At 50.3% G+C, this 142127-nt stretch overlaps 3 protein-coding genes and 1 long non-coding RNA gene across 4 annotated transcripts; all 4 read right to left on the reverse strand.

Annotated features, from left to right (window-relative positions):
* Positions 1–22454: 22454 nt before the first annotated feature.
* On the reverse strand, positions 22455–31280 carry ELFN2 (extracellular leucine rich repeat and fibronectin type III domain containing 2). The gene has a single exon (XM_071422801.1). It carries the CDS (start codon positions 30920–30922, stop codon positions 28496–28498), a length of 2427 nt encoding a protein of 808 aa, XP_071278902.1. The 5' UTR covers positions 30923–31280; the 3' UTR covers positions 22455–28495.
* A 38-nt stretch (positions 31281–31318) lies between these two features.
* On the reverse strand, positions 31319–81183 carry LOC139587990 (uncharacterized). The gene is made up of 3 exons (XR_011678546.1): positions 80650–81183; positions 64226–64406; positions 31319–31549 (listed from the first exon to the last, which is right to left on the reverse strand). It is a non-coding gene; the product is annotated as an uncharacterized lncRNA (long non-coding RNA).
* An 18464-nt stretch (positions 81184–99647) lies between these two features.
* Positions 99648–115470, reverse strand: MFNG (MFNG O-fucosylpeptide 3-beta-N-acetylglucosaminyltransferase). Its single transcript, XM_071422812.1, has 8 exons — positions 111948–115470; positions 107289–107337; positions 106780–106882; positions 106539–106692; positions 105403–105488; positions 103965–104130; positions 103370–103455; positions 99648–102543 (listed from the first exon to the last, which is right to left on the reverse strand). The coding sequence occupies exons 1-8, from the start codon at positions 112284–112286 to the stop codon at positions 102477–102479; spliced, it is 1050 nt and encodes a 349-aa protein (XP_071278913.1). The 5' UTR covers positions 112287–115470; the 3' UTR covers positions 99648–102476.
* A 1687-nt stretch (positions 115471–117157) lies between these two features.
* Positions 117158–131127, reverse strand: CARD10 (caspase recruitment domain family member 10). The gene is made up of 20 exons (XM_071422813.1): positions 130845–131127; positions 130395–130532; positions 129748–130073; positions 127745–127927; positions 127238–127393; positions 126993–127118; positions 126655–126849; positions 126418–126555; positions 125606–125721; positions 125322–125362; positions 124518–124638; positions 123880–124060; positions 122950–123073; positions 122357–122597; positions 122008–122077; positions 121570–121669; positions 121093–121251; positions 119006–119127; positions 118250–118365; positions 117158–118036 (listed from the first exon to the last, which is right to left on the reverse strand). The coding sequence occupies exons 1-20, from the start codon at positions 131125–131127 to the stop codon at positions 117829–117831; spliced, it is 3144 nt and encodes a 1047-aa protein (XP_071278914.1). The 3' UTR covers positions 117158–117828.
* Positions 131128–142127: the final 11000 nt, after the last annotated feature.

The raw sequence follows: 142127 nt of genomic DNA on the forward strand, positions 1-142127 counted from the left end.
GGCCTGAGACACTCAGCGGCACTCTGCAGGGAGACCTGCAGGCAGCAACGCTCCGCTTGGGAACTCTTCACTCAGGAGAGGACAAAAGAAGGAAAAGCACAAGGCTCTTCAGAGTGTTCATACAAGAAGGGTTGTGCTTCCTCAGCTGTCAGTAGTGTCAAAAACAGCCCATCAAGTTGTAGGAGAAGCCCAAGGCCAAGCCAGCCTTGGCCAGAATGAGTATAGAGGTTCTCAGAAAAGGCCACCTCTAAAATGAATGAAGAGAATAATGTTCACTCCTTCCAGAGAAAGGAGTGGGCTCCCAGGGCAGCACAGTGGAGATTGTGGGACATTATCCCGAGGCAGGACTCTGACCTCACTGCAGCCAGTGCTGGGATCAGCTTAAGCCTTTCTCAGAGCCTTTCTTTGGCTCCCTGTTTTCATCCCTTCTCAGCCTAATTTACTGAGAAGGGATTTCTATAGATACCTGCCTGATTTGGTGTTATTTCCTATCCTGTGGTGATCTAAGTGCTAAACAATGTCAGAACATCCCACAATCCTGTGAACATCAATTTTTTACTTCCACTCTGGGATCAGATCCTTTGGCATTCAGACTACACTGCTTACCTTTGTCTGCACAGCACCAAACACAAACACTGTGAATTTCCTCACACCCACTGCTGCTTTGAACCTCTGTCTTCCACTCCTCCCACCTGCCCCAGCCACCCAGAACCCTGTTGCCTGCTCTACCACTGCTCCTCAAGGGCTGCCTTCCCCCTCTACCTTGCATCCCCCACCTGCTCAGATTCCCCTCCCAGGCACTGTATTTTTCCAAGTTTGTTCCCACTTCATTTTTTTCCTCTTGATGTTCCCCAGGGAAATCCTCTCCTGTTCTTCACATCATTTTTCCTGCAGGTGCAGGACTCATTAGGTACCAAGTTTACTCTTTAACTGTCAATATCTGTAAATCAGATGCCCCCTTCAGAGGTGCAGAAGTGTTTTGACTGAGGCTTTCAAAAGCAGCCTGCTGTGATTTTGGTATCCAGCTCCCAGCATGGCTGCCAGTCCTCTCTCTTTTCACCTTTGGCACTGACTCAGCATCAGCCTTGTCCTGTGCCACAGGAGCTCTGGACAGCCACTCTCAATCCCTCTTTTGCTCTCTGGGGGAAACACAAAGCCAGAGTTCAGCATCTCTACCATGCAGCTCCCACACTCACTGCCCTCTCCTGTCACTGGGATGCAAACTTGAGGGTGGAAAGGAGCTCCTCAGGTGCCAGGGAAGCACTGGAATACAACCTGCACTTCAGGTGCTTCAAGGGAGGTCAGCTGAAATAAAAAGAACCTGTAAGACTCCTAGAGACCTCACAGAAGGAAGGCTAAAAAGAGCAGTGAGATGTGCTGGATACCAGAAAGCCGAGGTCTGGAGGTGGGAAGGAAGTGGAAGCAGTCCTGGGTAGGGCACGTGTCCTGCTTGGCTGCTGGCAGACACAGTGGCATCAGTCCTCCTATGAAGGGACCTGAACACAAGGTAATTTCAGCTCTGGTACTTTCTAAATGCTGCCTATGTTGAGGAGCAGGGCTGCTCCCATGAGCTTACCCTCTGAACAGACTCTGCATGGGGCTGGAAAGGGGAAAGTGAAGGAGAACCACAGTTTTGGACAGAAGAAGAATTGATTTTAAAACACTGCAGACTTTGATCTCTCTGCTTGGGTGGCTGCTTTGAGAGGTGGGGAACAGGGAGGGACCACACATGGTCCCTGCAGGTAGTGAGATCTGCTGCTCTTTCCAGCCAAATGTCCCGCTCTCAGAGCTGGGACTGCTTCCTGAGGCAAGGGAAGCCTTTCCATCCAAGGCTAAACCATCTGTGTGTGACAAGTGCCTGTCTACAAGAAACAGGGCAGGAGCAGGGGAGAGGGCTGGATGGAGACAGATAGCAAGTGGCTCCTGCTTCCCCCAGCCATCAGAGATGCTGCCATGCTTGCCCCTGCCGTGTGTGGGAACTCCTGATGCCCTTTGGCCACGTGAAATCAGATGGCACAGCCTGCTTCACCCCTCTGCCTCTCAAGGCTCTGCCTGCCTGGACTGTTCTCCACTCTAATCCCAATAAAAAGAGGAGCAGGGCAGAAAGACACCACCCCTTCCCAAAACCAAGATAATTTTTCCTGCTGACAGTGAGAGTATTTGTCTTGCACGTCCCTTCCCCCCTCTCTCCTCCTCTCCTTTTCTATGTGTTACATTTTCTCTTCTAATGAGGGCAACATCTGCTTCTCAGCCTGATTTGAATCCCTGAGCATCCTCCTCCAGGGAGAGCAACAGGAGCTTGGCTAAGAAGGGCAGGTAGCCACCACTGGAAGATGGCTCTTGTGTCAGGATGTTGGGTGCAGGGGAAGAATCACTGCAGTGGCTCTCTTGGTATGGGTGGGAGCAGAGCCGCTTGTGTAGGAGACTCAGAAAACTCTGGGTGTTTGAGGTCTAATGCTCAGGTTGTCACACTAATCCTCCAGAGGTTATTTCAAAGCCTGTACTCTTCAAAAGCCCATGGAAGTATGGACCTGCCCTGCCTATTCAATCTGGGGAACACAGATTTACTACACATACCACATCTACACTGTTGAAGTCTCTTGGGGGAAACCTTTGCCCAGCCAGCCAGCCCAAGCAAGGGACACCAAATGTGTCACCTTGTAGCTGTGTGGGACAGACTTTTTGTGGGGAGCTCTGAACAGGAATGTGGGGGTCAGTCTGCCATCCCCCTCGGAGCCTGGGCTGTGATTTCTTGCCTGCAAGGCAAGGCCCAAGGCTGAATATTCCTAAGAGCAGCCTCAGGTACCGGAGAGCCTGCATGTGGCTTGGCTCTGAAGCAGAAATCCCCATCTTTTCCCCGTGCAGCCCTGGATGCAGCAGCTGCCTGGCTAAGCCTGGTGCCTGTGCTAATTGGGAGCATGGGGAGAGGGGCTGAGCCATGGCAGGGAAAGATGGAACAACTGACAGAGCAGGCACCAGTGGCAGCATCGGGGACGGTCACGGGGAGAGGGGAAGATTGCATGGAGGGATGAGGAATGGGAAAGAGGCTGGGGAGAACGAGCAGCTGAGCCAAGCAGAGCGTTTGGGAGAGCGGGAAATCGTGTGGCAGAGCTGCAGGGACTCGGGGACACTGTCACAGGCAAGGCTGAAATATAAATGGGAATTCTCACTGAGCCGCATCGGAGCCATATTGGTGAATGAGAAGAAGGGAGGCTGAAGGAGTGACGGAAAACCACAGAGCCAGGGCAGCCCAGGCAGCACCTTCCAGCATCCTCAGTGGAACTGCTCCCCCCATCAGTGGAAGCTGCTGAGCAGAGGGCCAAGCAGTCAGTGCGGTGGGAGAGTGGCATTAAGTCATTAGTTTGTCATTATTAAAGCAATAAGGAGAGTGAACAAAGACACACAGCTTTTTTGTTTGTTTCTTTCTTTCTTTCTTTCTTTCTTGCCTTTTTCCCTATCTCACATGTGCACACACACTCTTCCTCCCTGGCCCCTGCCTGGACAGCTCTGGTACCCTCAGCAATCAGCTAGCCCTCCTTTTCCCACCACCAGGACTCCCACCCTCTGTCTCCTACAGGAGGTGTTTTGTGTGCTGGTATTTCTCATTAGAAGCCCAGGAACACATCAAATATGTGACTTTCACTGCCCCAAGTGCTAACACACCTTATAACTTAATAACATAGATGCTCCTTCCCTCAGTCTGGTCCTAGAAGACCCAGAGGGGCTTGGGCTGATGAAATGTGCTGCTCTTGGAAGAGTAGAGCAGCACCTGTCCAACAGCCATAGGCAGGCCAATTAAGGTGAGAGGCAGGTAGGGGAGCAAGGAGAATGATCTCTTAAGTCAGTGAAACTGTGGAGTCCCTTGCAGGAAAGACTGGCCTCTGACTTCAAGAGTTTTCTCCCCTGTGGCTCCCTCAGGGCCACGTTACATTGAATTCTGTCTTCTGCTTGGCCACAGCTCTGCACACGTACCAGCCCAAGTCCCACAGTCACCTCTGGCCCCACTCAGATCTGCCTTCTATTTACCTCCTTTAGTCATGCTGTCCTCTACCCTCAGATTCCTCTTTCTCTTTATCCAACACTTTTGTTCTCCCACATCTGTGTATAGTGAATTTCATGGCACTGGAGAGAAGCATTAGAAAAGTCCAGGTGGGACAGTGCAGGTTAGCCCAAAGGTTTGCCTGTCCCTACCATCTGTCTTTACCCACTATTCATTCCCCTGTGTCCCAGGAAGAAAGCTTCCTCCAGAGCAAAGGGGAGGCATTCTGCCTTCTCAGACAGAAATAGAAGTGCTGAGAGTGTAAGTGCCACCATGCCATTGGGGCCTGCAGGTTGATGACTCCGAGGACTGAGCTGCCAAGAACAAAAAGACAGCTGGGTGGGCCAATGGCATCATTCAGTTTAGATCTACTGTGGTTTCCTAATGCCACAGCAGACCTGACTCTTCTTCACCAACAGCAAGATGGTGAATCTCTGCCTTTGAAAGCACAAAAGCCTAAAAGCAAAAGGGATTTTCTCCTGTGGGAGAAACAAGCACATTTCACTTCAGTGGGTAAGTTCACCTTGAGAACTTGGCAGCTTCCTGGTGACTCCACATGGGCTACATGAACAGAGAAGCAGGCAGAAGCATTTCCATCTGAGGAAACTGAGGCTCTCTGTGCTATACCAGCAAACCCAGATCTTTGGTCTGTGGAGCCCCAGTGTCACGGCCATGGCTGCTGTTGTGAGCACCACTGTGCTGTGAGACACAAACAGTTCCCTCTTGTGTAAACAGCACTGACTCAGCTCCCACAAGGCAGAAGGAAGATTCCACATCCAGCCATTTTCTCAGAGACAGGGATTGTGAACTCAATGGAAGGGCAACCCTGACAAAGCCGGTTCAGTGAACACAAACCACTGCCCACGTCAGAACTACTCATACAAGTGCTAAGAGATTGCTGGTGTTCTGTAGAAGGGATGTCACCCGTGTGGTGACATCTTAGCAGGCCCATGGTCGCACAGTTTGGATGAGCAAGGCCTCTTCAAACACTTGCTTCAGCAGGGTGTACCAGAGACACCAAGGTGGGGCTCTGCCTAAGCACTCCCTGGGCACATTAACTGGAGCTGGAGCCAGCAATATGGACATACACAGTCCACCCCACACCTCTCAATGCAGTCAAACCCCTGCATGCTTCTAACATCTTTTCTCCTCAACTTGAAGGTCAAAACCCAGTTTTCTCTGTTAGGTCAGAGCTTAGGAAATGCATTCCAGTTTTCCTCATTTGGATCAAAATTGCCTGAGGAAGAAATTTCCCATGGGTCATAGACATGTTCAGCAACCATGTCAACCCCCCCCCGGTCCACCCTCCCATGCTGTGAAGGGAAAGAAGAACATCTCCCTGCCCTGCACAGCACCCTCCATCCCTCACCCTGCCTGCCATCAGTCCTCATGAACATCACAGCCAGATCCTGTGCCACTGGAGCAGCTGGCTTCTCTCTTGATTTTTCACAAATGATTATCCAAGTCAGAATTTGTCACCTACAGAATGAAAGGAAAATGAACCTTCAATCACAGATGCAGATCTACCTGCTGAAAAAGAAAGGGGTGGAGGGGCGGGGGGAGAGAGAAATGGGCAAAGGAAGAGAAAAAGGGGAAGAAGGGAATGTGCAACAGAGAGAATAAATTATGAACAGAGTGAGCAAGAATAAATATAGGAAGGAAATACAAAGAAAAGAGGGGAGTGAGGAGCATGAAGAGTCTGAAGAGAGGAGACTGAGGCAGAGCAACTAAAGAGTAGGTTTTCATGATAACATGAAAAATGGACGGGCAGGGCAGGAGACATCACTGTATCTGGAGATGGAGAAACAACAAGATTTCCTTATTTTCCTTCCCATCCCATCTCCCACCTGACTCAAACCCACTACTCTCACCTTTCCTCACTCCCAGCATGACTGCTCCCTCTTTGGTTCCCTGCCCTTGAGCCTGTGTAAGGGCAAGGTGACCACTGGGGTCTGGCTCTTTGAAATCCCTTGTCCCTCTCACCCCCTAGATCATGCCCACACACACACACTTGCACATAGTTATTCATGACTCTCAGATGGCAAGATGGTTATCACACATCCTCTTAGTCATCACTTAGCAAAGATAAACACATTTAGGGCTTAATTTTCCCTCATCAGTCAGGCCTTCCTTGGCCCCTCTATCTGTTGCACTGCCCTGATCCTTCTCCATTTTCTTTCAATTTCAGTTAATAAGCTGCCCAGCCAAGCAGAGCCCTCCAGAGAGGGGCCAGCAGCTCCCTGACTCTATGCTTCTTTAAGGACAACCACTGCCCTCTCTCCACTCCCCCCTGCTCCCTCCATCTCCTCCAAATAGCAGCTCTGGATTTTGTTCTGTAATCTTCTCTACCCTTCCCCTCTCCACCACCCTTGCTAAGCCTAGCAATTTGCCTCCAGGTCTCTCAACCACTATTCCCCTTAAAGAACCACTTACTGGTGTCAGATTAAGAGGGCCCAATTTTGAGGTTTGAGAATTATGTATGAAAGTATATGTGCTTCTGTAAACTAAAAGGAAGGTTCTGGCTGAATTAAGGAGTCTGTATACAAACAAAGCTCAAAGACAAAAACCACCAAGTATTCAAAATATAATTTAAAATTCATTATGCTAACCATATCTCAGTTGTATTAACCCAAGACTTTTCATTACACCACAGTATTTGGGTTGTCACATGCTTCCCAAGAGGTTTATCTATGCCTTCCAGTAGCTTCCAGAAATCTGGAATTTTACAGCAGTGCTACAAAACCCTTCCAGCTATCCAAGTTGGAGCCCTGAAGTACCAAAGCTGAGCAGTGCCTTCCCTATTGATTGACTGGCCACTTGCCCACAACACAGTCAGATTTGATCTTCTTGCAGCCTGAATGTGCCCACAGTGACCTGCAAGATAGGGGCAGAAGGGTGAGGCAGCTCACGGTACCCCTTGCCTCCAAAGCTGTAATGGAACCAGGCTTTGTCAGATATCCCAGAGAAATGATAGGGAGAGCCATGGAAAGAAACTAGTTCTGCACTGTGCTGCATACAGCAATATAATGATCACTTCAAAAGCTCCAGTACACAAGCACAAATAGATGCTGGACTGGGCAGCCACACACACATCCCCACTGGGGAGGCAGGGAGGAATCCAGGACAGGGCTGTGAGTGTCTGACAGCCCTGAATAAAAGAGATGCTGCAGGTGTAATGATTGCTCGGGAGATTGCATTTGCTTGTGGATGAGGATGGACGATCTGACTGGATTTTGAATAAGTTCTGCAACAAACCGATCGAATGCCCTTTAATCAGATGAATTTAGCTTCTGCCTTTCTTTAAGATGGTTCCAGGACACAATCAACCTCCTCTTTGCAGCATTAATGGGCATCATCTAAACATAGGCATGCACCATTTCCCAAAAGTAGGAGGTATGGGATAAAACAGCGGTGTTTGAGAGAGGAAAGAAAGCAGTGTATTCTGAGAAAACAATGAAACTGCAGACAGGAAGTAAGGACCACTAAGAAAAGCCTGAAGAAAGGGGTTTGGGCAGCAAAGAATTGCCTCCTAGTTTTTGACATGCCAGAGCAACGCTTTACAGACATACAGGGTGTCCCCAGAGAACTTCCTAGATCTATTGTTAATATGTCTCCTTAAGGGAAAACAAAATACAGGAGCTTGGACATCAGCCAACCACTTGAATCAAAAAGATGCAACTCATTATCGGTGGAAAAGTCTGGAGCAGGGATCCCGTAATCTATATTTTCTCACTCTAGAGTGCATCTCCCATTAGGTTCACCTCTTCTCAGCACTTAGCTAGCCCCAAGTTGGGGAACTTCAGTCCTTTCTCTCTCACCCAAAGCAGCATGTGTGTGTGCCCTACAGGTCAGTGATAGCCAGGGAGCAGACACAGAGCTGCCTACACACCCATCCCTGTCTTTGGATGAGCAGAGGAAAGAGAGAAAAAGGGATGGCAATAATATTTGAGGAGGATGAGAAGGGACTCACACAGACCCTTGCCATTTCTCTGTGCACCGACTTTCCCATCCCCTATCTCCTGCTCCGCTGCCGCCAGAGGGATGTTCTCCCTGTTGACTTCAGAAGCAGCAGGAGTCAGCCACTAATTAGGATCCAGTATGACAAAGCACAGAGTAGCCTGACACTGCTAGACCACAGTTGCCTAGAGGCAGAGGAGACAGTGCCTGCCGGAGGATCACTTTCATTAAGATGAAGAACATCAAACAGCTTTCCCCAAACTGACATCCGTCTGTCAAAGGAGCCTGCAAAGAAAGGCAGAGCTGACAGGGGCCCGAAGGAGGATCTCATTAGGATGGTTTTAGAGGGGCTTCTTGATGAGAGGGCTGTGGGGACTATCTTCCTCCTTCCATCAGCAGTGGCTTGTGCCTGTCAGTTTGTTGTCTCAGTTCTCGGAGGCTGATGGGGATGGACAGGTAACACCGATGGAGGTCACGGGCATGGGAATGTGACCAAGGAGGAGGCAGGGGACTGAAGGAGAAGTAGAGGAGCAGGACACCACAGAGCAAGTGCCCAGAGGGAATACTGGAAGCACAGTTTGCTTTTTGGTTCCAAGAACAGGAAGCTGCTGTGAAAGGCAGACTACTCCAGCAAGGATCACAGGCAGTGCTAGGCAGTGGGAGTGGGAATAGCATCTCACCTCCCTGTGCACACTAGGCAGGGTTGAATACAGACAGCCTGCTTTTTGTGCATAGGATTTGAGCATGGCTTTCACTCAGACACATCTGCATATCCCTAGAGCCTCTTCAAGTTCTCAATCCAGCTGAATTCACCCACAACCCAGCTTGAGATGTTAAGGATATTTATCCATTCTCATGGAAGCAGTGATGAAGAAACACTCCTTCACTCCACAGACAACAGCAACATGAATGTTTGGATGAAGAGGGATATCCCCAGAGCCATGGTTCTCTGTGGCTGAGCTAGAGCCACATGGTTCTGACATAGACCAGTGATTTCTAGAAGGCTTTAAAAGGCATTTATCTAGGACTGTAACTGCCTCCCGAGGCACTCCTGCTGCTAAGTGTGTTCAGACACTTGCCCTGCAGTACAATGAGAAGGCTGTGCTCAAATTCCCCAGCCAGCTCTGATTCAGTAATCACAACAAGTGTTTATCAGTGCCTGCAGGGACATCCTACTTACTAGGAGTGGTCAGCTGGGCATTACATCGTGCTCAAGTGGTTCAGCAGTCTTTAGAGTCTGGAAGTGACCTTACAATTTGCTGCTCCACAAATAGGTGACATCATTCAGTCTTTTTAAAGGCTCATGTGGGCAATACCATTGCTTTTTGTTAAAAGTTGCTGCTCACAGTCTCTCGATGTAGCAGGAAAGCAGCATGCTTCCATTTCCTTAGAAAGCTGATGGTCTGTCTCCTCAGTCACCCTTAGGGCTGGCACACACAACCTCATTGTTTTGTCTAAGGCAAGGGTGGGAGTCCGAAAGCCCATGGCTGTACATAGCCTGCGGGATTTCATGAGCCTGGGACAGACACTTGGCATTTTCAACAGACCTGTACCTGGGCAGCACAAGAGATGCCTCTGGTGCAGGCCAGTGTCTATGCCTATGTCATCAGTCTCAATCAAAGCTCACAAAACATATTCCCAACTAGCACTGAAAGACACTTTGTGCTATTGCTGTGCAGTGCTAAGGTACGTGGGAATGTGCAGCCAGCTGAAAGGTGCTGGGATAACGTGTAAAGAACCTGCTCAACAGCCCTGCATCAGGACTTTGCAGTGATGACATCACCAGGGCTTTGAAGAGCTCTGCCAGATGATTTCTCATGGTACCTCTGAAAATCTGCAGTGCTGATGCTGTCCTGGCTTTTAAGGGCTAGCACAAATTATATCAGTGACTTGGTTTGAAAAGATAGGTGTCTGCTAAGGAAGGCAGGAGTCTCTCTTGAAATGAAAAATGTAAACCCCCTCCCCACTAATTATCATAATTTTGAAACTAAGGGGGACTCTCAGGTAAACATATGGGAGTAGAAATAACATTTTTTTATTAGGGAAGAAAAAAATTAAATAAAAAAGTGATAACACTGACAGAGTTAGAATACAACCTGACACCCTGTGGGTCAGGGTGTTGGTAGCAGTCCCATTAAATGGTGGCTGCAGTCTTCCTGCAGGGGCAGGTCTGGTTCTGTTGAAGCAGTGATCTTGTAAATGGTGCAGTTTTCTTCTGGAGATCTTGTGGTGGTGTAGATGGGCCTGGTGCTCCTCTAGGAATCCAGTGAGCAAAAGCTGCCTGTGGTGCTCCCAGTCTCAGATTTTATCCCGGTAGGAATGCTTGGCTCCTCCCCCTGGGTGGAGCATCTCACAATGTGATGCTGTAATTTTATCAGCCATGCAGTGAGGCTCAATGGCCCATTAACAGCAGGTATCTCCCTGGAGAGAGGGCTGGTTGTGGAAGAGATAAAGTAAACTGCCCAATTAACAGAAGATAACTGCCCCACCTCCAACAGGTGGGAAATAGAACACACACCCCCAAACCACATCTTACAGCCCAGGACAGTCGGTCAAGGAATGAATCAGAGATCTGAACACTGGTGTGTGGTGCTAGGTCACCCACCTGTATTCAGCTTCTCCTCCAGAATATCTCCCACAGGTCCTGTTTAGTATTGACCAGCATTCAGCAAATGTCTGGGATAATCCAGGTCACTAAAAGTGGCTCTGGAAACCACAATCTCCCCCTCTAGATTCCTGAGGACCTGCAGCAATGGCGTCACTTCCCATCTCCAGGGTTTTGCTGGGATGCCTTTCTTCTAGCTTTTAGTCTCTCTGAAGACAGCCACTCAAGCATTCAGGCTGTTCCCAGCACCTGGCTCACACTGCTGTCTCTCCAGCTGACAGAGCTGAGCTGCATTTCACACTGCATGAGCACTGCAGAAACCCTTGTTTTACCAACACATTTATGTTTCCCTCAGTCTTGTAGGGCTTGAAAAGGCCTGAGCCCTGACCAAAACTAAGGGGTCTTTGAGCACTGGATGGCAAGCAGAAGCAGCAGGAGCAGGACAGCTCATGTGTTCAAGCCAAACAGGTGCTGGGAAGGAGCACTACGTTCCCACCTTTCCAAGACTGGGAGTTTGTGGTGAGACAGGACTGGGTTTGGCCAGCTGCAGGACCTGGCTATGCTGTGCTGGCCATTTGGCTCTGTGGAGGAGCCTCCTGCAAGCAAGGGGAAAGCTGTCTGCCTCCTGCTCTGCTTTCAAATGGCACAAACACAAAGGCAGCAGGACAGGCTGTGGGAGCAGGACAGCAGCTACCATCTGCCAGGGCGTTTTTATTAGTCCTTCTTGGCTTCCCAGTGTACATGGAGGGTCAACCAGTCTCCTTCACTTCCATCCTCAATCCTGCAGAGCAGTCAGGTGGTATTTCAGGTTTGGTGGGGATGGAGGGTAAGCACCAAAACAGGGAAGGCATTGTTCAGACAGGAGGTTGTGGTGGCATCGTTGATTTGAGCCAGAGGGGTCAGTGCACAGCTCTTGCATCTCCTCATCCTTACACAAAATGTGTCACCCCACCACAACTCCAAGCCCCTTAAGTGGCTTCCCAGGCAGGGGGGAGGTTGGAGAGGCTCCATTTTGTTTTCCCCCTCTTTGTGCTGGGCTCTCACGCCCCCACTCACACACACACACATGGGAGCTGTCTGAGGCTCTCTCCCACAGGCTGTCTCACACTCTCACAAGCTCTGACATGAGCACAAAGGCTGCAGGACCCATGTCTCTCAAGTGTTGTTTGGGATCCCTTTCCCCCAGTGTCTGTTTCACACACTCTCCCTCTCTCCCTCACACTTGTGCTTTCAGACAACTTTTTTTCTTCTGTCTGTTTCATTTTGGCCTTGGTGGGAGTTTCAAGGAACAAGGCTCTGTCTTATTCACTCTGTTTGCAGTATCTCACTCCCTGCTAACCTCTATCACTTGGTTTGCTATATTACCATTTGGTTTGCTATATTACCATTTGATTTGCTTTATTACCATTTGGTTTGCTTTATTACTATTTGCTTTGCTCAGGACTCAGTTCCCTTCCCTCAAGGAGGAGCCAAACCCTTATGGCTTATCCGAAACATAAGAACATGCCCCATTTCCTAGGATTCACCAAAACATGCCTTCATTGGCAAATCCATGAGGGTTTTGCTTTAGACCCTGCTCTGTTTGGCTCTATTACCTGTCAGAAAGCGATGCTTCCAGCGTGTGACAGGCTCATGAGTCAACCTGAGCACCATGTGAGCTCAATGTGAGAACAAGCCATACTGTAGCAAAGATCAGCTCTGAAAGATTAACTGTTGAACTGCAGTTCAACTACCTGGAGGAACAGCTGATCCTCTTCTTCCTTACTGCACGTGTGGATTATCACAGTGGGTACTCGTATGCAAGGACATCATCAAACAAATCCTTAATCTTTGGGTTCCTTTTCTCCCCAGGTCACCAATGAGTGTAGGGAATGTTGCTTTTACAGCTTGGCCTTTGTAAAAATAGGAATTTAGGAATTTATATTTTAAGCTCAAGTGTCATGTCTGAAGATGGTAGGAGCAGCAAGGTTTGTGTGAAGGATCAGCTCAGATACAAGCACAAATAAATAGACAGCTTGTCAGGCCCACAGGAGGAGGTAAATGCAGCAAGTCCAAAAAGGAGCTTGTCCATTTTTACATTTAATTTGGCTTGTCTAAAAAAATTAATTTATCTCCCTCTATAAACCTTGCCTCACTAACACTGTTCCAACTTGGCAGGAATCAGAAATGCATGGATTCCTGCATGCAGCATCACCCCTCTGTTCTAACACACCATTAAAACACAGAAGAATTTCAGTTCCATCCTTTCCCATTGGCACAGTACTTTCCATGACTTCCTATAAACTGAGACTTCCATAGTGACATTTACATTTCTCCCATCCTCAGGCACTTCTCCTACTGACCACAAGTATTCAAAGATTATTTGGATTGACCTTGAAATGACACGAGCCAGCTTCCTTAGCACTGCTGGATGCATCCCATGAGGGCCCATGGACTTACACTTGTCCAGTTCGCTCAAGTATTTTCTGATCCTCTTCCACACAGGTGAAGTTGCTCCCTATTTTCCCCCAGTCTCTGGGCTCTGGCATTTCTGAAGGCCAGTATTGTTACTGAAGACTGAGCTGGAGAAACCACTCAATACCTCAGTGTTTTCAATGCCCTGTCTCACCAGGGCACGTGCCCCATTTAGCAGTCGGCCAGCATTTCCCAGGCCTTCCTTTTGCCTCCCATAATTTTGTATTCTTGTGATTTTTAAGGTTCTGGACAGTCATGGGGAACTCACCTGGAGGTTAACTCAGGGACACTCAGCACTGTGTCCCACGGGTGAGAAGTACAGAGCGTGCCTGCCATCTGCTCGAGAGAGGACCTGCAGCCAACTGCAAACAAGGTCATTAGCAGATCCAGTATAGCCTGACACCTCCCAGGATCAATCCCACAGGGACTTCCCTGTCTCAAGATCTACCCTGGTTCAGAAGGGGCTTTAGGTCATGAAGACATGTGTTTCAACTTTTTCCTTGTCTATTTTCACCAATAAAATCTTGGGGTTTTTCTGTCCTACCACTTCCCATACGTACTCCTGTGTCAGCAATCACTGACATCAGCATTCTTGTCATGAGGCAAATTTTGCTGCTTAGAGGATTCCACTGCCCTGGTGCCATGCCTGTCCCTCTCTCATGTCATCTGATGTGCCTGGACTTGGTGACAACACCTGCCTATGTGGACACTCTAGTCCCCAAGGCAAGCATGTCCCCAGAGGTATGCTGCCTTGTATGTTTTTATTCAACAAGAAACCCAAACTAAATGTAGTCCCTTCTCCTGTTCATTTGTCTGATTGCTGCTCTGTACCTTTTAACTTTTTTTCTACCTGTGCATCCCACTTGCCCTTTTGGCCCACATCAAATAGTTTTAAGATCTGAATTTCATGCAGTACTAAACAGTGTGCTGGGAGAACTGGAAAGAGCAGCTGCAGAAACTCTGTTCTGAGTCTCAGTGCTGCAATGCTGGGAAGTTTCAAATGCAGCTCTTTTCCCCTCAGGTCTGTCAGATGATCTTAGTATCAGGCTAACAGTTACCTGGCATGTCAGAGCATTGCAGCAGCCTTGCTGGGCAGACCTTGGCACAAGGCTGACAGAGGTTGGATAAGATGTGCAATAATGCAGAAGAACGGATGTACTGGATTGTCATGAAGGTCCATCTGTCCCAGTGTTCTCCCTCTCCTTAATACTGGCCAACATTTCAAAGACTTTCAGAAATTTGGTTTAAACATTTTGGCGAGGAATTTCATCAGCTATTTCTTTACTATGATACTTTTTCTTGAATTTTCTCTTAAGCTAGATGTTTAATTATTTCAAGGATACTCAATGTTCTCACTTGGGAAGGAATAGCCAGTACATTTGCCTTGTTTGCCTTCTTCAGATCATTTGTAATTTTAGAATCCTCAGTGGAGGAGAAAATGCAGACAGCTTTGATTTATGCTGATATGGCAAATTTTCTGCTGCTTTTCCACAAAATATTTCCTTCATTTGAAGAAAGGTCATGCTCCCTGCAAAGATAAATTTGCTGCTTCTGCCTGGTGGTCACCTGGAGATGATCATACAGACCAGAAAACCTGTGCCTTCCTCCAGTGGGCCTTTTTCCTGCCTGAGATCCCAGAAATGGAGGAGTAAGCAGCGAGGGCTGCCCCATCTGGAGGATGAGATACCCTGATTCCATGGCTGTCTGCAGGGAATGTTTCTGGCAAGAGCCTTCTGGATGTGTGCTGTCCAAGGAACCCTGGTGCAGATCCAAGGAATCTCTTCTGTGCAGATGGTTCCAGGTGGTGACAGTAGAAGGAGCTGCCCCATCAGGGGAATCCTTTCCTGCCCACCAAATCCCCTCATTTATAACAGCAGGTGGGAAGCCCATGCTCCACATCACAGAGCAGAGGAGCCTGGCTGTAGCCCCAGAGCCTGGTCACAGATCCTCACACAGGCAGCACAGCCACAGCCTCTGCAGGGCCTGGAGACTGCCCCACACCAGAACACTCAGCTTGGCCTGGGATCAGCTGGGGAGAGACCTGGTGCCCTGCAGAGAAACACCACACCCTCCCAAGGTCTCTGCTGGAAGGCACATCCCATTGCCACCCCTCTGCCAGCTCCTCTCCCAGTCTCCTGCCTGTATGCAGCCTCAGTGTGCATCAGGATCCAGCTCTGCTCCACCACCCTTGCACCACAGGCTGTCCCAAGCACTGATGAAGCAGATGCCTGTTGTCCCCATCTCCATGGATCCCAACAGGGTTACACAGTGATTAAGCCTAAAATCCAGCTGTAGAACAGCTGGTTCAGCTAGATCCCAAGACATTTTTCTTGTAATCAAACATCTTGTGTCTCTCACTGCAGCACTGGCAGACCTGGGTTTTCACCCGAGATCTACCTATTAACTAGGAATCTTTGGGCTCTGGCTTCAGGGCTCCTGTTAGTGAAGCAAAAAGTCCCATGAGCAAGCTGCTAAAAATATCAGGATCACATGGGATTAAGGCTGTACTTGCTGTACATAGAGGTATGGTTTGTTTAATAGATCACTGAAACAGAAAGGCCTGCGGGATTCATTGAGATTTTCTTTCTCTGCCCACCAAAGCTGCTCTCTGAGTCATTATGTGTGGTGCTGAGTCTGTCCCCTGCCTGCAAGAACAGTATGTTACTTTCTCTCCTTCAGTCATTTCTGAGGTGATGCCTCTGCCCAAATCTGACTTCCTCTGTACTGCAGTCTTTGTTAAGAAATTCCAGCCTGTGGGTGATGCTCAGGCACTGCAGTAGGTCATCTCTGGGGTCAGGGTGTGGAAGAAGCTGGTTACAGCTGAAAACATTCAATAAGAGATCTGCAGATCCAGCAGGGAAATGTGTCTGTAGGGCAAGGTGCTTGATCCCTCCTGGAAGTACTTTCCAGGGAGGCTTTGAGTGTTCACCAGGCTCCTATGTCTGATGGTGTGGCACTGTGTCAGAAGAGGCCCCCTGCCCTTCCAGCACACAACCACAGCCATTTCTGAAAGAGTCACTGCTGGAGTAACTTGGGCAGAGACATCACCTCAGAAATGACTGCAGCAGAGAATATCCAGCTGACTCGCACACTAAGTTTGTTTCATGCACTGATTGTATCTCAGCTTCCCCCCAGATTCCCCCTTCTGTCTGCCCCAGTGCTGTGCAGGTTGGCCCCACTGCAGTGCCTGAGAACCTCAGCAGCATTTTCAGTGCACATCGATGCAGAAATGCTCTAAACCCAGTTGTGAATATTGCTTGTGAAAAAACCCAAGTTTTGGCTTTTTTCATCCCTTTCTGAACAATGAGCTGGCTTTTGCTTTTTTTTTTTTTTTTTTTGCCTTTTTTTTCCTTTTTTTTCCCACCCCATATGGTCAATATTTAATTTTTGGTGAATAAAGATATTTCTCACATTCTGTTTCCCTGTGGGAAACCATTTCCTTGCAGGTCTGGATGACTCAAGATGTGAGGAATTATATTAGACATTATATGAGAGGGGAAAATATGTGGATATGGGAGGAGACAGAGGAGGTTGAATGGAAGGAAAGAAATTGAGAAATGGGAAAAGGATAACAGATAGAAGATGGTGAGAGAAAATATTAAGAAAGTGGAGGGGAGAAGGGATAGAATAAATCATTATTCCCCAGTGAACAGAGAGGTGAGGGTCGGTGAAGGAAGGTGGAGAACAGAGAAAACAGGAAAAAAGGAGACTGTGAAGGGAGTGGTTAAAAATTGTGAGGAAAGCACAGTCTGCAGGAAAGGAGGAGGGAGTTAATGGCCTAGAAGGTAAAGCAGAGGTGAGAGGTGAGAGGAGACCCTGTGTCCTGTTCTGACAGTGTTTTGGGTGACTGGCTGGTTCTCACAGGCAGCCAGGCAGAAGAAGCCCAGAGGTTTGGCTGCCATCATGTGCTGCTTCCCTCCATCCACCACATTGACCAGACTTGGGACTTAGTGGTGTGAAGAGAAACCAAGGGAGACAAATCTCTTCCATTTCCCAAAGGTGCTTCATGAACTCTATCTGGGGAACAAGGGATGTCACTTACCAAGAGATCCAGGCAAGTCCGTTCCTCCCTCAGAGCCAGAGGGGAGTTCTTCAGTTTCCTCAGCCCCAGGATGGTGTGTTATGCTGTAACTGTGAACTCACAGATGTAGTGACCTTGCAGATTACAATTTTCAGTGGAAAGACTCCATAATATGCCAAAGTGGTGGCTCCAAGGCCTTCAAGCAACGAGTTTCTTATTCCTCTGAGAAGGCATGGGGGTGTAGAGAGGCTGTGCTGGCAAATCCAACCACTTCAAAGCATCCCTGCATAGCAACAATTGAAAGCAGGAAGGAGATCTGTCATCTAAATCTTCTTTCTGGGCTGGCTGAGGTGCCTCAGGCAGTTTCACCTTCAGGCATACACACTGCACAACAGGGCTGGGGAAATCAGTGCCCCCTTCTCTGTACAGCATCTGGGAGGGTGTGAGGGAGCAGGGTCTCCTTATCAACCCCAAGGTCACACCACCCAGCACACGCAGAGTGAAGGCAGATGTAGACAGAGGAGCACTGAGACAGGAGGAACAGCAAAACCTGGAGCATCCCCTCTCTCTGTCTCACACTCCACCACTGGGCTGGTGCTCTCCCCCTGCTGCACACTCAGCCACAGGCAGGACAACCTTCTTAGAGAGGCAGGACTGGGCCCATGGTGCCTTCTTAGAGAAGCAGACTACTCATCCAGGAGCAGAGCTGTCATCTGGCAGTCTTAGGTGCTGAGGGGTTTCAGAGGTCACTCAAGCCTTGCTCTCTCTGGACATTGCCCTGGCAGTTCTACCTTCTAGCTCAGCTCCCTGCAGCAGTGGAGGGAGGAAGAAGGAGCAGTGAGGGATCTGGCACCCAGCTACCCCTCCAACATCAGACCACAGTTCTACATGAATTTAAAAACCCCTCACCTCCACCCCACCAGTCTGTGTCCAGCCTTGCTTCTCTCTCTCCTGAGTTGTGTGCTCCACGCCACCTCTAGTGCCACTAAGGAGCCAGAATATCCTTTTCCTGGCCACCAAAACCACCATCAATGCCACTGACACCTCCTTGCTCCTCTTCCCCATAAGCACTCTTTCCTACAATGGCCCAAAAAGGAGGGCACCACTCTCATGGGGTATGATAATATGGCCCTGAAAAGCCTCTAATTAACCCTTATTATATAATTCACAGCTTCATCTGGCAGCTCCTGGCACAAAGGGCTCAACAGACAGAGTCAAAAATACCAATTATCTCCTTGGCTGCCACTAGAGAAGCAGAGAGAAAGAGAAACAGGTGTCACAGGTAGGAAATATTGTGGCTGACAGTGACACAAGACAGAAAATGTACGGCAGAGAAACAGAGGCAACAGCTCTTTCCCCACTTATCATAAAGGGATGAGAAGCTGGAATCTCATGTGTCTTCTGGCCCTATGCCCAATTTGAGCAAAGCCCAAAATGAAGCCCCTTTTCCTCCAGACAAGCAGGTATCATGACATTAAGCAGCCATTTTCTTTATCTGAAGGCACTCACATACAACAGGCACAGACTTTATAGATTTAACCTGCACCTCCTTGTCCTGCTGAATCCACCCCATGACACAGCTTGGCTTGGCTTGGCGTGGCTTGGCTTGGCTTGGCTTGGCTTGGCTTGGCTTGGCCACCTTTGTCAGCTGCATCATTGTCTTGCAGCTCAGGACCTCGGTCCAATGATGCCATTTCTGGATGTTAGGAATCCCCAGTCATCAACTCCAGATGTTCAGGAAGGGAAAGAACAGAGAAGAAAGAAATCCCCAGGCGTGTGTTGTGTTCTGGCAACAGCAGGCAGCTGAGGCAGGTTTGTGCCTATTTGCTCCCAAGTCTGTGGGCAAGTCTGACTCTTCCTCATGCTCCACACCTGGCTATGCTTTTCCCTCCTTCAGCCACTTCTCCCCAGAGGTCCCCAGATCCGCCCAGACATTCTTCAGGTTTCATCTTATTATTCAGGTTCCATTTGTGCCTCGATACTCATGGCAGAGCCTCCACTGTCTTTGGAGCTGGAGCAAGACAAGTGGGACAAGGCACCGGGCCGGAAAATTGGGTGCAGAAGTTGCAATGAATTCTTAATTATGCCCTTTCTGGCAACAGAAGGATGGAGCAGAATACTTTTCTTTTTTGAAGTGTTTCTTATTTAAAAAGTGATGAGGCCTTTGATTCATTTTCCACTGTAGCATTGGCTGGGCACCTGCTTACTTCTGCCTTGCTTAGCAGAAGTCACCAGTACAGCTCCTCGGACTCATTTTAGATCCCATTCCTTTCTCCTTTGGGAATGCATGTTAACTGCCAGTCTCTGAGGAGCCTGGCAATCCTACTGTAAGAGGTATCACATAACCATGTTGTGATAGACAGACCCTGTTCCAAGGAGCCTGACAAGGGAAGGGAAGACACAGATCCCTGTTGAATATTTGGAAAGCCAAGGAATGGAGCAGTTCTGCACACTGCCATAGTCCCACCAAATCTATAGCAGAATCTCAGGTTTGTCCCTGTAGGGGACCAGCAGTGATAGTGACCTAGCCATCATCTTAACAGTGCAAGGGAACCTTCATATAGGTATTCAAGTCTACATTTCATCTCTCTTATCCTTTCACTCCTAAATATTTCACTTTCAGGCTGGTTGGGTTTTCTTTCTCTAAGTTTGTGTTTCCTTCAAGGGTCAGAAGGAAAGTGTAGAGTCTGTTCAGTGACATTCCTCTGCTCCCCTGCTACAGGTGAGCATGGCCTGTGCACTTAAAATCCCAAATTCCCTTGGGCTCTGCGTAGTTCTCAGTCTGTCCTCCAGCTCTGCACAATACACACATTTGTGTTTTAATTGAAAAGGCATCCAAGATGTGGGGAAAGATGTTAGCCTGACCATTCCCTAGCACTGCTCTCATCCCCTTGAGAGACAGCCCTCAGAACAAAGGTCAGCAGCATGACCCTCACACCTTCAACCACATGTTCACTGCCCTTCAGAGCTGTTGGTTACTGGTTCCATTGGAGTCAACATTATCTGGAGACGAGATATTCCTCACTCTGCTCTCTTAGGAGTCATGATGGCTCAGGATGCCCAGGCACTTAGTGCTGCAGAAAAGTATCTTCTAATCCAAGCTGGCTATTGTAAAAGTCACCAAGATTTGGATGGGAAATCAAGACCCAGAAATGTTGTTAGCTCTGCAGTGGAAAGATGATTGTTCTGCCATTCCATGAGGGATGCTCTTCCAGTGCCTACAGTAAGTCCAGAAGAGGGCAATGTTGCTACTTGCCTGTTGGTACCACAAGACAGAGGCACATGCACATGTCCACATGGGCAAGGAGATGACAGCTGTCCCATATGACTTCCAGCAAAAGGCTCTGGGGCTAGGTCAGGCCTATCTGTGCTGCAGCAAATTATGGCTTGGATAAGTCACTGAACTTCATAAGGGTGGAAAAGAACCACGTCAGCACAAACCAACCACAAGAAAACACAAAACAGTCTTCCTGAGTCTGCAGCCAACCAAATAATGAGGCTGTGCAAAGAACCCCTGTTCTTCCCCAAGTCACTCTGGCCACCCTCATACTGCACACTGCAGCCACTTCCCTGTTCACAGCCCTGGGCCCTTCTCTCACTCCATGATGCAGACATCATGGTCCACAAAGCAGGTTCTGGAGGCAAAGGTCAGAGTGGTTTGCTGCAGTAACTGCAGTCTGTTGGACACAGTTACATCCAGAGGCACTTGAGAGAATTATGCAGACACACAGACACAGCTTACACCTCATGGCGTCTCTGGACACACACCATCTCACACAACAGTGTGCAGAGCAGAGGACTCCTAAGCTCTCTGACTGGAATCAACCAAAGGCTGTTTAAATACAAGCACTGCTTAACTCTTTCACCACAAATCATTTTGGCCCAGAGGGCTGGCTACAGTTCCTCCATGTCCCCTCAGCCCAACAGCTCTCACCTGGCTTCAGGACATTGATGATGTCTTCAGCCCTGACAATCTTCCCTTCCCAAAGCTTCCTGCTCCCCCTACACAGCATTTGCAAATACATCTTGTCCTTTCTCATCCCTGTGGCAGAGCAACCAAATGAAATGCAAGGACTGTGGAGACAAAATCGAATTTAGCAACAAAATAAACAGCATGGGGGCTCTCTACTGATTAGATTATGCCTCTTTATAATTTATGCATTAATTCCTCCCAAGGTCTGAGATTCCCTGTCTCAGAAGGTCTGAATCCCTGCACTGCAGAGATGCAGATGCCAGGAGCATCACTTTGACTGAAACATCCACCTTTCCACCAAGCAGATGAAGCTCTGATTAACCCCAGAAGAGCTCCTCTTTGTTATACACCATTGTCCACCCTTCAGAGATACACAGCCCAGCACCATTCCTTCCCAAACTCATTCTTTTCCCAAGTCTAGTAGAGACCATGTCAGACTGTGAAGCATGTGCCTGTAGTAGCATCTGCTCCTAGGTTTGCTCTCAAATCAATTCAAGCATTAATAAGAGTCATCAGCTACTGCAGCACATGTATCCAGGAGCTGTTGTGTCCATAGTCACAACTCCCTAGAACCATTAATTCCTGTCCTTTGCTACACAAGGAGCAGAGACTGTGAGCTAAGCACACTCAATAACGAAGCCTAGAAGCCATGGCTAGATTTATCTAATCAGAGCTGGATGGGCAAGAGCAAAAAAAAGAAACCCTCTGAGCCAAGGAGCCATACCACTCTCAGGAGAAACTAGAAACATTAAGAAACAGGAGGCAGAGAAGAGACAAGACATGCAAGGGAATGGCTGCTATGTCACCATACACAAATTGGCCTAATTATGTGTATAAATGCACCAATAGGCATGGGTTTGCTGGCTGTATTCTTGACTTTAAATATTGATGCTTAGGAAGAGCTGAGATCAGGATATCTGCTGGTGGATTAGGCTACAGATTGCTCAGTCATTACCCACAGCTGGATTGCCTGCCTTGGATTGCCTTCTTCCAGAGAGCTCTGGATCTTAGACAGAGGATTTCTTGTGTAGGTCATGGGCAAGGAAGCTCTGCCTTACACCCAGGCAGAGCTGAGTGCCTGCCCTGGGTGGGGCAGAACCTGGGTGCTGATTGGTGCAGGAAAGGACTGGTATCATGACAGAACTGATGACCAAGTGAAAATAATTTGGTGTCCAAAACAGGCAATAGCCAAGGGAAGAGAAACAGTGTGTTTGGGAGAAGCAAGTGACCACTGGGTGCCTGGGACAATCTTCCCATGCCCTGACCCAACTCTCTCAGTTTCACCCATACCCTGTTTCCTCCCATCCCGTCCCATCCCATCCCATCCCATCCCATCCCATCCCATCCCAACCCATCCCACCCCACCTTCTCTACCAGACAAATCTGAAACACAAGGACTCAGAAGCAGATTTTTATAGTTTTTGCTTGTTGATTTTTTTTTTTTTAGGTTTTTTCTTGGTTTTGTTTTTTTTAAATAAGAAATTTATTGCAAATATAGAAATTGATTTTCTCCATACAGGAATCTCCGAGTTGAGGAAAAACGATTTCGTGCCATTCAGTTTTAAAACAGGAAAAGAAGGAAAGAGAGAAAAAAAAAAGAAAGAAAAGAACAAGAAAGAAATACAATTCTAAAAGAAGAAAAGAAAATAAATTCAAAAAATAAGAAGAAAGTAAAGAACGTAACTCCAACTTAAATTTGTCCATACACAACCAGGGGGTCACAGGGTTGTTACGGAAGGAGGAACACCAAAGAGGCCACAAGGAGCCAGTCCCAGCAGCTGCCTCCCAGGCCCTTCCTTACATTCACGGGCTGACACCCCCTTCTCTGTGCCCGGCAGCTGCCCGCCCCTTCCCACCCCCTCACCCCAGACGCTGTGCTTGTGGATGGACCAGCCGTACCAGCCCTGGAGGGTCTGGCCTGACCCGGACAGGCTCTTCCTCTTCCCCCTGGGAAGGTGGAGAGCAGGAAGGTGGGACAGGCCAGCCAGGAGCAAGGCCTCACAGTGGCGGTGGTAGTTACGGGGAGGCAAAGGCCAAGCTGAACGCGCAGGGATGGGGCATCGGAGGGGGCCGTACAGGGGGAGGAGGGAACTCAACCCCTGGTGGGGCAGGGAGGAGAAGGAGCAGGAGAAGGGGGAGAAGGAGATGCCAGGCAGAGGATGCCCTCTCTCCACTCAGGAATGGGGTGGGTTGGGGCAGCCCTGCAGAGAGCTGCCCCAGTAGGATGGCCGGGAAAGGGACAGAGACACGTCCCCAGGGCACGTGGGGGGACAGCCAAGGGCAGGCAGACCGAGAATGCCCCTCACAGTACAAGGCCAAAGCGGCTGAGGGACAGGGCTGGGAATGCGTGCGTGCATAGGGGGGACACAACAGATGCTCCCCTCTGTCCCTTCTCCAGGGAAGGACCCAAGAGCACCTGCTCAGACAGGGTGAGCAGGTCACGGCTGAGGTGGGGCAGGCTCCACCAGCCCTACAAGAAACCCCCATAGCCCGGTGGGGGGTGGCACAAAGTGTCCGTCCCACACCAAGCCACCCTGAGGAGGTTCTCTCCTGCTCAGATGGTGGAACAGCAGCAGGCTGGCTCCAGCAAGAGGACATGACTTCATGAGGCTCTTCTTGACTGCATCTTGTGTGGAAGGAAGTGGTGATGGTGGAAGGGATGTTGTCCAGGCTCCTGGAGGCTGTGTGTCCTTCCTCACGTAGCTGAGCTTTCCAGTCAGCAACAAGCATGGCAAGTGTGCTTTTGGGGCCCTGGGTCCAGCTCCTACCCATATGGCAGCTGCCCACCCTGTAGCACTGAGCTCTGCCCTACAGAGAGGGGTCACAGCTCATCATGAAGTCTGCTCAGATTGTTTTCTCCAGGCACTGCTAACTTATTCCCCACCTCCTCTCAGAGAGCCTTCACCCCTGCACTCAATTCTTTTCCTTGCTGTTCCCTTTGTCCCTTTATCATCCCATTCTTTCCACTGTAGCTATTTCTTCCCCAGGTCCTTTCAGCCTGTCCCTCTTCTACACCTTCTCCATCTCCCTCTACCTGTTACCTCCTTGTCTCACCACTCCTTGGTCCCACCATACCTTATTCACCCCTTCTGCCCCTCGTGTCTTTCTCAGCTCCTTTTCCACCTTCCTCCTGCATCTTCCCCTCCTTCCTTCAAGCCTGCCAGGCAGAGCCTCCTCCAGCCAAGAAGGCTGATTAGCATTGCAAACACACAGAGGCCTCCTCAGCCCGACATAATTCTTCATTTGTCAGTCATGAATATTTCACACCTGCCTCAAGAGGGATTTATTCAGTATGGAAGAGTGGGGAGGGGGAGAAGGGAACATGGTACTGCAGCATAAACTGGGGCAGCACCAGCAGATATGGGAAAGAGCTCTGCCCCACTGTGAGGAACAGAGTCTCACCTTCACTCCCCTGGATGCAGGACCCCAGCCCAGGCTTCTCCCCTAGGCTGTTCTTGGGGCTAGAGGGCAGGTCTGTGCCCAACCTCATTCCTCACCCTCCACAATGTCCAGTGAACTGAGCCAAACCCCTGTTTTCTCTGCCAAGAGTCACCAAACCAGAAATAAAGTATGAAAGGGTTTGGTCTTGGTTTGGCCCCAGAAGTCCACTTTGCCCTGGGAGAAGGCAGCATTGAGGGACTTGCCAAAGCCAAGACTTAGAGGCCTTAGAAACATCAGGCAGTCTCTCCACATTTTCCCAACAAAGAGGTTTTTGAGGCCCCTCCCTCTGTCAGGCCAGCCAGGGTGGAGAATGCATAGGATAGACCTAATCCAGAGGTCTATGCAACCAATAAGAGGAAGGTGATGGGAGATCTTCCAAGTGATTGTAATCAGCTGCACATCAAGTTTTCACTGTATCAGAGGTTTCCCTTCAGCTAAAGCACTCCACGTTCCCTCAAGAATAACCTTGCTTTTTGGGAAAGAGCAACCAGGGCAAAGGGAGGGTGGTGACCGTTTCTCTTACAAGATCTATCTTGACAGGCCTCACTCCTGTTCCTCAATAACAGGGAGAAACGATGGCCATTAGAAAGAGCAGGCCTTTGGTATATAACACCTACCCCTTTACACACATGACTGTGAAAAGCAGCTGAGAGACCACGTTTGGAGCAAGGGAAAGGGTGACACTGGAAAGAAGAAGAAATGAGGTTTATGGGGTGATTGGTTTGGGCTCTCTTTGGGGTACATTCCCTCTCAAACTGGTAGGAGTCTCTCATAAAATCACAGCAGAGATCAATGAAAGGAGCAGAGAAAACAGGGACAAGGACAGGAGAGACTTGGAGGGAGGAGGTTAAATTCCAACAAACTGGCACATACACAACAGGTGTTTGCTCAGAAAAATACAGTAAAATTGTCATGCAAATAGAACGTTAAATCTGCTTTCCTCCAACAGGGCTGGCATCACTTTGTGAGCCCTCATCCTGAGGGAGGGAGCAGGACAAAGAAGAAGGGAGGAGGAAGGAAGGTGAGACACTTTGTTCCCCTTCCTTGCCCTCTTCCTCCCACAGAACAGTCCATCTTGTGCAAACTTCATCCAATGGTTTGAAATGGGGGCTATGGCTGGGAGAGAAATGGCTTTTCCCTCTTATCCAGCCTCACCCCACCAGAGAAAAAAGAAGGGCCTGATGATAGCTGTATCCCTGACCTTTCTTTTCTGCCTCATTGAGGTGCTGAGGGGAAAAAGTAGAAACCTTTATAAGTTAATGCTCCCCCTGAAGTATTGACTGAGCAGAACTGTGTACAAGACCACACAGCAGAGAAGCACAGGGAGGGAAGAGTTGGGGAGAGGAACAAGACTCCATCCCCCCTAGCCTGTCATCCCCCTTTTTCTGATAAGTTCTGTGCCCCAGCCATTAGTCTTTTCTTGGATGGTTGCCATGCTGGAAGACCACTGAGCCTGCCCTGTGTGGTAGCTGGGGATATCTCTGTTGTGCCTAAGCATCTCTCACAGCATTTACCTGTCTTGGTTTGCTGCACGGCCCCAACATGGAGGGACACCTGCCAGCAGTGATGTGACTTCCCTTTGCGGCTTCCCTTCATCCTCCTGCACACAGGTGCACACACACATGTGCACACACATCCCACCTCTGGGTTGGATTGGCTCTTACCATGTGGAGTCAGTCCCACAAACACCTCTGGACTCAAGGCAAAATAATGCTTTGACTGTGGGAAAGCAGGATGGCAGTAAAAAGTCTGAGGCAATGGGGTCAGGACCTGGCTTAGGATTGTTACCATCAGCATCCCTACAAGGAAGAAACTCTACAGATCTTCATAGGTTTACACTTTGGGGATACCTGCTCTGGTTTTCATGCACCAGACTCTGCCTACTGTTCCACCTCACTTACAGACAATGAAATTGTCATGTGTGGCCAAGAAGCCAGCTCTCACAGCTGGCATTGCTACTACCTGGCAGATAACAAGGCAAGTTCTCTGCATGCAGAATGTAAATCCCTCCTAGAGAAGCTCCTACACCCTCATCCTTCTCCCAGGGCCCCCAAAAACCCTGGGTCTTCTGAGGAGTGCCTCAAAGAGGAAATAACTACTCAGGAAGGGCCAACAAAACATAGGCCCTCACCCTCATTCTGATAGAGGTGAACTTTGGTCAAGTGTTGGGCAGATCATGGAGAGGAGGCTCACTGTGCTGCATAAAGACAAGTTCAGCAGGCAGCCCTCCTGCCTGACAGAAAAATACTGGGGGAGATGGTGCCAAGATTGTGCTTTATTGCGTTGCTCAAAAATGGGAATAGGTGGAGAGGGCAATAGGCTCATTGTCAACTCTGTGACAGATCTTCTATGCAAGAGGCAGAGGCTGGGATCTAGCAAGTGCAACTGGAATTTTGTCAAGACATGACAGGATCCCTAAGAAAAGTTTGTCACACCTGTGAGGATTAGGAGATGATGTGTTGTTCTCACTCTCACGAGGGCGTCTAAGTAGTCAAAGGAACACTGCCATCCAGATGCTGGAGTCCTCCTCTATCCTGGCACACACAGTGTGGCTGCACACCTAAGGGAGCTTCTTCCAGGCCATCTTTCTTGGGCTACTCCCAGGCCCCATTCTCACATCCCATTTGTTCCCTGTGCTCCTGTGTTCACCCTAGGCTGTCCCCTGTCCATGCCAGAACGTCCACAGCCTATACAAGAGAAAGACTCTTTGTGAGGCCAACCCAGTAAGGTGAGCAGCTGAAATCCTGTTCTTCACATTCACCTGGAAGTGAGGAGGTTGGATGATACTCTTCTCATGGACACCCACCCCACAGCCCATGGTGTAAATCAGTTGGGAAGAGCTGCAGAGGCTTCAAGGAGAACTTGTTCTGCTGAGGTCCTCTCCAGGTCCCTTCCTCATAGTAAAGGGGACATGAACAGAGAGTTTTAAACTGACTAGACAAGGGCAGATTGAGCATAGGCAAGTGGGGTGAGGAGGACCTCTGACCTGTAGCACTCGTGGAGAAATGGGAACCCCATACATCCCTATAGACCAGACCTTCCCGGCTTTTCCTCCACCACTCCTTGAGGACCTGGCTTGCCATGCCAAAGAGAATATTCACAACCTGTTTCTCCCCACCAACCAGCAGAAAACTGGCTCTGAGAAGGCCTGGAGAATGCCTGTCCCTCCATATTGCTGGTGTTCATCAACAGCAATGTGGCAGGAGAAGGGAAGGAGGAAGAGCAGCAAGGGCACAGAGCCTCTTATACGGCAGGTCCTACCCACCTTGGTCCTTCACATCTCTTCTCCTTCCTCTGAGGAGGACAGAGGTTTGTGAAGTATCTGGACAAGAAGTTCAAGCCCAGGGACTCTTAACAGAGAGGATAGGGAAGGGCAAAGAAAGGAAAAGAAGGGAGAGAACTTCTTCCAGCAATTCCCACCTTTTTTTGGAAGGAGACAGGAGAAAGAGAAAAGCCTCCACTGCTAAAGAAAATGAGGGAAAAAGTTAGTGATGGAAGATTTGGCATAGCAGGTGTACAAGGTGGACAAGGAATCTTTCTAAACCAAAGTCCTTCCCTCCCACCCAAAAGAAAAATCAGCCTTCAACAGGAACAGAAAGATGAATAGTTCACAGCTGAGTTTCATGCCCAGTGAGTGTCCATCTTTGCCCTTCTCCTACCAGCACTGCCACCCACTCCCAGGCCATTCCCACCCACCCACATTCCAACGTTGTTACCACAGTGTCAGTGCAGGGCGCTCCTCCCAACCATCTGTGGGCAGAACAATGGTCCCCGTAACACAGTAGAGACAATTCGGCATGTGTGTGTGTGTGTGTGTGTGTGTGTGTGTCAGTGTGTGTGTCTGTGTGTGTAAGAGTTGTTGTAAACTTTAAGAAAAGGTTTTGTCAGTTTTGTATTTGTCAGGAGTATTTTGTTGTTGGTTTATTTTTCACAGTCAAGTGGCTTTTTTTTCTGGTTGTTGGGGGGGAGGGGTCTTGGTTTGTATTGTTTCCTTGTGAGGAAGAGTCACAGCTTCTGCTGAGCAGAGACTCCTTTCCAGTAATCCAGGATGTCATGCAGATCCTCATCCTTGGCAAATTGAACTTTCTTCCGCAGGGCATGCCCAGCTGCCATGTAAACCTCCTCCCTGTGATGCTTCTTGTAAGGCCGGAATCGCTCCCAGATCTTGTGGGTGCTCTCTGAGGAGTACTCGGGGCTGGAGGAGTAGCCCGAGAAGTAGTGTCTGGGGGAGAGCTGGGAGTACGTGGAGTCTCGCTTGGACCGGGACAGTGGCTTGAGGAATGACACCCGCTGGCTCAAGGTGTCAGCGCTTTCCTCATAGTACAGGGCCGGGAAGGAGTGACGGTGCTCACTGCAATGGTAAGAAGGCTTGACCTCCAAGTGATGGATGGCGCTCGGAGACACCAAGGGAAGACGATCCAAAGGGCTGTTTAGTGGGCTGCCCTTCTCAATGTACTTGGAGTCAGACTTGCTGAGTGGTGGGTGGTCAGGCACATCCAAGCTGAAGACCTTGGCGCTCTTGATGGAGCCACTAGAGGAGACACTACAGGTCTTTCTGGCCACAGCAGCATCAGCACTGAGCTGGCGCTGCAAAGGGTGGTGGGAGCTTTCTTTGTAGGGTGGGGAAAGAAAGCTGGGCCGCTCTAGCCCACTCGAGGAGCCGGCTGGGATGGACTGGCACTCAAAGGCCATATCTGAGTCAACACCAGTCCCACCACCCAGGAAAGATGCTGTGTCCAGCTTGAGGGCATCAATACAGTTGTTGATGATCTGGTTGACCTTGTCTACCTCCTTGGCTATAGTAGAGATCTCAGCAGCTGAGCCTTGCCCATTGTCAAGCTCCCTCAGGTCCTCATCTCGCTGGGTTCTCTCCAGCCCATCCCCACCACCTGTCCGCACCTCAATGTAGTTACCTTTAGTAGTGACTTTGGGAGTCTCCATCCCAGCGTCCATTGACTTTGATGGGGGCAACTTCTCTCCAATCATGGAAGGGATGGAGGACATCCGTGAGACAGGAATGACAGGTGGCTCACCCAGCTTCTGGGAAGGATGGACCATGGTACTGGTATCAATATCTGATCCATAGCGCATTTCTAGAATGGTCTTTTTGACATTGAGTGACTTCTGTTTCTCCTCCTGCATCCTCCGCTTCCGCAGGCAGTAGTACACTACCCCCAGGACAATGACCATCCCAAAGAGGCAACCCAGGGTGGTCATAATATAGTGTGTAGTGGTGGAAGTACTGGAAATAGGATCCTCCCTGCCTTTGCTCCGGGTTGCAAAGGTCAGGCAAGTATGGTTGTAACGCCTGTTGTTGCGTATAGAGGCCACACAGAATGTATAATCAGTGTGGGCCTTCAGCTTGTTGACAGTGACATATTCCTTCTTGCTCTTCAGTGTTGCTATGTCAGAAACGTAGCTGTTGTTGTATTGGACCAGCACATACATCTTACTGTAGGGCATGGGGATGGTGACCATCAGGATGGCTGAAGTGATTGTGACGTCATGTAGTTTGATGCTGGGACTGAAGGAGGAGTCAGTGGTGGAAGAGGCTGGAGGCTTGACTGAGAGGAAATCCCCAGGGCTGATGGCTGACCCCTCATCCAGATCTCGCTGGGAGTCAGGGGTGTAAGGAGTTGGGTTGACCCTGGAGAGGGAGGGTATGGTGCCCCCTCTGCACATGGACTGGAAGATGGTGATGGCATTGCGGTTGTGGTGAGGCCGGGGCACCAGAAGCGGATACCCAGCAAACTCCCGTGGAGTCTCACACTGGAGGCGGTCATAGTTCTTGGTGACGTTATTGAAGAGAGCCAGCCAGTTAAGGAAGCCATAGAGGCTACAGTCACAGTTGAAGGGGTTGCCAGCCAGCTCGCACACCATCAGGTTGCTCAAGCTGGTGAAAGTGTTGCCCTCCAGACGGCTGAGGCGGTTGGATGACAGGTCAATGCTAATCAAGCTGGGGCACTCAGAGAAGGCAGTAGGGGTGACCAGCTCAATTAGGTTATGCTGCACAAAGAGGAACTGGAGGCGGGCCATGCCCCGCAACATGCCCTCTGTCAGGTTGGTGAGTTTGTTGTAGCCCAGCTGTAGGACCTGGAGGTTTGACTGACCCATGAAAGCCCCATCTTCAATGTAGGAGATCTCATTCTTGGTCAGGTTCAAATCAGTCAGGTTGCCAAAGCGGTTGAGGGAGGAGTACAGCACCACCTTGAGCTTGTTCTCATTCAGACGCAAGTCGTGCACCGTGCTGTTGATGTGCTGGGGGATGGTCTCATATGGGGGCTGGTTCTGGCTGCAGATGGCCAGCCACACATACCCTTTGTCCCCCTCAATCAGCCAGCAGTCACCTCGCACGGTGCCAGGGGAAAACAAGCAGAGCAGGGCACCTGCCCACAACCCCAGGCACAGCATGGTCTGCAGTGGTGCCCTCATCAGGGTGGGGGAAAAGAAATCCCCAACAAAAACCAACGCCAAATCTCAGGACAATGGCAAAAAGAAACTAGGGGGCAAGAACGGAGGTTTAACAATGGAAGGGAATGAGCACCCCAGTCCTATGAGATGTCATCACCATTATTTCTTCTTGCCCTCTGGGTCAATCCAGGAGCATAGAGGAAGGGGAACACATGCAATATTCTTCCAGAACACCCAAAAGCTATGACCATGGATGTTTGGTCCGGAAGGGAACTACCTTGTGCTTCTTTTCTAAACAAAAATTCAGGCCAAGGATAATGGATCTTCTTTGATGCTCATGAGCGACTCACACACTTTTTCCCCTTTTCTCCCCTCCCACCCACCCCCCACCCACACCAAACCCACCCCAAAACAAACCCAAGTTCTCCCCCTCCAGTCTTCCCCCGCCCCTCCACAGTGTGATTTGGAAGAACAAGGCAGGGCTGCCTCCTGTGTCGCTCACGCTCCCTTGGTTTCTACTCCTTCTCTTCCTTCTTTCCTGGGTTCCCTCTGAGAAGCTTCAGAGCTTCGGATCAAACATGTCGAAAACAAAAATACAGAGAAGGAAAGAGCAAGTGTGCATGAGAGAGATCCATCTGTCACTGGAATCTGGAAAAGGAAACACAAAAGACAAGAAGAGGCATCATTTGGAAAGGTCTTTGAGATAAGTGTATAGACAGCAATGTTTCATGAGAAGAGGGAGATGGGGAGGAGACACCTTAAGGGGGGTGCAAGCAAGAGAGGTGTGGTACTGCCTGCCGTGCTGATAAGCCTTTGAGGAGGGAACCCTCACAATGTATAATGTCATATCAGGGATATGCAGAAGGGTATCTGGGATCCCTTAAGTAGTGTGATCACAGCCAGGGACCCGGGGGAAGGCAGTGGCGTGGGAGTAGAGGGGAAGGGAAAGGAGAGTGGGAAACATAAAGCTGTTATTGCGGGGGCTCAAAACCCCTAGTGTAAACAAAGGCAAGCCCCAAGCACAGCCAAAGCCATGAAATTTCAGCTGCCTGGAAATGATGTACACAGAATGCATGAAGCAGGGAAAATGCAGACAAGCTTCTCCCCCTACCCCCCTCAAAAAAGCCAAACACTTTTTTCCTTTCCTTCCTTCCTTGATGCAAGAGGGATAAATAATTCAAACCACGTGTAACCACTTCTGCTCTAAAAATTGTTCCTGACTCTTGGTGCATGGACAAGGCTGTTGAGGTGAACCAGTCTGGCTTGAGCACAGTGGGGGGGGTGGGGAGCAGGCAGTGTGTCAAATACCAGCCCCCAGTCTCTCACCCAACAATGCCAGAACTCCTAATCTGAAGCACATCACCCATCTACTCCCCATCAAAGAGTGGTGCACAGTTTACACCTTCATACTTTACTACCTCTACTTTGGGGCTATGAACACTGCCCCTTTGTAAGAAAACACACCTTGCAGACAAAGTGACCTTTGCCTGTTAAACCACAACAAAAGTATTTCTGGGCTCTGGGCAAGCTCCTGGTTCTGACTGCAAAACACAGCCTGGAGCACCTTTCTCTCCAGTTACAGCTTCAACCCTTCTCCACTGTGCTAAGACAGGAGCCTGGCAGGGGTGTCCTCAGGCAGCACAGAGGAAATAATTTCATACAGTAGATAAAACACTGTAGGGCACTCTGCTATCTTTTTTTATTATTATTAATTTTAATTTTGAGGAGAAAGGAAACACTAAAAAAACAGAGAAAAGGATCCTTGGTTAATGAAAACTAAAGATCCCCTCTTGCCCCTTTTATTTTGGGGGGAGGCTGCTCACTAAAGATATCGCTGAAGCTTTTGCTGCAAAAGCTGAACCAATTTCTAGCACAGAGACACAAAGGGCAGAAATAAAATGAAGGAAGATAAATGAAGGAGGAGTGAACCCTTGAGGAACAAGGCTTACGTCTGTGGAGAAATCTGAGCTGATTTGGGTCTGTGGAATTACCAGGCCAGCTGGATTAAGGGATCAGAGATAGTGTCACAGAGAAACACTTAAATATTCAATAATCCAAAAAGTAAAGCCAAGACTGAGAAAGGAAGGGGGAGAAGAGCTGCACCAATGGAAAAGACAGAGAAAAACCCTCAATTCCCCACAGCTCATAGTCTGAGGCCACCAAACTCATGTCACTTATGATTGTCACATGATAGCCTTCAGCTGCTGCCTCAGCTTTGCCTCAGCCAGCAATCAAGCAGAAGGCAGAGGTTTTTACAGTCTGTTGATTTGTTTCTCAGCCTTGTAATCCAATGAGAAATAATTTCCTGATGCTGTTCCCCCAGATGCCAGCTAGGAGGCACATCTGGCTCTCCACAGGCTGGGACCCACAGGCCTCTGATATTCCTCAGCATCAGTCCCTGTCTTGTTCCTCCATTTCCAGAAGTGACTCCATGCAGAGACACAGCCAATTCCCCACACCATCTCTGTCCCTTTACCTTCATCTCTACCGTTCCTTCACTTTGCCTGATTTCTTCCACTGAACAAAGGAGTGGCAGATACTATCATGCTTTTTGCGCTTTGGTGCCCAAAGTATGTCCACCTCAGGCAGAGGCCAGGGGCACCCCCTGAGCAAGCAGTGGAAAGATTTAGGGATTAGAGATTTTAGCCACCATCATTCTCTGAGCATTCTGTTCTGGCCTGCCTGTCTCACCTCACCAATTACTCTGCACAATATCCAGCTCCATACAGTCACATCCCAGCCCACTTGCTTTGATCCCTTCTGCTAGGGCAGACTGCTCCAAAAGGTGTGCTGAAGTCACCATTTCCTGCTGTAGCTTGTTCATGGTGCACATGCACAGAAAGAAACTCATGGCCAGGACCATGTTCCTCTGCAGCAAGCCCAGCAATCCCTGACAGCCACCCCATCCCACTCAAGGAGCTGAACTCAGGCAGGATAGAGAAGGTTTGGAAGGGCAGATGTCCTAGTAGCCTGGAAAGGAAAGAGATGGGTTAGGGATAGATAGGAAAAAAGGTGGTGTTTATCATTGCTGTTTGCCAAAACCAAGGGGACCATGCAGAAATTCCTGCTTCCTGCCTACCTCCCACCTGGGCTGTGTAGCCTTGCCTCAGCCACAGGCCACAGGAAGGATCAAGCCACTCCTCAAGCCAAACTCATTGGTCCCCTTGGGTGCCCAAGGTAACCATGTATGAGAAATACACAGACCTTGACATTCTCCCAATGGTTCCTGTCACCCCACCATCATGCTGGTTTTGAGGGCACTGAATCCAGCCCAATCCATGGCCTACTGCACCCCTGCCCATGGCCCAGCACCCCATTTCAGCTCAGCCCAACAGCATCAGACCCTGCTACAACATTGCTGTAGGAGTTGTGGTCTCCAACTCTACCACAGCCATGTCCTGCCCTCTAGGGAGCAGCTGCTCCCTGACCCTGGCAATCCATAGTCAAAGGGAGGCCAGGAATGATGAGCAGCACTATTGCACTCCTCTAACTGTCTACAGCCAAAAGAACATAAATCACACAGCACTGGAGTCCAGCAGCACAAGGAAGCAACACTCTGTCCTTTTTGCTGGCCTGAAAGGTGCTGACAATGGAGTTGGCTGTTTCCCTCTCTTGCTTCTCAGGCAACAGAGCAAGAAGGCACAAGACAGGGAAAGCAAGAATGAACAAATCCAGCATAGCAGAGAGCCAAGGAAGGGGGATGCAAGAGTTGTGGAGAACTTATGGGCAAGAGAAAGAGTTAGAACATGGGATATGTTTTATAAGGAAGGTACAAGATAACCACCTCCATGTGCTGGGCTTGTTTAGTTGTAGGGTTCTCACACTCTTCAGTGTCACCAAGATTTACAGCAAGCCCTTGGCTCCTGGCCATCCTAATGTATGTGTGAACGTGAAGGAACAGGAGTGACATGGCACCCATGAAAGCTGTGCTGCCCTTGGCTGGCACAAAGCCAGCCTATCAGCTCCCAAGTGATTTCCCTCTGCTTTACTCTCTATTAATGGATGTCCCAATGTTATTGGCATTTATCTATAGCATGTCGAAGAAGAGCAGAAGGCCACAGGGATGGTTCCATTGATCAAAGGAAAGAAAAGAGAAGGGAAAGTGAAACAGAGGGTGGAAAGCCCCAAATCTGAGTCAGGAGGTAGGTGCCAATGGCCACAAACATCCCTTTGACTTGGAGCTCAAGGTAGCACAGGGGATGACAAAGGATTGAGGTCACTAGTGAGATGGCAGCATAAAGTACAGCCAGTGAAAGTATGGACAGGCAGGATAGGAGGCACAGAGGCAAACTGGAGCCTGAGGGAGTGGAAGGACCAAACCTGAGAGAGAATACAAGGCAACCAGAAAAGTCACATACAGCTGCAATTTGGGCCTAAAATTCTGACCTTGTCAACCTTGTCCTCTTGGGGCCCCATGCACTGGAAAAACCAGCACTTAATTCTACCATTGCTTAAACGGTGCTAAGAGCCTCCCATTTGAAATGCATGCATTAAAAACCTGCCAAACACTCTTGACTCCTCTTGGGACACCCCGAAACCAGGCCAAAGCTCCTGCTGCTTTCTTAAGCTTCATGCTGCAGCTGAGCATTATCCCTCTTCCCAGCTCAGTGTGCTGCCTGCTCCTGGCAGGCCTCAGGGCACAAACACCATCTCCAAGGGACTCTGCCTCCTCTTCTTGGCTTTAAGGTCCTTCCAGGATTTCTCTAACTACTTTCTGAAAGAGGAGCCTGTCCTAGGGGTGCTTGGCACTCAAAACTCATGCCTTTCTTGAAGGGACTCTCCCCGTCTGCTGGGTAGTTTCTGTAATTCACAGTGGTCTGAGCATCACTGCAGCCACCCTAAATCACCACCCAAAGATTGTCCTTGCTTTTGCATCTGGCTCTCATGGAAGCATAGTGTCATGGGAGAAGCTTGAAGCACAGCTGTGGCACTCACAGGATAGCAGTCCCTTCCCTCTCAGCCCTGCTTCTAGGGAATTATTGCAGGAGTTACCTTCAAGTCATGCAGCAAAGAACCTGTGACTGTGCCCATAGGTGCTCCAAAAGCTCTGACAAGTCTGGGACCAAGAGAAGAGGGAGCAGGAAGCCTGATGGCCGGTGGTTTTGTGGCATGGAAGACATTTAAGCATGCATGAGAGAAAGAGAGAGAGAGAGAGAATGCCTTCTACTGTAGATTCTCTGATGTTCACCAAGGGTTGAGCTCCACAGCACTCTTTCCTTTAATGGGTCTCAATGAAGGTTTCTATCTCACATTCTCTCTTCTCTAATTTATCCCCTATCTTCATAGAACACCTTGTAGGAATTTTTTAAATTAGAACAATTTAAGAAAGTTATAAAAACTGAGTTATCTCTCAGTTCCATTCCAATGTACCATTTGTTTAAAATCAGCCCTATAGCTTCAAAACTCCAGAGGTCAAAGGAGCTGTACAGCCACTCTAGAAAGTCATGCGACAAAAGGTGTTCCCATGTCACTAACCAGACAAAGCCTTCATCCCTTACAGGAGTTGAACTGAATTCAATGAGTCCTGCTGAAGAGTGTCTACTCAACCTTAGAGGCTCTGTGAATTTGGCAGTGTGCTGTTGCAAGAGAAATCTCATGCTTCAACTCTGGGCAGGTTCATTTCACTCTAAACAAATCCACAGTTCCTGCGGGTACAAAACTCATTCCTCTGAAAGCTGGTCTGGCCCCACTGTAAGTGGGGAGGAAGATTGCAGATCCCAAACTCCAGCTGTCCCTGACATCTGGAAGCCCAAACCACTGGGATCCCAGCAGGACACTGGGAACCTAACAAGATCACAGCTGCTTCTCACAGGACACCACTGCAAGGATACTCACAAAGCTTAAATTCCAGCTAGCAAGGATGGGACCCTGCAGAGAGGCAGGGAAAAGGGATGAAATATGGGCTGCAGAACTGCCCCAAGGACATGATGCTCTGCACTCCTGCCCTTTGGCCAGTTTGGGGCATGGGAAGGAAGAATTCAGAAGGAAAAATTCAGAAGGAAGAATTCACACACCCAGGCTCAAACAAACACACTGCCATTGACTCCAAATCTTTGCTGGGACAAACAGCTTAAAGACTAACCATGAAAAAAAAACCCAACACGTCACTGTAGATAAAACCCCTGCTCTCCCATCGTGCCTTCCCAACAGCGATTAGATGCCTAATTTGTTAGGCAGCAAGAGAGAGAGAATGGGAAGGCTCAAGGGAGAAAAATGAAGCGGCTCAGAAGCATGAAAGAGAGAGCTTTAGAAGCATAAATCTTATTTTAGAGTGATAAATACTGGCAGAAAGGTCTTTCATATGCCTGTGGTTCCCTGGCAGGCCAGAAAGCCACTTTTGTTTTCCAAAGTGAAATGGTTACCTTTTATATTAATATGATTATTGAAGATTAAGGCGGATTTGCATCAAGCCAGCTCCACCCAGACAGCCTGCAGCAGCAATCCACAGAAGCGTGTACATGGGGGTAGGCTTGGGAAATAGCCTGCTCCAGGTAGAAGAGCATGTCAAGAGATTAAAGGTGCCACAAAAAATACTATCACCGATTAGGCTGCCTTCAATTCTCCCCCTCCAGAGCCAGGAGGGAGGCCTGGGAAACATACTTCCCTTTTCATCCCATGAACCCAGACATGGGGCAGTAGAAAGGCTAAGAAGGAATTCTTGCTGGCCATGGGGAGGGAGCATGTGGTCTGTGTGAGGCTCTGTAGGGACATGCCATAGGGAGTGTGACAGCCAGAGTGGCTCTGCCTAGTGCACTGGTGTGGGTGTGAGTCACTGTAGAGAAAGACGCGGCCCTGTCGGCTCCCCCGGGGTGGAGGGGGTGTGTGTGCGGAGGAGTCACTGTAGGTGATGGGGTGGATGTGTGGGCTGGGGCTGGATGTGGTTTAGTCACTCTGTGAAGCAGAGAACCGGTGCTGGCTCCTGGGGAGAGAGGAATTGCCATGGAGAAGCAGGCAAAGGCTGTTTGTGAGTTTATGTGCGTGTGCATGTGTGCTTGCATGAAGCAGGCACCTCGGAGAAAGGGGTGGGAGTGTTTGGCTGTGTGAGAGGCGCTGCAGGGGACGGGGTGGGAGTGCAGGCTGCATGTGGGCGTGCAGGGATCATGGGAGACAACCAGTGTGTGCTTGGGAGAAGGCTCCAGGGAAAGGGGTGGGAACACTCCTGCTGTGTGTGTCCCTGACCTGAATCACTGTAGGGAGCAGGGTGTGAGGGCAGGCTCTGTGCATGTGCATGTGCATGTGCATGTGCATGTGCATGTGCACGTGTGAAGGAGCTGCTCTAGGGGACAGGGAATGACCTCTGCTCTCTGTGAGCTGTTGAGGGGTAAAAGGACAGGAATGGGAGTTCTGTAGGAGTGTGTGTGCACGCTGCTGCAGGTAACAGGCCAGGAGTGGGGGCTCTGGGAGCATGTAGCAAGCAGGGTGGGAGCACTGGTGCTGTTGTGTGCTCCTATGCAGCATGTCCAGCCATGAGACAAAGAGAGATCCTTGGGCTGTATGTGATATCACTGCGAAGATCCCCCACCTCCTCAGGGTCATTGCGATGCCTCTGCTGTCCTGTGCTGGCCTTGGTGCCCTATTTCCTTCAACAAGTCCTGGCTCTCAGCAGTCTGACTATGACCAGCAGGAAGTTATTTGAGGGATGCCCTCACTCAAACCAAGCATACCTCCAGTATTTCTGGATGCTAATAATATCCCCAGCAATCCAGCAGTGCCAGTTTAGAGGGCCCCCAAACATGCTACCCTGCAGGTAGGGTAGGAAAAGGGCATGGTCCTTGAATTACAGCTCACTACAGTCGCTTATGGGGAGGCCTCAGAGCCTAAGGAATCACATATGTCCTGGAGCAGCAATCACTTCCTGCCATTTGCCCTGTGTAGGAAACCTCCAGGCCTGCAAACTCCTGCAGGGCACAGGCATTGGCATTCAAGCATCCTTCAACGTTCTCTCACCTTCCAGCCAACCTTGTCCTGGGTGGCCACCTGAGAGAGATTCCCTCACTGGCAATGAGACTCTCAGCCCCTCAAAGCTCTTCCTCTGGTCAGTGCATGCCTAGATTCAGCAAGAGGAGTAGCCTCACACCGGACAGGGCATTCTGTTTCCACACGGATGCTTCCACCTTCCTTCCATCCTCCACCCTCAGGCAGTGGCACAGCTCAGCCTGCTGGGGAGGGACCCTCCTCCCGGCCGGCTCGCCCACCTAGATTTCAAGCTAGCATCTGACATGCATTTTGACACAGCCGTGCCTCCCCTCTCTTTTCCCCACTACCTTGCCTTGTTTAGAGCCTGGTTTTTTCTTCCATTGCCAAAACACAATGACTGTTATAATTAACAGATTATCTCAGTGCGACAGCTGCAGTCCTTTGAAAATTAGGTTGAATAACAGGATCCTGCCGTATGGTAATTTCTTTTCATCTCTCAAATATTTTCTCTCTCTCACTCTCGTTTCTACCTCATTTCTATTTTTCTTTCTTTCTTTTCTCTCTTCCCCCCTCCTACATTCCACCAGCTCCCTGACTGCATGAGCAGTATCTTTGGGGTGACACAGGCTGAAGGGCTCTCTCTGCCTTCATCAGCTGTTTCCATTCCCCTTCTTTTACTACCACACCTCACAGAGAAGCAGTGCTTGCAAGCAGGTTCATAAACACGTCAGGAAAACACGTGCCCACCAGAGGCAGTGGTCAGGAGTCCTCTCTGAAGCCCCACTGGCTCAGAAAAGCACCCCAGGGAATTTCATGGGGAGGGGAGAGACTGGGATGCAGTAGCCTGAACCTCTGCCTGCAACTTTGGGAGCTGAGAGCAATGTTGCAGCAGAGTGGTTTGCACAGAGTTAGCCAGGGTGCTCTACCCACCCACTACCCCTCCGCCTTCTTGCTGACTCAGTATCTGCCCCTGACTCACCACTTGCTCACTGAATGGGGACTGGCAGTACTTACACGGCATCCTTCTCTCTGCTCAGGCAATAGCTCTGCCACTTACCACCCCCTTTCCCATTATCCACCTACATCTGTCTCTCTACCGACTCAATCAACCCAAGACAGCCAGAAAAGCAGCTTGCTGGGGATTCGGGGTTTCAAAACCAAAATAAGAACTGCTCCCAGCTGGACCCAAATTAGAGGCTCTGGAAATCTCCTCCTCCAGGACTAGAGATCCCCTGGCCCTAGCTGTAAGTGGGACTGATCCATCCACAGAAGTGGCTGGACTCCTCGGTCTCTGCTTGGGCAGATGCACTAGCACACAGCATTTCAGGCTGTGAGGATGACCAGCCAGACATGTGGGATGGGTCTGTTGGAATGGTGTCCGGCATTTGGCAACTGAATGGTTTCAAGTTCATTATGTTCTGGACTCAAGAAGTCTGCAACTTTGTTGTTGACTGCACCGGGAGCATTAGTTAATTATTGTCAATGCCTGGCTTGAACTCATGCAAAATACCTTGGTCCTGCACTGCTTCTTTCAGCCATGTCTGGAATCTATACAATATCATCTGTTACACTTAAACACCACTTTTTCCTTCTGAAAAACAGGGAGGGATTTCTCCATACAACATGCCCATCACAGCCTAACACACCTCTGCAGAAACCAGTTCCAGCTGGGTCCTGGGCCCCCTCCTGCCTCCTCAGCACAGCCATTTCCTCTCCTCCCATGAAGTTCCACTTCATTTATTTCTTTAATCCCAACTCAGTAGAACAGAAACTCTTTGTCACCATTATTCTGCCAAAAGCCAAGTAGTTTTATAACAAACACTCATCCTTTCCATTGTATTTCAGCAGTCTCCAGCAATGCTTCTCCTCATCGTCCATGATCTCTCTCTTTTCATCCTTTGCCATCCTCAACCCCGCATTTTCTCTCTGCTTTCACTCCAGGCCCTGTGATAGCTCATGGCATTTATAGCACATCTCCTCATTCATTCACTGTCACTTACCCAAATGTTACCTTCATTTATTAATTCTTCTTTTTTCTAGTAGCATCCCTCTTCTGAGTGCTTTGTACAGTCCTACTTACGTATCCAATAATAGTATTTTCCCAATGAGTGAGTCATATACCCCTTTGCTGACATTTAGAATTCTCCTTGTTCTTTGAAACACGTTTATTCATTCCCCATCTCTACAATTATATATGTCTACTCATGGTGTTGCATTTCCTACAGCAGCTGTGCAGCGAACAGATCATTTGTGCCAATAGCCCAGCAAAATTCTTTTTCCTCCTGGTACCTTGACATCCTCCATTTTAATTATGTAGGCCAAAGCTAATTCAGGCTATGATGCAATCAAAAATGGGGGACAGCTCAATTTAAAAAACACCCCACCCTTTCCTTTGTTCTTGCTCAGTCCAGTTTTCCATCTTATTTCCCCACCTATTCTCTGCTCTGCCTCTTTCGATGCTGTCAGTAGCACAGTACATGGAGGCTGCAATTGTTATTGGGCCTCTGATTTCATAGGTACTGAAAATATTTTCAGTGAGAAACAAACTTTGCTTCAGACTGTTTCTGGGCTGAAAGGACCAAAAAAACAAAGGAGCATTACTCAGCTAATACAGGCACATAAATGTCTTACCCACTAACCCACCTAATAGGTACTTCATGGCCAGGGAATGATGCTTATTCCCCTAAATCTCTCTCCAGGTAGCCCTAGAAAGCAATTAATCTGGCAGCCCCTCCTTGTTCCTCACTGTGGCCCTATTCCTTCCCCACAGTTCTTTGTTTCTCTTTGAGTCCTTAGTCACCCTTGCATATTCCATATTTTATTTATTCCTTGCTACTCCTCTTAATCTGCATAGTCCAAACCCTAAGCTCCGGAGTCACCCTGACTCATTTCCTCCCCAGGAAAAGCAACATTTTATATCAGTGGGAAAGCCTGTGATGTCAATCTGGACAGAGACTGATTCTGCACAGGGACTCCCTCATGATTATTTCTTGTTCTCACTCATTCAGGTCTCCATTTAGCAACACGCTTAAGCATGCACCCAACCGTAAACCCATGCAAGTCCCATTCAGCTTCTCAATTGCTTTCTTCTGCAACATCTGTGTTGATGGTTCCCACATCTTCCAAACACAACAGATTCTCCCTCTGTGCTTCCTCTTCCTAACCTCTCTGTTACCCACTCACCAACATCCTTCCTCTTGCTTTGAGAAATTCCTTTTATTCCATTTTTTTTCCTTTGCTTGTTTGGATTTTCTTATTTTCATTGCTGCCAGGGGAGTCCAGCTTGTAGTTTCACCTCCCTGTTCCTGAGATTGCTATGTTGAATAAAACACTGACTTCCCCCTCTTCTCTCCAGCATTGTGAAATACTGAATTGGGCCACTAAGGAGAAAAGCTATTAGCCAGGACTGCTGTCTCTGATACTGAAACAGAGCTGGCAGCAATATTTACAGGCGACTTTGAAAGTTCCAAGGATGGCTTGTGGCCAAAGCTGATGATATCCACCCCCTCTCTTTTTTAATGATGTCTTCCTATGACTCAGTCTGGTCCATAAGTCAAAATAAGATTTTTTTTTTTTACCCATCTTCCCTTTAAGCAATGAGAACAAGAGCCTAAGAACAGAACGCTGTAGCATCACGGATAGGACACGTTACGTCACGAGTAATGCAACTTGGGGTGTCCTTGGTAGCTTAAAAAGAAGCAGAACAAAAGGCGTGTGTCCTCTTTCCGGAGAAATGAGTTTTGGCAGAGCTAAACTGGCAATTGCCTGAGTTTTCTAAACTTAGTTTTATCTGTAAGCAAAGCAAGAAACACGCGGGAAGCAGAGACACGGTGACCTCAGGGGCTCATGACTTCCCAGGCTCAGCAAGGAGCTGCCGTGCCCTTTATTATCCCACATTGTGCGGAGGCAGAGCCTGGAATAAAGGGACGGTGTCGGGGGAGCTGTGGCAGCTGTTTCAGAGGGGGCTGTGCTGTACCAAGCCAGCCTGCCCACACAGCCATACCTGTGCCTCCAGCCACGCAGTCTGCAGTGACAAACAGCCACTCAAATGCCTGAGGAGTGAGCAGTTCAGCATGAGACCACTTCATTTGCTCCTTCCCTTCCTTGTCTGCCAGTGGCAGGGAAAAATGCAAGTTTGGAAATTGGCAGTGTTGTGTATAGCATTACCAGGCTGGAGTTATACTGACTACTAGACTGCTACAGGAAAAAACAAAAAAACAAAAAACACCAAACAAACAAACAACAACAAAAAATCCCCACAAAACCCAAAAAAAACACCACCATCACCCAAAAAAACAAGCCCCCCCAAAAAACCCAAACCAAACAAATTTAAAAAACCCAACAAACAAAAAACCAAACAAACCCAACAAAAAAAACAGGAAAAAATGGGAAAACAATCCAGAAGAGGGTAGCAGGCTGAGAGCTGCAAAGAAGGGTGGGGTGTGAGCGGGGGAGAGCCAGGCAAGGAAATAGGGAGAAAAATGAGACAGTACTGTATCCAAGAGTAGATACTATGATGATGGGGACATTGGGAATATGATAGATAGGCAGGGAAGGAAGGCAAGCAGACAGAGGAAGATACAGAGAAAGAGACAGAGACGAGGGAGGGAGAAGGGAGAGAGAGAGGCAGAATTAATTTAGGAGGAATATACTGAAAACATAATCTTCTCAACAGAGTTAAAAAAGAGAGCGAGAGAATTAAACAAACAGCGACAGGAAACTGAGAAAGAATAACTTTTTTTTTTATGAGCTTGTTAACATTTGTGAAGTTAAGTAACCCTAAATTTATGCCATTAATTTGCATGTATTACATTTTTTTTTCTGTGCTGCCAGTTTATAGTCTCTGTGAAACCTTTAAAAAGTGGCTTTTTTTCTCCTTTTCCCTTTGCCTGTGTTAATTAAGGCTTGTGATATATGTATATTTTTACACTGCTGCTGTGCTCTAGCATTTAATCATGAAATGGCCCTTTTTGCCTTTTATTTGGGCTGCTCCTGCCTCATCCTTTCACCTGCACAGAAACCTGAGGAGGCCTGCAATGGTCCACCCACCTGCACCGATCTGCAAGCATGCCTAGAGCCAGACTGAGATCCCATGATCCCAGGCTGGGATTCTCCCTGTCAAGCAAGGCAGCTTTCACAACAGGGAGAGGATCTTCAGCTGCTGAAGGGTTAACAGTTCCAATGCACTAGGGCATTCACATTGCCATACTGAAGCACACAGTATTTACACATCAGCAATCACTGGGGAGCCATAAATCGGATTCTCAGGGGAAATCCAGCCAAAGAACAGTGAGATTCCTAATGAAGGAAGTCACAGCCAAAGCTGGGGGAGGCACAAGTGACAGATACTCTCTAATCAGCTGCTGGAATAAAAGGGGATGCAGATCATCCTCCAGGGCTAGAATTATCCAACCTAGGATGCACATAGAAAGAGCTACTGTAGAAAATGCAAGTCCAGTTTCTCCCCTGCTTCCAGGGGACTGCACCACACCAGTTCTCAGGGGCAGTGTCCCTCCTCTCCTCCCAAGGACTCTTCTTTCTGGGCAGACAGATCTCTCTCCTAAGCACATTGCTGACTTTGGAAGTGCCCAAGGCCAACACAAAGCATAGCTGGTGGAGCCCTTTTGGCTGCTGTCCCAGCGAGCATATTTCTGAGCTCAGCTGGACAGGAGTCCTGGTCCTAAATGTGCTTTGATTGCTCTGCTCCTCTCCAAAGGCTCTGTTTCTCCCAGCTGTAAGCAGAGTTTGCTGAAGCAAGAAGCAGGTTGCTAAGCCTGGTTTGGATGCTGTTTGGTCCTTAGTGGAGCTGATGGGACTCATCTTGTTAAAAGCCAGCTGAGCTGAACCCATGAACATTGAACATTGATTCCGACCTAATCACCCTCCACGGGAGACACAGCAGCTGGAGGAGGGAATAAGGGGGATTGCTGGTCACAGCAGAGGTGGTGTTCCCTCATCCCCTGCAGAGGAAGCTTGTGATCTCCTTGGGGTCTGACTGGCATATGAGAGGTCTCTGGAGGGTCTCTGCTGAACTGGAGTTGGGAAGCAGAGGTAGGGGAGACAGACCAGGCTTTCCACACTGCCATTTATTTTGCCATATGGGGGTGTTGAGCACCAGAGAGGATATTCTGATTTACTCCCTGGCTTACTGTTGCTGTGGCAACAGGAGAAATACAGGCCAAACCAGGCTGCATCTGCAATGTGGTGGTAATAGGGAGTTTGGATTCCCATGTGTGTGTGTTTGTTTGTTTGTTTGTTTGGCTGTTACAGGAGCCACATGGTAAAAAAACACCGTTGCAATGAAAAGGGAATGAGGTCTGAATTGTACCCAGACAAATACACCCTCCTGTCATGCCAGATCATGCATGCAGTTCTACCGACAGCACACAGCCCAGGGAGCACCAGCACACATGTGTGGCCTTTCTTCCCACCACAAGTACACCCCTGGAGCTGGGGGTCCTCAGCTGCTCTCCCACCCTTAAAAGAAGCTGGACTTCTTATTTCATAGGTACAAAGCCCCAGTGCACCAGAGACTTTGTAGTTGGGCTCTGAAATGCAGCTAAGAGTCTAGGGCCCCCCTAGTGTCAGCAAGAGAATCTCCTCTGCTGTCAGACCCACACATCCCAGTCAGCTGTGATTCTAAGGGATCACAATCCCCCCACTGGTTACTGAGCAAATACTCCTCCCTGCAAATACTCCTCCAGCACATCGTAGTGACAAGTTCTTACCTCCCCCCACACACACTCCCCAAGCTGATCAACAAAACAAACTCAGCCCTTTCTCAACACTCATATCCCCGATTGGGAGAGATGGCCTTCCTTGCCAACATCAGAGTGAGCCCTCAGGTCACAGAAGTGGCCTGCTGCAGATACCAGACTCCAACTGTGTGAACTTATGAGTCTGCCAGCACAATTCCCACCCCAGAAAGCAAGCTGTAGAGCACAGTTAAGCACAGCCTCTTTCCTTCCCTCTCCTCCAGCCTGCTGGAACCTGAGTATCCTCAACCTAAACATTGGCCTCTGGAGAAAGGCTCCATGTCCACTGCATCCAAAATATTGGCCCCAGAGACCAGCTTTAGGTTAAGTGGAAGGAAGGCAGTTTTTCAACTGCCCCTCATGGCCCCCTTCTCCCTGCAGCGATGGAAGCACAGAACAGCCTTGTGGCAAGACAAAGTTGCTATTCAGCCCTACCATGATCTGTTCTTCCTTATCCCACAGTCCATAACAGGCTGAACATAGCATAGGTGCAGGGAAGAATGGCCACGTAACAGGACAAGGACATGGTTTGCTCAGGCATAGAGACTTTGGAGCTCCTGGAAATCAGACTCCTAATCAGCTTTGGTGGTCCTCTGTTGCAACTTTCGCAAAGGAAGGGCAAAGTCCGTGGCAGAGATAGACTGAATTTCCTCAGTCTGGCAGAGCAGGAGCCTGTGAGGCAGGATTTCTCTATGAGGACAGCACACTTGGGGTTAGACACCAGCAAAGACAAGGGGTGTCACTGAAAGGCTCGTGATGCCAATAACCTGTTGGCTGCTGCTAATAGTGACACTGAGATTAAAAAAGTGTGGGGGAGGGGGGAAACAGAGGCACTAAGGTTGAGCTGGAAAAGATGAGATGATGGAGATGAGAGGCTCTCCAGATATGAAAAGCTTCTCCAGAACATTGTGCAGAGAGGAGATTTCCAGCTCGATCCCAACAAGGAGAGCCACAGGGAATGTGTGGTGGCTGGAATGCTGTGAGTTTGCAGAAGACCTGTCCACCCAGGGTGTGCAGGAGAGGTGAGATGGGATACAGATTCACCCCCCCCTTGACTCCTGGCTGCCTTTACTCTCATTATTCCTGAGACTCCATCTGGCCTCACTATTTTTACACACATACATATTTAAAAAAAAAGAAAAAAAAGAAAAAAAAAAGAAAGATAGAATAAACACTTAATTTCTAACCTAATCAGCCCTTCTCTCACTAATTAGCACCCTCTGAGCACATCCACAGGCTGTGAGAGACACTCTGGGGCTGATAATGACCCCCAACCTGCAGTTGCATATGCTGAAGGGTCAGCAGAGCCAAGAGCAAGCCGTGGGGAGGCAGGGAACAGACCGACCTCTGTCATTGTTTTTTTTCCTCTGAAATGGGGGATGATGGAAAGGGGACGTGTGTTTTTTGGCAGGGTCCCTTGTGCGTGCATGTCTGTGTGTCTGTGTGTGAGAGAGAGTGAATATGTGTGTGCATGCATGTGTGTTGAGGAGGGGGGAAGCTGGAGAGGTTTGGAGGGAGGGGACTGGAACAAAATTCTGGCACTGAGCCCAAACCTGAAACACATGCCAATTTATGCCTCTTGCTGGTGGTAATGAAGGGCTCCGTTCAGGACACACGGGACACTAATTAAGGGGCTTCAAAGGCGGCTTTCTGCAGAGTGCTCTCTAAAGGGGGGGCTGAGGGGAGGAAGGAGCACAAGAGGGGGGTGTTCTCCACTCAATGGAAGACTTCTGGCTCCTAGGGAAGGCACTTTTTCTGGCTGCTGGGGAAGGCACTTTTTCTTTCTCGCTGTCTCCCATAGCAACTCCTACCCGTGAGAGCTGAGAAGGTGCAAGCATCTGGCAGCTCCGGGCCAGCCCTCAGCAGCCAGCAGGCAAGGCAGGCTCCAGTATGCAAAGGTGGAAAAGCAGCATGGCAGAGAGGAAGAAAAGAAGAAAAAGGTGGAACTGGGGAGGCAAATCGGTGTAATTACAAAGGTAGCACCTATATCAACAGGAGTTGCCGTTTGTCTCCAGGGATTTGCAGGGACAAAGCTCTGGATCACTGCAGATCAAAACTCCGTAGCTGAGCTTTGTCAACTTCATCCCATGGGGTTATTTCATAGGAAAGTGTGGGTGAGGCAGATTTTGAGAATAGGAAAGCGGGCAGGGCTGGGAACATGCCTCCATCGTGTCAGTCTGGGCACAAGGGCTTAGCTGGGCACCAGAGACAGAAACTGCACAGGCACCCAAAGTGCTTTAACCCACTTCCAGGAGCTTCATAGACCTTGGCCCTACCACATCTAAGCATTGCAGACTCACCCGTGGCTGTGTTCCCCTGTCACAGGAACGGAGCCAGGCCACAGAATGGGTGACGTGACTCAGCCATGGTCACCAAAGCAGGTCTCAGTTCAACTCTCCTGCTTCCTACCTGTTACCTTTCCCTCACACCTGCCTGCCCTCCCTCCACCAGAGTAAACATGAAACAGCAGCTCTGGTGAGAAACAGGACTGTGCTGAGATTGATGAAACGGGGACAGTGTGGGAGGAAAGAGAAGAATAAATTGGCAGGGAGAGCAACAGAGTGTTAGTGAGAGACACGAAGAAAGGATGAGTGAGAAAGGTGGTGAGGAAGAGAAAAGAGAGAATAGAGAGTTATCATGGATTATAGTCACTGGGCCATGCACCACACAGAGAAAGTGAGGGAAAGAAAAGAGAGGTGATATGAGCACATGAAAAGGAGAAGTGAGAAGTGTCTCACAAAGAGCAAGAGAAGCAGACGGCTTGAGACATGAGCAGTGTTTCACTGATCCTGCATGACAGCATGTTGCCTGCCATCACTCACCACCCCTCAAGCTGCCAGAGTGCCCCACAGCTTCCCTTGGTTTCAGACAGAGCTGTCTTCTCTATGCCAGGCAGTCTCAGCACCACACATGGGTCACCTGGACACAGCACTTTGGGAGTCAGGACCAGTCCAGCCATGGTGAACCACAAGTACACATTATTTAACTAAGGGAAGCAGAAGGCTTTTAGTACCACTCTAATGCTTCTCCACAATTGTTTAGTTTTAGCTAAACTAAAGCTAGTTTTTCTAACCTTTCTGCCCTCTCCTGTTCACTGTCCTCCTATGCACCAGCCCACATTTAACTGCTTATTCCGGATGACCTGCTCCATGTCTCCCATGTTCAGTGTCACCCGGCCACAAGAACAGCCACCTGCAGCCCAGAGCAGTTCAGCAGGGCTGTGCCTGCCACTGGAGACAAGGAGGGAAGAAGCTCACCCTGGAAGAAGCGCCTGGGGTGAAACTGGATGAGGTGTGGCTGAAGCCAGTGACTGCCCAGAGCAAGAAGGATAGTGCAAGGCAGCTCTTAATGGCAGCTCTTGGGCAACAGGCTCCATGCATATCCAGAAATTCCCTGGTTTTTTCTTACTACTGACCAGCAGTAGTAAGAAAATGGTGAATCTTGCTGCCCAGCCTGAGCAGTTTCTGAGAAGAGGTGGTCAGGTTCCTAGGCAGGCAGAACTAAAAGGGGGCTGGATGCAAAAACACATTATGATGCCAGAATCAGCCCTGCAGCAGGTCTTGCAACTGCCTGGACTGGGAACATCTGGGGTCTGCTAGAATCTGCAGAGAAAATAGATCAACCTCAAGGAGGTATAGGCACAGTTTCAGATGCAGTTGCAAGACACAGCCTTGGAAAGGTTTAGCTTCATCACTGACCCTTGCCTCATCCAAGCATAACAACCAGGCCAGACAAGTTCAGGGCACTCACGGGCCTGCCTCCATCCATCTCACAGACCACCAAACACTTCCCCATCAGCTGCTAACAGCTCCTGAACCTTTACAAGGAAACCCACAAAAGATCAAAATCAAATGGGAGAACAGAGCTGATCATCAGCCTCTTCTGACCATAGAGGAAAAAACAGCCAAGACATTCAGGTTCACAGAAAGACACCAGCCTTAGTTTCCATGGAGAGAGGAAACAGGAGCACTCTCCAGCTTCCCCCTTCATCTCCCAGTTTTCCTTCTCCCCCCACACCTCACCTTTCTGCCCTGTGCAATCCAAATTGGACACCATGCCAAAGACGAATAAACAAGCAACTAGTGAATCATTCTTATTAAGTTTGAACTTATTATTAAAAAAAAAAAAAGAATAAAAATAAAAAACATGAAAAGAGGGAGAGAAAATCAAAGCTGGGATTACAGGCTTAGCAAGCATGAGTGCATATTCAGCCTACACTGTTCCCTTTGTGACTCTGTCACACCGGTAGACTGCTAAGAGAGTTATACCATTACTAACATGACAGCATTGTCCTCTACAGCCTGGATTAGAAATCTCAGTGGCTGTGTGGAGGGGAAAAGTCCCTTGGCAGTGGCAGGCACTTGGCCTCATGATGCCTTCCACTCGCAGCATGCTGGCCAGGCAGGGAGAAGTATTCAATTATCAGACAGGCTCTGCCTTTTCCTAGACCAGCTTTCTTTCATTGTCTGACTGCTTTCTCCCTGACCAGTGATGCCTGAGAAGTCCGTCACGCAAGAGAAACTCAAGATGGTCCAGGCAATTACTGAAGCAGGCAAACTTCTCACAGCTCAACCCCTGCTCCTCCTCACAAATACACAGTCTTCTCCAATGATGGATAGGATTCAGTCTTGAAGGTGGTGAATATCTCATTCACCAACAGAGGACCTCCAACAACTGCCTGGAAAACTGTATCTCCTTGTTCTCTGCTGGGCAGGAACATCAGTCAGTTATGATTCCTTCACATTTCTCTGGCCTAAAAATCATCATACTGAGCTGAGACTGATTGCCCTCATTACTTCCACTTCTTAAGCAGGACCACACCAGTTTTTAAACACATCAAAGACATGTATGTTGCTCTGATGCATTTTTCAAAAGCTTTCTCTTCCAAGTAATCCCCATATAAACATCTCCCAGAACAACACAGCAATCAGATAATCACCCATACCGTCATCCACTGTTTGTACTCTTTGTGATGTCCTTGGGGACTTGTCACAGACATGTTTTCTGAAAAATCCTTTCCTTAGGATTTTTTCTCCTGAGAAGCTGAGAGGCCTCAGGAACAAAATGTAAACAATGGTTATCTGCTGCTGTGGAATGCAACAGGTGGATCTGTGATTAGTCTCATAGAGTTGTTTCTAATTAATGGCCAATACAGTCAGCTGTCTCAAACTCTCTGTCTGAGACACAAGCCTTTGTTACTGATTCCTTCTTTTTCTATTCTTAGCTAGCCTTCTGATGAAATCCTTTCTTCTATTCTTTTAGTATAGTTTTAATATAATATATATCGTAAGATAATAAATCAAGCCTTCTGAAACATGGAGTCAGATCCTCATCTCTTCCCTCATCCTCAGACCCCTGTGAACACTGTCACAGGGACTGTGTTTCCTCACTGGGACAGTGGTGTTATAAGGTGTCTGTGAACTGGCACGGATTGACAAGAAAAAGGCAGCTGGCAACAATAAATGCATCACCCCAGCCAGGATGCAGAACAAGGAGAGGTCATTGTGTAAAGTGGTCTCGCATTGCTCTAGGAGCAGCCAGCCTTTCAGCTTATGTGGCCACCAGTGCAGGGACTCAGCTTTGGTACCACTGAAGGAAGATGAGCTGGATGCTGCATGAATTGGCTGTGTCAGTCCCTGGGTCTTCAGAGAGGGAAAGAGGAGCTGGAGTAAGAAAGGCAGCGAACTGAGAGGAGGAAAGAATTGGGTATGCAGTGCCTGGAGGGTGAGGGTCAGGACCAAGAGTAGCAGAAGGAGCTGCCTAGGACAGCTGCTCACCCAGATGGTCCCCAGTCTGTAGCCTTCAGATCTTGCCTTAGCTCCAGCCCCGTGGCTGGTGCTTGTGGCCTCATCTCCCCACATCTCTGTTCTGCAGCCAGTAAAGCCACTGGTGGGGCAGGCTCTGTACCACTGCAGGAATTGGGGCAGGGACCATTCCTCACTCACAGAACCCCAGTGCTATTTTTTCTGTCCCAACCCAAAGAGACAAGGGAAAAAAAACCACAGTTTTTCTTTCCAGAGCTGCCCCGGGGCTAGGATACAATATTTTATGGCCCAGTTCTTAGCCTATTTGCATTTTGTATTTTTACTTCAACTGCTGTTTGTTTCCAGGCATTTGGGATGCCTAATGATTTTCAAAGCACTGTTTATTTTAATCCCTCTAATTTATTAATAAATTAGTTGGCCTCAAAGTGCTTGGGAAAGAAGGGCAAGGAAGTTGTTACCAGTGCTTTGAATAAAGCATCAAACTGTCATATGATCACATCAAAGCAACAGCAAGCAGATCACTTTGTTGGCTATATCATGATACAGCCTCATAGGTCCTCCAGCTTGGTGTCAGTTTCTTCATACATGTCACCCTGCAACACTACCAGGCTCACCAACTCCAAGGATGAAGTAAAAAATAGCAATGCCCAGAGGCAGCTCCCTCTGAAAAGTCTGGCCCTTCTCACCCTCTGCTCGTTGTGAGAATGTAACATGCCACCGTGGTGCAGATAATATAAACCATGCTGACATCCACGTGGCTGTGCAGGCAAGGTTGTAATCTTCCCATAAATCACAGGTGCACTCAGCCTCCACTACACTCTCTTCAGCCCAGTGTTCTGTGGCAAGGCTACAGTTTCACACAGAGGACAGTCCCTGAAAAAACAGCAAGCATAAACCCTGTTAATCATGCGAATTAAGATCTCGGAATCTCTGCTATTCAGTTCCAACAGGAATATGCCAGGTTTTCTCATCACAAGAAAGCAACTGACAGATCCTGAAAATCCTAGGGGCTGCCCTCAAATAGCTTTTCCCATCTCCAGGGAAGCTGTGAGTGTGCCCTATCATGTGTTTACGAGCCTGCCCCCATCTAGGGCCTTAAGACCACATACAGTCTATTGCAGCTGACAACTTCATCACATCCTCACTGCTGCAAAGCCCATTTGCTCTCAGTGATCCCACTGAGATAAAGATCCCCTTCCTCCCTTCTCACGCTGACTTGTCAGCATTGAACGCGTTGGTCACGGGCTAGCATTTGCCAGGGACACGGGACTCGCAGGAAACAGAAGCCTCTCTCCTCTGTAGTGGCAGGGCTTGCTTCAAGTGTACATCTTGTACTAAAGGGTTGAGGTGATCCCACAAACAGCCCTCTGAAAGCAGCCTGAAGTTGCTGCTGGTTGTCATGATGAGTTAGTTGTGCTAGATGTCCTCCAGAAGCACCGTTCTGCCTGGGAATAGACAATGACTACTGTTTAGAGAGGGTGAACACATCCTGCCTGAACGAGCTGATTACAACAGCCAGCACGGCTGTCTGGCACGGTGGGGACCACCTGCACTTCTGTCCTCTCTGTACTTGTGGATAAATTGACAGAAACAGAGATGCCTTAAGAAAGGCAATGGTGGGATAGAAGCTCTTTCACATAGGAGGCAGAAAGAACAAAAACATTTTTGCAGTGCCAGTTGCAAAGCAGATTCCAGAGTGGATCTCCTTGCTGATATCCACAGGTGCCGACAGTGCTAATGCAGCCTGAGCAGAAGTGAGCCCAGCCTGGCTCTGCACCCATCTAAAGGCAGGTGCCTGCATGCCCACCAGATCAACACATTTGCAGGAGAAGTGTATCATCAGGAGTGCCAGGTCAGGCATCTTCCTGGGAACAGTGGTCACAGCAACAGATTTCTCCCCTCCCCACCACAGATTAGGCCCATAGCTCCAGGGACAGCTACAGTTCCTGCAGAAGCATCACTGCTGAGCACTCAATGTGTATTGCCATAGTTCCAGTCACCGTATTAATATTTTTGCTTCTATTCTTTGAGTAAAACCCCCCTTCTCTCCAAGCTGCATGAACCATCTGATGAAGGCAAGCCCAGCACCGAGGGCTGACTACCACAATGCAGGCTCCCCACCACTTTGAGGGGTGCCAGCTTGCCAACATAGCATCCCCCCCCTTTCTTCCTTCCCTGACTCCCTGCACTCCCACCACCTCTTGTCAGCACAGGGGCCTCGTGGGGAGGCACTGAGACTGCTCACCCTCTTTCCTAGCTGTTTCCTCTCTCCCATCTCCTCTCTGTGTGTGGACACCCTGGTGGCACCTATCCACTCACTGGGAGTGCCACCAGAGACATCGTGTCTACCCTGCCCCTGGTACTTAACATCTGATACCTTCTTTTGAGGGCATATCAACCATTTGGCAGCCTTTCCCTCTCACCCAGACCCCCAGAGTCAACAGGCAGTAATCCATGCTGTGCAGGAAGAAAAGGGATGGTATGAATCCCAGCACTCCACTCTGTGTTGTGGACAGGGCATTATCTTCACCCTACAAAGAAGGTATAACTCTGCTCTTGGCTTGATTGTGGGCACTCAGTTGATAAAGTCAGGTTGTTACCTGCATGCCTTGGCAAGGCACCAGTTCTCCTGTCTGCCCATCTTCCCTGGGGCAGGGACCCCCCTGCCTTAACAAAGCCTGATCATCCAGTGAGTTTGCCTGTGTGGCAGAGGAAATAGACATCTTCAAAACAGGATTTTAATTGAGTCCTCAGCTTGATGATCTACCACTTAAAGAGAAGGCCAGGGTGGATGAACCCTGATCTTTGCTCTCAAAAAGGTGCACCAACAAGTGTAAGGACTTTGGAGAGAAATAACAAGGGGAACAGCATCTCTTGGAGCCTTCCCGAGAGGAGCATAACCAGCTCATGTACTTAATGCTTTAACCTTTCTCATTCTCCCCACAGATCTCTTGGTGTCTTTTCTTCTGTTGCCTCTCTGATCCCTGAGCAAAGAGCACAGCCTTAGCAACCCAGCCTCTGCAGGGAAGCCCAAGAAAGGCCAAACCCTCCAGGATCATGCCTTACTTGTCTAAGGGCACAGGGAAGAATCATTTGCCTCCAGGATGCTTTCCTCAGCAGTGGCAAATACTGAGACCTGGGGAAAAGGAGCAGAAGTTGGCCAATATAAAGATGCCTCCCCAGGCCTCCCAGACAAGTTGAAAATGGTGGATTTTGTGAGTTGGCCAAAATTTACTATAAATTTATTAAACCTCACAAAATTATTCCACAAGGATCCTGCCCAGCGTTCACTTTAACTGTGCTTCATTGTTACATTTCACAGCTACACCCCAGGTGCTTTTCTGCTGGGAAGAAAGGAGGACTGTGAAAGGCCTATCCATGAACAGGAGACTGCTTTGCACAGAGTGCTGGTACTTCTTCTCCGCGCGCCTCAGCAGGAGTGCACAGTAATGAACATGCTGGGAAAGGCCAGCAGCACTGAGTGAGGCATGTGGCTCTTTGTGTAAGAGATGCCAGCCAAAATGAAGAGATCATTCCTGCATTAAATCATGCTCAGTGTATCCATAAAACTGGTGGATGCAAACATCCTATTGTGAATGTTCACATGTGTCATGCCCACAGTGGCCTTGGGACGTGTCCCCAGCCTGTGAGGGTTCGAGCGAGCCCCACGGGGGGTGCGTGTGCATTGTCTGGCTGCCAGGGCACCTGCCCACTGGGGAACTTTCCGTCTAAACCAGCTGACAGCTGCTCTCCTGAGTTTCCTGGACACCAATAATGTTTTCCCTTTTCTAATCTCCCCAATGTAAATCCATTCACAACGAGTGCCTGGAGACTTTTAATTCCATCGGCATTAAACTCACTAAAACCTCTATTACCAAAAGCTTTTAGGATTTTCCTCAAAATCTACAAGTCAGGTTCATAACATGACAGAACTCCACCTCTCTAGGGTGTCTGAGAAATTAATTCATGCTTTCTAAATGCCAGGATCACTGACCAGACATTCAAAGTATCCCCCTTGCCATTAGTAAGCTCGAGTTGCTGCTACAACGGAGCTCTTGCCAGGGACTGAGCTGTCTTCTGAAACACCTCTAACAGTCTGAGAGGAGCCCCCTCCCTGTACCAGGCAAGAGCAGATCACCTCACAGCGAAGCATATCAGAGGTTCACTGATGCTGTGTTAAAGGGAGGTGGTTTATTTCAGTGCTGCTTTGCTGCATTCATAGTGTGAAGGTCTGGCAAATGCATCACAAGACCAGTGCTCCCCCCGTACCAAAATAAGTGAGAAGAAAGTGTGGTCTCACCTCAGTGCTGCACACAGGCAGGCACTGTAAAAACACAAGGATTATCCAGCTACACCTCAGCAGAGAAGGTGGCTGGGTGCCGAGACAAATTCAAAGTGGTTGTGGTGGAGGGGTCAGACAGCTGTGAGTCAGTGAGTGAGGTTTCTAAATGCTGTAATACTCCAGCGATGGTGCATTTATCCTTTGGCCCTGGAGGTTCATTGGCTGCTGTAATAGAGCAGAGAGATGCAATCATCTTTTGATCCCAGAGGTCTTTTCAGGTGCTATAATAGAGTAGTGATGATCAAGCCATCTCCAAAGCCTTGGGGCTGCTGGCACACAGTGTATGGGTGACGTCAGTGTCTCTCAGCCCCCACAGTCCCCAGCTCCTGGATTCCAGGAGAGGTGTTGAAGGTGTTGCTTCCAGCCCAGAGGTTTGCAGGGGCTGTGGTGATGTCAGCTTGACACACTGCCAAAGCTCCCTCTGGCCTCACAGGAACTTTTACCCACGTGGAAAGGTGTGATACTGACCCCGGGTCTCTTGGCACTGGGACACAAGCCTGGCTGCTCCCACTCTATCCACATCAGCTGCGGTGGGTGCAGCTCCAAGCTACCCACCAAAACAAATCACAGCTCTAAGAATACAAGAGAGCTCACAGAGATCCAGCAAAGAGCAGCATGCAAAGATGATCCCCAGTGGTTTTTTGTCTATTTCCCTGTGTAAGTAGTCCCTCTGCTCACACCTCATGGACTGCCCAGGAAGGAGACATACTTACAAAGAGTCTGGGATTTGTGTGTAGCTACACATGCATTTGTAGCTAGAAATCAAACAGGCTAAGTTAGCCAAGCTGTTGAAGATTTCAGCATCCTATATCATGGACTCAGGAAAAAAAAGAAAATAAAAAGAGCAAGAACTGGGACCATGCTCCTGGGTAGGGAGTGCTGGACAGGGAAGATATGTTTGTAGACTCAGGTCCTTACACTGAAGAGAGGAGGAAGTAGTCAAATAAGGTTTCAGGGTTACCATAGGCTCAGGGATTTCTCATCTCCCTTCAGCCTCAGCAGATTTTTAATTCTGGGCTCCAGCTTGGCCTGGAAATTGGAAAGTTTGCTGGATACCCTGCTATCCTGGCACTGATTCCTGTATCCATAGTTCAGGCAGAAGATGGAAGCGTGTGTAATTTCCCAGGAATATCTGGGAACTTTCCAGGTTAGGTTTCTGATCTGAGGCAATATCAAGAATTTAGGTGGGTTTGCACGTTTTCTGTGGCAGGGATGGAGTTTGGTTTTCCCCAGAACTGAGTTCAAACTCAGAGGATGAAAATTCTCCTTCATACTATGGACTTGAACATGATTAGACATGAACAGAATTTCACTGCTCATGTCCCAGCAGGTAAGATGTACAGAGGGAACAATCATTCCAAGTCAGAGAAATGTCCACACTGGCTCTCAAGAAAAAATATCACTGGGATTTGGGGGAGAAAAGGTGGAAAAACATCAAAGCAGACAAATGAGGGACAATGTACTCCTGTCTCAATTTTCTTATTTGCTGCTCTGAGTTGCAGGCTAATATGGGCTCTGAAGACTGAACCTGCAGGTTCAGGCTCCAAAACTGAGCTCATCCTTAGTTAAAGCTCATTGGGGTACTCTTGTTCTCCACAAAACACAGAAGTCCACTATGAGCCTTCCTAAATTCTTGGACCTGACAAATTCTCATGTCTTTAGACCTCCACAATTCAAACCTAAAATCCTATACAAACCTAAATCCCATACATTTTAATTTCACTGTGCATTCCTTCACTCCTAGGTGATGAGGAAAGGAAGGACAGATATCCTCGTATGTCTCATAATTTCATTTCCTCCCACCATATGCTCCCAGTCTGCTGTGTGACTCCAACAGCCCCTGTCTCCTCCCTATCTTCACCTGGGGATGTTCACAGGCTTTCTGTCTCACCTCAGAGGCCCTTCAGTTCTCCAGCATCCCTTCAGAAAAAGGCTGACCTGGGTTTGGCTTGTTATTCCAAATGAAGCAGCACTGCAGGTGTACCAAGAGCTCTTCCAGAGCCCTCTCTACCCACAGCCTCTGCATCCAAACAGCTGATTTGCCTGCTCAAGGGCATCACAGCATGGGACAGAGCTCTGCAAAGACATTCACCCTCACTTTCATTTGGCTGATACTCTTGATTCAGGACCTTTTGGGTATCTAAAGAGTTTTGAGTGTGCCCTGAACACACATTACTTTGAACATACCAACATTCAGTTTCATTCACCAGAGCACAGTGTGTTCATTTAACTTAGCTCTCTTTCCCAGGCATTTCCCACAGCCCTTTCTGTCCACAGCCAACATAATAATTTTGTCTCATCTGCTGATTTCCATATGGCATATCTCTCCTCCCACCTTTCCAATTCATTAAACAATAAGGTAAATCACAAGGGATTTAGAAGAGAACCTGGAGGCCACATTAACCTTTTGCCATGGTGAAACTTGACTGTTTAATCCCCTCATTCTTACAGTCTCCTACTCAGTTTTTGATCTATGTCAATATTTCGTCTCTCACAGACTGCTTAGCTTCTTTAGCAGCTCAAGTGCAGGATCTTTCAAAAGCCTTTTGGAAGTCTAAATACGTTATATCACTTGGTTCTCCTTTATCCACTGCATTATTGACACATTCAAAAAGTTGTAGGAGATTAGCATGATGCAGTTTTCCCCTGCTGAACCCACGCTGGATAGGCCCTATCAGACCACACTCTTCCAGATGTCTTCAAGCACTGCTTTTTAATTATCATTCCCACCAGTTTAGCAGACACAGATGCAAAGCCTACTGATCTTTAATTCCCCGGATCATCACTGAAGCCTTTTTTTAAATATAGGTACAACATTTGGTCTTCTCCAATTCCCCGAATCAGTAGCTTTTTTTTTTTCCACAAGAGATTGTGTATTTTTGTTAGCAGCTCAATCACTTAAGCTCCTTCCAAACTCTCGGATTTAACCATCTGGACTTGATAACTTATTGTTCAGGGAAAGGGGGGGTGGAGGTTTTGTAGTTGTTGGGGCTTTTTTTCACTGGGTTTGTGGGTTTTTCATGAGTTGCTTTGTCCCAGCACCCATTATTCTACCAGAGCATTTTCCAGCAGATCCTCATCTAAGCAGATATAGGAAAAGAATCTCACAAATACTGTTGGTAGGGACAGCTGATACAAGAGAAATCATAAGAGAATTCAGCTCCCCAGCAACATCCTAAAAATGGAGATACTGAGTCACTTTAAGCACAGGAGGTGACTGGAATTGATCAATGCGAGTTTTCTTGGATAACATCCACTCTGTTCTGACCAACCAGGGTAGTTTTGCTCATTTGTTTGGGTCTCTTGCTGAATAGTGATTTCCATCTTGACCCCAGAAGATTCAGGGCAGGAACAGTGCTAGCTTGATTATATACAGCCTAAGGTGTGATGAAAAGAAAGTGACCTCAGTGCTGGGGGATGCATGAACCTGGGAGGAGATGAAACTCAGCAAGGATGAAAGGAAGTAAATCAGAAGGTGAGCAGAACATTGCTGGGCTGTTAGCTCCAGTGATCGCCTTTCAACTGCATCCGCCACAAGACATGAAATGTAATGGGCAATGCTGGAGAACTCAAATAAGCAGCCCCATTATATGAGTATTTCTCCCTTTGTGCCAAACTGGTTCTCCATAGATTTCACCATGCTGGCTGGCTTTTAAAGGCATGGCAGTTAAGAATGGGGCACAGTCCTGAGGCCCTGATGTGCCACTCACTTTAAGCCATATCTTCTGCTGGTCCTACAACGGGGAGTCAGGGACGAAGCTTGAGATGGAGAAGAAGCACCCCCAGGTTTATGTCACAATGAACACACAACCAGCTGTGGATACTTGTTCACCTGTCAACCTGCCTGCAAGCCAACACTGGCATTCCAGCTTCTGGAAACCATCACAGCCCCATCAAAAGTGACACTTGGAACATCTGTATGAAATCTACCTACCCTGTGACAGACCTGGCATTCCTACCTTACCTGACAGATACGTACTCAAGTATATTTCATAAAAGAGGAAGAGAAATTTCCATAAATCCCCCTTATCTATTTGCTGCTGTTCAGTTCTTGTGGGACATGTTGATGGGGCAATTGTGGAAAAAACTGTAGAAAAAATTGTATAGCTTGTTGAATTCATTCCCGGCAGACATTGCCTATGTGGGGCAATGTGGCCATAAGTTTTTCTGGGGAGCCATCTAAAGGCAAGTCTGTGCCTCCCTCTAAGGCCTCACCAACATCCCTCCAGTACAGAGCAAGGCAGTTCTCAGCAGTCTGGGCAGCACATTCACTTCCTCTGGCTCCGTGGGGTGAGGGCCAGGAGGACAGAGGACATGAGGAGGGGTTTCTCAGCCATGTTCCCTCCTCCATATTGGGAGCAGAAAAATATGCACAAGGAGAAGGCATCTCAGAGCAGGACAATCACAGGCTGGCTATTCCCTTAATTAAGGCGGTGGTTGAAGATGAGCAGTTTACTGTGCAGAGCTGGTCCTCCTGCCACAGAGCTTTTGAGACCACATCCCTGCCCAGTACAAATATCGTCAGGTCAAAGTCTAGTCTGTAATATCAATATAAGATACTTCCATACCACATTGTGACTGTAGGGGCATGCTGCTCTCTTTCTGCCTCCCTTTCCATCCCTTTTTTCCTTTGCTGCTTCTATCCTTTTTCTCTTAGGTCCTCCCTCTTTCTCATCTCAATGTCTGCATCCTCTCCATGCTCTGTATGTCTCAGATTCCCCTTTCCCTCTTCAAAACCTCCCTCCACTGCCTGCAGGTCTCCACTCCATGAAGCAAGACAGGGCTCACACTGTGATGAGACAGAGAAGGAACTTGGGGAAGAAAGAGGTCTTCTTCCAACTTAGCCCAACAAGATTCCCCAGACATCAGACACAGCCCTGCTGAAGGTGCCTGTTTGGGCTGAAATGAAGTAACATGGACACTCACACAGATGCTGTTCTACTGCACAAGGCATAAACCAGGCAGGGAGGTAGCACGAATCCCATCCAGCTGCTCTTCTAGCAAGGCTTTTGACTTGTCTCCCTCTCTTCACACGCACTGGTCTCTCATGTGTGTGTGTCTCGGGGCTGTCCTCAGCCGCCTGGCAGTGGCTGTGCAGAGGGTGCAAGGGGGAGGTGAAATGACAGGGGTTGGGGATGGCCAGCTGCCAGTCATGGCCTGTACCAGGGTCCCCTCAGTCCCCTGACACACACAGACACGTGGCACGGCTGCTCGGGGAGGCCCAGCCAAGAAGCCTGTCCTTCTCCACTGAATCTCTACTCTGTTTCCCAAGTGACAAGCCACAAACTCCCTTTCTCTTCCCAAACAAACAGAGGCTTGAGTGAATCCCTGCCTCTGCCTGGCACGCAGCCCCTGGTCATTACGGATTCTCCTGCAGCATCCAGCCCCTGCAAATGACAGCACTCAGCCATGTCAGCAGAGGCCACAAGCTGAACCTCCCTGTCCCCACAGCATCTCTCTGTGCAGCCTCAAGCTCTGCTCCTTCACATCCCTACTCCCCAACCCCCTTCTCTCCCACTGTGTTTGTGGCTACTGCCTGTTCCATGTAAAGGCAGGGGAAGCTGTGGCACAGCATGGTGACCAGTGTGAGAGTTTGCTAGGATTAGGACCCTTAGCAGCAAAGATTAGGACTCTACTAGTGACTTGGTAGACACTGTCATCTCTTGACTTTAACCTCCAAAAGCGCATTTTGCTGGGATTTACAGTAAAACTGACTTCAGACTGCTAACCTGGTCAACAAATTCCCTTCCTAATCACCAGAGACTTGCACACATCCACACAAAAGCACGAGGCAAATCACCCCTCACTACCTTCCTGCCCTTTGGCCCTTCAGCACAAACAAAATTACCTCCTTCAGAAGACAAGCACCTGAGTGGCAGACCTGGAACAAGTCCCTGCAGCATAACAGTGAGGGTTTGCACTCATACTCTGTCCCAAATGAGCACCTGCCTCCAGTGGGGCTGGCTCAGCCTCCATCCATGGTGCAACACCATTTTCTGCCAACACGATCCTATGAGGAATGATAATGCCTCTCCTGGAGCTTGTGCACTGACCTGTGGAGTGGTATGGGCTGGAGAATAACATTCTCCTGCTGAGACAATGCTTCCCTCTCCTTCCTCTTCCTTTTCAGCACGATGTCTGCCCTCCTCCCAACCAATGCCATCCTCTCCAGCATCTGCCTGGTGTGGGACAAGGCTTGCTCCCAGACTGTAATTTAACCCTCTTTCAGACTGGCTTGCCTGACAGGAGGGACTGAACCAGGCTGGCTGCAGCGTGCAATTACATCTGTCAGATTAGCCATAGCATGCATGATCCGGAGCACGTGCCAGATGTGGCACACAAACAGCACTCAGCCAGCACCAAGAGAGGGTTGTGCAGACAGATAATACCCAACACAACATAAATCTTGCCAGTACAGAGTTAAGCCAGCATTATTTTCTAAACAAATCTCAAACAGCAGAGTAAATTCATACTGGATCAGCATTTTCTACCATGTAGCTGCAGCAGTTTTGACCCAGTACCAAGTTCCCTAGAGCTGGATTTATTGTCTTGTCCACCCTGAGCCAGTGCCAAAGCCATGTCCTGGGAGGACTGAGGAATTTAACCAATGCCAAATGACTTTGGAGGCTCCATATGGGAAGAGCTTGCTTTCTTCTGCAAACTCCTCAACAATGACACCGAATGTGACTGCATGGGCACGCTCCCTGCCAGGCTCCAGCCAGGAGGAAGAATGACACATCAACAACACCACGGTCACTTGTCACCCGCAACACACGCCTGCGCGTGCTGGAGGGTGTGAACCACAGGGGAAAGGATCACTTCACAGTGTCACCAGCTGGCTCCAGCATCCAGAAACAACCCCACCAGGCAGCATCAGCCCTTCCCAAGGCTGACCAAAGCTGCTCCTGCCCGGCATGGTGGTCACAAAGGAGGAGAAGGAAGGAACAGGAAAGAGGGAAAGGTAGGGGTCAGGGCACCCCAGAGAAGGAAGAACAATAGCAAGAGGCAGCAAAGAGAAGTTGAAGGCAGCAGTCTGTGTAGAAGGGTAGGTATTGGAGTAGTGGGTCAGGGGGCATTGAGGAACTGCAGATGGGGAAAATCGATGGCAGGGTCCTGCAGCGGCAGCAGAGAGGTGCAGTGGAAGATGCACTGGAAGATGGAGTGGAAGTTACCTCCTTGTCAGCATCACCAGGTGGGACCTGGGCAGGAGGGGACCCATCACCTCCTTCAGGGGACACCACACCAGCACCACTGTTGGGGCTGCACAGTAGCAGAGACCCTGCTAATCCCTTCCCCTCAGAGAAACACAACAGCCCCCAAAATCTGACTCAGAAAAACTCTGGTCTCTGCCAGAGTCTGTTCAGAGCCTGAAACTACAGCCTGGCAGGTTGCAAACTCCCAGACCTCCCCTTTAAAATCCACTCCTCTGAGGTTACCCACTACTTTGCCAGCAGCTCATTGCTTTAGGGTCTATTTTGGGGAGAGGCATCTCCAGGCACGTTCATGCTCCTTGAGGACTGGCAGCACGTCTGGGCCTGCCCAGGCACTGGGAGAAACAGCTGCTCCCACTCCCCTCCCACCCCCACACCACAGCAGCTCCAGCAGCACGGAGACATGGCATGGAAATAGTGCAGCTGATCTTCCTGCTTTGCCTGCAGAGGAGCTGAGGAAAGGGGCACTGAGGGCAGCCCCAGGCAGCAGGAGGCCCTTTCAGGTGCTCCCAAGAGCTTTGCGCCCCAAAATGGGTCAGGCTCGGCACAGGGCCCCTTCACTGCCTGTGCAGGGCACACAGCGTTCCCAGCTTATGAAACACACTGTCTCCAGTAGGAAAACATCCCTTCCAGTTGAGAAGGAGCACCAGGGGACAGCAGATAAGCAGTGACAAAGAGCATGCCCATCACCCCAAAAGCTGTGGCAGGCTGGGCTGGGTATTCAGAGGAGGTACCTGGCTAGGAAATGGAGGCCGGCATCTTCTGTGGGGAATTGGAATCCCCAAAATATCTATGAGATGAGGAGGGAGGGGGAATCCTCCCCTCTATGGCCCACTCCCGGTAGCACGATGCCCACTCCTGCTCTGCTGCAAGCTGCATCCCTGAGGTGACCCAGGCCAGGGCTGCGGAGCCCAGCTTTGCTGCTGGCCAGGCTGCAGCAGAGTCAGCCTGGCTGCCCCTTCTCCCGAGAAATAGGGGAGGTGGAGGAAAATGACGAATGGAGAAGAGCAGACAGGTGTGTGCCCAGGGAGGGGTGGGAAAGGGGCGGAATGCACTCGGGACTGCGTGCGGGGGACCCGCAGCGCATCCCTCGGCTGCTCTGCAAACAACCCCTCCCTGCACACGCATGCAGAGCTGCAAGGGAAGGGGCTCACAGGGGAGGGAGCAGCTCTCCGTTGTGGGGAGGGCGCTGATGAAAGCCTAGATTGTGTTCACAGCATAGCAGAAACCCCTGCCCTTCTCCTCCCTCACACCTCTGGGGAGCGAGGAACGAGAGGGAGGGAGAGCGGGCGGGATGGAGAGAGGCAGAGACAGAGGTGCCGAGGTTGCCTTACCTCGCAGTGCCTGCGCTGGGGGTGCCCGGCTGCGCGGGAGGTAAATCCAGGGCTCTGCTCTCCTTGGCGAGTGCTGGGAAAGGTCTCTGTTCAGTCACATGAAGGAGTGGCCTGTGAGTAGGTGCTCCAGCTCACCGCTCGATCGAAGCTGCCATGGATTCATTGCGAACGACTTCGCCTTCTGTGAGGAGAGGAGGAAAGGGGAGGGAAAAAAAAAAAAAAGGAAAAAAACCACCAGCTTAAGACTTGGAGGGTAGATTCACTTCTTTCTTAGGTTTCCAATGGCAACTGAATATGCCACATATGAAGATCCAGGGTGTGTGTGTGTGTGTGTGAATGTGTGTGTGTGGGAGGGACGGAGAGATGCACAGCTGCTGAGTCCACAGGCAGTGTAGGGTGTGAGCTAGTCAAGGCGTATCGGTGATTATGGGAACAGACAACTGGACATGGGCAGCAGAGTAGACAGACAGCCAGATGGAAAGAGACTGAAAGCATGGGAAAGAGGTTCGCCTGTGTGCTAAGAGCCTGGCTGTCCCACTGCACACAAAAGGAGAGAGCACCTGACCCAGCACAGGGCAAGGTGCTGACAGAGCTGCTCCGGCAGAAGGTGAAGTGTGCCTACACGCACGGCCACACGACACGCACACACATCACCTCCCAGCCCACACAGTCACCCAGGCACACCCGCTGCAACGACACTCTGCACACTCAGGACACACACACACACACACACACACACGCACTGGACACACACAGACATTTACTCACTGGTCTTTCCACACCACCTTGCATACAACCCCTAAAAACTCAGAGCTCCTCTAAAGGATGAGGTGCTTTACTTCTTCACATACACCCTGCACCTACCTACAAGGTTGCACATCTGTATTAAGATGCACACGTGATAACTCAGACAACCATCATACAACGCCACATCAGCTCCACCCAGCCTATTCAACCACTCCTATAAGTACCCAGCAAAAACATTTTATACAGCACAGTAAATAGTGATCACTGCACAAATGCACGCGGAATACCCAAACATGTCTACCACCAGTTCCTGACCCCTTAAACAAAACTCTCACTGCACAAACACACAGAATTTAATGATCCCACTCCCATAGCAGAGAACAGAAAAAGTGCCATGCACACACACACACATCCATGTCAGTGCAAACACCACATTAGCAAATGATGTATCTGTAAGAAAATGAGGGCACGTAAAACATCCTCATGCACTCAGGAACATAAGTCAAGCAAGCACCAGTGGCTGTATATCACACACAAATATACTCTGCTTATGAATTGCCTGCAGCATACAAACTGATTGTATTAGATACTGGTACCTACCTAAACTCAGCCCACACAGTGGCATAGCATCCTTCTGGATCCTAAACATTAGCCCCAGACATATTCTGTCACATGGAAAACACAAATACTCATCAACATCCAACACAGGCAGACAAACACAAACTAGACGTGAAACACAGGCAGCCAGCACCACTCACCAAAAGAAAAAAAAAAAAAAGACATTCTTGAAAGTTATGAAGCTTGAACTCACTTTGGAGACAGCTGTGTTATTCTGTGCAAGTGCACGGGTGCAAATTCACCACACACACTTTCCACTGCCACACCAAATCTGCTTTAACTGCCCCATCTATGAATAAGATATTCCCCTTCTTTTTTTCCACACTACTGCTAATTCTGCCCATTCTACAATCTCCCATGTGTCTGTCCATGGACTAGAGTTGCCACTCTGGGGGGCAAAGTCTCTGGAGCAGAAAGCCTGCAAAAGCAGCCACACTCATCCCTTCTCTTTCCCTCCGTTCTGGTGTTAGATGTGCATAATTTGCATGCAAAGAAGAGTGTGCAGTCCCACCAGCCCCGAGTGCTCTGAAATTGGCTGATAGTGGCATCAGGGGATGTGACTGCAAAACCTAAGCTTGGCAAAGTGCATAAATCCTTATGGGAAGTTGAGATTTGGCCAGGAAGGCACCGGCTTCCCCCAGGCCCCAGGAAAGACAAAGAGGTTCCCGAGGTGGGAAAGAAGGGGCAAGGGAATGAAGGGAGATCGGCCCAGCACCAGGGACAGCACAGCGAGCACTCCGCCAGGCTTGTTTAACAAGCTCGGCAGTGTCACAGCGTGATGCTGCCAGAGATGACGGACAACAATCAGGGTTCGACATCAGGGCAGGCAAGCATACCTGTGTGCCCCTGGGAAATGGGAAAGGCAAGGGAAAGCATGGGCTTTGCAGTGGGGAAGAGCAGCTGTAGCTTATATGGCACAGGGGTCCATGGGTGCACTGGGATCATTGGAGCAGTGGTGGCACAGATAAAAAAGGAAGAGCTTACAGGCAGAAAAAAGGCTGGCATAGGCGTGGCTTAGACACAGGCAATGCGGGGGTTGCAGTCGGGTCTAGCCCCAGCCACATGGAGGAAGTGTGAAAAGAGTCCCATAAGCTCTTGTCCTGTGCTATTGGACAGCATGGGCTTCCAGCACGTATGGATACACCTCAGCATAGGTCAGTGCAGTATGCATTGCAATGGCCTCACACACATTACATGCCCCAGCAGCCTCAGCGCCTTCCCAGTTCATGTGCACTTTCCACATTCTGGCATGACAACTCTCCACTCCTCAAGGCCACCTACTTCAGCACACTCCCACCTCCCCATGCTTGCACCAGACCCATGTCCATGTGGCAGCATCAGAGGAGCCAGAAGAAACATGTAGGGAAGCCCCCACTGCCACCTCAATCCCAAACAGCCCCTCTTCCCCTCTGCCTTCACCAGTGCCACCACCATTCACTTTTCTGAAGTGCTTTGAAGGAGTAGAAATTTCCTGTCTCTCTCAGCTAAGCATGGCCCGTGCATCGAGGCAATTTCAGCTTGCTAGTAACGTCAGTGCCTCGGCACTGTGCTCAATTGTACCTGCGTGCCTCTTCCCACAAACATCCATTGTGCATTACAGCAGATGAATAATTTAGGCTGAAAGGGGACAAGTGAGAGAGTCTTTTGGGTCTCAGCAAGGCACATGTACAAAGCAGAGTGGAGATGGAGCTGCCTCATTTGGTCAACGCTAACAGATGCTGCCAAACCTAGAAAAGCCACTATGGCCTGAAGAGCTACTTGGGTTAAAGTACGGTCATGAGGGCAATTTAAAGAGGCCTTTGGACTCTGAATTTCTAATAGGTGCTGAGAGTGACACAGAGGTGTTGTGTGTGGATGGGCAAGGAGGATCTTCATCTCTGAGACACTTAGCTCTGACCTAAGCAGCTGAAGAGAGCCACTAGTGGAAAGGGGAACCATCATCCTAAACTGACTGGCAAACCATCTGCTCCTGTGCTTCAGAAGCATGGAAGAAGTACTATGACTGGCTAAACAAGGGAAAGGGGGTTGAGAAAGCACAGCAAACAGGAGCTGAGTGGGATGCAGATGTGTGTTTGGATGTGCACTTTGGTGTTCCTCTCAAACAGATGCCACATCACAGTTTTGTGGTGGCATGCAGGGTGACCTGGAGGACACAAACACGGGTCTGTGAGTACTTCCCTGTGTGAGCCCATCTGCATAGGATAATGTTGGAAGGGGGCAACATGGACAATGTGGCACCATGTGTGCAGGAATGGGTGGCCTCTGGTGAGAACCTGTGTGTTGGTGCTGTGCATGTGCCTGCTGTGGGGAGTGGATGCCAGGTATGGATGTCTGGGATGTGCGTGTGTGCATCAAGTGCTGCAGTGCAGGCTGAGTAGTGACTGTGTGTATGAGTCTGCTCCTTGCTGAAAACACTGGTGCATTTGTGAGGTGTCAGGGGGCGGTGGGCCCCCTGCCTTGTGTGTGCATGGCAGCCTCTGCCTTGGTGAGACACTGGTGTGGTACTGCACACCTGCAGAGCCTTGGGAAAGCAGTGCAGTGCAGCAGCACAAAACTATGGGAGTGTGCATGTACTGGAGAGCAACCCTGTGAGCATCCAGGTTCCAGGGATGGGATCCCCTCTCTGGATGGAACAGTCCGTCTGGCTCCTGCACTGCCTCTCCTCCTGGACTCCGCTTTCCTTTCTCGCCTTCCCTCAGCTCCCCTTGCTCACTGGCAGCAGCATGCTCTGCCCTGGGAACCAACTCCCACTCACCACACTGGGAGGGAACTCCTTTCTTAGCAGCTCCCTGGTATTTTCCCATACTGAGAGCCAGAAAGTAAAGAAAAAAACTCACTGGGCAACCTGAACTGGACCCATTTCCTTTCCATGTCCTTATTCCTCTTAACTGCATTAAAAACTCACAGATTTTCACCCAAACTAACAAACTTCCACCCCCAAGCCCCAAACACTACAAACCAGACTCAGCTCACATACCTGAGCTGTGTCAGCCATGAGCCATCTCAGGCTGACACAGCTCAGGTAGGGCAGCTCAAGGTAACAGAGTTAGGAGAGAGCAGTCCCTGTAGCTGGGAATATGGAGAAGCTCCTGCAGCTGCAGCCATACCTGTCTGACTTTCAGCTCCCCAGCCAGAATCACCCACAAGTGGGGTTGGAGTAAGAAATTTCATGCAGGAATTGCAGTCAGCACAGCTCAAACTCACTCTTCTGGAGCCAAAGCAAGATATCTTAGCTGTTCTGTTATTGCTCCTATCAGAAGGCTAAACCTTCAGCCAGATCCCACTTCCAGGGGAACTTCCAGGCTGGGTTCCAAAGCATAGAGCCTGTCCACTTGGAGCACATCCTTGGGGCAGTGGGACTTCAGTAAGAAGAAAACCCCAAAGACATTTCTTTATTTCTTTAGCCAATTCTGCAGATCACTACCTCCCTCACAAACATCCTGCCCAGAGCTCTACTGTTTGTTCTGAGGCTGATCTAAATTACTCAACTCCCCAAACTGAAATGCAAACAACTGGCCTCCATTTCAGGCTTTGCTTTTGCCCTACATCCCACTTCGCACCTATTCCCTCTGGAGGACAAAACTAGCACAAAGGACCCACTTGTGAAAATATGCACACCTTCCCTGGAAGGCTCCATGGGCTCCCAGTAATACCCAGTTTCACCCAGGACCAGAAATATACAGTTTTCCCATGAAATGGAGCCTTCACACTTAAGTACCATCTGTTTCTTTCTCAACTGAAGTCCTGAATCTGGGGTATCCCCAAACTTTACTCAATCCCATGCACTGAAAGCCTCATCTCTAAGCTCCATTTTGAGCCATTTGTCACCAGTTTTCTTCTGAATTCAGCCTTTCACTTAACACATGAGAGTGTTCCGTACCAAATCCCTTCTCTGATGTTTTCTCCCCACCGTACAAGACGACAGACTGGGAAATTCTGGCTGTCTGATCCACTGCCTAGCAGTAGTCACGACCTACAGTGCAGGTCTCCAGGAGGCAGGACAATATTTGCCAGATATTTTTTCCCTACAGAGGAGCCCTGCTCATGGCTTAGACAGTTTGGGTGACCTTTTCACTGCTGGCAATCACAACCAGGAAAATAGCCCTCTGTGCTAATATTTAAATGTCCACCATGAAAAGCACAGAACCAGCCTCAGCACCTACTGTGGGCTCTCCCCTGTGCAGCCCCACAGCATTGCTACTCCAATTCTTCCCTCACACTGAGGTCTTTCCCTCCAGCCTTGCATCCTTCTCTTCCCTGCTCAGCTTCATGAGCAGCTCCTGTCGATGCTTTTCCCACATCCTGCCCTGCAGCCCTGCCAGCTTTCCAGGCCCCACCAGGCATGCAGAGAGTGAGCCCCTGATTACCATTCAAGCTGGATTCTCATTAGGCTGAAATGCCCCTCCAGGAGATCCATTAACAGTCCATAAGGTTAACTTAATCCAGCCAGTCTTGTGTGGTCTCTGCCCAAATTCCCTATTACATTAACAATCTTGAGCCTTAATTAGCATGTGAGGCAGAGGTGGCATTATTAATGGAGATAATATGAAGCATTAAGAATAAACAGGCCAGGCTCTCTCTCCCCCACCATGCATGCAAATCCTCTTCTGTGCAGAAACAGCGTGAGCTTCCCCCATGAGCAGCACACGTGAAAGACTGGGGTGCCCCAGACCAAAGACAAACCCTGGAGCATACAGCCAGGCTGCTGCAGGAGGATGATGGGGAGGAAATGAGATCCTGGAATGACCCTTCATCTGCCTGGGACATGAGGGGCTGACAATGGGAAGACCACAGCGTGGCAAGTCCTGTGAGGCAAATCCTTGCACCAGGAAGGAGCAGTCATGTCCTTGGCTAACCCAGCCACCCCATGTTTCTGGGAGGCTTGGCAAAGCAAGGCCAAGGTATCTCTGCACCCCTGCACATTGAATTCATGCTGCCATGTGCGTGCACACAGGATAACACCATGGTTGTATGGCTCAAACACTATGGGCAGGGAGGGGATGTCTGTCTGAGGGGAGCAGGCTGCAGGAACCAGCTGCAGCTGTGCAAAACGCTCCTCATGAGTCTCCTTGACCACTGAGCCCCAGTGCACTGGGAATACAGGACAGGACAGAGGGGCTTCAGCTGAAGGAGAGAAGCAGTCATTTGAGGGACCAGAGAATAAATGATGGGGGTTCCAGCTTGGTGCAGACTGACCATGTGGTGGGGAAGGGACAGGTCCCTTCTGACACTGGCTGGTGACTCACTGCACAGGTGGCTGCTCAAAAGAGCTTGGTCATTACAGGCGAAGGGTCAGTCTGGGGCAGACCCTGTCCCAGGCCAGGCAGAGCCAGCACGGGTTTGAGTAGAGGAGGGGAGGACTGGTGCTGCCAGCAGCCGTGAGGGGCTGGGGCAACAAAGGGTCAGAGATGCACTGAGTATCAGCCAGGAAAAATTGCAAGCATGACACTTTCTTCTAATACAAGCACTTGCAAAATCATAAGGCAAAACAGGGGAGGAGAGAAGCAGAAGCAGCTAAGCCAAGGAAGCAGAGCCTAATGACAGGACCTCTGGACTGCTAATTTGCTTCCAGCAGCACCCAGCAGGATGGGGGCAAGGAGAGAAGCATGTCTCAGGGACCCACAAGTGCAGGAAATGGCTTCCTGAGTCTGGCTTGTCCCTGAGGTCTGACCCATGCTGTTCCAGCCTGGCTCCGCTGTTCTCAGTGTGTCCCTCCGGGCTTTGCAGCAGGGCTTGCACCGAGAACAACCGATCCCTGAAGCACAGAGTGATATCCCTGTGCCTGGGCCCTGGAGCACTCCGCCAGTGCTAACTAGCCTTGCTTAGCAAGGAGCAGTGCCTCAGGCTGGGCTCTCTCCCAGGGCTGCACTCAGCATCAGCCCAGCTGCCTTCACATGCCCAGAGGTGCAGCAGAGGCCCTGAGCAGAGCCCAGCTCTTCCACTTTCCAGCACAGCAAGTTCCCACTCCCCCAGGCCCACCAGCCAGCCCCTGCCAAATCCATTTGTCCAATCTTGTGCTTTCTACTAATCCTGTTGAGCCATCCTTTAAGTTGCTCTGAGGCAGAGATAGAAAAATACAAAGATGCCCTAAGAAGCTTCCCCTGACCTTGCTCAATTCAAGATAAAGGGCTACGATTTAAAAAATTACAGTGAGGGTCTGTCACTGATCCATTGCGTGGATTTAGGGGAAACAAACAGAGACACAGGATGCAGCTAGTGCTAGGTGAGCAGACAGGGAGGGGAGAAAGGTTACAACCAGCATGGGGGAGGAGACAAAATGAAAGAAAGGACAGAAAATGAGAGGGGAGGAAGAAAAATAACTTCTCCCTTGCCATCTCCATACTTGACTAATGGTAGAAAAGCTTTGTGCATTCATGATGTTATACAATGTCCCACCACCTTTACTGGTCTGTAAGGAAGAGCGAGGCAGCTGTACTCTCCATGGTGTGACCAGGCTGGGGACAGGGTGCTGGGGCTGGAGATGAGCTCCTTGCCCTGTCAGAAGCATCCAGTGGGGTACCTGACTAATCCCAAGGCACAAGTGCCTGCTAAAGAGATTGTCATCACCATCTCTGCTTACGAAGTTGTTCAGACTTTTCTTCCTCCACCCCTTCACCCTCCCTTCACAGCAGACCTCTCAGCTCATCTCCTTCCCTTCCTGACAGTGCTGTCTCTCACTCTCCCTGCTGCTTGCCCTGGCCCACATCACATCTGGCAGCATCTAAACAGACTTCCTACCACCCACCTCAGACCCCTACAGCCCTTGACTCAAAGGTTACTCAGAACAATTTTCCTCTGTAGGAATGTCATAATGTCATTCCAGAATTTCCTCTGTCATAATGTCATAAGGACTAGTGACATACCTTCTTTCTCTGTACCCTCCAACATTTGTTCACCCCACAAGGGCCCTTTGGTCCCTGGCATGAGCCTGTTTCCCCCTCCTGAACCTATTCTTTTTGAAGAATAGGTTGGATCACTCACAAGATGGCTGATATTTCATTTTCATTCTTCTTTTACAGGTATGTTAACCAGAAAAGGAAGCTTAAAGAAGGTGTACATATCTCATAAAAAATGCTGGAAAACTGTTAACAATGGATGAGGAAAAGGCTAAAAGTACTCAACAACATTTTTTGCCTCAGTCTTCAATAACAACACTTCTTCCCACTTCTCTTGAGTGGATGGACAGGAGGATGGGGACTTGGAGAGCAAAGTGCTTCCCATTCCAAGTTCAGGTTCATGGGCACCCAAGGAACCTGAACATACATAAGTCTATGGCCCCTGACAAGATGCATCCCTGAGAGAATTGTCCCAGTGTAGTTGCCATGATATCTAAAAAGTCATGGCAGTAAAATGAAGTTCCAGGTGACTGGGAGAAGGGAAGCACTGTACCCATCTTTAAAAAGGTAGAAAGGAGAACCCTGGGAACTACCAACCTGTCAGCCTCACTTCTGTGCCTGGGAAGATCATGGAAGATCCCCTTCCTCTTTTTCAAGCCTCCTCAGAGCCTGCCCACTTCTATCTTGATGACCAAGGCACCTTCAGCTGGTTTCAGAATTTTTGCCCAGCTTGTTCAGCTCCTCCTGTACCATGTATGGGCACTGCAGCTGACTGAAACATTTTCACCTGAGTGGGACCTGGTGCAGCTCATTGCTGTGATGTCACTTCCCACCCAGCAATGCCCCATGTCCTGCTGCTAAAAGCTACACCACTGTAGCCAAGAAGGATGCAGAGAGATGAAAGGTGAAGAGATACAGGAAAAGAGACAACAGAGACCGTGAAATGAAACAGGTCTATAACACCACACATGACAACGGAAGGGCAGGGGAGAGGTGTTAACAGCCTCTTCCCACTCAAAGATCAAGGGTCAGGAAATTAAACCAGAAAGTTACAGGTTCAAGACAAACTGCATGTGTGTGCTGCACCACTTCCTACTGTGAGATTCTGAGGATGCTAAAACTTATCTGACCTCAAAAATCAGCAGGACAAATTCAGGGAGGAAATAAATCCACTGAGAACTAAAAGTGCACAACAGATCTTCCAGCACTGGGTCTTTCAAATATACTGAGGCTGAAAGGGTGTTCAGGAAGTGCTGCTACACAGTTGTCCTGCCTATATGCTATTCCTTTTTTCTGCTGCAGCTGGAGATACTGCACTGGAAGGATCACAGACCTGGCTTGGTAAGGTCCTTTTTGTATTCCTATGGCTTTCCATAGCTAGGTTCACCCAGAAGTCATGGGGAAGTGTAGCTCTGAGTAACAGTATCATTTTGGTGCATCAGATCATTTTGGAGATGGATGGACAAGGCAGCAAACGACATAGCTCATTCCAAGAAAGATTTTTCTTTTTCCCTGACCAAAAGCTGGAAGGATGTCAGGTGTCATTTCAACCAGTCATTCCAGTATGGATCCTTGTTGGGAATAAAATCTCTGCTTGAGCCCTAGCTCCCTCAATGCCTATTTCCAGATTTTTCTAAATCCCCTTTCCCTGTGTTGATAAACACAGAACTCTTTAAACAAACCATCTGTAACAGGTCCAACCCCCTTGAATTCCCTTCCATCTCCCTGACCTGTCTATCACACCATTCATGGCAGGCTCTCCACACTAATCCTTTTATTATGATCTCGCTCAATTTTCCTGGCCTATGACTGCAATGAGGAAAAAAGGGAGGGGTATTAATCCTTCTGACCTTGTTGTCCCAATTCTGGGCCATCTGTGACTAGGAATTCAGAGGAGGGAAGTCTGATCCTCCTGACCCCACTATCAACCCCTTGCTTTGGGAGGTTCAGTTTGTACTGTCCTAGAAAGATGTTGTGGAAAAGCCCCTTTTCACTTACAGGTACTTTCTATGAGATTGCTTCCTAGACTACCTTTCCAGCCAGAGAGGATAGAGGGAATAATGTCCTCCACCTCCATCAGACTCTGTTTACTTATTCCTCCTGTATCACCTCTCTTCTCCCTCAACAGCACTGTCTGTGGGTTCTTCCCAGCCACGAGACAGGGAATCAATAAAAGGTGAAAGACAATCAAACATCTCACAGAATTTCCCTGGCAGTGCTGCATATAGAGAGGAGGCCTTGCAGCTCACTCCACTTCCACCAAGGGCTGAATGTAGCCTGTTCCCTCTACCCCTTCCCACCACCATGTTTCCTTGCTGCCAGCAGCTGCATCTCCATGAACCTGCCACACTATTTCATAGACAGCTTGAGGACTCACAGCAGGAAGCTTGCATGTATCCTCAAGAGACAAATATTCTCCTCTTTGCTCAGCTTCTTCCATACCTCTGACTTTGCCCATTTTTTCCCACTTTAACCAATCTCCTCCTTTCCTTGGTGTTTACAGTCCTCAATACACACAAATTGTTACATATCATCGTTTCGTCAAGCTCTACATATTTTGTTCTTTTAATCTCTCCTCATAAATAAATATCTTCAGCTCTTTCATAATTTTTATTGCTCTTCTCTGAACTCCCTCCTATTTATCACCTTCCTTCAGCTAGCACAGCACCCAGGTCTGTATGCTAGATTTTCCAGACTGATCTTACTAAGGCCTTGGAGGTAATATGAATTCAATCTCCCTAGTGCTTCAAAGCTTGATGTTTTAGGTGTCCTTGAGTTTCTGGATGTCAGGTAAGCTGTCTCACTTCATACAGGTGGCACCAGCTGATACAACTCAAGGCTGTCTCCCCAGAGAGAGGAGGAAGAAGGTTCATGAGAGGTGGGGAGAAGAAGACACATGGACAGGTGGGACAGATGTCCTGCAGCTGAGCAAGGGACACGACTACAAACTCTTACATACTCACACACCTCAAGAAGAGACATCAGATCCTGGATATGGAAAAGGTACATATGCACACACACATAAACCTGTGTTCACTCCACAAATAAACCCCCAGTGACCTGCATCACACACGAGTGCACACAGGAACGCACACACAGGGATAATACCACGAGGCAGGAATGACAGCCATGTGTATGGAGACTTCGGGCATGCACACGTAACCGGTGCACACAAGAGGACAGGACAAAGTCTAGCAGAAAATGGTGCTCTCCCTGCTCACAAACATACATGTTCTCATGCATAAACCAATGCTCCCAGAGAAAAGATAGCAGCTCATGGAGTCCTTATAGTAGCCTAAAAATACACAGGCAGCTCTGACCCATCTGGTCTGCAGATTGAGCCTATGAGCCATGGAAAGAATGAAGACAAACATATGACACCTTGCCTTAAGGCAACTGGTAGCACATGCATCATACTGAGCCAGTCTTCATATCTACAGACCCTTCCATAGTGATTACATTATCACCAAAGCTATTCAGAAGTGAGATGAAAGCTGAGGACCACAGAGGGGAAGAAAGGGACTCTCTACAGGGCAGTTGTGGCAGAGCTAGGGATCCTGCCTCCTACTCTGTGACCTCCCCTCCCTGAGTCATGTTACTGATGATCCTTCCTCACAAGGATGTATTTGCTCCATCTCTCTGCTATCAGACATCCAAAGGAATCAAAAGCACCCACAGTTTCTTGCAAACAGTCTTTCCCCTACAGCTTACCTAAACCAGACAGGTATTAACATTTTGTGAGTGTCAATGTATAGAGAACACAAATTCTTGGCCCCTAGACACATCTTCTCATTTCTGTGAAATTCATACTGCACCATCAGCTCCCCAGAGCATCACCTGGAAAGAAATTCTGTACTAAAGGGCTGAAAAAGCTGGAGATGTGCTCCCCAGGGTGATTGCAGACAAGAAAGAACAGCCCCAGCACATCAGTCAGGTCAGCACAGAATGGGCTTCACCTTCAACAGCAGAACAGACTCATCTGTGGGGATTTGATCCCATGCCTATCTCCATGGCATCTGATGCTATGCTGTAGGGCACCATGTAGCCACTGAGACTCCCCACACCAGTGATACCTAGAGACCTTTAAAGACTCCCTGCAAGTGGCAACATCTAGGGACAAAACCCATCAAGTCACTCACCTCAACCTGACTCCTGGTAGCTTGTTTGCCACCTCTTAAAATGCCATGGAAAGAGTGACAACTGCCCTTCCCTCCTTCTGTACCTCAGCTGGTCAGCTGGAACTGGGTTTCCTCTTGGCTTATGAATGTTGAGAAAATGAGGTCATTTCTCCTCAGTGACAGAAAATTATTTAGTGAGGAAAGCAGTTCATCTCAGGCAATGGCTATGTACCCCTGAACTACCCAGGAGACCCTTAAAGAGGAGGTCAGGGCAAAGCAAGGCACGAAACCAGCACCAGCTGGGGAGCACAGGAGAGTCAGGGCACAAATGCAGTGCTGCTAAAGTGGGGCTGTAACTGCTGCCAGACCAGCTCACCACTGAAGCAAACACAACAGCAGTGCCACAGTCATTGTCACCTCCATAGTGTCAAGCTTGACTCATCTGAGGATTTAAATACAGCACTCATCTGGTTCGCAGCTGTGAGAAACTCATCCTGACCCAGGAGAGAGAAAGGGCTGGAGGTGGGTCACAGCCCCGTGGTCTGCTCCCTGAGTTCTGCATTCTCCCTTTCCAGACCACAGAAGGGATTTCAGTGCCCCACTACCCTGGCAAAAGAGGTGGCTCCCATGCCTGCAGCTTGCCTCTCCTTCAGTAGCTCACTCCATGTCCTCCCTCACCCTCTTCCCACATGGAAAGGCACTGGGGGACACAGTGCTCCTTTGGAAGTGTTCAAGCACCTGCTGTAACTCCAGTCTGGGCAATCCTCACCAGCAGAGCCTGCAGAGCTACCAGGCAAACTCCAGCTTTCCCCATAGCTGCCAGCAGCCTGGGATCCCTCACTGCTCAGGACAGCTCTGCTCCTCCATGTAGGAGAAAAGTAAAACCACCTCTGTTCCCAGAAAAGGGGATATTTTGCTGGAACACATTTGCTCTGCACCTAAGCTGCTGCTGTCTGCTCTGGTGCACAGGCATGGGCAAGGGCTGCAAGTGTTTTTTGGGACATCACATCCCTTTACCAGAGCAAGGCAGCCCTCATGAGCTCACAAGAGTGTGAGGACAGAGGTGTTCCCTACATGTCCTTTGCCCTCCCTCACACTAATAAAAGAAACAGCTTAGCCCAGGTCCATGCCTACAGGGGACCAAGGGAAAAAAACCCACAGTATTTAGGATGAAGGAGAGAGCAGCCAGGTCTCTCTCCTCAGCAAATGTGCTGATATTTTCTAACACAGCTGAGAAGAGCACTGGGTGGTTTCAACAGGCCCTGATATGACCAGTAGCTTTTTTCCAGGTGGGCAGAGCTTTTCACCACTCTTCAACAGGGTCAGATGAGGCAGCTGCACTCTGCCTGGAGCTGCATCTGGCTTCTGACATGACCCAGGTAAGAACAAACACCGCGGACATCATCACAGCTATGCTTCCCTCCCTCTGCCTTCCCTGCAGTTGTTACCTTTCCCATTTTAACTGCAAGCTGCCCCCCAGCAAAACCTCCACCTCTGTATGCCCCCCTTCCCCAAATGCCCTCCCTATCCTCCGAGTGGCTTCTGCTCCACAGCATAGCTTTGCACCAGTGCAGTGGATCAGACGGCACATTCCCAAACACCCATTTGCCTGGAGCTGGGGCAGAGTGGGAAAGGCCATGCATGCACAGTTCTTCCCTTGGTGTCGTAGTTTTTGATGGGGGAAGAGCAATGAAGGCAATTTGCTTCATGCCCGACAAATCTGCATGCTTTGTGGGATGGGTGCCCTGAAAGCCAATCTCCCCCCAGGGAAAACAACGGCATGAGGAGGGTGGCAGGTGGGGAAGGGGTTGGGGGTGGGGGGAAGGTTGGTAGGTTGGGGAAATCAGTGGGATTAAAGTGTCTGCTTCTCACCCCTGGCACTGCATCGGCACCCTTCCACTCCCTGCACCTTCCTCACTGCTGCTGGTACGGTCTGCACAGAGCAGGGAGGCGAGAGGGGGGCTGTATTTAAATATATTAATAATGCATGTTCCATGCAAATGAAGCTTCCTTTGAATATTACATTAGCGATGCTGTCAGGCTGCGCTTCTTGGGACCCAGGAGTGACGGGATGTGTGGGGACCCGGAAGGGGGGGGTGTGAGAAGGTAGGGCTCACCAGAAATTCCCTCATACCCCAACACAACCTCCTTCCTCCCCTCCACCCCAGCTCCCCCACATTACACACACTCCCACTCCCTCCCGTTCTCCGTGCATGACAAATTCCTTGGCTCGCAGCATGCAATGCAGCCAGGCTCCCCAGTCCCCAGGCCCCTCCAGTGGCATGGGGCCCCCCTCCACTCCCTACATCATCTTTACCCCGCTCCAATCTCAGCAATGCTCTCCCTGCTCCACAGCTTGGTTTATAGCTCTGTGCCTCCAGAGTGGGGAGGAGGGTCCTGCTCTGCAGCCTTTAGGGGGAAGGAAGGGGAGCAGTTCCTAAGTCCGGCCTGCACCGTGTACACCCCTTTTGTTTGCACCTACTGTGTTCGTGTGAGCCCAGAGTGGGTGCCAAAGGGCCTGTGCCAGTATTTGCCCGTAGCATAAGAGCGATGCTCTCCCTCCCCATCACAGACACCCTGTTTGTTCCCCAGGCACTGGGGAGGCTGTTTGGTGTCTCTGCACAGCCAGCCCGGCTCTGTGCACACTCGGACGCGGGACACGCACGCGTGTGCTGCATGCACGGTGCAGGGCTGGGGCACACCAGCACACACACGCGAGAGGGCATTACGCACAGCAGCTCCCGAATGTGCTGCCTCCTGCAGTATTAGCTGATTTATGCTGCCTTTCCCCAGCCAGATCCAAGCTCTGGAATGGGAGCAGCGGCAGCTGTGCACTCCTGCCTGTCCTGGGATGAGAATAGGATGCGCCTGTTCGTCTCTCTCCCCCACCCCCCATCACTCCTCCTTCCCCCTCCTTTTGCTCCCATTCATTCATTCAGCTTCTCCTCCCCCCCCCCATCCCATGCCCCAAAGCAGGAAGATCCTTATGCATAAAAATGTGGGCATGCTTTCTCTGGTGGAATAAACGGGCATGCAGACACCCTGCAGGCAATACATATACACTTACATATGCATTCGAGTAGCTGTCCTGGGCCCCTACATAAACACCCGGCTCACACCACCAGCACAGACACATTCACACACCCTACAGACACCACGCAATGACTTTTCTGCAGCCAGCCAGTCTCCCAGCAGAGCAGTGTAAGAGCAGAGGAGAGATTTACTCACTCCCTTGCATGCAAACCAGGCGAATATCCACACACCACACAACGGACAGACACACAGACACAGACCGACCACTGTCCGCAGAGGCTCTCCTGCAAAGTTTACAGAGAGACAGGGAACAGGGGGCTGAGGGATGAGACTGACTCCTTCTCTGTCCCATAACTGCAGGCGATACACAGAGAGGACTGTCTGTCTGAACATGCACATGTGTGCATGTGTGTGGGGGGGTATATACACACACCTATAGCTACAGCTATACATGGATACACACATGAACTCACACAGATCATATATTCACATCTATTCACACATATCTCTATGCACAGATACATGTACATATACATACATATATCATCTCCTTTTGCAAGGTCCAAATAGATGCAGACGGGTCAAACCCAGCTGTGTGCAGCAAGCCCTGAACATATTCAGCATCCCAATCCTAAGCAGGGCACACACACACACACACACACACACACGCACACACTCACACACACACACACACACGGTGAAAGGGAGACCCGTCTCCAAGCCTCTCTCCCTCCCTCCCATCACCCCATGTAGGCATAATCTCCCCCCCCCCCCCACAGACACACACACCCTGGGCCACTTCCCCATCTCCTTTGCACTCACCCCTCGCCTTCATCCTCGGATCAGAGGCATCCAACCCCCAGGGAGTGCGTGCACAAGCTGGAGGAAAAGGGCAATCCATGCATCCTGCCCTTCTCCCCCTTTTCCAATCTCAGCTGCTTCTCCGAGAGGCAACACGGCCGGCAGCCGGGAGCCGAGGACACGCGAGGCAGCAGCACAAGGACTGCACACAAAAACGTGTCACACACACACACACACACACACACACACACACACACACATATACTCGTACCTGCTTCTGGAGGGGTGACTGCTCCCAGCTTCCATACGGGGCATGACAGAGACGAAGCGGAGGCACAAAAGACCCCGGTCCTCGAGCAACTTGCAGCCCTGCAGATGTGTTTGTGCGGGGGGGTGTCCCCCACTGGTGTCACCCCTCGGAGCTGTAGCGTTCCCTGCCCCGCAGCTGGCTCATTCCCGGCCGCACCTAGGCAGCGCTCCCAGCCATGCACACGCGCGAGCACGACAGGCGGGGATGGAGCAGCAGTCCAGGGAGGGCACGCACAGCCGGAGGATTTGCTGCCTTCGCCGCATCCGCATCACTGGGGGAAGAAGGCAGAAAGGGCTGTATTGGCATTTAAAACGCAAGTGATTAATTCGCCACAGGCTCGGCTGATAGGGCTCAGGGACCAGAGCCGGCGGCACTGCTTCTCCCGGCTGGGAAGGCTCTGACAGGCAAAGGACCCTCTCCCATGGAGCCAGTTCCGAGCTCTCCTCGCCTGCACAGCCACTGCTCCGGTGCAGGCGGAAAGGGGTGGGCCTCCACCGGAGACATGAGCACACGCATGCAACAGCTGCTGGGAACTGCACACACACGCACAAACACACACACACAGACACAATTCCCCACAACAGCTGCTCGGGAGCTACAAACAACACACAACAGCTTCCCGGGAATACACACAAACAACAGCTGCTGGGGAATCACACACAGAGGCTACAGCTTCTCAGGATTAAGTCACCCACATGAAAATACAACAGCTTCTAGGAACCACACAGCTACAAGCAACAGCTGCTGAGGAGCTACACACACACACACACAAATACACACACGGATGCATACAACAGCTGTACACCTACTGACACAGGTACGTGCAACAGCCATGGGAAACTACACCTGGATACAAGCCCCTATGTTATTTGCTAAAAAAATTGACACATAAAAACGTAACAGGAGGTGGAGAAAACCTTTCATCCACACACAAACACATGCATGTGACTGCTCTGGGGACATTGTCTATCACACACCTCCTCAAATCACCACCACAGAAACACAACAGCTCCTCAGGAAGCTCCTGGAGCCATATACCCTCCTGTACGTCTGGAAGACCTTCCATCTCCCTCTCCCCAACCCCACACATGCCATGACCAATGGAGATCTTGCTCACAGTCAGAAACAAGCATCCATGTGCACCAAGTGTTGGGGACTCAGCCACAGCTTGGCCCCCAAATACTTCACACAGGCAATACCTGCTAGGAAAGCAAATTACCAAACACAGGGTCACTCTTAAGAAATTACTCCCCAGTTCCTTGACAGAAAGCAGAAGCACACCTGACAGACATAAAATAATCCCTGCACAGACAGCAAGATCACAGCTGAAGGGACACGATGCACCCCTCACATTCACCATAGCAGTGGAGGGACTGCCTGGCTCACTCAGAGACATGCACACATGCAACAGCTGAAAAAACTTACAGACATTGGATGGGCTTCCTGGGATGTACAATCCAGCCTCCTGCTATTCCAGGCAACCACATCATACAGTCTTGCTCATAAATGTCTCCAGGTACATCTGAGTACTGTGAGACTATTTGCTTCCTGCTCAGAAGCTACATTGAAATTAAAAGCCTGCCCCAACATCTGCATTTACCCAGGCCCAATTCAACCCCACATGTTCCTAGGCCAACTGGCCACATTCTTCACCTGGGCATGCATAGAGGTTGCAAGAACAAATGGAAGTGCCCTGAAACCTCCACTCCCACCTGAACAGTCACCTGCTGCCCCCCTACTTCACACAAACATAACACACACGTAACAGCTGGGTGAAGACCTTCCCTTCAGCATAAATACCAACATGCTTGCAACAGCTTCTAGGTAAACAGACATCTAAGCCTGCCACCCTCAGCACTCATATGCACTCAGGTACAGAATATACAAACATGTGTAACCTCTAATGGCAAACTAATGATTTTCTTCATGCAGTCCAGAAATTGAAGAAGAATTAGGCTGACACACTCACACATCACTGCAAGCAGCACTGCTATTAAATATGTTATATTAATGGCATGAAACTGCAGCAGGGGAGGTTTAGGTTGGATATTAGGAAAAGATTTTTCACCCAGAAGGTGGCTGACACTTGAATTGAGTCCCCAGGGAAATGGTCACAGCACCAGCCTGACAGAGTTCCAGAGGCATTTGAGCAATACTGTGAGCCACATGGTGTGATTTTTGGGTTGTCTTGTGCAGAACCAGGAGATGGACCAAATGTTTCTTGTGGATCCCTTCAAATTCAGGATATTCTATTCTATTCTATTCTATTCTATTCTATTCTATTCTATTCTATTCTATATTGTGACATCCATTGCCTCTGAAGAAGCTCACCTGTGGCCCACCTCCCCATCCTTCCAGTTAATAAATGAGCACAGAGCAATGTAATTGCTCCATCTGTCTCATGCCTGCAGCTTTATAGAAGGAAGGTGAGCTCTTCTGACCCCCCTGCATGAGGGGTCATGCATAATCATCTCATGTAAATCCAAACCCAGCAAGCAGAGGACTGCCCCTAATCTTCTCACAGGCCTGCAAAAGCCTCATGGACAGAACAACAAACCAATAAAGCTCTGCATGGGGAGGCAAACAATAAATAGCCCCAAGGGAATGAACTGCCTCCCTCAAAACACAGGCAAGTACAAAGGACCCATCTACAGAAGGAGGCCCAGGATCGCAAACATCAGCTGCGTGGCCTGAAGAAACAAGTTGGCACACTAGACACAAACATACAAGCCATCAATCCTCTTGAAAATGACACATAGGAAGCTTGCTGTGCCCTCTTGTACTCCAAACCTGCAAGCCCAAGTGGGAAAAATCACCCAGACACAAAAATACACACAAAGACCCACACATTCCTCAGGCAGACGGGCATGCAGCTCTGAGGACACTTCTGGATGTTCCCTGGACCATCTGTAGACATCTGTTCCCAGTGGATTAAATGCCAAAACTACTCACACCTCCCAGAATCAGAGAAGGAAGCTTGTCTTGGCAACTACAGGCTCAAATTTCCTTGCCTTTATCACTTTGGGGTGTTATGACTGTGGGGTGTTTCCTCCAAGCTCTTTTGAAGCTAAAAGCTAAAGGAACATAGACTTGCTTCCATCTCTCTCTACTTCCTCCAAGGACAGACAGTATCTAATTTTGGAGGGTGTTGAAGTAGGAGAAAAGGTTTCCAACTCCAAATTAATGCAGGATTTGTTCCTGCTTGAGTTCCTCCAGGATCATCTTGCAGTCTGTTTGTGATGAGTCTCCCAGAGGCTCTCCTGCTGGCACACATCCTTTCAAGACTCAGAGGGGCTAGGGCAGGATCCTTGTACAACCAGGGCTTCTTCTGGGGGTCAAATGGTATTTGCTCATACTCCCACTGACCCAGGAACAACATTTAACTCCAGCAGAACAGAAGTGCCCCAAGAGACAAGCAGAAGCAAATACCACATTTCCAGCAGTGTGGGACATTTGGGTCCTCAATCTGATTCAAAGCCAGTCCCTCCATGTGTATTTGTCCCATTGCAGATGATCTGGATGGTACAGAAGCTCACCCCCATGTTTATTTTGCAGAGGCTCTGACCTTGCAAAAAGCCCTGGAAAAACTCTGTTGTTTTTTATTTCACAAATAAAAAAAAAAAAAATCACTGAGAGAGGAAAAAAAACCTCCTAAGGACGTCATAGATACTTTAAGTCAGCTGAAGAGGTGCCTCATTCCCTATGTCCGGCGGTACAGAAAAAGAATCACCTTCTAATTCTTTTGTGCCGATGTCTTTGAGACCACTACCTACAGTCAGGCCTGACCTCTCTGCCCCCTTAATGGGGATGAAAACAGCCCCCAAAACCACTTTGGTTTATACCTTTCTGTTGAGCTCCTGCTCTGTTGGGCTGCCACATCCTCTAAGACTGGAGATGCTGTTAGGGGTGAACAAGGGAGCTGACCTTATTAGAGCAATTCCCTAGTGTTTTTCCAACATATGCCAGGGAGTTGTTAAGTCCTAGAACAGCCCAGAATCTGGGAATCTCCAAAGTGATGATAAAACTGATTTTTTAACCCTCTCTGCCCCGCCTAGGGATTATCAGTTCTGTGGGGATGGTACCTATACTCCAGGTAAGGAGTAGGGGCGGGGAGTGCAGCCAACCATCCCCCTCTCACCCATCACCCTGTGCCGTTTATCCCCAGCAGGAGGGAGGGCCGGGCAGGGAAGGCAGCCACGCAGTCTCCTGCACTACCTGCGGTGTGCTGCCAGGGAGGGGAGCCTCGCTGGCAGCGCTTCCAGCTCACCGAGGCGGCGGATCAGCCCTTCTCCCTCTCTGTCTCTTCCCCTGCCCATCTGCCCGTCTCCCACCAGGGCACAAGTGGGTCCCACGGATGGGGAAAACAGGCCAAGGGGGAAGGCTGGGCTCTGCCCTCGTTGCAGTCAGAATCTCTCCGCTGATCTATACTGCGGTGAGCAGTGACAGATTGATTTTACGGCTCTGCTTGGAGCCGGCCGCTGGCCCTGGGCTGTGGATGAATCAGCTTTCTCTGGTCCTTGGCTTTTATTTCATTATTTTACTGCAACCTCGCTCACAGGCAGCTAAAGAGGGAGCGACAGGGAGAAACATGAAGTTGGCAGATTTCCTTCCCTGCTCTTGTGCTCCCAGCCTCCCAGCCTGGCTTTGGGACTCCAGGAGGAGGGAGGGAAGGGATTGTTTTCCAGGAACTGACATCTATCAGGAATAAAGACATGAGGCTCCTTCTGCATGGGCAGATGCATGTTGCAGTGGCTGCGGGAGACAGCAAGGACTGCACAGGCACTGCACAGCATGAACGGCTCCTGCTCCGCTGTGACAATGACTCAATCCTTGCCAAATGGAGGGGGGCCCAGTTTTCAATGCAAGGGACAGCATGTTTGGAAATAACAATGCACTCAATCCATGAGTGCATTGGACACTAACCTGCTTTCAGACTCCAGCATGGAAGTGGTTCCAGGTTCTCTTTTTATAGCTGTGGACGTGGAGGAGGGGGCAAGGGCTGTACCCTGCTGTCCCCAGGAGGTCTCAGAGCAGACACAAGGTTCTCCTGGAATGAAGTAGCACCTCTAGGTATGGAATTGACCTTCTTCCCTCTCCTGGCTGTGGTTGCTCAGAGAAAGCTAGATTTAACTCTCCTAGTTCTTGTACTGTCAAGAAGAACAACAGAACTCAAGCAAGAATAGAGCAACAAAATCAAAGGGCAGAAAGGTGTTGGGTTTTTCCAGCTCTGACCTGGAACTGCAGTGGGACAGCTCAAGCCAGACTGTTGAAGCAGTCTGGAAACAGAAGAGCAGAGAACAGCGGGACCAACCAAAGTGCAACAAATGTTCCTCTCCACATTCCCAACATCTCAGGAGTGAATAGGAGTGAATATCTGCTCTATCAGACTTGCTTCTGAAAAAATCTCTTTGTCAGAACTAAAGATCTACTCAGAGGGCCCCTCACCTTTGCTGGCACCTGCTTTGTAAAAGGAGAAATAGCCAAAGGAATCCAACACCAGTTTGGCCTGCTCCAACCTTCTTCCCACAAGGGGGACACATCACAATGGGTGGTACTTCCATTGCAACGGATTCAGGACATCCTGGAGCTTTCTCCTGCCTGATTCCAGATCTCTCCATCAATACAGACCACCTAGGGAAGGAGTGTTCCTCAGAGGACAGATGTCTGAAGACAGACAGCTAAAGCATTGTGTCATTGGGCTCCCCCAAGCTCACACATATCCTTTCTCTCCACCTGCCCCTGCACAAGCATCAGAGAGTGGCCTTGAAGGTGGCCAGGACAGCTCAAACCATCAGAAGGCAAGGGCCTTTTGATCTGCAAAGATCAAGGTGTGGGAGGGGAAGGGAGGGGAATCAAGACAGGAAAAGCAGGAGAGGCTTCCCAGTGGTCTGTCCCAGCAAGAGGGAGCGAGACAGCAAAGTCCATATCATCCATTTTGTGTAATCTTTTAATCTCTTGGTTTTTAATCTTTCACATCAAGAATGAGACACATCATTAAGAGTAGAAGAAATCCCAATTGGAAGGGAGATGGGGATGGTGAAAGAGACAGAAAGTCCTCTTGCTTCTAAGTCTTCTGCTTTGTTCCCTTTCTCTATGTCTCTCTCTCCCCTCCTTCCTTTTTCCTCTCTGCTTACAAGCAATAATATAGGTGACCTGACAGACACAGAACACACTGGGGGCCTCAGCAGCTGGAGGAAGGGCAGTGCCATAGCCTAGGTGTGGTGCAGGTCAAGCCCTCCCTTGGTGGCACTCTGTGGTGACACACAGGCATGAGGCTCAGTGTGTCAGCTCCTCTTGAAAAGTCCTTTTGCAGCCAGAGAGACAAACAGCAAACATTGCCAGCCAGGTTTCCTCTTGTCAGAGACAGGGTGACCTGCAGAAGCCAGCCCACCCCTCATCAGGAGAGGAGAGACAAGTTTTTGGAGGGCAAAGGAGGACCTGGTGGCACTGACTGACTTGTCCCACAGCCTCAGGCTGGGCACTCCACATCTCAGCTTCTCCCATCTGTCCAATCCCGTGGATAACAATCCTCACCTCAGAGGGTGATTGAAAGAGGTTAATGAATTAACATTTGTAAAAGCTTTAGATAAAAGGCTAAGGATTATTACTGTTGTTATGCATGGAAACAACTCCTAAGGAGCATTTCCCATCTCCTCCCTCCTTCGAGCCTGGGGGATCATCTGACACAGATCCTGCCACACAGGAGCTCCCCCAGAGATGGAATTACAGGGAGCGGGCTGCGGGCTGCCAGACACTAATCAGGGGAAGACAAATTGGGGCCACTCCATCAACCAGCAACGTGCTGGGCTGTGGGGCTGAGAGCCTCTCCACTCACTCTCTAATGACTGGTGACAGGTCCGTGCCCACTCCCATCGAAGTTCAGCAGGAAAAAGCTGCTGACTTCAGACCATGGCAAGCCTGCCCCTCCTCTTGACCTTTCAAGGCTGTCAACTGACCCAAGACAGATGCACAAGGATTTGCTTTAAGGAAAGCTTGATCCCCAAAGGAAACTTCTGGGCTGCTGGCTTGCAGTAAGATTCAGGAACAGGCCAGACAGACATTCCTATCACAAGCATAGGAAGAGACTAGCTGGGATCAGATTTTGGTATCTTAAACCTTGAGCAAAATGTTTTCTAGGCTAGGGATGAGAAGTAATTCAAAGCAGAAGTCTTAACATTATACATCTCTCCCTTACACACAAATATAACCTCAAGGGAGAAAAGCCCTCCCTAACTTGCCTGCTATAAATACACCAAACCACTTTAAATGGCTATGTTAAAAGAGAGCTGGTAATTTGATAGTGGTCTCCACTTAATTAGATTAGGCTCTTCTTGAACTCAAGGGCTGAAAGCAGCTGATCCTCCTTTCTTTTTCAGTATTACCCCATCAGCTGCCATGCAGGAAATTATTGTAGTCACCCATGTCTTGGGCAGCTGGATCACCAACCACATCTGTGCCACAAAGTGCAGAGCTCCAGGTCCCAGGAGAGAGTGGCTGCACCAGCACAGTGCCCTGTCTGGGCTGCTCAGCAGTGCTGAAAGTAAACAGTGCTGTGCACAGGTGATGACAAAGTTCTTCTGTCACATTTGGGGCACAAATCAGCCTCTCTGCACTGCAACAGGTGGGAATTACACTTGAGCTAGGCAAATAGCAAACAGCACAGTCAGTCCCCTCTGCAAAAGGAGACCAGAGGACAGCACTACCTTGGTCTTCTCAGGAGACTAGAGCATTTGTTAATAAACCATATACGCAGCCAGAATCTTTTTTAAAGTACCTTGTTTGTCTGACTTCTCACTTAGAAAGAAATAAGTTACCTGTTTGTAGGGTACTGGAGCTAGTTGCTAGGGTCTGTACCTGATCATCATTGATAATAAGACAGAAAGCCACTTGGAAGGGAGAGGCAAATCTGTTCTGGTCTTAGGACAGTGACTTGACTTCATCAGCTCTTGGGATTTGCCTAGCCTCCCCAGCAATGCAGTCAGCCAGCTATCACCTTTCTCCCTGGAGTCCAATCCAGTTCTCATTCAAACTGAGAATAATTGTGCCACTTCTGTTAAACTGATTTATTGAACTGATGTCCTCCCTATCTGGGTCTTCCAACCTTTGCTCAGTGAACTTTATTCTCTCCCTAGCACGGCTGCATTCTGCACCCTCCACAAAACACCTCCAGATCTGGAGAATTAAAATTGCCAGACCTTTTGCTCTCCTTCAACAATGGAGAAAGTTTGTTTTAACAACACACAATTTTCTATTCAGTATGTTCTTAATTAATAATAAAATATGTGTCAGGTTGTTTTGTTGTGGTTGTTGCTTTTTTTTAATCCTCCTTTTTTTGTTAGTTATTCAGTTTGATTTTTTATTTTACCTCGTTAATGTAGTGGTGATTTAGATGCAGTTTCCTCTCTCTGCTGCACTTAATGAGTCGTCAGCTTTATTCACTCTCACCCGCATCCTCATGGGAGCATGCTTTGATTTTCTAGTGGGTGCATGAAAACACAGATTAAAGCAATTAGACAGAAATAATCTTAGGGAAAGGGGAAAGAGATCCAGAGCACCTAATTATACCATTTTAATCAAGATACAATTATGCAGAGACTTTTATAGATTATAAATTAACCAAACTCCAAAGGCAGAAAAAATATCATTTTAAATATGGTTCATTATGCTTGTTTTTTCTGTCTTGTGAGCTCTCTCAAACTGGACTTCAGGGTTCATTTAGAAAAAAAATCTGGACAGGGCTGTGCAGAAATGGAGGAGAAATAGACTTAGAAGACCCTGCTTGCTAGGATCAGGGTCTGGAAAAGGCTTCTGAGGGAAGGTGGGGAGCCACAGCATGTTTCTCACTCACTGATCTCACCAGTCTTTTCACAGTGAGTATGTGCACCTGCTGGTTAGCAGGCTGACTGAAGGCCTCCAGCCACCTGCATGGCTCAGGTAAGGAAAGCCCCAGTTCATGTCTGGGTCTTGCTTTGCCTGAAAAGGCTGTGCCAATGAAGGACTGTGGGTACTGTAGTCTAAGAAGCAATTTTCCAAGCTACAAACATTCCAATTAGAAACACAGTGAGTGGGCAAACAAAACACATCAGGCTGGATGTGTTTTCTTCTGAACCCTGGAGGAACTTAAGCCAGCTGCTCCAGATTTATAGCTGCTCCAGATTTATTGCAGCAAAACCACAAGGCACTCAGGCTCTCAGAGCACGTAGGAAGGTGCTCTGCTCCTGCCATCTCTGCAGATGAGACAGGGAGACCCCCACCCCCCCAAAACTCCAGGGAATCCCAGTTTCCCATGTAGCTGTCATACTGACTTTATGATGGGGAAGGTGTCCAGACCTCAGGCAGGAGCAGGAGGCCAACTCAGGCACCTCTGGCTCTGTGGCTGCAGCCCAGTGACATCTGTGAGCCGTCCTGCTGGTCACTTGTGCCACGAGCACAGCTCCAGCCATCCCTCCTGCACTGCGTGTGGAACTCCTTGAGCTGCTTCCAGGTGATGAGGAGACAGGAGAGGGCTCACCGCAGTGATCCTCGGCTTCCTGAGAGGTTTGCCAAGTCTCCTGAATGGTTTTGCTGCACTGCGGCCTGTGCAAAACACTTCTCCAGAAGAGCCTGCTGCCAGGCACCTCTCACACAGGGGCATCTCAACCCACCAGGGCTTGTCTCCATGGCCGTGGGCACCCATGCCATGAGCAGCAGGGCTGAAATGGCTCCTGTCTTCTCCATGCAGGGTCATGCTCTGATTTGCCCAGGACCAGCCGTGACCATTTCCCACCTGCAAGTCAGTCCTGCTGACACTGTCTGCGAGGTGAGCATGGCTGGGATGTGCCCAGAGCTGGTCTGCCACAGTGGCATCACCAGGATAGGCAGCTGGGAAAGGAAGGGATTGATGGGTCCTACTATTGAGCCTGAGGCTCCGGGGAGTGAAAGACAGCTGCCCTTTCACTCAGCTGCCCTGTGCCAGAACTATGCCACTGCCTTGGTGGGGAAAACCCTGGGCTGTGTGTACAGGGAGACAGACATGGGAGATTCCTAGGACTTCTCTCCTTTGCATCCTCCTCACCGATTTTTTCCTTCCCCTTCCGGCAGGGATGAAAACACGGCTTGCAAGGCTGCTGCACTTCATCATCACCGCCTCCTTCAGCGAGGGCAGAGCCCCTCAGGGCCGTAGGGTTTCGGGGGCGGCCCCGTTCCCCCTCCGAGGGCTCGGCCTGAGCGGTGGTATCGGAGTGCCCTCTGCTGGCCCCATGGCCGGACTATCTGGCCGGCCCGAGGCTCGCACACCCCCCAGCAGCCCTGGAGAGCTGGGTCTCGGCCTGCCCCCACCGTGCCCCGACACCCCTGCCATGGCGGGCACACTGCAGCCCACAGGAGCCAGCCCACGGGCAGCACGGAGCCCTGCCCGTGCTGGGACAGAGCCCCAGAGGAGCCAGCATGGTGGGGAAGGGGGACAGAAATGACTGCAAGTCAGCAATTGCTCTCCTGCTTACCCAGTGCTACGGTGGCCTTGCAGCAGAGACTCTCTGTGGGATATGTGCCCCATTCCGTGGAAGGAACAGTCTGTTCCATCCTCCTTAGCCCCAAGAGGCAAAAATGAATTGTGGTGAGAGGGGCAGAGGAAGAGAACTCTCTCTCCCTTCAGGCTTGGTGCCATTGGTTGACCCTGTGAACGAGTCTCCACAGACCTGGGGCAAAACATCCCGACCATTTACCTGTTCCAGGTGGTTGGGATCTTCCATCACACTGGGATGTGTGTGCATATTATTCTCTTATTCCTCATGCCAAATCTTCCTGCAGAGCTCCCCTAGATAACTCCCAGTGTTTTGACTATGCCAACCTTCCATGGTGAAACTGGCTGGGAAGACTGGAAGCCTAGACCCAGGACACCAGGATTCAGACCCACCTGTGGATTCCTGAGTTATGCTAAGAAAGCTCCCAAGACTGAGTATGCAGAGTGGGGGTCTGAAGTCCCTGTGGATCAATGTTGATTTAAACCAGCAGAAAACATGCTGTCTCTGGCCTCTGGAACTAAGGTGACATTGAGTTGCTCTCAGGAATGGAGAAAAGGAGTGAGATGACAGTCCAAGGAGCTCGGGTCTCTCCTTGGAGCTAGTCACTGGGTGCTTCAGCACATTAGCCTTTCAAGCAGGGATCACACTGACCTGACAGATACAAGGTGAGCTAATTAGCAGTGCTCTTCTCAGGCTCCTTCCAAGCACAGGTGCTGCAGAAATGCTGAATACCAGGTCTAGTCATGATCCAGGACAATTGTTAGTTGGAAAGAGGCAATAGAGAATGGTTATCCAGTGAGATGACTTGAGTTTGGGTCTGGGGGTGTGTTGGGGTATTTGGGGGCCTCTGAGGGAGAGATGCAGCAAGGTGCTGAACATGCCAGTATGAGCAGGTCTGACAGAGCAGAGAGGAGTCCCAGAGGAGCCCTGGAGGAGAATCCCTGAGGAGAAATTTCCTCCCACATGTCATGGGTAGGCAGCTGAGCCCTGCATGCTCTTCCATCAGGAACTGCCCTTTATAAATATTACAGAACATTGACAGCAAAAAAAAAAAAAACATATGCAGTGGAAGGTGTCCTGCAGCCTCATCAAGGGGAGCAGTGCTGCATCCTGCACTGGAAGAAAACATTCAAATTGCTTAGATATGCAGTACATCAAAAGACTTCATCATGGGACTAACACAAAGTGTTGCCACCCTCACTGGGACTCCTTGTGGTCTTGAAATGCCAAGCTGCATGGCAGCTCTCTGCCAGGGAAGGAGTATGAGTGGATACCATCCTTTCCTGGCCTTCATTAGAGTAATGTAAAAAATAAGCTGACAGCATCCACAGTGAAGTAAAAACTTCCCTTTCCCTCAGCTTTTCATTAAGCACCGCTGAAACCACTGCCCTCTCTCCCTGTCTGATAGTCATCTAAATGTCGAGCCACAGACAATGAGGAGCCAACCTCTGCTCCTATTAACCCAAAGTGCTGGAAGGATTGCAGGGCAGAAAAGCCACTTTGCCTGGTAAAAATGTAAATGTCACTTTACAGAGGACAACTACAATTTGACAGAAAATCCACTACCTCTTCCAAACACTTTGTGAGCTTTTTTGGATGCCATGCCATGGCTTGTTGAGCAAGCAAGGTGGAACACAACTGCTATTTTTCCAGACCTATCCACTCAATCTCCATCTGCAGTCCATTTATCTGTCACTGGATGGGCCTGTCACTGCCACAAGGGCTCCCATTTTAAAAAAGCACCAAAAACAGTGAAAGGCAGCCAAGACCTCCTCACCAGACAAATTCAGATCCGTAAGATATTGGCATGGACCCCATTTTCCATGATCCCCTGGCTAAATCCCAACCAGAGTGGTGTCAGGGAGTTCCCTGGGCTCCTCTAAATGAAAATTATTTTCTGCAACTGAAATTGAGATCCCATTATCCCACGCTGGATCACTTCCAAGTAGCACAGAAGCCTTCAGCCTGTTTTCTCATCCACTAGGTACCAGCTCTTACCAAGTAAGTCAATACCCTCTCTTGTTGTCCTGCAGCAGTGCTGGGCAACAGCTACAGGGACATCTCAGGGTTTGCAAAGCTACCAGGGGGAAGAAGCCTGTGATTATTTCTGTGCCATCAAAACTAGACCTTAAGGAGAAGAGCTGAGAGAGAGGAATCCACACTGAAGTCCTGGAGCAAGCCCTGACTACAAAGCTCTGCAAGCTTCTTTTCCTCAATGCCTCTATGGTCTTCTGCCCCATTCCCAGCCTGGTTGTTCTGTGTTGGCACAGACCACATGAGAAACAAAAACCAGAACTCTTCTGAGATATAGGAAATTCTTTTTATCAGAGCTCTAACCAGTCCACCCATCCATTAATCAGTGATTCCCACTGTCTGCCAGACTGTTTTAATTCCTTTTCTGTGAATGCTTCCTGCCTTCATCACCCTTGAAGTTCCTCCTTAGATAAGGTGGAAGGCATGGGGCAGTGTGTGAAATAGTTAACTCCCCTGCTGAGGATGCCAAACTCCATCAGCCGTACCAGGGTTCCAAAAAAATAAGAACACTCCAGGTATTTTGCACTCCAGGGCAGAGAGGGCTCTCAGAGAAACTCACTGTGGAAATAACCACAGAGAAATAACCAGGAGAACAAAAAAGAGATATAAAAAGGAAAGCAGAAAAATGCACACATTTGAGGGCAGGGAAAGCAAAAGAGCAATGTGGAGATGCAGAGCAGCAGAAAGTGAGAAGATAAAATGATATCCACAGAGACCTGGCTATAGGGAAAGAGAAGGGGAGGGAGCCATATAGATGGGAGAGCACAGATGCAAGAAAAGAGAACACAGGGCATGGAAGGGAAGGGGGGAGTCAGACAGGGGAAAGGGAGGGATCTGGAGAGATTGCCTGATGTCAAATCTGATAGAAAAGAGGATTTATCTGCAAAAATAACCCAGATCTAAGCCACAGCTTCAGAGCAGCTGCGCACACAGCCACAGCACTATTTGCTCTTAAGCAAGAGAAAAAACGTGCTGGTGCAGGTTCCAAAGCAAAGCAGGGTCGTGCCACACCAGGATGCTGCCCATCCCAGGCTGCCCATGAGCCTGGACCAAGACGAAGGGAGGCGAGGCAAGGCAAGGCAAGGCAAAGAAAGAAAGACGAGGCAAGGCAGAGGAAGGCAAGGGCGAGCAAGGGCGGCGGGTCGGTCCCTGTCCAGGGTGCTGACCAGAGCCTGCCACCTCCAGACCCGCCCGCTCTCCTCCTCCTGCCCCTTCCCGTCCCAGAGGACTGGGGCCACTCTGGGGACTGCAGGCAGACAAAATCAGTGTGCTTCCCGGAGCGAGCTGAGCAGCGCGGAAGGAAACACACACTCAGCTACAAATAAAATATATTTTCCCCATTCCTCTCTGCTGCCAGTGTTTTCAGCAGTGGGGCTGGGCTTTCTCAGGGCAGGCCTGGATGAGCAGCAGTGACGTGCTGGATCCCAGGCAGTCAGAGATAGAGATGGGAGGATGAACTCACAGCTATCCCACCTGCCCCTGATCCATCCAGATTACATGACCAGGAACTGGCAGTCACAAAAGCACAGTGTGTGTTGGCCCATGTTTGCCACCAGGGAGCTTTTGGTGGAGGGGGGGTTCACTTCATGGCCTTGATGCTTACAAAAAGCTGACTCTGAAAAGAGGTCCTAAAACCGTGGTCCACCCACAGGAGGACAGCTGCTCTGTCCACACAGCAGTTTGAGCTGTGACTGTGGCCTGCCAAGTCATTTCAAAAGATGAAAGGGCTGGAATGGAGCTTGGCCTCCTCTGCCCTCAGCTCTAGGATGTGTCTCTGCCTCTTCCCAAACACATCCTGGCCTCACCAGGCCATTTTTGTTCCAGAGAATTGCAAATCAGCTGCCCCACAGAGGAGAAAGCAGTGCCCAGGACCCTGACAGAGTGCTCAATGGGCATCTACAACACAAACAGTGTTGGCACAGCGCTGCAGAACAAACCCGTCTCCTCAAGATCAACCAGGTACCAGTGCTTTACAATCAGAAACTGGGCTTTCAATTCCAGCACTGACAGTCTGGACAGAACAATGTGTTTTAAGAGCCAGTTGGACAAATATCTGATGGAAGGGGTACAAGGTGGCTGGCCCTGCTGCAGGATTAGATAACCTCCTGAGAGCTGAATAACAGCACCTCTCTAACTCTCTGTGATTCTAATATGTGACCTAATCAGAGCGCAGTTTCCAGTCACACAGATCATTGTGCTACCAGACTAACAACAACACAAACACATTTTTCCAACACTGAAATCTTGCTTATATGTCACATGTAGCAGGAACTTGATATGGAACAAACATGATTCATGCCATGTCCATGCAACAGCAAGCACGACTCTATAAGCACCTTTCTCCAGGTCACTGCAAGAGGCAAAATGACCTCCAGGGATGCAGATGCAGGGCATCAGCTGGGTCCCAACTCTCCTGTCAACCAAGCAAATAAGGAAGCTTTTAATCAACTAGGCCCACATTACACAAAGATGCGCTGCCTGTCAGCAAGCCAGCCCCGTCTTTTGGGATGACTAAAGCCAGAAAAATAAACCAAGAAGAATCAGAACAGAACAGCACAGTCCCAGGTTAGCTAGGATAAATTACCTGCCTTGTGGCATCTGCCCCAGCTCTGCTCTCCTTGGCTGTGCTGTGCCCAGTAGCTTGCTGGCTGAGTAGCCATCCCTCTCTGGTGGCCAGTGCCACACATTTAAGTTGGAACATTATTCTCCAGTTCTAGGAAATTGGATTAAGGTTCAGACAATACTGACTGTTATTTACCTTTGATTAAAACCAGCCCTCCTCCCTCCTGGGCCAGAGAGACCAATGTTGCTGTTATTTACTCTGCTGCCAAACCTGGAGTTCAATCCCTGCCCTGCGGCACTCAATAAAAGTCAGCGCAGAGGTGGGGGTGTGCAGCAGGCAGGGCTGAGTGGGTGGAAGAGGAGTGATTATCCAGGCCACCATGTCCAGTTTGTTTCTTTTGCAGTCAGACTCTGGCTCAGCAAGGACTGGGGTGCTCAAATTGCCTGTCTCTGTGGCTGAGGAATCCAGCCAGGGTGATCCCAAGCAAGCCCTGTTTGGCCCCAAGCCTGCCTCTGGTCCTCTCCCTCAACAAATCCCCACTTCTACACAGCTTTCCTTTTTTTGTGTGTCCTTCTTTCTCTCTTTTCCTTCAGCCTCCCCTCTCTGCCATGACCTTCCTGCCTCCCCTTTCTGCCTTTTCCTCTGCTCCCACTCCTTCCCACCCTCTTCCCCCCAGTCCCTTTCTCATTCCTCTCATTCCCCTCCTTCCCTCTCCCCCACTCTCCAAGCCGCTATTCCAGGACAATAGAGCAGATGGCAGGCTGTTTGTTTTATGTGTCCCTTTGGAAAATCAGCTCAGCTGTTGAATCTGCGACTTTTGCTAAAAACAGACTCCGTCCAATACAGCTGAATGCCAGGCAGAAAGGAGAGGGTGTGGGGGGAGCTGCTCTCCCTACCAGCTGCACCAAGACTCTGTCAGCACCCCACACCATGGAAAACAAGCCTGTCAGAGAGCCCAGAGAGGAGCTTCTGCCCTGGCAAGCAGAGAGCTTGGCCAGCTTCTACAGTCAGCCTCACTCCACCAAAACTGATGGTGATGTGGGAAAGGTGGGGCAGCGTGGAAGGGGCAGACTCTTGTCAGCACATCCATCCTGCTCATTGCCCCAGCCTGCTGCTTCTCCCAGTGTTCATGGAAGCTGAGTTATGTGGGGTATGCTCAGGCAGAAGATCTAGAACAGAGTAGAAGCTGATGCTCTTTGCCAGCCCTGTATCTCCTCCTATGCTACTGGGAGAGCCATGAGTGAGAAACCAGCAGCCAGTAATTGTGTGGAGAGGGGAAGACAGTCCTTACCTTCTTCCTTCTGGCTTTCCCCTCTTTTTTTTGAACCCCTAAGCCCGACGGTACTGGTCATCAGGCCACCATTCATTATTTGCCAGCACAGCCATGAAGAGGATGTAGATTTTTTTTTTTTTCCTCTGGTTCTTTCTCTTATCCAAACTGCTTGCTTCATCCCTCACCTCTCCCTTCACATGTGCTTACACCAAAAATCTTTCAGATCTTCATGGTATTTCTGGGTGGAAACTCTGCTCCTGAACTCTGCCCCTTCCTGGCCCAAAAAGCATCATCTTCTCCCTGCTTAGACATAACAATACTGCCTCATCGATCCTGTAAGGCCTCTCCTCCTTCCTCACACCCTGTCCCTGCTTGCAAGTAATTCAGAGTAGGCACCCTGTCCAGCACGAAGTATAGGCTTGCCTTGGCTCAGAACCAGGACTGCTGGATTCTTTGCCAGTGCAATTGCTGGATATTTCATGGCTTATCCTCTGTCTGATACAACGTGGCCAAAGGCACCAGCTGTGGGCTCTCTCTGTGCCCCACTTCTGGGTAGGATGGGGAAAGCAGGGTTTCAGAATAGCAGCATCTCTCCCCATCCAAACGCCCTGTTTCATCACACTTCTTCCTACACTGCTAAAATCAACACTGTCTTGTTTTCAAGCAGTGGCAGAAGGGTCAGGGGCAGAAAATCCTGTTTAATTTGTTCTTAAAGTTCACTAGGGATCAGATGCAGCTCCCAACAAAACCAAGAGAGGCTTAACCAAGGCGCAGTCAGCTGTAAAATCGGAAGAGGCTCCTTAGCCTCACAAAATCTTGGAAGGCAATTTAAACACAAGAGATAGACAAGGAGCCCATTCTTGGGGTCTGTAATTAATCACTTACAGTTCAAACAGGGAGAGAGATTAAGTTCCCAGCTTTCTTGGAGTCCAAGCTGGATCAAGCAGGAAAGGAAAAAAAAAATCTCAGGCTGTCAAGGAACAGCCTTAAGAGGCAATGCCATCTGAGCAAGAACAGCTCAGTTCTGCACTCCTTTAACCTCCCAGGTATTTAGGCAGAAAGTCTACAGGAAAAAAATCCTGCACCAGCTGGTGAGAACAGGCACAGTTACTTTAACATTTATGATGCTGCTCTTCTTCCTGGCCCTGCTTATGTCTATGGCAACCCTTGCACCCTCTTCAGTAGAGCCACATGATAAGCACTATTTGGCAGAGGAGAAAGTTCCAGTTAGTCTGAGATTCCATCTCAGGCACCAACTGCTAGCAGGTTCCTCGAGGAAAAATATAAGGATGGTCCATGCCTCCCTGTGCCCATGCACTTACTGAATGGAGCAGTCACTCACCCTCCTTCAATTTTGCATCCATCCCAGAAGTGTGCAGAGCTGGCTGTCAAGTCAGGTTTTTCAGAGATTGAAGACAGAGAAATTTAACAAATTAACTAAAAGAGTTGCTGATCCCACTCTGGACTATCTGAAAAGGCTGCATTGTAAGCAAGGGCAAAGTAAATTAAGAAGCTAAATCTGTTGTAAGCAAGTGACTGTAACACTGGTGAAAAGCCACTGACTTATCTGGAGTGTTACTAAAAAAAAGAAGAGGTTCAGGGCCAACAAAACTGATCTCACCTCTTCCAAGGTGGACTCTATCTCACAGGCTGGCATCCTCAGTGGCATTGGTGAGCTGCAGTTGCCCTGATCACAAAAAAAAATCCAGACCTGAGGGGCCAGGCAACACCCCCTTTCCTGCTCCTGCTGGGCAGCCCCCAAACAGCACTTTCAATGCACTGCTAAAACTCCCACACTCCTCCAAGGCATTTCTCGATGGTTTCTTTCTTTCCAATCTCCTTTCTTCCTGTTCCCATTTCTCATCCTTTGACTTCTGTCTGATAGACTGCTCACCTTTTGAAGGCTGCTTCCTTAGCAAGAAGCCTGGGGAGAGAGCTGAAGGCTGCAGTCTGGGTACAAGTTGGGCAAATCCCATAGTGGCTCAGGAATCTGCTTTTTCTTTGGCAGCAGAGCTGTTAAGAGGAGTTGGCACCAGAGACAGAACCATTGTCTATTGTTGCTATTCTTCTCTCTCCCCTTCAAGTCTTTAGCAACAACTGCATTTTCCCACCTATTACAACTAACTTCTTTTCCCCTAAAGAAAGGATAGTCATTAGCATTTTTTTTGCACTGTCAAATAGGACTTTTCTTATAAAAATTCTTCACGCTAAGGGGAAAGTAAAGAAAAGATATTGTTAACATGAAAGCCTTACTTAATATTTTACATTTCAAATACTGTAACTGCTTTTTTCCCCCCCCTCCTTCTCCTTTTTCTGAATTTTCAGTATACAGTTTAAACATCATTAATAGTGTTGGTTGCTATGGTGTTGGGCAGGCAGAGGTGTCTGTACTTGAAACCTTGAACTACACTTAATGTTGTACAACAGCAGGGTCATGCCAATACCCTTGACTTTGACCCCATTTTTCCCAGTAAAATATAAAGACCATGTCTCCATCCCTTTTCGTTCTTGAGAGAGTTTTTTTTCCCCCGCAATGAGAAAAGGGAGTGTGAGCTAGAGAAAGGTAGAGATATTTAAAAAAAAAAAGAAGAAGAAGAAAATACAAATTTAATAGACCCAGTGGAACCTTTCCAAAATCTTTGTTACATCAAGAGAAAGAGAATAAAAGAAGACAGCCCCCTGAAAAGTTTCACATGAGATTGTTTCTCATTTTCCCAAGCAGCTAAACATTTTAATAAACTAGGAAAATGAGACTGTAAAACCACAATATCTGACAGCAAGCCCCAGGGGCAGGAACCATTACTGAAACTAATTTTAACTCATGTTTTAACGTTGATCAGATTTCATGCGGTGAGCGTCCCATTAAGCTGTCTCTCTGTTCTTAGAGAAAACCTGGTTTCTTTTGTCGACTCAGAAGCTATTTTCTTTCCAGCCTATTGTCGTCACAGGCATAGCAGGACTCTTCTGTCATTCATTTCTCTACAGCCCAAGAGATGCCCTGCCCCAGACATCTTCTCATCTGTTCTGTTTCCTTATGAGACAAGACATTTTCCACAAAAGTGGCACTTAACTGCTCCAGCAACGAAACCAAGTCTTAAACGGGTCCCCATGCAGCCACTCAAGGATTCAACCCATTAAACATCTGATCTTCAACCATGCAAAAGGCACCAGGTCAATTCAGACCAGCTGAAGCCAGGATCCAAAGCAAGCTTTCAGTTTCTCTGCTTTGCTTTTACCCCAGGGAAGTGAAGCTGCTGTACCAGTTTCCTCACATGAATCACATTTTGCTCTGATTGTCACCAGGACATCTACAGCCAGGACCAGCTTTTTACCTCAAAGTCTCTATTAACATCAGCTGAAAATCTGAATGGGGAAAAATTATATATCTAAGTAGTGTAGGTTTCTCTTGAAGACTCATTCCTTCTCACAAAACCGTATTTTGTCTTCTGGCCGTGCCCAAACCACTAGTCCTGTGGGGCAGGACTTCTTGGTGCTGCATCCCTCTTCCAATAGCTGTGTCCCTGTTTTGTGCCATGTGGATTCTTGGCTGGCATAGCCATATGAGACAAGGGCTTTCCACAACTCAAGGAATGGTCACTGGCATCAGCTCGCTCCTGTGCCTGCTCATAATGAACTTATACTTCAAAGGCCTGTTGTGCAACAGAAGCAAGGCTGTGTGCTGCTGCACAAGCTGACTAAATGCCAGTGAGAATGACCAGGTTGGAAAACAGCTCTGCAGGCACCTGCCTTATCTTTTTTCCAAAAATTAAGTGCTCGTTCCTTTCTAGATCCCCCTTTACAGAGGTGGAAGGTCTTTCTGACGCCTTTCCTTTAAACTTTCTGTGCACTGTGTAGGAGATGCTGGTGCTTGGGGGAGGCAGGAGGTGACAGAGTGGCCGGTTTTCAAAACAGCAAAGCCACAGTGACAGTTGCCTTTGGCTCTTCCAGCCCACCAGCAGCAGGCTTAGTCACATCAGCAGCATCAAAGCTGAGCAGCTCTTTAGAGAAAGGGCATTTGTCCTTTCATCTGGAGATTACAGGATCTCTCACAGATCCCAGCAGTCTGTTTTGAAATACTCTTTAAAGAAAGATACCTGTTTGTAGAACCACCTGCCATTTAAAACAGCCTCTCTGCCTTCCAGGTTTCCTTGCAAAACCCTCCCCCAGCCACTTAACTGTGTGTACATGGACAAAATGATGCCAAAGTTCATTCCCCAGCAAGGACCATTGCCCAGCTTTCACACTGGGCACTGTATTGAGAAAAGGACCCTTCACAAACATGCCAGAAAGCCTGTGACCTATTTGGGTCCACTCCTTCCCTCTGTGATGCTCAGCAGGGAGAGCAGGAAGGCAGAAAGCTGCTATTGGCACCTGGAGGGAAGCCCCACAGAGATAAAAAGCTCTTTGCCTTGCTGTTTCCATTCCATCATGACTTAATTTTTTTGGTTGGGGACAGAAAAGACTATAAAGCTGTAACCTCTAATCCGCTCCTGGGCGCTCCTTCTCCATCTCTTCCTTCCTCCTCTCTTTCAGCCAGCTCTAATCCTTTATGTCTCTTCTCACAGATAGGAGCTGGACTCTAATCTCAGACGACAGGTTGGTAATTAGAGCAAGAGATTAGCCTGACCCCACATCAAGAAGGTAAAAGGAGAGGAATAATGCAGCACCATACAAGATCAAACCTTCAACATTCAATGCAAGACCCATCCCCATCTCACTCAGTTTCCCCCTGGCTCCCTTACTCCATGCCCTCTTTTTTGTCCCAGCAGAGCAGAGGATTTCTGATTCTTTGTACTTCCTGTCCATCTCCCCTCTGTTGAGCAAGGACTATGCTTTTCCAGGATTCATTCAGCCCAAAAAATGGTCACATTTTTCATTTCTATAGACTTTGACTATGCGAGACTCAACAGGTCTGTGGCTGCAAAGTGTGGGCAGTAGGGAAAGCATCGATATGGAGGAAGAGGCCCTGCTCAGAGAGCTTGGAGCAATCATATGCTGCCACCCATCAGGAGCTGGGCATCAGGTATGCACACACAGGGCCCTTCTAGTCCAGAAAGATGCAGCCAGGGCACAGAGCAGCAGCAGCAGCAGCAGCAAGTCCTCATCTCTGCTCAGATGCCCAGCAGTCACTATCCTATTCTTGATCTGCTCAGAAGGCATACTGCTCCCATCCCTTGCACATATCCCAACTCAGATGAGAAGCTCATTCATGTGTCCAGCCCATCCTATCCATCTTTGGATCAGACCTTGTCTCTTGTCCTGTGTCACCAGTATTGAGTGAGGACCAAGAAAGCCATCACAGAGCACCAAGACCACCAGGGTGAAGGTGAAATTGGGAGCACCAAGCTTCTTCAGTGTCCCACTCCCTGCCGGTGAACAGGTGTCACCTGGACCCGCTGCAGCTGAGGCTCAGGCATCACCAGCCAACAGCCTGCAGGCACCAGGAGGTGTTGGGATAGAGGTGGCAATGGAGGGATCGAAACCTGCTGGGGAGAAAGCAAATTAAGGTCAGAGGACAGCTAGAAGATGGGAGGCCTCTCCCTCTTGCCCCATTCCATATCAGGTGCCCACCCTGCACCACAGAGCTCAGGACTGTTTGCTCACCCTAAGGTGTCTTTTCTCAGCAAAGCCTCCCTCTGATACCCAAATCCAGCTCTAGCCCATGGAGCCCAAGCCACAGCTCACCCTGATCACAGGCAGGGAGATGGGCACTGCACCAGCCCCTGCTACATGGTTCTGCTGATGCTCTTTTCAACACCTAGCTGTTTCCCACCTCTCCTATCTCCAGCTAGGATCTTCCTACTCATGCTCTGCAAATAACAACTAGAGGTTTGTTCACTCAAAGAGGAGAAGGTAAATCAAAGAACAGTTTTGTTTGCAGTCAGCCTGAAGTGAACCTTTTTCTTTTTTCCCTTCAGTTTTCTCAGCAAAGCATAAAATGAAAAAAAACAAGCAGAATTTCCTTCCTTGAGTTTAAAAGAACATTTCTGTTCCTGTCCCTGAGGTAAAAGGTTAGCTTGTTCAGTCTCAAAATGGGAAATAAACAGCAATACTTTTGGCTTAGGCATTGTCCAAATAAAATGTTTTAAATGCTTCATTTCTTTCCACTCACCCAAAAAGGTTTGCAACGTTTATAACTGTTCACAAATAGCTTAATGCTGGGGTGCCCCTCACCCAATAAGCCATGTGACTGTAAGGTTCCTGTCCCTCCCTCCAGCCCTCCTGCACCCCATTGGGCTGCCTCCCCCTCCCAGCCTGTTGTCTGAGGGCTCACACAGCAGCAACATCCAGAGCACTCATGCCCCATACCTTGAAGGATCCTCCTGGGGCGAGAAGGGGCCGCTGAGCTCAATGACATTGAGCTTGTTCTCAAACACACCATAGCTGAGGGTGACCTACAAAGTAGCAGTGAGAAAGGAGTAGAGAGAATGAGATGAGTTCAGGAGCAAGGAATTTGCTGTGGATTACAAAAACTCCCATTCTAGTTCTTTCTCTGCTGGCTTAGCCTCTACCTTCCACATCTCTTCTGTTTTCCTTCCCATGATGGTCCACCCTACTAGTCCTTTGAAAGGCAGAGAGAGTGCCATGACAAAGGCCCTATCCCAATCAATCGTCATTTCTGCTTGTCCTTGTGCCACATTCTCCCAGGGATGCCCTCAATCCTCCCATCACTCCCCCTACACATGCTCCCCACCACTGATCCCAGGGCACTGTGACTGGCAGCTGTGCTGCAGGCAACATCTGCTCCTTATTTCAAAGATGCATTTGTCAGGAAAGCCTCCCCAGAAGAGCAGATGATTGATTCAATGCACATCAGTGCCATCAGTGGAACATCATACCTGTAAGCTTCCTTCCACTCCTCCTTCCTCACACACCTCCCTCTTGCTTCCCTTCCCCTCCTCACCTGCTGCATGAGCTGAGAGGTGGGGATGAGCTGCAGGTTCTCCAGGTGGGAATGGAAGAGTGCATTGGGAATCAGCTGCCCACCGACTTTGCACTCGATGATGTAACCCACGGTGCAGTCATCCGGCAGGCGGATGAGCTCCGAAGTGCTCAGGAAATTCTTGCCACTGGAAGAGAGTAGGGCTGCCAGGGTTAGGAAAAGGGTAGAGGCAGATGTAGGCATCCACTTTGGCAGGAGATTACTGAAAACCAGAGTAGATCCTGTAACCAGGCAAGAAATCCCTGAGTTCCAGCTGCACATACTCAGGAACAGGCTTGCTCTTTCACCATTCCCAGCCATGCTGTCCCTGATACATGATCCAGGTCCTTGGTAAGCTGACGCAGAGAGCTGACAGACTTCACTGAGTCATTTCTCCACATGTTTGGTGAAGTGCACTGAGCCCCTGGGGGTCAGACAAGCCACCACAAGAGAAACAGTGGGAGCACATGGCAAGGTCCAGGGGGAAGTGAAAACAGGACATGAAGCTTGGATAAGCCATCTACTGTAATGCAACACCACATACTTGGCCACCTTCTGATGACAGACTAAACCCAATTTTAAGGCTTCGGGAACTGGAATTATTTACATAGTATGAGACACTGTCTACTACAACAACTCCCAGCAAACTGAAATGTGTTTTAAGCATTTTAAAAACAGTAGTGGCAGATTTTATGCCAGGTCAGGCATTGTCTATCTGTACCACTTTCACTTTACCCTAGATCACAGATCATCCTCTTGACTGGGTCTACCATAAAATACCTATCATGGGATTTGGCTAAAGCAGCCACCTGGTGTGGATCAGATCTGTCCTTCTGAGTATACTCAGATCTGGTTAAGACTGGTTAAGGCACAGCCAATGCCCACCAGTGTATGTGCCTGGGGTATAACGTAGGGCATCATCTTGTTCTAGGTTGGGATAACACCTTGGGACCTGCCTCTGTTCTCCATGCATCAAGCTGAGAAAATGACAGTGGACACCTGAGAAGCCAAAGAAGGTTTAGGGTGAGGGAACATAAAATTAGCTCAGGAGGGAGGTATGGAAATCTGGAAAGAGGCAGATGAAGGGGAGATGAGATCAGCAGATGGGAAAAGAGTCACACGAAGCTGAAAGGGATGGGAAGGAGTGTGAGGAATAACCAAGAGCCTTAAGGAGATGGGGAGAGAGGAGTACATCATCCTGTGACCATGTTTACTGATGTGCCTGCTCTTGCCAGTTTTCAGTGAGTTGGCAGACCCACCCACTACATCCTTCCTCCAGTCTCACATCTTGCAGACGTGCAGCACGCGGCACTCTGCACCTTTGCAAACACCACATGCACAAATCCAGGGCTGACACTGCCCGGAATTAATGTGCAGCCATGTTGCTCATCCCCAAAGGCTCCTACGCTCCCCAGCTCACCTGGCCCAGGGCACCATCTTCCTTGCCAGCTTGCGGCTGATGCAGAACCCAGCCCCTCCCGTGGCAAACCAGAAGCGCACGGATTTCTGGAAAGAAACACCAGAGAAAATCAATGGCAGAGGCTCAGATAATACCATACTCCCAGAGGTGGGAATGCTGGAAACCCAGCTTTGATGTCAGGACAAACACAGCCCTATTGTCACCCCAGCCCCCTGACTGCTGCCCAGAGGAAGGACTTTCTCGCAGTACAGCATGGATTTTCACTTCCTCATAACTGGAACAGCCAGTTGCTCCTGCTGGCAGCAACAGGTGGGGTGCCTGGGGCAGGCTTTTGTCTGTCAGACATGTACCCAAAGGCAGAGCAGCAACGTGGGACTCTGCCCCTTGGACGATCAAATTTAGTCAACACCTAACAGCCATGTATAGACAAGATGGCAAGTTTTCAGCTGTCGTCATTCCTCTTGGGACCGGTCTCTCCTTGCAATACTGTGCTGGTTTTGGCTGGGGTAGAGTTAACTTTTTCACAGTGGCTGGTGTGGGGTTGTGTTTTGGATTTGTGCTGAATACAGCGTTGACAATACAGAGATGTTTTTGTTATTGCTAAGCAGGGTTTACACAACAGCCAAGGTCTTTTTTGCTTTACTACTGCCACACTGGTGAGGAAACTGGGTGTGCAAGGGAGGTTGTGAGGAGACACTGCCAGGACAGGTGACCCCAGATGACCAAAGGGATTTTCCAGCCCATATGACACCATGCTTAGTTATAAAGTGTGGGAAGAAGGAGGAAGGGGAGGGACATTTGGAGTGATGGTGTTTGTCTTCCCAAGTCACCATTACACGTGATGGGGCCCTGCTCTCCTGGAGGTGGCTGAACACCTGCCTGCCTGTGGGAAGCAGGACTTAATTCCTTGTTTTACTTTGCTTATGTACATGGCTTTTGCTTTCCCTGTCTTTATCTCAACCCACGAGTTTTCTACCTTTTGCCCTTTCAATTCTCTCTCCACTCCCTCTGGTGGGAGAGTGAGCGAGCAGCTGCGTAGGGCTTGGCTGCTGGCTGGGGTTAAACCATGACAAATGTGAGCCAGAGCACCAAAACACCCCACTGCCCCCAGTCCACCTCACCGCCCCAGGCTGTACCGTCTGGTTGTTTGGCAGCGTTTCAGAGGCCCAGATGGGTCGGTTCAGGCTGGGTTTGCCCAGGTAAACATCCTGTGTCTCCGCATAGGAGGACAAGAGCTTCAGGAGCGCAACAGGGTTCAGGTAGTTGTCATCATCCAAGTGGCAAAACCAGCTGGGGCAGACAGGAAGACACAAGAAGTTTGCAGTAAGGAGGGTGCCTCTTGCCCTCAGGGATCCCCCCACAGCAGCCCTGCCCCACCTCAGGCCGCTGGCCAGGAAGGCATCGAACTCTGCAGCCATCTTGCAGGACAGGGCCAGGTGGCTGTGCTCGGCAGAGCAGTTGGTGAAGATCACATGGCCACCTGCCAGAGGAGGGAAAACTCAGAGCCAGCCCACTTTGCATGGTTACAGGGAGGACATCTGGGCAGGAGGGAAGGGGTTTGTTCACAGACAGTCTCCTCATGCTCTCCCAAAAGGCATCCAAGCCCATGGAGACACGGGTTCCACTCCTCCCCCTACCAGGAGATGAAACATGCACAGAGCCAAGCAATTTGGCCAAGACTAGAATGCCTGCCATCCACACTTCCACACTGCCCACTGCCAACCATGATGCAGATTGAGGGGCTCTGTCATGTGCCACTTCTACCCATGGATGCTTTAAAGCAGACAGCAGCCAGCCCTCACACCAGGCTCCTCTCAAGGCCAGGACAGCTCAGGGGGTAAAGGTAGAGTAGGGGCTGAAGGTGGTGTCATAGGATAGGTCATTACCCATTCTCCTTTTCAAGGCATCATCTTCTTCATCAGTGAAGATGTAGGTCTGGGGAAACAAGGAAAAGAGATTACTCTTGAGGATGGAGCTTGTGCTGTTCCTGGCTGCCCACTTCCCCCCACAGCTGGACACACTTGACATGGTTACCCCCCCTCCATGCTCTGCTGCTCTACTCACTCCCAGGCAGCAGATGAACAGAAGGATGGCTGTGCTCCCCCTTCCTGCATGGCACAACCATGAGTACTTGTGTGGCTTCGTTTTCACCCCCAATCCCACTGCCTTGGGAACAGGGGACCCATGACACTGAGTGAGGGGGCAAGGTAGCCCTGGATTAGGTGTCAGTGGTAGAAAAATTAAGGCATTGTGGTTAAATGATGCTTGGGTTAAAAGAACATCTGCTTGTGTGTGAAGTGTGCACAGCTCCCTGCCACTTTCTGCCCCCTCCTCCTCCTCTTCCTCCACTCCCAGGCTTCTCTAATCCCCCTTGCTGCCATTATGTGGCACAGCTCCCCCTGTTCAGAGCCAGGCGAGGATCAGGGCTGGTGGAGAAAAGCTTTCCTCAGGCAGAAAATGAGCTTTCATGAAATGAAAAAGGAGTCGCGAGCCATAAACAGCCTCCCCACCAGCTGCCCACAGGCTGGTTAAACACAGCACCTGCACAGGCACAAAGGGAACAAGGCAGGCAGACAGCAGCTGCAGGAGCCATCACTGCTCCCAAAGGCAGGGGGACACAAGTCTCTACATCTCCCCACACCCACCCAGCATTTGGGAGATATCCCTATCGGGAGGACATAGCAGGAGAAAAGTTGTGTATGTGAAAATAAGGCAGTGAAGGACCCTCAGAGATACCTGGCTCAAGCAGAGACAGCAGGATGGTTTCCTGATCTCAGATGGATGAGCTAGAGGGCTTGGTGAATTACCCTCTGAGAGCTGAGCTGCAGCAATGGAGCATGCACACATTCCTACCCCACCCCACCAGTAAAGTCTCTTAGTTAACACCACTTTCAAGGGGATCATGTGACAAGCAGCAATTAGCCAAGTCTCAGGTGAAGGAACTGCTCTGGGTCAGGGGATCATATCACAACCTTCAGGCAAGGCAGGGATTGTCAGCAGCATGGGATTTCCCTTGCCAGCATGTCAGAGTTAGAAATTTCCACTATGGCAAATATTTCCAACTTAAGAAAAACAAAATCTGAAGCCGTTGAAATTTTCTGACATTTTCAAAAAAAAAACCCCAAGAAATATTGTTGCTGGAAATTACTTGCTTACAGATATAAAACCAACTTGATATCACGTGTCTAACAAACATCACATTTGACTTAAAATAACAAGATGCATCTTTTCCAAATTTTCTACTTGTAAAAATATTCTGAGGTTCCCAGTTTTCTCTTGATGCAAGATGAGAAATGTTGGGGTTTTTTTTGCAGACATCCAACATGTTCCTGTAGAACCCAAGGATGAAAGTACACTGTCACCACAGTCAACACCAGACTGTCCAAAATAACTGGGAAAAGGGAAATATGAGTGTGGGGACCGGCAAGTCCAATTTTTCTGGCACTTTCAAACTCTGATCTCCATGGCACACCTGGCTGTGCTCAAGAAGTGCAAAAGAAGATCACAATAGCAAATGCAGCTGCCTCCATCCTCGTCTCACCATCCCTCAAACACCTGAAGGTGGGAAACCTGGCACAGCAGCTGCTGCCAGAGATGAAGCACAGAAAGTATCTCTCCATTCTGGAGTGGAGAAGATGTCTGTGTAGGAAAGGATGTCTGCTAGACAGCAGTGCAAGCAGTGATAAGGAGCCACTGTGTCAAACAGTTTTTTCTGGCAGCTCTTCATGAACAGAAGAGCCCAGGCAATGGATAAATGCTAAGCTTTGAGACCTCCTCACCCCAAATTAGGGAAATAGCCTAGCAATAAAAAAATAGCAAAAAGGAATAAAGATGTGGAACCTGACAATCCAGGGCCATGTTCATCACCTAAGCTCCCAGGGTATCCTTCCTCTATGAAGAAACCCTCTCCAAAATGCAAACACATCAACAGGATTACTGTTGTGTCCTGCACAGAGAACAGATTCAAAATCTGGGGTGCATTCACATCACTGAAAATCTGAAAACCAGTTCAGGATGGGACATTCAAAGGTTTCATTCCCATTGGCTGGGTGTGTGGGCTTCTAAATGGAGGGGAAGTGCTAGAAATAGCTCACATTACCAAACCACACCAGAAAGCTGGACTCTTCTCCATCAAAACTACTGGGGCCAGGAGTGTAAGTCACTCCAAGATTCTGTCCAGCTAAACAATCATCAGAACCCCCACTCCTATTTAGATTAAGCTTTTGCTGAGGAAAAGGCCTTTCACTAAAATGGCTTTCACATCAGTCTCCAGCGGAAAGTTTGTCATGGATCAGTTCTCAGGAGGCAGAGCATGGTCCAGCAAAGAGTGCCCATCTCACACTTCCCCATCTCTCACCAACTGCATGTCTTCAGATTAAACTTCAGAGCAGTTTCAGAGACAATCTCTCTCTTATTCTCTACCCCAACAGAGTCCAACACAGAGGATTTTTAATTCAGCTCCCATACAGTCTGTCCTTGCCATCAAAACCACAGCTGTTCCTGCCTCCTGTTACAGTCACCTAGGCGTGACCTGGGAGGTCTGGGTTGCTTCCTCCAGGAGGAAACCATGCAGGTATCCTGCTCTGAAGCCAGGCTTGGCATCAGCAACACAGCCAGCTGCTAAAATTTCCCTGCTGGCCACTGGTGGAGAAACACTCACTGAATTGGTCTCCAGCCATGACTGAGGGCAAGTGAGACAGTAAGAAGCTGGATCAGCCCGAGGAGAAGGCAGCCTCTGCACATCAGGACTTCTGAGACCTGAATTTCTCCAGGACTGGTTCCTAAAGCCTATGTCTCTCCATAAGGACTCAATAACAAGAGGTCTGGTGTACTATTCCTGTCCCCACAACAATTGAATGTCCTTTGCAAATTGAAAGCTGTCCTTTTTTTGCTAAGTGAGGCTTTCTATATTGTCAAATTTTCCAAACTAACCATTTCCTGGAAACTTAAAAAACCCCTTAAGGAGGAATATATTAAAAAAAAAAGTTTTTGCCTTTCATGTACTTCTTTTTGCCTCCCTTTCTGCTCCCACTCCCCTTCCCTCAAAGCCATTTTGTAAAAAAGAAGAAGAAAAACACAGAAAATTGAGGAGGGAGAAGGAAAATATCAAGCTTGCAACAAAAATTGGTAACACTGAAAAAACTCTGTTTTAAAATGAGTGACACTCCCATTGTATGCCTTCCTTCCTATTTCTCTGCTCAGTCTGTGTAGCTTTCCAGAGGCTGGCAGCAGCATGGAAAATTCAATACCTCTTCCAAGGTTTGGACACCACTTGCATTCCAGAGGGAATCAGATGAGTCTGGGGAGCTAGTATCTAATTCCTGTCATCAGCAGAACAGCCAGGCACTGATTTGTCAAACAAAGGAGGGACAGGTGAATTGCTCCCTAAAAACCCACTGGGAAGGCCCCAGGAGCAATATCCTAATGCCAGTGCAGGCACGTGGTTGGGTTTGGTTTCTCCAAGGAGCTGCTGGGCTGGAGCTGGCTGGAGAGGAGAAGTGCCTCTGCAGGAGGAAGCGGGGCATCTCAGACACCGAGAGGGACACGCAGCCAGGAGAGGAAGCATGCTCAAAATAGGACATGGCTTCCTGTGACGACCGCAGCAGGCCAGACAGTTGCAGCACCACGAAGTGGAAAACCACCCTTACCCAGCAAACCCTGCACTGCTTCAGGCACTCTCCTACCCAGCACCTCCACCCCCATCCCCTTCTGCACTGAGGCCTGAATTTGCCTTATAGGCACCCATCACACACAGGCAGAGGCAAAAAAAACCCTTCAGGGCAGCCATAGGATTTCTTCTTTCTTGAGAAGCAGCTCTGCGAGGGAGGGAGCAAAGCACCAGAGCTCTGGGGGAGTGCTCCTGCCCACCAGTGAGCCAGCCTGCACAGCACCACTAATGTGGTGCCCTGTATCAGTTTCTCTAGCAGGAAGGAAACTCTCCAAACTGTTTGAGCAAAGGATGGAAACATCAGGCCCCCAGTTTAAAAAAAGAAAAAAAGTCAAAAATACACCCACATCACTTCAGATACCTTCATGCACATGAAGGTATCTGCCCAAGAAGGGAAAGTATGGACTGTGCTGATGTGCTGGGGGGTGAACAGCGCTAACTACAGGAGGTCCTCCAGGAGCCTGCCTGCCTCGTTCTCTTGCCCACTGCACTGTACCTTTCCAGGGCAATGGGTGCCCAGGCACAGTGTAGGCACACTGACAGGGCCAGGGGAGCCTGTCAGCCCCAAACCCAACAAACCCATGGCACCAGGAGAAATGGAAAGCCACCATTTCATACAGACACAGGCTGGTCTGTGCATTCAGTCTGGCGTGGCATTTTCACCAGCCCTTCCCAGGAAGCAGCTACTGGTGAAACCATTTTACTGGGTAGCATCTCCCTTTGAATGTGAAGTGAGAAATAGAGAATATGAGGCAAAGTACTGAGGGGCACTACAGCGCCCAGCCTCCCCTTCCTCTGGCTTTTATCCCCTTGCCCTGACAGCCCATGCCTGTCCCATTACTAACTCCTTCTCTCTAGTCAGAATCCACACACTCACCTGCTCACTGGCCTGGGATATCCACGTGTCCAGGAGCAGCTCCATCCTGCTCTGGTGAAACCTCTTGGTTGTCTTCACAGCTATGAAAATGTCCCCAAGCATCAGGCTTCCCACGCTCCTGTATCCCTCCGGAGGATGGACTCTGAGGTCCTTCTGCTCCCTGCCACCAGCTCCCTCTGGGCTCCCTCGGCTCTGTCGCTCTGGCTTCTCCAACATCCCCTCCCCGATCCCTGGGTACTGAGCCGCTTCCCGAGCCCCACGGTGCCGCATGGAGAGGAGGGCCACGCTGGCAAGGACGACTGCAGCTCCAGAGACACCGCGGAGGAGCCGACGGCCCATGGCTCCCGAGCCGATCCTGCCGCAGCCCGTATCCTCCCGAACAGGGACAAGCTCTGCTGCACCTCCACGCGACGCTGGCTGCTCTTCTCGAAGCCTCCGAGGGGGCAAGATTTGTCAAGAGCAAGGTCTGAACAGATGTGGTCGAGGAACAGGGTGGGCAAAAGACCAGGAAGCCAAAGAGTCAGCCGAGACGAAGGATCCCGCTGAAGCAGGGGGGGTTTCACAGACTACGGAGAGCTCAATGACCCAGCGAGGCAGGGACACGCGGCTGGAAAACACTCCGAGGTGACAGCACGTGGCTGGCACAGCCTGCCAGCAGGAAAGCGAGCATCCCTGCTTCCGAGGGAGAGGCTGCGTGTCCCAGGCAGGGTGTTGAGGGGGCGGCAAAGGAGATCAGAGCCATGAGGGGGAAGCCCGGACCGAAGGCATCAGAAGACACCAGCGCACAGGGGCGAGCCGGCGGCTCCGGCAGCAGGCGGGCGGCAGGGACGCGGTGCAGTGTGCGGCGGGGCTGCTCGCCACCTGCTCCCCGCCGCAGCCCCGGCTCCCGCCCGCAGCCCCTGACCCTGCCAGCACCTGACCCTGCCAGCCCCTGCTCCTGCCCCGCAGCCCCTGCTCCTGCCCCTGCAGCCCCGGTTCCGCCTCCGGGCACGGGGCGGGGCGGCGGCCCCGGGGAGGAAGGATGGAGCAGGGGGAGGCCCGCGTCTGACAGCGGGTTTGCCTCACCAGGGCAGCCCCGCTCTGAGACACCTGCGAGGTGACAAACGGCAGGTCTGGATGACAAACCTGTTTCCTGACTGATTTGCCCGCTTCTCTGTGACAGCTCGGCCCGATCTCTGCGGGCCTGCTCATCCCCCTGCTCTTGAGAGAGGAGGGGACGGTGACACTGATGTGGGCTGCTCTGGTGAAGTTAAAGTGCGGGGTCCTCTGTGGTTCTTGCAAAGAACGATTTTTCCCCAGGAATTCCCTTAGCCCCAAACTTTTCCTATGGATACAGGTCTGAGTTTGCTGCTCCTGCCTTTCAGTCCCAGCTTTCCTCCCAAAGCAGGATTGTGTATTCCCTGCTGTCCCTCCTGCCGCCACACCCCAGACTCTCAAGCTGGGGTGTGACCCCCACTTCTGACACCCATCTCCCTAAACCATGACTCTGCTCCAGAAGGTCCCTTTTCCTCTGCCTCCAGCCCTGCAACCCCCACTAGGATATCCAAGGACATTCTGCTGCCCAGGTGGCTGCAGAACCAGTGACACGCACAGGAAGAGGTGCACCGGCAACCAAAAGCATGAGGAAGGGCATACTGCCTCCCTTCCAGCTGTAGAATCACAGAAGGACTGGGCTGGAAGGAACCTTAAAGATCATCCAGTTCCAAGCCCACTGCAGGGACACCTTCCCCTACATCAGGTTGTTCAGAGCCCCATCAAACCTGGCCTTGAACAATTCTGGGGGAGCACAGGTGGGGGCAGGGGGTGCAGTGTCACTGCTGAGTTTATATCCCACCCAGGTCCTTTCCCCCTGCAAGGACTGCAGCCCCTGCAGGGCTGAGCTCATCCATTTGTCCCTTGTGGTTTTCGTGCTATCCAATATGTTGCTTTCCTTTCCCTGGGAAAGGAAAGGGAATGTCCTCTATCTTTGGAAAACCTCAGAGACCTGCAGGCACAGCAGCAAAGTGGCACCTCCAGCTCCTTCCTCATCCCCCACCTTCACCACTGGTCTCCCCTGAGCCACTTTCACTTCCAGCCCTCTGGGTGCCAGCAAGTGACAGGGATATCAGAGGATAGAGACAGAGACCACCATGGAAGGGAAATTTTGGGGTGAGTACCACAGATTGCTGCATGCTTTTGCTGGTTCAGTTAGACATGGGGTAGGTGACCATGCAGTCCCCTTCACACTACCTGCAGGCCACTTTACAGAGTGGCCAGAGAGCTCCAGAGAGACCACCAGCCCAGGAGGGGGGATGATATCCATGCCCCCATCTCAGCTTCCCTGTGCAGCAAGCGTGGGGACAGCAGGATGGGAGTGCTCTACATAAGCTGCTGAAATCAGAGCGCCTCCTCAGGGAGCTACAAGCTGTGGGCATCCAATCTCAGCATAGCAAAAAAATAAAAATAAAAAGTAATAAGCTGGGGCCCAGGAGAATTGGCAGGGGTGTGGAATGGCTCCATGTGGAAAAGGACACCCCGCCCCATGCACATGTCAGATCATGGGACCTTGTAACAGAGGGGTGGGCAGCCTGCCAGGGTCCCTCTGTGCCACACTCCCACCGTGTGTCCAGCCACAGGCACTTCCCAGGCACACAGGGAAGATCTCCCTGCAGGACTAAACCCATGTGCTCAGTTTCTCCACATCACAGACATACTTTCACTCTGCCCCTGTCCCTGGCTACAACTTTTTACTTTTGTAAGGGAGAAACCATTGAATCCACTTCTCTTCCCTCCTCTCCTGTATTTCTCTAAGTCTCAAAACTCCTGCCTTCCCCTGAAGCAAGAACGTCTTCAGAGCATCTCCCATATCCCTTTGGAGAGTCCCTGCAGGTTTTATTTTTAGATCCCTTTGAATACTGATGCTTTCTTACACTGATTTGGGGCACGGGGGGAGTCATTCACCTTCAGGCCTTACATTACTGCAGGGATGTGAACCTGGTGTGACTGGGATTGCTCACACGGCTGGCCAATGCTCCTGAACCAGAAATTAACCTCCCTGAGTGCTCCAGCCACATGCCAGCAGCCTCAGGCACCTGTAAAGGAAGCTTCTGTAGCTCCAAGGCATCCTGCAGCACCTCGCAGCTCTGGCTTAGGAGATCATTTGGGAGGCACACGTGGGGCACAGGCAGGGCCCCTTACTGATAGCCCCAGAAGACATTACAAATACAATTCAAAGCTACCTCATACAGACCATGGTGCCAGGAAACTCTGCTGGGGCAGGGGGCCACTGTGGACTTCCCAGGGTGACACATGTGCCACCTCAACAATCCCCTCCCTGGAGAGAGAAATCTTGCTCTCAGTGACTCTTTACAGGCGTTTGCACAAGGCTGTTACAGCTGGTAATTGGTGCCCAGGGCTGCTAATTGCATTGTGCCTGTTACCTAACCTGTGACTCATTCCTCCAAGCAGGCAGCCACCCACCTAGGAGGTAAAAAAGCTGGGCTGGAGTGTGCAGGGCAGAAAGGGTCATTTATGTTTGCCTTGGAGCCCTCTGCTCCACTTCTCACCCATGTCCAGAACAGGTTAAGGCTGGATTTTTAAAGCCTCAGGGGAGAGAAGCTGGATAAAGAGAGAGCCTGGAAGAAGCCTGGGAGCAGGGGAGGCAGTGCTGCTGCTGCTTGGCTAGCTGGGCAGTGCCAGCCTGCCTCCCAGAGCCTCCCTTTGCCTCCCTTTCCCCGTGGCTGAGAGCACTGATGGTCCAGGGAAGTGCTGGGGATGTGATTCTTTGGGAGGGCAGCAAGGGCTGAGCTGGGTAAGCACAGCCTGACTACCCAGGGTGGAGGGGCTGCTTTTAACCCCCCATAGGGCTGGGGCTGGTTCCCAGTGCCAGCAGGGACAAGTTTGAAATCCTGAGTCACAGCGCCTCACACACAGTGTTTTCCCTGAATACTCAAGCGCTACTTTTGCCCAGCAAAGATGCAAATTCCAATCTCCAAATCCATGACAGGGTGAATGGGAACTTGTTTTGGGACTTGTCTTCTCATCAGCTCAACAAGAATTCCACTTTGTTTGCCTGCAGGGCAAGCACCCTCCCCGGGGACTGGCTGTGCTGGAATGCTCAGGCTGCATCCCCTGGAGTGGATGCCACCTGGGAGCTTTCATCTGGAGCCCTGTGTATGCCAGCTCCCCCTTCCCTGAGAAGAGTTGCATGGCTCCAGGGCAGAGCAAGGATTCTGCTCTACATTTTAGTGACTGCAAGTTAAAAATCTTCATTTTCTTTCCTCCCTCCTTCACTCTCGTCCTCATAAAAGACACAGGCAACTGGTTTAGAGCCTGAAATAACACCTCACAGGGGACTCGTGAAGATCAGCAAGTTAATCTTTGCTCAGAGCTTCACAAGTGCATGCCACCAGCAGTGCCAAACCACAGGGGCAGGGGGACACAGAGGGGACCTGATTCTGGTGCTGGCTGCCCATCTTCTCCCACTGAGCCCAGCATCAGCAGACTCTGCCTGACCTCATGCCCCAAGAGCCCCAAGCCTCCCAGAGCCACAGACTTCATTATCCTCTGGCCTGCCTCAGGAAAAACCGCCTACCACCACAACCACCACCTCTCCCCAGCATGGGTATCCTGGCACCTCTTTCCTATGGCATCTGCTAATGGTGGCTGCATAACAGGATTTGGGACCATGCAGTTTAAGTGAGCACTGCTGTGGCTGCCCAAAGCCTCCATCTTGCCCCTGCCAGAGTCTGAACCCACTCTGGCCCCATGTCAGGGTGAGAACCCCACCTTGCAGGGGCACTGTCCCCCTTTCTCCCAGCAGCATGGCTGGGCTCAGTCTCCTTGCTGCCTCCTTGCTCAGGAGGCTGAGGTAACTGGCTTGTCACGTCATGCCAACCAGGGCATGGAGGGATGCAAAGCTCTAGGGACCCCAGCCAGACACAATTCAAAACTCAAGTGAGTTTTTCCCTGACTTTCCTAAAGCACTCCGACCAACATCAGTGCTGGGGAGAGCAAGGGACTGAAAACCAGGGGCCAAGTAGAAAAAGGAGGGGACTTAGTCTGTGGCACGCTTAGCCTGCCCTCTCCCCACACTTCTTGCTGCCCTACAAGAGCAACATCAGTGCTCCCTCCCCCTCCTGGAGGGCTGGGCAGTTGGGTCTCACCTAAAGGAGGAGAAAAATATCCCATTGTACATCACCCACACCTTCCCAGTAACACACAAGCCCGCAGCCTGCCACCCATTCCCATTATGAATGGTATTTAATTCTCCTTTACAGGCGGTTTGCCAATGAAAGGCTCCATTAATAATTTACAAGCAATAAAGAGTACAGCTCTACAGCTCCTATAAAACGAGGGTTTGTTGCAACCTGAATGTCACTCCAGCCCGCCCGTGGGTCACAGGGGTATGAGCCATGCTCCCTGTGCCTTGGGGCCAGAGGCGAGGTAGATGGGAAGAGACGACCCGGAGTACACAGTGACACCGGGCAGGGGAGATGGAGGTGACAGGAGAAGAGCTCAGGAGCTTGAAATCTGTGTGAGAAATGCTCCTAGGCAGCCTGACCCCACACAGTTCCCCTACGTTCCCTGTCTGTCAGTCTGACCACATACAAGGGCAGCCCAAGGTGACAGCGAACAGCCCACAGGGGTGCTTTCCACCATGGTGGTGGAAGATGCCTTTCCAATGAAATACAGGAAGCTCAGACAGGGGACTGTTATCTGTTACTTCCTGGCTCTTGGTGGCCCTCAAAGGGGAAGAAAAGCTACCCTGGGGAGCCTTTAGCTACCAGCATCCCCTCAGGGAGGAAGAACACACTACCTGGAGGGGCTTGGGAAGGCAGGGACCTCTGAGAGCAGCTCTTGGGGACAGTAGGTGGCAGGAGCCATTCTGCTACCCCCCCATTCAGTCTTCGCCCTCCTCAATCCACAGTGGGCGGGTTTGCTCCTGGAAGATGCAGCCACGAACCACCTTGGGCAGCTCCTGGGCATGGCTCCAGGCGTGGGGCTCCACCCGGGCCCAGGAGCAGGGCAGGGTGTGGAGAGCCTGCTCCAGAGCGCGGCACATCTTCAGCACCTCCGAGTCCCGCTGGCCCGCCTTCCCCAGCAAGCTCCTACGGAGAACAGGGACAAATGTCACCCTTGGCATAAAGAGCCAGGGTGGCAAAACCACCCAGGAATGTGCTCACATGTACAGAAAGGAATTGCTCCCCTCACAGCACACACATCCAGTGCTCTCGCCTGATCCTTGTCCTGTCTCTGATCAGAGACCAGGGCTTCTCTCTCCTCCTGTGACACCCTCCATCCATGCCATGCTCTCTCCTCACCTGAGTCCTCTAACGTTCTTCTCAGTGACCTCGACATGGATAAGGATGGGGTATATTTCACTTTTAATTAGATCCCTCACACCCTCAACTCCCAGCTCTAGCAGGCAGTGTTTATTCTGGAAAGGAAATTGAATAGATTTACTGATTTAAATGGAGAAAAAACAACCCCGGCCCCTGACAGTTACATTAAATCAAACCCCATACTGTGCAATATCATTGCTTTTCCAATACTAATTCAATTAAAAGTGAGATTTATGGACAGTGCCAATAGAAAAGGAGAGAATTAAAGAGCAGGGTCACCCACTCCATCACTGCCAATCCAACCCAAGAGCTCACTGGACCCCTCTCTCAGCCACAACTCATCTTCACATCCTCTTTGTCATCTCTGTCACCCACAGCCTCACATTTCTGCCCTGAGCAGAGCTGTTGCCACTTTGTGAACATGACGAATGTGAGAGCAGCGAGGTCACTTCTGAGTATGGCACATCCCACTACCTCCCCCACAAATCCCCAGTTCCCATTTATTTTATCTGAGCTTATCAGAGACTCAGGGAAATGTCCATATCTGCTACTCCACAACTCCACAGCACCTTGACCTGAAACACTCTCCAAATTACACAACCCCCAAGCAAGCAGCTCCTTTTCTATCACCACACCACTCTCCCTCTTCCCCCACTCAGCTGCCCCCTCCTCTCCTCCAGAGTGAATGAGCTGCCCCATCCTGTCCCTTTCTCCCCACACCAAAAGCCTCAGCACCTTCTCCATTGCCTCCCGGATCATGTGGATTCGTCCGCTCTCCCTCTGGTCCTGGCGGCCAGTTCTAGGCACAGGCTGCTCCTGAGCGTGGGTTATGCTGGGATCCCCTCCTGCCAGCTTCTCTGCAAGCCAAGAGGAAATAGGGAGAGAGAGATGTCAGCCCCTTCTCGCTCCTGCACAGGCTTTCTACCTCAGATCCCACACACTGACTGCTGCACTGGTGCTTATCAAGTTCAGAGTTTACAGATTCTGGAGAGCAAGACTAATTATACAGCATCACACTTTGGGCATGGATCTCCTGCAGCTTTCTGGGAGGCAACAAGCAAGATATCACAGCTGAAGACACCTTGCATGGCAAGAGCAGCACCTTGTGTTGTATCACAGCAGCCTAAGCTGGCTCACAGACATTATCCACCCACTGCTACACTATCCCAACCCCTCCCTAACAGAGCATGGCAGAAAAATAACCACTTTATCCTGCCAGATAGGTTTTCTGCAGGGTTTGAGTGCTATACAGGCTTATACACAGCTCCTGTAAGTGAGCACCATGGCTGGGGAAGCAAGAGGAGTGGGTGTATGCTGGGTGAGTGGGAGGAAAATGGGTATGAGCTGAACCTCCTCTTGCTGGTGGCAGCCTGCTCAGAGGCAGGACAGCACACAGCAGCCAGCACCAGGAAAGCAGCAGAGAGGCGACGCTGGGACAGAGAACTGGGGGCAGAGCTGGATGAAGCAATGGTCAAAGCAAGGAGAGCCAGGTGCCCCTGGTAACTCCCAAAGGAGGCTGACACAACACACACACCCAGACCTGGCTTGGGAGCCACAGGGCCTGCACTCCAGTGTGGCTGAGGCAGGAGCCAGGCTTTACTTGCCCACCATGCTGCCCTAGGCAGCTGCCCACACTGCCACAGAAACATGAGGAGGCATCATAAAAAGGCTTTTAGGAGCTGCTTGTCCCTAAGATGGAAATAAAATAATAGTTTTAGCAGAAGGCATGTTTGGAACTGGGTCCAGAGCATGTTCCAGTTATACCAGGTTCCAGGCTGGCTGGGCAACCTCTGCCTGGTGACACAGTACTTCCTAGGCAGACCTGGATCCTGCAAAGCCGTGTTTCCTTTGCAGGCAGCAGACTCTCCTGGAAGACTGAAAGAAAATACAGGCAGCAAAGAAAAGAGAAACGGCTTGGGGCTCATGGATTATTTTCCTTCCCTCGCAGCCAGCAAAACTAGCAGGTGACAATGGAGTTTTTGCCCTCAGTGTAAGTTCCCAATCACAGTAAAAGCTTGGAAGCAGGTCCCCTGTGCAGTGTGAGGGGAACCCTGCAGAGGGCTCAACAGGACAGGATATATGGCCAAGTCACTCAGCTGAGAAGCCTAGCAGCCAAAATTTTCAGAGCCATCCTTCAGCAAACCAGAGATTTTTCACTACCTCCATCATTACCCCGCAAACAAATAAACCAACTCATTTTTCAGTCCTGCAGTTGGCAAAGGGAGAACTCTAAACACTGGGAAAAGAGAGCACTGGAGAAGTGAGGAGGAAGGAGGAAACAGGGAGTTGTCCTCTCTGAACATTCCCTATGGGAGAAATGCCCTTTCCCCAGCAGCCTCTTCAGCCGTGTGTCAGCATCACATCTCCTGGCAGAAGAGGGGGATAAAAGCTCCAAGGTTGGAGCCTCCTATTCCTGGGCAGGAAGAGCTGGCATGAAGTCAACCTGCAGATCCCACATCAGCGAGGGTTTTCATCCCTGGGAAGAGCCACCCAGAGCAGCAAGGCAATGCTACACCACTCAAGGGAAGAGAGAAGAACCCCATGTCTCAGGTGACCAGAAGGGAGGGCTGGCTTCCCAGTGGGCCAAAGGGATAGGACACAGTTAAAAACAGCAGGGAACAGGGAACATCTTGCAGACACTCAGCCCAATGAAGTGACATGTCAACAAGCATTACATGGGAAGACCAAAAGATTCCCACACATATCCTCTGAAGAGAGATCTCATGGGCTTTTCAAGACTCCGATGAGACCATAACTCAACCTTCCAAGAAAGGAGCAGCTCTTCAGTGAAACAGACTGAGCAGCCACATGTTTCTGCCTACCTGCTGGGCACACGTGGAAGTCCAGGCGAGAGGTGGGCAGGTCCAGCAGGTTCCTGATGAGCCGTGGTGCAATGCAGCTTGGCAACAGCACCACGGGACGGGGTGTCTTGACCACCACAGGGCGCACCAGGCTGTAAGGCTTCAAGTTCGTGTTTGGGTCTGGAAGACAACATTGAAAAGAGAAAGCCAAAGGTGAGAACACAGGAGACCAGGACAGCCTACAGACCACCCCAGCGTTCTGTACCACCTCCTCATCCTGAATCATGGAGGCACCTACCGAATCATCTTATGTCCCAGGAGAGACCCTACCCTGGTTACAACACTCACTCATGGACAGATACCCTGGATGTAGACCCCTGCCCATTTTCTGGGACTCCCTTGAGTTACGCAGCAGTATATTCTCCACAAAAAGTTGGATGGCCAGGGGACAACTGGGTCTCCAAGGGTGACAGAGCAGGCACAGGGCTAACAGCTCACCTGAGCAGGGGTCCAGCCACAGCTGCTGGGGAGGCTGTTCTGGGCTCTTCTGTGGTTTGGATTTCACCAAGCGCAGCTGGCCCAAGGCCCGTTTCTTTAGCTGAGGAGAAAGTGAGGGCAATTAGTCTGAGAGCACTGCCCTTTTCACACACATGAAAAACTGGCTGCAGAATATCCTCTGACAAAAAGGATGGAGCACCCTTACAAAAAGCAAGGAACTAGGACTGCCATCCATTAGGTTCAGTCTGGGAAGTGGGGAAGTGGTAGAAAAGCAGCCAGAGAGCAGTAACACTGCGTGGCCTAAAAGCTTTGTTTGCTAACCCATCTGCCACCTCTGTACAAGTTGGTTTACCAACAGAGTGGGGCAGATTGTCTCTGAGGTGGTGAGATGGCCATGGGCACACACCACAGCTATCATCACCCACTTCTTTGGCTTACAGTATTTCTGTGGCCTCTCTGCTGCCCAGGCATCTGGTGCTTCTCCTGGATCTTCAAAAGCTGATGAGCCCTGAAAAGACAAAGAGCTTGCACTCAAGCAACTCCAGAAGCCCCAGGGACCATAGCCTGCAGGGATCCTCTTCACCAATCCCACAGACCTGCTGAAGCACAGACATATCAAAGCCCTCACTCAACCTCCCAGTCCCTCAAATGCTCCCAAACACTACCACACTGGTCCCTGAACAAGACTCAGTCATGCTACACCACCAAGAGAGCCCCAGGACTGCTAGGGGATGGCCAGCACAGACAAGGGGCAGGCAGCCCCTGCCTCCCTCCTCGTGCTGGTTACCTGCTGTAGTTGGGCACCGTGCCCTTGTCCAGGTCCCGCAGGGTCAGGGGGTCGACGCGGGAGCAGTACCACTCCAGGCGGCCCCTGTGCATGGTGTCCGTGACGTGCAGGATCTCCCGACACCTCACGCACAGCGCGTACGGGTCTGACGGCTCCAGGAGCGACACGTTGGTGCGCATGTAGAACGAGTCCCCGGAAAACTTCTTCCCTTCCTCCAGGGCTGCCCGCAGAGGCTGGTATCCTGGAGCACAGAACACATGGCACCACAGGTGGGGACGCAGTAGACAACAGTCACCAGTAAGAAAGCCAAGTCCCCAGCACAGTTGTGACGCTCTGGATTGGGGTTGGGGTGCAGAGGAGGCAAACAGACAGAAGGTCTGTACCTCTGTCCCGAAACTCAGAGGATGCACAAGTCACACCAGAGAGGGAAAGCTACTGGAGCTATGGCCAACCCCTGTGTCTGACATGGTGGCCTAGGACCAAACAGGAGAGGAGAGAGAATAACTGAGATTAATCTCCAGGTTTAGGTGGAGGGTCTAGAAAGGGAGGCAGAGAGCTCAGGTTCAAAGCTGATGTAGCTGCCAGCACCTTACCTTCTAGGTCAAGCTGAAAGATGAGACTAGACGGTTCATCCCAGTGCAGCAGGCTCAGGTAGGCAACCTCCCGTGTGCAGTTCTCCAGAGAAAGCACCTCTTCCTTCAGCAATGGCACCCTCAGCTAGCAAGGACCTGATGCCGTTAGACCTAAGGGCTGGAATAGCACGCACCCCCCAGGCTCCCTCACCCATCAGGGTTACACAAAAGGTTTTACAGAGTGAGGCAGGTCTGGGAAAAACTGTATCTGAGGACCTGGCATCCTCAGTCTGCCTCTGGCTGATACCTGCTGCCAGCCATCACCCAGTCTGGATGGTGGGCTGTTGTGAAAGGAAATGTGTGTGTGCATGAACATGTGTGGGAGCAGGAGCACTGGTTTGTTTTCAGTTACAGGTGGGATATTAATTCAAGTAGTGCAGCTGTATTTCAAGTGGTGTCATTCTTGGCAAAAGAAATGCCCTTCCCTCCTTCCAGGAGCCTTCTTCAGAGCAATTATTCTCTGTAACTCAGGAGGGTCACAAAGGCCTGAGAAATCTTGCTCCAGAATTGATTGGTTTGTGATGGCCATGTGCAGGATGCAAACTGCTCTGAAAAGCCACAAGGTGACAGACACAAAGGTGAGGGACACAAAGCTGTACTGGCATCTTAATTGTGTGACTCATTTTTTTTTTTCTCCCTTCCCACAGCTCAAGGAAGGGTTTCAGAAGGTCTTGGCATTTTTACATGCACAGGTACACTCAAGTACTATGAGACCTGGGTGGGTGTTTGTGCTGTGTAAGTTCTAGACAGGGGGCAGCCCTGGAAAATAAGAGAAATAGAGGTGGACTTCAAGCTGGGGAGAGGTCATCTTGCACTGGGGATCACTCTACACTCCTTGCATCATCTCAGGTACTCTGCAAACCCACAAAAGGAGCCCATTCCCAGACTCACCTCAAGGAGCCGGCACCCTTCCCTGAGTCCTGCTTTTTCAGCCTGTGAGCCCGGCTTGACCCACTGGACATAAATTCCTGTCCTGTTCCCTCCAAGGATGGAGATGTCTGCTCCAAGCCTCTTCTCCTGGGGTGAGGGGTGGCTGGGATGACCCACACTAGTGAGCTGCACCACCAGTGACCTGGCAAGGAGAAATGCCAAGTCTGGCAACTGAGGTTTACTGCCTTTTCTAAGAGCCAGTCCCCCAGGCCTTGTGTCCAGCTACAGCAGCACAGAGCTCGTGACTCACCAGGGCACACAGAGCTGACAAGGCCCCACAGCCCCTTCTATCCCACCAGCCCCACCACCAAAGCCAAGCTGGGTTCCCACAGTCCTTCCCCACCTAGGCACTTGCATGTCCAGCCCAGAGCAACATCTCCACCCCTGCCATAACCAATAGAATGGTGCAAAAAATTGAAGTCCAGCTAGGAAGCCAGGACTGTAGGATCTTCATTTCTCGCCTCTCCCACTAGCAAGAAAGGGCCTGCAACTGCAAGGGAGGGGCAGAAAGGAAGGGCCTCCCAAGCATAGTCCCTGGCACCACAAAATGCCCCCTCAAGCACCACCACAGAGTGTCCCGCTCAGAGAGCAGCAGTCACCTCCTGGTGACCTCCTTGCGTCTGGAAAGCGTGGACAAGCAGATCTCCGACTTCACCCTGGTGTAGGTGCTGCTGGAAGAAGAGGAGAAGGCCCCCAGAAAGGTGCCAGGAAAACTGCTGCCTAGGAAAGAGCAAAAGGGAGAGGGAGCACTTTACCTGTGCTAATGCTACAGGGAGCTCATGCTCTGGGGGTGGCAAGGGTCTGCCATCCTCTCCTGACCATTTTCTAACATCTAATTGGGAAACTGAGGTTGCAGGAAGGCTTTGAATAGTCATCCTTAATAAAAGGGTTTCCCGTGTTTCCTGACAACAAGCAAATATTCATTGCCTTCATCAGCATTTGGTCAGAAGGCAGCAGCAGCCAGGGCCACCTGGATGTGCCCAGAGATCAGCCACCAGCACCCACCACAGGACCTGCCAGCACCAGGAAGCAGGATGCTCCTATTCACTCCAGGAGATTTACAACCCATCACACAGGTAGTAGCAGGTGAAGGGAGCATCCAGTAACACCTCAGGGCAAAAGTATTTCCCTCTTCTATTACCTCCTCCCCTCACCAGCTCTCCATGAGCCAAACAGAGCTGATGCAAACAGCTACCTGCTCTGCAGAGGAAAAGCCAGCTTTTCCAGCTGCTGTGCCTGACAAGGCACGGGGGGATATGAGGGGCCATTGTACCATGCTACAGGTTCAGAGCCCTCACAATGAGCTGCACAAACCAGAGGTGTGAGGGAGGGCCACTTGTCCAACCCCTCTCCCCACAGCCCCCACTCCTTTTTAGCTAAGCCCGTTGAGGAAAGCCTTGTACCTGTTCCATCTTCCATGCTGCTAAAGGAGCCACAGGACAAGCTAGAAAAGAGACACAAAATGGATCTGTAAGGTAGTGGCTTTTCCAAAGCCTGTTTGCGTTCCATTCTCAATCTCAGCTCCACAGACTTCCCCACCACCCCCAAGCACCCCTGGAGCCACCACACAACCTCCCAACAGCCCTTCCACTCAGTTCCCACTCCAGGTTCTCTCATAACCCTGCCAGGCATTTCTTCCTGGACGCCAGGATGCCGACAGAGGAGCCAAGCAGCCCTCAGCAATCACCTTTTGTGGGGCATGCACCTCTCCTCCCGCTGCCGACGGAGGATGGAGCCGATGCAGGGAGGGAAGGGGAAGGTGGAAAGGCGGTTGATATCCTTCTCACTGTCGGGAGTCTCATCCTTGGGCAGAGTGAGAGACATGCATGCTAACACCAACACCCAGCACCATTTCTCCCCTCCCTTCAGGCCAAGGGAGCAAACAGCTCCTTGGCTACCACAGCCCTCTTTGGGATAATCCACATCCCTCCAAACTCCTGGGGGCACCTTGTTTTCCCTAGCAGATAGCTCAGCTAGAGGTCCATGACACTGCATCCCCATCTTTTTGCAAAGCACAAGCTGTGGGAGCAGTAGCAGATGAACAGACTATCCAAACCTAGTCCTTATATTTCTGTTTTAGCCACCACACACCCAGAGGTGTGAGTAACCTGTGGCACTGCCCATTTCAGGGTGCTCTGGGATGACAGTTCAAGGAGTCAAAGGAAAGAACCTGACTCCATTAAAAACACGATGCTGCTACAGAGTTCAAAAGAGTCCAGATTTCTCCTCCAACATGTGTAGATTAAACAGCATTTTAGGGAGGATAGCGTCTTACACAAGGCTGTTGGTTTCTAGGGTGTCATATGGAATGAAGGGTTTTCACACACTTTAGGGCAGGACTGGCCAGTTTGTTAGAGACTGAGAGCTTCGCATCTGAGATCTGCTCACACCTTACACACCAAGTCTCACGATGAAGCCACTCCAATGCCAGTATGCCCTTCCTGAGCAGTGTCTCCACTACCTCAGCTGAGGGCCAGCCTCACGTGGTCAAGCACTCACCATGCTCTGAATGGCTGAATCTCCTGGGAATGGGGTGACAGAAGTCCCCAGGGTATCCATGAGTCCATTTGCAGGGCTGTCTATGAGGCTCCAGGTGCTGCTGAGGTTGGAGCAGAGGGAGTAGGAAGAGCTGCACATCTGGGAAAGAAGGGACTGCATCATCCCATTTGCATCCTCCAGAAATCAGCCCTGACCCCTTTGCCTTCCCTCTTTCCCCTTCCTTCTAGCCACCCTCACCTTGCTGAGGCTGCGGCTGCCTTGGCAGCGCTGCAGCTGTGCCTCCAGCGTGCTATTCAGCCCTTCTGCCTGGCTCAGTTTGCTTAGGAGCTCATCCCGCTCCTCCTCCAGAGCCCGCACTCGTTTGCGGTACTGGTCCTTCTCAATCAGGCTCTGGGAGTATTGCAGCTGCACCCCATCACGGCTCTGGATGGCCTGCAAGGAGCCAGAGAGCGAGAAAAGACACAGAACCACACTGCTGATCCACACCTCCCACCCTGGCATGGCTGCACGAGATCCACTGGGGAAGGAGAGGTATCCAGAGCCCTGTTCTTGCTGGGCAGTCACAAGCAATTTACCTGGTCCCGCTCTTTTTCGATCTCCTCCAGCTGCAGCAGCACTGTGTTCATGCGATGCTTGTAGAGATCACAGTCCTTCTGCAGCGTTCTGTATTTCAGCTGCAGATCTTCCACCTCCTGGAGGTACTGGTAACAGCAAGCAATGAGCATTAGCTTTCCTGAAAGCAACTGCCTTACAGCATCCCTCCCCTCTCCTCCAGGCCCTGCTTGGTGTGCAGGGACAGAGGTGGTCATGAATGCTCTACCTTATCCCTCAGCTCTTCAGCCCACTGCAGCTCATTCTGTAGGGAGTTGAGTTTCTGACAGAGGTCCTGCCGGTCATCTTGGGCTTCCTTCCAGTCATGCTCCAGGATGTCCAGGAGGATCTGCTCAGAGCCTGGCACTGGGCCCTCACCGGGTTTCTAAGAGGCAAGAAGGCACTGTAACTGCACCACAAGCACCAAGGGAGCAACAGAGCAGAGCAGTGACTGGCAGATTGGAACAACTGCCATCATCATGCAGCATCAATCTGCTGTGCACTCCAAGGCACAAAGTCCCACTTGTGAGCCCAACCAAGAATTCCAGAGCTGGAAAAAAGCACCCATCACTACCTGGACACAATGGCAGCCATCACAGCCAAGCAATATGCTCGAAGGATGGGACAGGCCAGCCCAAACCAACAATTTCCCCATCTTTCCAGTGGCTATGTAAACAGCACTGGAGATGGCCCAGGAAAGGAGGTGACCTGGAGCCTGCCCTGCCCTGGCAGGTACCTGCAGCATGCCCTGCAGCTCCTGCAGCGATGCCGTGAGCCGCTGGTTCTCAGCCCACAGCTCAGACACGGTGTCAGGCTGGGCCCGCTCCTCCGCCTCTCGCTGGGGCGCTGCCGACGCCTGTCTCCGCAGCAGGCTGCACTCCTCCTCCAGGCTGGACACTTTGCATTTCAGCTGGTCCACCTGCAACCCAGGGAAGAAACAGTCTAACACACATGGCCCTGCACCTCTGCCTTACTAGGAGAGCGAAGCAGAGAAGGTGCTGAGAAGAAAACAGGTCTGGAGGCAAGTAAGGCATGGGAGGCAACCACAGGCAACCATGTGAAGGAGTATCCTACTGCTGGGCTGAGGTTAGAGCACAGCTGCACTCAAAAGCTTCTCCCTCAGGGAAAGGAGGAAGAAGCACTTGCACAAGCATATTCAGGATCATCTCTTGGTGCAACAACTTTCTTGCTACCCCGAGGGCATCCACAGTGCAGCCGGACTTGACCGTGGGTGGACAAGGGACCTCTGGTGCGCAGCTGTGAGTAACTCAAAGATTCCTAGAGCAGCTGAGAAACAAATTCACAGCAGCAAAATCCACTGGAGGCTACTCAGTGTGGGAGGCCACCTCTGGCCTGGAGGTGTTTGAGGCTCAAGCTGCTGGAGGCTGCAGAGTACTACAGGGGCATCATCATTCCCTGGCCTGGTCCCACCTTCCTCCACCAACATGTCTCATCAACAGGAGACAGCAGAGGACAGTGACTTTTAAGGATAAGAAAGGTCCTCCCAGACCTGTAATGAATGATAAGATCAATCAGAGAACCAATTTCACAGGTAAGGCTTTGAGAGGAAATGGGACAGGACAAGCCTATCAAAGCCACCAAGAAGCACTGCCAAAATTACCAAGGAGGGATTCAGGAACTGAATTACTTCTGTGAATGTGCCCAAAAGACCTACAATGACTTTTGGGGACCAGACACTTCTGGACTCAAGACTCAGGAGGGGAAGGCAAGCTGAGACTCTGCTTCCAGGGGGATTTCTTCAGCCCACAGTTACCTTCAAATGATTCACCTCCCTGTTCCAAAGAGGCCCAGGAGAGCTGGCATTGTCAGGAATACAGAAAAAAAGGTAGGGGAGGATCCTGCCACTGGCAGAACAGAATGAGGTATGAAAGGAAATCACAAGGCTCTGTGAGAGGTCCAGGCCCAGACTGGTAGGGGGAATGCCAGGAGGCAGCAGAGCACTTAAAAACACAGGTTATTAATAGGTTCAAGGTAGGGCTGTCCTTGCCCAGGCAGGAAATGGGTGCATGTTTGCAGGAGGTGAGAGCCTGGCAGCTGGAGTGCAGTGTCATGAATTCCTGCAGCTATGCAGGGCATGAGTCTTACAAACGTCATGAGAGACATGAGGAGGCGGTGGGGAGTGGCAGGGGGAATGGAGTCTAAGCCAAAAGGCTCCTAAGCTCAGCAAGGCAGGCTGGGCAGCTCCAGGCAGCACACATACACACCCAGTGTGAGTGGCTACACAGCCACTGGCCTCCCTAGGGAGAGGAAAACGCAAACCCTTGAAGGGGAAAAAGTAAATACAAACACACAGCTTGACAGCGTGGAGCTGCCCGCTGCCTGCCTGTGATGCCCAGAGAGCAGTGCAGGCAGCACAGGCAGGACCACACAGGGCATCTTGTGGTGCCAGCAGCCAGGCTGAGCATCAAGGGATGCCAGGGAAGACATCAGCCCTGCTTCTGGCTCCTCTAGAGATATACCTCCAACCACACCAGGTGGCAGGAGCTGGTGATGCATCTCCAGCTGCCCCCGGTCATGGTGAGCCTCCTGCACTGTGCCCATGCCTCAGCCTCTCTGCAGGGCACATTTCCACCAAGAGCAGGGCAGGATCCCCGTCATGCATCCTGTGTGCCATCAGCTCCTTCACGCTCTCAAGGCACCACGTGCAGACATCCATGGGCCATCAGAGCCCCACCACATCCTGCTGCCCACCCCTGTGCTCCCTCCCCAGGATCCCACCAGCAGCTGCAGGTCCCTGCTCCGCAGCACGGCCACATTCTTCTCCTCGCAGAGCTGCGCGTAGCGCATGGCCATCATGTAGTTCTCGTCCTTCAGCCTCAGCAGCTCCACGCTGTTGGAGTCCCACTCCTCTCTCAGCCGCTGGCAGCGCTCCTGCACCTTCAGGAGTTCCTTCAGCTGCTGTTCCAGTCGGACCTGCTCTTGCTCCAATGCCTGGTTTTTCACCTGGAGCTGGTGTTCCTTCAGCAGGTGCTCTTTCCGCTGAGCCCTCACTTTCTTCACCTCCATCATCAGGAACTGAGTTAGTCCCTCAGGGCCTTCCTCATCTGGGGAGAGAAAAAGGAGAACCTGTTCCTGGCTGCTGAAACAGGGGTAACCCCAAGAAACAGATTTGCCCAATGCTCTGTTTTCCACAAGGGGTGACAAGTCCTCCTGAGGGTTTACAGCCCTTGCTGTCCCAGGCTTATGGCACCAGTCTGTCACACCTGTATACATGGCCCCCTCCCTGCCAGTTCCAGAGTACAGAACTGTCCTCACACACTGGCAGCATGAACCTGGTTTTAAGAAGACACATGAACTTGCACAAAATTTTCTGGCCCTTCTCATGCAAGCAGCAGCTGAAGGGAGAACAGAGCACCTGCTCCTACCCAGGATCATAGAGCAGCGCTGGGCTGGCTCCCTCCCCGTGAGCCGTGTGTAGTGCTCCGGGTAGTAAAACTCCAAGGATTCCAGGAAGGCTTCGTAGCCTCGCTTTCCACGGCGCCGAAGGATGTCCATCAGGTAACCTGGAAGAACAGATAAAGTAGTTAACTAGGATGAATTCCCTGCAAAACAGAGAACACTGTGTATCCTCACTTCATGATATGAAAATAGCATCTCCATCAGTTCTACTTCCATCCACAAAAATGGGAGTGGCGAGAGGAGGGAGAATGAGGTGAGAGCACTGCCCTCTTCTGTGTGCATGCAGGGGGAGGCCCTGGGTACAGAGCACCTCAGAGAACAACAAAGCACAGTGTGTGCAGCATCCACTCTGTGTCAGAACCACGCTATCCCCCCAAACCAGGCCCATCCAAGTGCAAGTTTGTGTCTTCTCCCACCTGTCTGGTTGCTCTTGCAAGGGAATCGGCAGGAGTTCAGCACCTCCTCCTCATCCTGCTCGTCTATGACACGGCACTGGCGCAGGTACGGCGTCAGCTTGGCCGGGTTCAGGGAGCGGGTCAGCTGGTGTCGGGCACTCTCGATCTTCTCCCAGATGGTGTCCTCCTCCTCCTCCTGCTCTGAGAGGCTGCTGGCTTGGAGAGGTGCATTCTCCACGGCTGGAAGGATAAAAGGAAAGGAGAAAATGATGAGGAATGATGGAGAAGCACGGGTAGAAGGCATAAGTAGGCATGGGACAATGTGAGTCGAGGTATGATCCTGCAAATGATCCATTTGTCCAATCTTCCAAATGGGACTCAGATACGATAGAAAATATTTTACACACAAATGGGTTCAGAAGCATCTTGAGTGTCCACCTAGAGCCTTAGATATGTAGAAGGCAAGTGGTGCATAAGGGAGTTAGAAGCCTATACAGTAGGAAGTATAGAGAAGATATAATCCTTATCTCTCAAACATTCTTAAATCCCCCCAGCCATCACACACCCTCCCTTTTGTCCCATCCCTGAGAATGAGAAACTCTCAGGACCAAGAATTTTTGCAGCCTGGGACATGCTTTCTCCTCCTTGGAACTGGAAATTACCCAGCAAATGAATCCCTGGCACTGTGCAGCAAGCATTGGTGACCAAACAAGTTCTCAAGGGCACCATCCCACAGAGAAGCTTGGCTACGGGTACTGGAATCATCAGGGAATCACATGAGCATATCTTTGTTGTATCTTCCACACAGCTGTATGGAGCCCTGAAAATATGTAGCAACAAGGCAAGCACTCTGCCAGCCAAATAAAGCAAGAGAGAACCCCTCAAGTGAATGGCCAAAACCTCTCAGAGCCATGGTGAAGCTGCTCCATTAAGTCCTACAAGCTGTGATGGAGCAGGTATGAGCAATGTGCTCTCTCCAGCTATGGATCAACTCAAACAGTGTTATCTGTTTTCACTCAAGGAATGAAGTCTGCTTCACAGGCCAGCACAAATCCTTTTAGCTGTCAAGGCAAAGCACAGCAAAGATCTCCTGAGACTTAGAAGGATTTCTCCTCCAATGTGTGCACGGTTGCCTGCTGCTGTGCTGCTGGCATTAAGTGTAGCTTTGGAAGCCAAGGCACACAAACATCCCCAGGGGCAGGGCAGAGGTTCACATTCCATGGGGAAAGGAAATGTCCTAGTCTTTTTCCTTTTCTTTGGAAATTTGAGGGTGGAGTTCTGTTTGTTGGTTTCGGCTGGGTTTTTTTTTTTTGTTTTTTTTTAACTTGTGGTGCAAATTATAGTGTGTTTTTTCAGACTGACAGCCAACACAACAAGGAGGATGGCTAAGAGAGCTGTGCAGAAGTGAATCCTCCAGATACAAACACAGGAGGCTTGGGGTCTGATGGATGGAAGATAGCAGGAACAGAGAATTGTTGACTCCACAAAAGATTCTAAAGTGTCTCATTTTCTGCACCAAAGAGTTTAGGACCCTGAATACAAATACAGATATGGATTGTTTTATGTTGAATAAAACCAGTGTTTCTTGCAGCAACTGAACTCATTTGAGACTCTTGTCACACAGACGCAAGTATGCTGGAGGAGGACACAGCAGCAGCTCACAGAAGTTGAGCTGTTTCAAACTGTACAGCAGATTTGTCCCTTTAAGTCAAACTCTTTCTCCAAGAAACTCAAGCCGGCTGCACAAGCCGCGACCAGCTCCTCGGCAGGAGGCTGGGCAGAGCTGGAAAGGGAGAGGGAGGGAGAGAACGAGAGGGGAGGGGTGGGCAGAAGGTTCCAGAGCCGGCAGCCCCGCTCCCGCTCCCGCCCGGGCTGCCCCCCTCCCGCGGCGGGCGGAGGGAGCGCTTCCCTCTCGCGGGTCTGAAGGCGCCCTTCGAGAAACGCCGAGCCGGAGGCCATTCCCGAGGAGGTGCCGGGCGAAGAGGATAAGGAGCGCAGACATCCCCCACCACCACCACCGCTCCCGAGCCGGTGCCAAACTCACGTCCCGGGGCGATGCCGACGAGCTCCGCCGCCTCCGCGGCACAGGGGCCCGGCGGGGCTCGCCGACCCGGGAGCCCGCTCCCGGCCGGGGCTCGCCGCCCCCGGGACCCCGTTCCTACCGGGGCTCGCCCCTTACCTGCCATCCCCGCTCCGCTCCGCGCTGCCGCCCCGCCGCCCCGCCGCCCGGCAGGTGTGTCTGAAGCGCCCTGCCCACCCCCCGCGCTTTCCCACCCTCTTTCCCTGCCTGCCTCCCTCCCTCTCTCTCCTCCCCTCCCTCTTCCAGCCGGCTGGAGAGAAGCCGGCACCCCCGGGCTATGCAGAGTTCAGCTCTGCCCACCCCCGGGGGTCGCGGGCCACTCACCGGCGGGGCGGGGGCGGATCCCCCTCGGCCGCTCCTGGGTCCTGAGAGCTCCGGCTGCTCCTCACCTGGGCGAGCCAGGGAAGGGTTTTTCTCTGCGTGCGTCCTGTCCTAACCCACCTCGGTTCCCAGCCCCGGGACAGAGCTGCTCCCCGGAAGGATGTGGCTCGCCAGCCACTTCTCTTCCGAAACGCCCCCGACGGACCGGCGGGGGAAGGGGGTGCCCGCCTTGGCCAGGACCCTGCCCGGACGGGATGGGGGTCTCCTCGGCAAGGCACAGCCCCCCCGCGCTCTTCCACAAAGAAGAGATTCGTAAGGAGAGGCTGCCTTTGGTTCCAGGGCTGCAGAAATTGTGGCCAGGCCACCCAAGCTGTAGGCTAGGTTCTGGACTGGAGGGGGGATCCAAGCAAGGGGAAAAAGTTGAGAGTGTTGGAAGGATGCCTGATCCAGGTCAAGAAGAGATCCCACAGGCTAGATTTTGGCCCCAATCCTCAGCTGTGTCTGTGGGTGGAACTGGGTGTGGAGACACCCCAGGGCAGTGTGATGGAGATGTACTCCAGGGCATGCAGGGGCTTGCAACCTGGGCCAGGAACAGTGGATGCTGGGAAGCCTTCCTCTGGTCCAAGTGGCCACAGCAATCCCAGGAGTGGACCTGCATGTCCACACAGCATCCTAAAGAGTTTGCACAGAGTACCCTCCACACCTGCCATGTACTCAGTTGCCCAAATCTATGCATACCACTGGACAAAGAGGGCTCTGGGAGAGATGGAACTGGACACCAACATCAACCCTCCCCCTTCAAAGCTAAGATGTTCTTCATTTTCTCTAGCAACCCTATTTCACTCTCATTTCTTCATTCTCAGCTGTGTCAGACCTCAATAGCCAGGCTATGGAGTGCGGGCTCTGTACAAGAAATTCCCAATGCATTATCGAGCTCATAAGAAATGGGAGTTCCCTGATTCTCCCCAGCCTTGGAGTCAGCCCAGGGTAGCACAGAGTACTGCTTGCATCCCTCCAGGCTCTGAACACAACATGAAGGAGGTCTGCACTGCTCCTGCCCCTGCCAACACACTCAGAAAAGGGAAGTGCCTTTAGCACCCCACCACTGCAGCTTCTAGACCCCACCTTTCCACGGAAATCTTTCTCTCCTCATTCACATAAGTGAAGAAGCAGATGTATGAACTGGGCCACCCTTCCCTAAAGAATTTCTGCTGCACCCAAACTGAACATCTTCATTTGTTTCTCCTCCAGGGCCAATGGCAGGGTTCCTGCACCAGTTTCAGTGAGGTGATTTGAGGGAAGGGAGGCTTCCATGAGATCCTTTCCCCATGCTGCATAGCTCCTGTCAAAATCAAGCACAGCCACCACCTGGGAACTGAGAGTGCATCTGTGTGATGCACAGAGCACACAGCCATTTTGTTGCAAAATATACACAAATACTGAGCAAATGCCCAGCATGTGCACAGAGGTGGAGCTTTCAGCAAACTGCCCTTGGATGGCATCCATCCCAACAGGCACTGGTTGACACTCTGAGCACATGGATTTGTTGTTGACTCACCCACCCTGAGAGGGGTCCCAACAGCCCCTCCCCTCCCCTGTAAGCCCAGCACTGCACAGCTCCTACACAGAGGGCGCATGGTGACCCAGGAGCACCAGCAGCAGGGCACAGCTCCTCTCTCCAGCCCTTACCTCCAGCCAGAGGCATCCAGCTGAGTGATGAAAAGCAAGTACAAGCAAGGCTGCCGGCTGGAAACCCGTTCTGACTCAGCACATGTCAATTTTTGCCTGCTAGGTATGCTCTCAAAAACAACTCAGGTCTCTCTCTCTCCCTCTCTAGTGAAAAGACTTCCTGAGCTGAGTACTATGTGGTGATGGAAGATAAGATCTTCACAATCCTGATAAAAGTCCCAAAGCAAGAGTTGGTTTCTCTCATTAACACAGAGACCAACACAAGGCTGATGACAAAGAAATCCTCTTCCTCCACCCACCCTGACCCCACGGGCAGTGGCTGCACTGCTTTGTGACTCAGAGCACTCAGACATCAGACAGAGCAGGTCTCACATCAAGAACAGCTAAAGAAATATCTTCACCCTAGGTTGCCCACGGAAGAGTCTCAGACATCCAAGTCCAGGGAAAAATAAATAATTCAATAACTGACTGGTACTGCAATAAGGGCAGGTCCTTAGACTGACTAAGTGACTAATTTCCGTAATTTTTTTACAAGCTCTGTTACCTGTTCTCCTTCATGGAGAGTCTCTGAACTTGACAGGTATTCCACAAGCAAGAAGACCACCCCTGGCTCTGGGCTGGGTAACTGATTCCAACAGCTCCTGAAGAGCAATAATACATTCCATGCTTTTTTTTTGGCCAAGGTGTGGGGGCATAGGGATGCAAAGCTCATGCTTTGGAGGGAAGCTTCAGTTGTATAAGACAACCCCAGTTTGCTGGAGATACACAGTCCCACCAGACTGTACATGCTCACAGCCAGGTATCACATTTCCAAAACAGCTGTAGCAGCAGCACGTGCTTTAGTGCTGGCACACTTGAGTTCACACTAGGAATGACACGGGGGTGTTTGGGTGGGGGTTTTTTTGTTCTTGTATTGTTGGTTTGGTTTGTTGTTTTGGGTTTTTATCAAATCCTAACCAAAATAGTCGCACTGGTAAAACTTTCCCAGCCACACAGGCTCACAGAGGAAACCTATAACAAGCTAGCAAATGGTGAGCCACGAGTCCTTTCCATCACCAGAAGATGGGCTTAGCACACATAGCCACAGAGTGTGGCAGCTGCTGGGTTTTCTGCAGAGCCTTGTGGTGTGGGGTGGCACTAAGAGGTCAGAGGGATCCGCCGAGGCAAGTGAGCCCGTGCTGTGGAGAGCTGGGCTGGCCATGCCTCAGCACTGCATTGTTTGCCCCTGCCTGGAAATAGCTTTAGGGAGGTCTGCAGAGGGGCAGGAATTCAATAAATTCCTGATTGTGTGGCTAAAATGCCATTGGTACAAAGCTCAAGCTGTGGTTACAGATGGTGAGCCGGTTTTGGGAAGCACAGTAAATTCACAAAGCTCAAACTGCCTACCCGCAGTGTCCAGAGTGTGAGCCAGTCAGAACATCTTCACCAATATATTTCTTACTTGGTCCTTCTGTCCTTCTTTTTTTTTTTTTTTTTTTTTTTTTTTTCTCCTTCCCCAATCAAAATAAGCTATTCTTCTTGCAGCCTGGTGATTTGCAGAGACTTAGAGTTTCCATTGAAGTTTTAGGGGGGAGGTTTGTTAACGTCTCTCCAGGGTGATCTCCCAAGTCAGGTTGAGGAAGTGAGTTTGAAATAATTCCTCTAATAATAAAAATTTCCACCCTGCAATAGCTGTCCCAACACGATTTGATGTCATGAAAAAACTCTGCAGTTTCTGTTCCTGTGTGGAACAAAACAAATGCCAAAAACACAAAAGGACTTGTGAAACAGAATAATCGACTCCAACCTGGTCTAATTGGCTCATACACTGCTTCACGCTAGATTAGTTAACACACGGAGAAAAAAAGCTTCTCTTAACGACTCTCATCAAACTCAGTGTTTATATTAACAGCCTTTGCAAGGACTTTGACTACCTGCTCTTCTGCCTGACACTTTTAACAGCAGATATTAAGACCACAGCAGCACTGACAGTGGTTTATTCCCTTCACAGCAGTGGCTGCAGAAGGGAGGAGGAATGAGGTCCCCCCTCAAAAAGCGAGTGGCCTTTACAGCAGGAAGGAAATGCGTGTGTCTGTGTGGAGATAGCAAAACAAGCAAATATTTCCTTCAGCATTCCTCCCCCTCACCACATGGACACACCCATCGCCTGGAGCTACAGGAGGCAAAAGCATGTGGGAGCCCTTTGGTAAGGCATTAACAAGAAATCTGTGTCCTCCTTAGGGCACCAGAGGTGTGCAGGGTCACAAGGAAGACCTGAATTAGAGCAGAATGACGGGATTAGAGCCACTGGGATGAGCTTTCTCGCTCCAAGGCTGCCCGGCTGCCCCTGGCAAAGGGGCTCCGACTCAGCAGTTGCTTTATTCTTAAACCATTATCGCAGTGGGATTAGTCTCAGCTTTTTTCCCCTCGCTCTCCAGAATACAAGCCAACCAAGAGTCCATCTCAGGGTTGATTGTGAATCTGGTTGGTGACCTTTTGAAAGAGGACCATTAAAGTCTGCCCTCGGCTGCATAAGAAGGGTCTGTGAATACAGGTTACAGTGAACACAAGGGAGCAGTCTGGTCTCCCCAAATATGACCCACTCTGTCTAGAAACTGGGAGTGAATTCAGTTCTCCAACAAGGGATCCGCCTTTGTTGCTTACTGGGCTGTCTGCGAGCAGAATTTGTTTCTCAGGGAGAGGAACTACATGGACTGAGGGTGTACTCACAAAGAGTGGGTACCTGCTTAGAGAGGAAAACAAATTACTGTCCAAGAGGAGAGGTGGTGGGGAATGGAGCCTAGAGAAGGAACAAACACAACGGCATTTCAACTGCAGCCAGCAAACTCACCAAAGCCAGCCCGTCTGCCTTAGTGCCTCCTTGCACGCCAAGGCTGCAGCCACCAGAGGTCAATGTGACCACATGAACCTCACCCAGCTGCTGGCTGCTGCACCCCTTAGAAACTGGGACGTCGAACACACGTATGAAGTAGTGTTTTCTACCTCTTAGGACATAACTTTGGAACAGATTTGCATGTAAACCAACATTCAAAGCATTAATCACAAAAGGGTCCCAGCATTATCCTGGGAAAAAAAGAGCTTGGGAATGACAATGTCTCCAGTTAGCATCCTGCAAGCCCACTGAATTGAGACTCTTACCTGGCTGTGGTCCCCACAAGTGCTCCTGACACCCCAGACATGTCTCAGTCCTTCTGGTTTCAGTGTCACTCCGGTATTCTCACCAATCCCAGCCTTGGGAGCAGAAAAGGGGTGGAAATGGGCAATCTGTCCTTCCCGCTTCTGCTTTCTGGGTTATAAGTCTGTCATAGTGAATGAGGTCTGCCCCAGATCCAGGCTGGCTGGATAACCAAGTAGCTGACCTGCAGCAATGGGTTAAATGGGTTAAATGAGGCAGGGTCATCAGTCTGGGTTAGAAGTCAGAGAGGGATGATGAGACTGCAGAACAGAAATCAATGTGTCTAGATAGCTTTGTACCAGCCAGCCATTCCTCTGCACTCCCATGTGTACCAGTTCTCCTCTCTATCTCCCCCATATCCTCCCCTAGACCTCCTCAAACAGTCACCGAGAAGCCCTTTCCATCCTGGCCTCCCAACCCCTCCATCACCTCTCACCTAATCAGAGCAAACAGAACACTCCCACTCCACCCCAGCAGAGCTCCAGCCTTGTGGGATGGACAGGTTTCCCCAGACAGCACACATCATCCTCTCCAAGAAGACTCCACTGCACTGCAGGATCACCAGTGTCCCCCCCCCACAAGGCCAGCTGCCCAGACCAAGTGTGTTTCCACCATCTCCCAGGAACACTAGCTTAGGATGGGAGCAAAGAAGCACCAAGAGGCAAACCCTGGCAGGGCAGCTGAAGGCAAAGATACTGTGACAGTGAGAACAACCAGCTCAGATGTCATCACGGAGATGAGCAAACTGTCTGTAAGCAGCTTAAATTCAGAAGAACAAATTGTCACCAAGCCATCAGCTGCTTAGCTGGGAGCTCTGCTCACCCCCATTCAGAAATACTCTGAATGATTCAACAGGAGAAAAGGAAGAAGAATAGATAGAAAACACCACTTCCATCTTCCCTTCCTCTTCTCTGAGGTGATCCAAGTCCGGTATGGCTCCTCTCCTGAGCTGGTACATAAACATGCTCCAGGGTGTGCAGCTGCCAGAGTCCCTGGGTCAGTGTCAGCCTGAGACTGGCCAGATGCGATGGAGGAGAGGCAGGAGGGGTGATACCATCCCACAACGCTCATACTAAACATGTGCCATATCAGGGAAAGGGACAGGTCAGGACTATATCAGGAGCTTTTCCTCTTGGTTGGAGAGCAAACCTGTCCAGGACATGAAGAGAGGAAAGAGCTGAGTAGATGCTAAGAGGACAAAGTCTCTGTAGAGAGGGCAGAGAGCAGCCAAGTGCTACCATCGCTTGTAACACTGCTCCAGAGCCAGAGGGTGTCACCACCCCACCAGCCAACCCTTGGGGAAGGAGGTGGTTGGGCAAAGCCAAAATGCTTTGGGTCAGCCTGGCCTTAAACTGGAGCCCTTGCAAAGGGAAGGATATAGGGAGCCAAGGGCTGTGCCTGTTCCTGACCCACAGACGTGCCAGGGCTCCTTGCTTCTGACTGTGTGACCTTTCCTAAGACCTTTCATGGAATGGCTTTAAAATGACAGAGAGCAGGTTTACATTAGATATAGGAACAAATTCTTAACTGTGAGGGTGGTGAGGCACCAGAACAGGTTGCCCAGAGAAACAGTGGATGCTTCATCCCTGGAAGTGTTCAAGGCCAGGTTGGATGGGGCTCTGGGCAACCTGATCTAGTGGGAGGTGTCCCTGCCCTTGGCAAGGGGTTTGGAACTGGATGAACTTTAAGGTCCTTCCAACCCAAGCACTTTTATTATTCAGTGATTCTATGACCTACACTGCATTCAGCTACTTGTATCCTGCAGCTGCTGCACTGAGCCAGGCCCGGGCTTACTTGTGGGACTGCAAGGGGCTCCCATCTGCCCCTGTTAGTGCTGCCTAATGGTGTGTCCTACAGGGCATCCACCAGAGGTGTCACAGAGCACACCTCCACCCACGCTCAGCATGAGCCAAGGACTACAAACCAAAGCTGAGATATGGCAAATTCAGTACAGATGTGACCTAAGCCAGAGCAGTATTGTGCCAGAGGTGAAGAAAAGAGCTTGGCATCTTGGACCTCATTTCCTCCTCCACATACCAGCACGGCCACACCAGATGCCCTGCAGGATGTGACCCTAGATAACATGGAAGGTCTGTATGGGATCTGTTCTGGAGCCATCGTGGCTGAACAGGCACCCTCCCCTAAACATTCCTCCATGCCTGGCATTCCTAGTGCTCCCCATTCCTCCATCCCAAAGCCAGAATACCCAGCTACCTCCTTGTCTTGGCCTGAGTGGGTCTTTGCCCTTTAGACCATCCCACAGATACCAGCATCAGCCAGAGACAACCATGGGAGGAATCAAATCCTGGCATGTAGCAGGAGCTGTTCCTCACTTCCCAGGAAGCTAACCACAGTCTCTCCCTTAGAGCAGAGCTTCACAAGGCCCAGAATGCAATCCTAGCCCTCCCTGGAGCTGGATGCCCATTTCCCCTGCAAACAAGTCACACCCTGCCACATAGATGCAATCCCTGGGCTAAGAGTCGCAGCCAGTCTCTTGCTGGAGCCCGCCCAAGAGCAATGAGCTTTCCAAGCCCTTTCCCTTTCTTGGGGGTCTGATAGTCACATAAACAGGAAGAGCCTGGCCCTCTCCCTCCCCCTCGCAGAGCTCTGCCTCCCTCCCTGCTCCGCGGCGGGCGCCGGCACGATGCAAGGCCCAGCGCGGGGCTGCGCCCCTCGGGAGGAGCTGCGGGCTGGCCCCTGACCTCCAGGCTCTGCATTTCCTGTGGAGCCCGCGAGGGAGACGAGGCCCCTTCTTCCAGACGCTGGGGCTGGGCGTAAAGGGGCCTCTATGGGCCAGCCTGCGGGGAAAAGGAAAGGTCATGGCGGTCCTTTGCCTGCAGCAGCCCGAGGTCGGAGGAGGCAAAGATGGCAGCAGCCCCGGTGGAGCTGGGAGCATCGCTGGGACACAGCCGTCCAGCCTCAATGACAGGGTGAGGGCCCTGCTCCCGCCCCCGCCCTGCAGCCAGCTCTCCAAACCCTTCTTTATCTCCCGGCGTTTATTTTTAAAAGCTTTGTGGCCTTCTGTCCCAAAACCAAAGGCAGCCACACCAGGTCTGGGCTGCTGCCCAGGAGGAGCAAAGCCCGTGCCTGCAGGAGAAGGGTGCAGCTGCAAAGCCCAGCGCTGTTAACCCTCAGCAAGCTAAACCCAGCTGCAGGAATAGGTGCCCATCCTAAAATTGCCTAGGTGGGTGTTACCCCTTTCCCCCAGGTCCCTCTAGAGAGGAGTAAGCTGAGACAGGCATCCCCAACTCCTCCTCACATCTTCCATGGGTCATGACAGGGAACAGGACTGAGATCTGCAGAGGGAACCAGGAAGAAGGACAGAGCCTTGCTGAAGGCATTCAGTTTAGGAGGCATATCCCTGTCTCTGGGTCCCCATCCACACTCGGGCTCTGTGCAAGCCCTGGCTTCTCAAGGCCCAGGATGCTGAGCACAGGTGATGCCTGCTCTTCACAACCTGGCAAGAGGTGCCGGATGCCTGGGGAGAGCAGGGAGGAGGGAGGGATGGCATCCCGGATGGAAACCTCTGGTATGCCTCTGCACTGATCTCCACTCTGCCCTGGAATGTGCCGGCCAGCAGCATGTGGGAAAGTGGAGGCAGCAGAGACCTTGGATGTGTCAGCTCCCCGGCTGAGTAAACAAGAGGAGTCCTGGCAAGAATTCAGCCCCAACTATCCAAGACCTTGAAAAAAAGGGGGCTGGAAACAGGGAGGTTCTTCTGTCCCCTTCTTGCTCAATCTTTGCAAAATATGTCCTAACTTCTCCCCTACCTCGGGTGCTAACACCACCTCCTCATATCCCTAGCAAGTCTGGAGAAGAAGTGTGGGGAGAGACTCTCCCTGCAGAGTTTCCAGCACCATGCTGTTAGATCTAACATCCGGGAGAGACACTACCTCAAAAGGAGGGTCTGGAGAAGAAAGAGGTAGGATAAAAGGATTTATCACCCCCCACCATGCACACATATCCATGCCCCTTGGCAATCTCCCAGACAGCAGGGAGCACAGAGCATGGAGAGATCTTCCACCAATACTGGCAGTGC

The sequence above is a fragment of the Agelaius tricolor genome, unplaced genomic scaffold (assembly GCF_023055355.1).
Source record: "Agelaius tricolor isolate 1412-34295 unplaced genomic scaffold, bAgeTri1.0.p SCAF_3, whole genome shotgun sequence".
NCBI classification, from domain to species: domain Eukaryota; kingdom Metazoa; phylum Chordata; class Aves; order Passeriformes; family Icteridae; genus Agelaius; species Agelaius tricolor.

Bases quoted from the DNA above. Each gene is read 5' to 3' on its own strand.
- MFNG (XM_071422812.1), bottom strand. From the start codon at position 112,286: ATGGGCCGTCGGCTCCTCCGCGGTGTCTCTGGAGCTGCAGTCGTCCTT. The intron at 106,883-107,288 runs GTAATGACCTAT...CTCCTCTGGCAG, and splicing joins TGCCTTGAAAAGGAGAATGG to GTGGCCATGTGATCTTCACC. The intron at 104,131-105,402 runs GTGAGCTGGGGA...ACTCTCTTCCAG, and splicing joins AAGATGGTGCCCTGGGCCAG to TGGCAAGAATTTCCTGAGCA.
- ELFN2 (XM_071422801.1), bottom strand. From the start codon at position 30,922: ATGAGGGCACCACTGCAGACCATGCTGTGCCTGGGGTTGTGGGCAGGT.
- CARD10 (XM_071422813.1), bottom strand. From the start codon at position 131,127: ATGCCTTCTACCCGTGCTTCTCCATCATTCCTCATCATTTTCTCCTTT. The intron at 126,556-126,654 runs GTGAGGGTGGCT...CTTCTTTCCCAG, and splicing joins GCAGCCGCAGCCTCAGCAAG to ATGTGCAGCTCTTCCTACTC. The intron at 118,366-119,005 runs GTGCTGAGGCTT...TTTCCTTTCCAG, and splicing joins TCCGGGAGGCAATGGAGAAG to AATAAACACTGCCTGCTAGA.